This window comes from Gasterosteus aculeatus, chromosome 16 (assembly GCF_964276395.1).
Source record: "Gasterosteus aculeatus chromosome 16, fGasAcu3.hap1.1, whole genome shotgun sequence".
Taxonomy (NCBI): domain Eukaryota; kingdom Metazoa; phylum Chordata; class Actinopteri; order Perciformes; family Gasterosteidae; genus Gasterosteus; species Gasterosteus aculeatus.
In genome coordinates, this window is record NC_135704.1 from 14488575 (window position 1) to 14632298 (window position 143724).

General features: G+C 44.7%; 6 protein-coding genes and 1 long non-coding RNA gene across 11 annotated transcripts; 4 read left to right on the forward strand and 3 right to left on the reverse strand.

Moving 5' to 3' along the window:
* The first annotated feature begins 4295 nt into the window (after positions 1-4295).
* Positions 4296-5186, forward strand: LOC120834335 (olfactory receptor 4S2-like). The gene has a single exon (XM_040202277.2). It carries the CDS (start codon positions 4296-4298, stop codon positions 5184-5186), a length of 891 nt encoding a protein of 296 aa, XP_040058211.2.
* Positions 5187-12756: 7570 nt separating this feature from the next.
* LOC144388829 (olfactory receptor 4B13-like) lies at positions 12757-13858 on the forward strand. The gene has a single exon (XM_078091220.1). The coding sequence runs from the start codon at positions 12757-12759 to the stop codon at positions 13684-13686; it is 930 nt and encodes a 309-aa protein (XP_077947346.1). The 3' UTR covers positions 13687-13858.
* Positions 13859-19325: 5467 nt separating this feature from the next.
* Positions 19326-32211, reverse strand: agpat3 (1-acylglycerol-3-phosphate O-acyltransferase 3). Of its 3 annotated transcripts, none has more exons than XM_040201547.2 (10): positions 31918-32211; positions 25098-25155; positions 24745-24975; positions 24146-24315; positions 23896-24057; positions 22459-22612; positions 22272-22374; positions 21807-21882; positions 21426-21624; positions 19326-21276 (listed from the first exon to the last, which is right to left on the reverse strand). In XM_040201547.2, exons 3-10 carry the CDS (start codon positions 24920-24922, stop codon positions 21185-21187), a joined length of 1134 nt encoding a protein of 377 aa, XP_040057481.1. In that variant the 5' UTR covers positions 24923-24975; positions 25098-25155; positions 31918-32211; the 3' UTR covers positions 19326-21184. The 3 variants fall into 3 exon arrangements, with proteins under 3 accessions (XP_040057481.1, XP_040057482.1, XP_040057483.1); XM_040201548.2 differs by lacking the exon at positions 31918-32211 and adding an exon at positions 31086-31545; XM_040201549.2 differs by lacking the exon at positions 31918-32211 and adding an exon at positions 28678-29120.
* Positions 32212-33217: 1006 nt separating this feature from the next.
* On the reverse strand, positions 33218-39242 carry LOC120833775 (pyridoxal kinase). The gene is made up of 11 exons (XM_040201233.2): positions 38901-39242; positions 38034-38088; positions 36229-36333; positions 35897-35980; positions 35525-35559; positions 35299-35384; positions 35113-35158; positions 34903-35014; positions 34664-34800; positions 34491-34557; positions 33218-34212 (listed from the first exon to the last, which is right to left on the reverse strand). Exons 1-11 carry the CDS (start codon positions 38979-38981, stop codon positions 34100-34102), a joined length of 921 nt encoding a protein of 306 aa, XP_040057167.1. The 5' UTR covers positions 38982-39242; the 3' UTR covers positions 33218-34099.
* Positions 39243-40307: 1065 nt separating this feature from the next.
* On the forward strand, positions 40308-48495 carry chpfa (chondroitin polymerizing factor a). Its single transcript, XM_040201228.2, has 4 exons — positions 40308-42116; positions 43006-43570; positions 44926-45108; positions 45204-48495. The coding sequence occupies exons 1-4, from the start codon at positions 41827-41829 to the stop codon at positions 46464-46466; spliced, it is 2301 nt and encodes a 766-aa protein (XP_040057162.2). The 5' UTR covers positions 40308-41826; the 3' UTR covers positions 46467-48495.
* Positions 48496-51449: 2954 nt separating this feature from the next.
* Positions 51450-108350, reverse strand: asic4a (acid-sensing (proton-gated) ion channel family member 4a). 3 transcript variants are annotated; one of them, XM_040201230.2, is made up of 10 exons: positions 107149-108350; positions 60805-60949; positions 60307-60434; positions 60081-60234; positions 57495-57548; positions 55475-55628; positions 54271-54362; positions 54056-54135; positions 53656-53772; positions 51450-52946 (listed from the first exon to the last, which is right to left on the reverse strand). In XM_040201230.2, exons 1-10 carry the CDS (start codon positions 107722-107724, stop codon positions 52743-52745), a joined length of 1704 nt encoding a protein of 567 aa, XP_040057164.1. In that variant the 5' UTR covers positions 107725-108350; the 3' UTR covers positions 51450-52742. The 3 variants fall into 3 exon arrangements, with proteins under 3 accessions (XP_040057164.1, XP_040057166.1, XP_040057163.1); XM_040201232.2 differs by having other exon boundaries at positions 51567-52943; positions 107149-108098; XM_040201229.2 differs by having other exon boundaries at positions 51567-52946; positions 53656-53775; positions 107149-108098.
* Positions 108351-130998: 22648 nt separating this feature from the next.
* LOC144388830 (uncharacterized) lies at positions 130999-135212 on the forward strand. Its single transcript, XR_013453100.1, has 2 exons — positions 130999-132394; positions 132548-135212. It is a non-coding gene; the product is annotated as an uncharacterized LOC144388830 (long non-coding RNA).
* Positions 135213-143724: the final 8512 nt, after the last annotated feature.

Consider the following 143724-nt stretch of genomic DNA (forward strand, 5'->3'; position numbering starts at 1 on the left):
CTCGAGAGCGCCAGGGCAGTTAACGCGCTAGATGGTCGACTGATCAGCCGGGTCACGCATCGCACAGGCCCCCTCACGCTCCGTATATCGGGAAACCATTCAGAAACCATTCAGTTGCTAATTATTCTGTCTCCGGCGAGTCCGATCGTGCTGGGTCTCCCGTGGTTAAAACTTCATAACCCCATGGTGGATTGGACAACTATGGCCATCGCGGGCTGGAGCGTGGGGTGTCATGCCCGGTGTCTGCGGGCTGCGGGGGGAACACCGGCGACGTCAGTGGTACCATCACTTCCTCCAGACTTATCCACGGTTCCATCGGTCTACCATGACCTTGCGCAGGTGTTTAGTAAGGACAAGGCTTGTACTCTGCCACCGCACCGACCTTTCGATTGTGCGATAGACTTGCTCCCGGGGGCTCCGCTGCCCACTAGCCGTCTTTTCAACATCTCCCGCCCGGAACGATTAGCAATGGAAAAATACGTTCGGGAGTGCCTGGACGCGGGTTTCATCCGTCCTTCGTCCGCCCCGTTAGGCGCGGGGTTCTTTTTTGTTGAGAAAAAGGACCACTCACTGCGTCCGTGCATTGACTATCGGGGCTTGAATCAAATCCCGATAAAGAATAAGACTCCATTGCCGTTAATCGACCCGTCATTCGAACCTCTCTCTCAGGCGCAGTTTTTTACCAAGCTGGATCTCCGAAACGCCTATCATTTGGTTCGTATCCGCGAAGGTGATGAATGGAAGACGGCCTTTAACACGCCCATGGGGCAATTCGAGTATCGGGTCATGCCGTTTGGGTTGACAAATGCCCCGGCCGTCTTCCAGTCATTAATGAATAATCTGTTTCGGGATATCACCAGTAGCTTCGCTTTCATTTATCTGGACGATATCCTGATTTTCTCCCGGTCCCTCACCGAGCACCAGCAACAGGTGCGACTGGTGCTGCGGCGACTTTTGGAAAACAGGCTATACGTTAAACCCGAGAAGTGCGAATTTCACGTGGCGTCGGTTCTTTTTCTCGGGTTCGTGATTGCGCGGGGGCAGGTGGAACCGGATCCTGATAAGATTCGAGCGGTAGCAGACTGGCCGATCCCGGGCACGCGGAAGGACTTACAGCGGTTCCTGGGGTTCGCAAATTTTTATCGCCGGTTTGTGAGGGACTTCAGTAGAGTGGCCGCACCTCTCACCACGCTAACATCCACCAAGGCATCCTTCTGCTGGACGCCAGAAGCACAGGGGGCGTTTAGTAAATTGAGGTCTCTCTTCACCAGCGCCCCTATTCTTAGGCACCCTGATTCCGCTCGGCAGTTTGTGGTGGAAGTGGATGCGTCGGAAGCAGGGGTCGGGGCCGTTCTGTCTCAGCGAGATCCGTCAACGCAGAAGTTACATCCATGTGCTTTCTTCTCCAAACGGTTGAGTCCGGCGGAGAAGAATTATGACGTCGGGAATCGGGAGCTGCTGGCAGTGGTCCTCGCGCTACAGGAATGGCGGCATTGGTTGGAGGGTAGCCTGCAGCCCTTCTGGATTTGGACAGATCACAAGAATCTGGCGTACATCCAGGCAGCTCGGAGGCTGAATTCCCGACAAGCACGGTGGGCCTTGTTCCTCAGCCGTTTCCAGTTTACGTTGTCCTATCGCCCGGGAAGCAAGAACGGCAAGCCGGACGCCCTTTCCAGGATCTTCCCGCCGCCGGCATCACCGGATTCCACGCCCATACTTCCGTCCGAGTGTATTGTAGGTGCGGCAACTTGGGAGATAAGATCGAGTCGGTGGTGCAGGAGGCGCAGCGGGGGGGGTCGGTGCCAGAGGGGGGACCAGCGGACCGCCTGTTCGTGCCACGGACGGTCAGATCGCAGGTACTTCAGTGGGGCCATTCATCGAAGCTGACGTGTCATCCGGGGGCGAGACGGACGGCTCTCTTCATTCGTCAGCGGTTTTGGTGGCCGGGACTGGATCGAGACACGAGGGCGTTTGTGGCGGCGTGCCCCGAATGTGCCAGAGGTAAGGCCTCGCACCAGGCCTCGGCGGGCCTGCTGCAACCATTGCCTGTCCCGGGCAGGCCGTGGTCCCACATCGGGGTGGACTTTGTTACGGGCTTGCCTCCATCCGACGGGAACACAACCATTCTGACCATAGTGGACCGTTTTTCCAAAGCGGTTCATTATGTTCCCCTCACCAAACTGCCTTCTGCGTTGGAGACCGCCGAGCTGTTGGTCTTGCATGTGTTCCGGATTCACGGGATCCCTATGGACATTGTATCCGACAGAGGACCGCAGTTCGCGTCTAAGGTATGGGGTGCGTTTTGCAGGGCTGTGGGGGCAAGGGCCAGTTTATCTTCAGGGTATCATCCACAGTCCAACGGACAGACTGAGCGGGCAAATCAAGACCTGGGGTCGGCGTTGCGGTGCATCGCGGCGCGGCATCCGGTGTCATGGAGCAAGTTCCTGCCGTGGGTGGAGTATGCCCACAATTCCCTGTCACGTTCTGCTACGGGGATGTCGCCATTTATGGTCTGTTTCGGTTTTCAGCCCCCGTTGTTTCAGATCCAGGAGGCAGCAGTGGCAGTCCCGTCCGTCGATGACCATCTCCGGCGGATTCAGGAGGTGTGGGACTCGGCGCGGGCAGCTATCACCCGGTCGGGGGAGATCAACAAGAAGATGGCTGACCGACATCGCGTCCCCGCACCGGCGTACAGGGTAGGACAGCAGGTGTGGTTGTCCGCGAAGGACCTCCCCCTGGCAACGGAGGGCCGCAAGATGAACCCAAGGTACGTCGGACCATACCCTATCGAACAGATCGTCAACCCTTCGGCGGTTCGTCTGACCCTGCCGGCGGCCCTGAAGGTACATCCGACGTTTCACGTCTCGCTGTTGAAACCGGTGGGGGAGAGCGAATTCAGCCCTCCTGCCAATGCTCCCCCGGCTCCCCTGGTCATCGAGGGGCATCCAGCACACAGGGTTTCCCGGATACTGGACGTCCGGCGTCTACTACTAAATCTACTGACAGCCATAGAAAAACGATACGCGTATGATACTACGTTAGCAAGACAACTTGGTTGGTGTTTCCTTCTCAAGATGTGGCATATGAACTAGTTGATGCGTGTGTCTCACTATCAATGCCTGAGCCTTGAGAACCCTGCAATGAGTATTATTTTAGTAATCCGAGCAGGCAGGCACGCATCTTCATCTCCAAGCACGTCTTGAACCCGCAGCGCTCGACTCTGAAGCGGATTCAGCCTGCTAGCTGAACTGAGACGGCTAAGCTAAACCAAGGAAGTGCACACTCAAGCCTTCGCGGCCCGTAGTCGGTTTACAGGAACCTCGTCTGCCACCAACGTAACCGAGCGTTCTGGGTTCGTGGATGATGCGCTCGTGACACAGTAACAAACACCTTCTCCCCTCAACCACCCTTCTGCCCCTACGGCAACACTGAACGGACATACCATCTCAAACTCAAAGTAGTAAACATGAGAGAGTCCGTTATACTAAGATAAAAAATAGACAGAGATATATAGACATCCACCCGCCAAAGGGGCAAGTGAGAGACACTGCTTTACCCGCCGCAGCAGAATTCCACCCGCATTTGACGGGTGGGCGGGTGCTAATGTCGAGCCCTGGGTGTGAAGCATTAACACATTTGTTGGTGATGAGTAGGCTACAGGAACTTGGTTTTGGCTCACTTTCGGACAGAATTGGGTGACGCTCCAGCAGAAAACGTCCTCTTCTAGTTACCTTTACGCACAAGTTAATGCTCAATTTAAAAAAGGCATTGTATAAATATTTTCATCTACATCACAAATGTCAAACTCGCGGCCCGTGGGCCAAGAACGGCCGACTTTGCTATTGTGAGAATTAGTGAAAGAAGGCCTCTTTAAAATCAGACAAATGTGTTTTGTGTGCCTGTTTTCATCGGTTAGAGAAGGTTTTGAATGTGTAATCTTCTTTAGTCTACTAAACTAGTTTTGTAGATGAACAGTATTTTAAAGAGAAAGAGAAATATTTATATATTTATATATATTTTTATATATATATGTTCATGTATTTAGATCAATATATACAACATGTATGTAAGAAACAGACAAAGGGTGCTTGTTTTGATTACGTCAACTTTAACTTTCTAGGTTAGAGTCTAATTTCCCAGTTGGATTTGTTGTTGCCAAAGGCGTTATAAAAGAAAGTGTAGAGGGACAACAGGCTTTAAATGGGAGCTTCAGCACGTCTTTCTGTGGTCATTCATGCAGTGATATTGAGAAGGTAGAATTTGAGAAGAGAGGTATGACAAGTACTTATCTTATTATGGATAATGTTTCTTTGCTAAGATTTTTCATTCTATCAGGGCTAAACGAGACAAATGATTACAAAGTAACACTCTTTACATTCACTTTACTGTATTACTGTATGATTTTGTTTCTCAATATCTCTATCATCATAATTATTATCTTGGATCAAAACTTACATGAACCCATGTACATTTTATTGTGTAGTTTTTGCATAAATGGTCTTTATGGGTCCACAGGTTTCTACCCAAAATTCCTCTTAGACCTGTTTTCTTCCTCTCAACAGATTTCCTATGAATGGTGCCTTTTGCAGGCTTTTGTCATGAATTCATTTGTTTGTTGTGAAGTATCCATCCTAGCAGTCATGGCCTATGACAGATATCTGGCTATATGTCGACCTCTTCACTACCAGTCTGTCATGACAAAGAGGAAGGTCTCTCAGATGATATGTTTCTCCTGGTTCACACCTTTCTGCATCTTTTCCATCAATATTCTGCTGACGTCAAGACTGAGGTTATGTGGTGTAAACATTGACAGACTATATTGTGTAAACTGGGTAATTGTTCAACTTGCTTGTTATCAATCTGACACCTTTTCAATTAATGTAACTGCACATTTTACAATGACCATTTATTTTTCTCATGGATTATTCATAATTTGGATTTATATGCATCTTATAAGAACTTGTGCAAAGTCCAAAGATGCGCGATTTGGCTCCAAAGATTTACTTCAGAGCCTTCAGAACTTCATTGCTATAGAATCGTTCCTCATTACTCCTGTGATGAATCCTCTAGTTTATGGATTTAAATTGACAAAGATACGAAACAGAATTCTTGGTAGGGTTTTTTTTGGAAGAAACGTACTGTCATGGAGTTCAATCTCAAATAGATCTGTTGGGAGAAAGAAATGAATCAATGTTTTTGTTTGAGGATATATGACGATGTCTGCAGAATATCCCAATCTGCTCTCCACGACTGACGAATACAACCCTCAATGTATGTTGATTAATAAAGCGTTTCAAAATACAGTGTTTGATGAAGATCCATCTTTAACTTTTATCTGTATTATTCATATGTTACATGTAACATGTATGAACAAATGGACATTTTAATGTTATGTTCCTTACACGTAATGCAATTAATGTAAACCAGAAATTTAAGCAGACATTTCAAGGGTCACCATCAAAAAAAAAAGTTAAATATGAAGTGCACAAGAGTGTCATATGAAGATATATCCCTATTTGCTCTCCACGACTGACGAATACAACAAAGCGTTTCAAAATTCAGTGTTTGTATATGATCCATCTTTATCTTTTATGTGTATGAATCATATGGTACATGTAACATGTATGACCAAATGGAAATTTTAATGTTATGTTCCATTATTGTAAACTAGACATGTATCCAGACATTTCAACGGTAAAAAAATGTTAAATATAAAGTGCACAAGTGTCATGGACCTATACCCCACAATCATGTTTCCACATCAAATTGAATAGAGAATTAAACACACACGGTTTCTCTTTTTTATCAATGAAGCTATTTGCACTGCAGGCTTGAGTCTCAGGTGTGTCACCTCCACTCTGACTTTTTTTGACAAGGATATACAGAATTTCAGGTTTATATATATATTTTTTAAATAAATTTCCGCCATTTTCAATTTCAAATAAATCTAATTGGAGAACGAATTACTGTATATCTTATGTTTTTGTTTGAGGATATATTTTTAATTGTTATGTGTATGAATCATGTAACATGTATGACCAAATGGACATTTTAATGTTATATTCAATGCACAAAATGCAATTATTGTAAACTACAAATGTGTGTATTTAAGTGAAAAAAGCTAATTTATAAAAAGCAGAGGAGTTTCATAGACGCACAGCCCTCAATCAAGTTTCTACTTTTCACTAAATATAAAATGAGACCTTGGCACTTTGTAACATATTCAACCAATTGCTTAACCTGTTGACACACATACAACTAAGTTCTCTCAGTAGATCTGAGTCAGATCACTTGTATAACTTCCTGTCCTAGGCAGCAGCCGGTCGCATGATTCTCACTGAACCATTTCACTCAACTCTCTTTTTTCTATCCATTCAGCTTTCTGCACCAGGTCCCCGCAGGCTTGAGTCTCAGGTGTGTCAGCTGAGGCCTTAAGTGCTTTACTCTTCAAGTCTACCTTTACACAAAAGCTTATGCTCACTAAAAAGGCATAGAATAAATATGTTCATCTATTCAATAAATCCTCTCTCTTCAAGTTTCCTTGACTCTTTGTTGTTTCCAGTCCCTTATTTTCAAATGCAAACCCGTTTGCCACGTTTTATTTCTTTATTCAATTTGGTCTTCACTGTGCTTTTAGATCTAGAATTTTTGGTTTTATTGTATGCGTGTTTTCCCAGTAGCCGATGTAATCTAGGGGAGAGCTCCTCCTCTCGACACATCAACGCCTCCTAGAGAGCTGCGCTCCATAAATGCTTTGTTACTAGTTGTTCTTAGAGTCCAAGAAAGTAGGATGGGAGCCAGAGCCTTCAGTTATCAAGCTCCTCTTTTGTGAAACCAGCTTCCACTTTCAGTCTGGTTGGCAGACACGGTCAGTTCATTTAAGATAAAGCTTAAAACTTTCCTCTTTGATAACGCTCCAAGTGGTGGCTCAAGTTAGCATGAGCCTTGTAACTTCATTCCCATTATTATTACTGTCAATATCGATCCACATCACTAACATTGTTTCTTCCACGGAGTATTTGTGCTTTCTTGCCTCACAGGTTTCCATGGATCTATCTTCTATCTGGACTCTGTTCCTGCCTCCTGCCTGGCCCTGCTGACCGCTGCTGTCATAATTATTATTATTTTAAACGTTAATCACATTACTGTTACTGTCATCATAAACCACATTACCTGCTTTGCTTCTTTCCTGAAGACCTTGAGGAGAATTTGTCCTGTGCAGATGTGAAGGTTTTGGGACAGAGGATGTTGACTGAAGCCCTGAGGCTAATTTGTAATTAGCAATTTTGGGCTAAACAAAATAAAATTAATTGAACTGAATTGTAACAACTCTTTTCAAATGTATTTTTCTAAAAAAAAATTAAAAATCATGTTTTTTCTAGATAAAATGAGGATATATATACACATTGTATTATTATTGTAACTATTACATGTAAACTCTTGTTAATATCTGATATGACTGAACTGTGCAACTTTTTGCCCATGAAACCCCCGGCATCCCCTGCAGTAACTGCATGTTTTAGAAATATCATTTATTTTCTCATGGATTATTCATAATCTGGATTTAAATGCATTTTATTAGAACGTGAGTTCTAATTACAATTAAGTTTTAACCTTTTTGAAGAGGCTACCGTTAAAAAAGAAGGCACTTAGTCGCAGTAAATATCAATCATTCCGATGGAGCAAGATGCAGAACACATGGAATAGTGTTTCATCAAAAATGTTTTGAGAGCCATATATCTAATGTGTGGACACCTTCCATCTTTTGAGCATGATTTTTAATATGCTACAGTCCTTCGCCAGCTAATGTAGGAGGAAAAAGTATTTAGAACCACCTTGGTCATGACTGAACACACTGGTGTAACTTCACGCCCCTTTACTGTGAAGGTTTTATGTCACCAACAGGGAACCTCTGACGACAGGGCACCCAGTGGAGCTCCCCACGAATGTCTAACCGCAGGGGATGCCGGCGGTTTCATGGGCAAGCTAGTGTTTGGAGTGAGGGTTTTTTGGGGGCCCCGGTTGTAATGATATGTAAAATCTAACTCCCAACCACTAGGTGGCGGCACCTGTGGTTGGTGCATAAATAGAGCATCTGGGATCAGGTGACAGGAAGACATAAGTACTACATGTGTGAAGTGAGAGCACGGTGAAAGGGAAATAAAAGTACTTGTACAACAGTTCAGTTGTGGCTTGAGTCAGTAATATTACATGGTACCAGGAGTGGGGTCCACCAGAAGTTATGGAAAATTTGAAGCCGCCTGAACCTCTGAAATGGACTGGAAATGTTGATTGTGAATGGAGTACGTTTAAACAACGATTTAAGCTTTACCTGCAGGCCCTCAGATGGGATACCAAGCCAGAGGCGCAAAGTTCAGAATGATTCTTACTGTCGCTGGACCTCAAGCTGTGGAAGTATTCAACACATTTGTGTTTGCTAACGAGGATGAAAGTGAACAGTTTAACAAAGTCGTTTGATGAACACTGTTTGCCAAAGAAGAACAAGACGTTTGAACGGTATGTGTTTTGCTCATGCATGCAAGTGCAAGCAGAGTGTTGAGGCCTTTGTAACAGACTTGAAACTAAAAGCTAGAACGTGTAACTTTGGAGAACTTAGAGATTCAAAAATTACATGATCAAATTGTTTTTGGGAGTAATGACCAAAAAGTGAGAGATTGCTACGGGAAACTGATCTTACTTTAGCTGGAGCTATGAAGATTTGCCAAGCAAGTGAATTATCCCAGAAACATGCAAAGACGCTCTGTGAGCGCACGATGGAAGACGCTCAAGTGGATACAGTTTCAGAACGAACACCAAAGCAGAGGACGTTGAATCATACACAACAAAAAGACATGGAAAAGTTTCTGTGCCAACGGTGTGGCTCCCAGCACGGACCAAGGCAATGCCCAGCATTTGGAAAAGTCTGTAAACAGATGTAAAGGAAAAAAATCACTATGCAAAGCAATGCCTGTCCAAGAGTGAAAGAGAGAGGAGTGCATGCAGTGGAAGAAACCGCTCTGGAAGATGCATTCTTTGTTGGCATGGTTGAGGAGAAGAAAGCCGAATGGAGACTTGCCCGTGTGCATGGATCCTAAAGATCTGAATGACAACATAAAGAGAACACTATCAAATCCCAACGAGAGATGAGATCACATGCGAGATGGTTGGTGCAAAATACTTCAGCAAATTGGACGCCTCTCAAGGCTTTTGGCAGTTGAAACTGCATAAAGAAAGCACAAAGTATTGCACGTTCAACACACCACAGGGACATTACAGCTTTCAAAGGTTGTCTTTTGGAATATGCTCCGCCCCCGAAGTGTACAACCGGGCCATGGAGCACATAATTGAAGGCATTCCTGTATATGTGGATGATGTAATTTTGTGGTGTTCCTCACTGGAACAACACAACGGAAGGCTCATCAAAGGGCTTCAGAGGATCCAGCAGTATGGATTGAAGCTGAACAGAGCAAAGTGTCAGTTTGGCGTGAAGGAGTTCACCTTTCTTGGAGACAAGATGTCCGAAGCAGGTGTTGAACCAGATAGAAGCAAGGTGAAAGCAATACTGGAAATGCCCAAGCCTGTAGATAAGAAGGGCATATTAAGAGCATTGGGGATGATCAATTTCATTGGAAAATTCATTCCCAACCAATCTTCGAGAACTGTTAAAAGGAACTGTGTGAATTTAAGTGGACTGCTTCTCACGAACAGGAGTGGGCAAGTCTGAAAATCACGCTCACTACATGGCCGGTTTTGACGTTCTTTGATCCCTCCAAACAAATCAAAGTATCCACTGATTCATCTACAGATGGCATAGGAGCGGTGTTAAAACAAGCTGATGGAAAAGACTGGAAACCAGTTGTCTATGCGTCAAGAACCATGACCAGCACGGAATGCCGCTACGCACAGATTGAAAAAGAGTGCTTAGGACTGGTGTATGGATTTCAAAATTACCATGGATATGTTTACGGCCTACCCAAGTTTGTGGCTAAAACCGACCACAAGCCGCTTATATCCATTGTAAAGAAAACCTCAGTGAGATGTCACCACGCATCCAAAGTTTAATGATGAAGCTACAGAGCTATGATTTCGACTTCATCTACACACCAGGGAAGCACATAGTGTTAGCTGATTCTCTGTCCAGAGCAACCACACACAGCGAAGAAACAGGGTGAGTGCACGACAACCGCTGACGTCACTCTCCACGTGAACTTGATCAACGAGTCACTACCGGGGTCTGGCAGGAAATCAAAGCAGATTGCTGAAGAAACACAGAAAGATCCAAGTTTACAAGGAGTAATCAAGCTTCTGAAAGAAGAGTGGCCAAGAGGTGACCTGGGTGTTATCAAAGGACTGCTTTTGAGGAATAACAGAATCATCAATCCTCATGCATTGAGACCAGAAATGCTGAAAAGATTGCTTGAGGGAAACCTAGGTATGGAAAAATGCAAGAGAAGAGTCCGCACAGCCATCTACTGGCCAGGAATCAGTGCAGATTTAGATAGCTGTCACAACTTGAGACCATCCTGTCTAAAACATCAGGCAAAACGGCCAAGGGCCCATGAGAACCACACACCTACCGGATGAACAATTTTTGCAACAGACTTGTTTTGCAGAACAATATGGCTTTAGACATGTGACTTCATGCCCTCTGTATGCACAGTCAAACGGTAAATGGAGTGTAAATAGTCAAACAGTTGCTCAAGAAAGCTAAAGACAGTCATTCGGATCCATGTCTAGCGTTGTTAAGTTATCAAAATAAAAGTACTTGTGCAACACTTCAGTTGTGGCTTAAGTCAGTAACATTACACCGGTCTTTCAACTTGACAGTCCAGGATTCCCGCGGGTCCTTAAAAAGTTTTAATGTCTTTAATTAAAATTCGGGTAATTAAGGTCTTAAATTGTCTTAAATTTCACCTAAAGTTGCTGTAGGTATTAATTTTTTTGCCGGTGCGCTTTATGACGACGAGAAAGCACAGTGACGCATCGTAAAACATCTAACAGTTGATTAATTTAGTATTGTGCGAAATGAGTCTCCGCAATTTAATAGCTGTTTACGGTATGTCGGCTACAGACGCTGACGACAGGCTGCGTGTCGCCATTACGCAGTTGTCGATGTGCGGTCGAAAATGCAAAGAAGATGGGGAAGTGCAAATTTAACGACAAGTGGATGGAAGAGGATGCATTTAGCAGGTGGTTGGCGCCAGTTGAAAACAACAATGAGTCAATGTGTAAACTATGCAAAAAGACCTTTTCATTAGGGACCATGGGGCTCAAAGCCGTCGAGTCGCACATGAAAGGAGGAAAGCACCAGCGATACGTTGCAGCAGCTAGCCATAGCGGGGCCAGGTTAATCCCTGCATTGTTTGCAGCACGACCTAACAACGTTACAAGTTCAGACGCCACCTCTCAGTCGCTGTAACAAGTTTCATTTCAACACCAGACACCCAAAAGGCAGAGGTACTGTGGGTTCTCCATACTGTGACGAGGCACAATTCATTTAAATCTAATGATGCATACGTGGCGTCTTTGCTGCCATGTTCCCCGATTTGCAATGCATTGTGTTGTTTAGTGTAATCCAAACTTATGTATGTTATGTTGGCTCTGTTCTACATCACAAAGGAATCACTTTGATTGATCTATATTGGCCAAACAGTGTTGGAAGGGTTATTGTCAGTTATTATACTGTCTCCTAATTTGAAAAAAAGTTTTGATTTCCATTGTAGGAGGCAATAAATTGCGTATTCCAAAGAAATTGTGACATTTTTGGGTCTTAAATTATATTTGCTGAGGTCTTAAAAAGCATTACATTTTACTTTTGAAATGGTGCATGAACCCTGCAGTCCCTGAAAGGGGCTCCGTCCACAACACACAGCACCTCCGTTGAACAGACATGATGCTCAGGTGGGATTTGTGCACAATAAAGAGCACTAATCCACGGCGGGAGGTTAAGAATCAACGCGCAAAGGCCCATGGGGCACGCAAGTGTCGCCCCCCCCCCCCCCCCCCCCCCCCCCCCCGTGACAGCTCCCCTCTGTCCCCCCTCTGAGTATTGTGTGTGAGTTCATTAGACACCTTGGCTTCCCTGATGGGTGCTGAGGTCTTTGGTGGTTCCTGCATGGAGGCGGTGGTGACTAAGTTGACCACAGAGTTAATGTGGGAAAACTTTTTTTACAGGGCTCCTTGAATATTGGTGTCTTAATGCGGTATTTGGGGAATTTTAGATCCCTTTTAGAAATAATCCTCAAGTAGCAAAATGAGATACTGAATACCTCTGCCCTCTATCACTTCACCAGCAGCTATGCCCATGTGACACATTGATTATAAGTAATTCATGAAATACACGTTAATTATAAGAAAATAATAATGAATGGCTGAAGCTAAACCCACATGTCCAAAATGTAACTAAATGTAAATGTGCCTCTGCAAAAGCCAGATTTCATGGGATACATATTTCGCAACTATAATGTATCTGCAGATGTTTTGACGTAAGACCCAATGAAAACATTCTATATTTTTGCTGGAGAAATTAGTCCACCAGTTTTACTCCCTCATCGTTAAGTGATCCTGGACCCGTAAACAAGTCTGAATTCCCAAATGCGCTGATGTCATAGTCGAAGCTGTTACTAATAGGCGGTGTGGACGAAAAACACCAGCTCACTGCATAACGCTGTGCTCTGTAACCACTTGATGCATGTTGTGACACCAGACAGGTATTAATCAAATATTTAAAAACTGTGATAATCTGCTCTGCAAATCATGGCAAATGTTTCTGTTGTAAGAATGTTCCTTCTCTCAGGGTTGAATGAGACAATGAATTACAGAATTGCTATCTTTTCACTTACTTTACTGTATTACTGTATGATTTTGTTTTTCAATAGCTCTATCATCATGATTATTATTGTGGATCAAAACTTACATGAACCCATGTACATTTTATTGTGTAGTTTTTGCATGAATAGTCTCTATGGAACCACAGGTTTCTACCCCAAGTTCCTCTTAGATCTGTTTTCTTCCTCTCATCAGATTTCCTATGAATGGTGCCTTTTACAGGCTTTTGTGATGTATTCATTTGCTTGCTGTGAATTATCCATCCTAGCAGTTATGGCCTATGACAGATATCTGGCTATATGTCAACCTCTTCACTACCAGTCTGTCATGACAAAGAGGAAGGTCTGTCAGCTGATATGTTTCTCCTGGCTCACACCTTTCTGCATCTTTTCCATCAGTATTGTTCTAACATCTACACTGAAGTTATGTGGTTCAATAATTCCAAAAATCTTTTGTGTGAACTGGATAATTGTTAAACTCTCTTGCCCTGACAACAATACCCTTTCAAGCAATATTCTGTCATATGCAACCATTATCATTTACGTGTGTCATGGGTTATTCACAATTTGGTCTTATATGCATATGATTAGAACATGTGTGAAGTCCAAAGATGACAGGGTGAAGTTTATGCAGACGTGTGTGCCTCATTTAATCTCTTTAGTCACGTTCCTTGTTGTAGGTCTTTTTGAATTAATGCATATGCGATTTGGCTCAACAGATTTACCTCAGAGCCTTCAGAACTTCATCGCTATAGAATTCCTCCTCATTCCTCCTGTGATTAATCCTCTAGTTTATGGATTCAAACTGACAAAGATAAGAAACAGAATTTTAGGTTTAGTGAATGTTGAAAGAAAATGAATGCTTCCTTTTCAATTTCAACTTGAATGTGTGTTATTTTCTAATTTAAAAAATGATATACTATAATAATTTTTTGTTTGATCGGAAAAAGTAATGGAGAGTTGTAATGTATCTACATCTAGTTCAGACGTTTAAATATAGAAAATTCAATATATTAGTACGGCATGTTAGTTTTTCTTAAATGTCCCATTTTTATTTTTGTGTGTATGGAATGCCGGACTCACTAACAAAGCATTTAACTTTTGCAAATATGTATTCGTCTCCAAAATTGTATGTGATGCAAATTCCGCTTAATGCAAACTTGTAAATCATCATATAAAATTCTACATTCAGATACACTGCACATATGAGACAAAGTAGAATATTAGAAAAATAAACAGTTGTCTTAAACACACGACTTGTTGTGTTTTGGCCTCATTGTAAATGTTACAAAATGCTGAAAAGGTTAAAAAAAAATATTCCCAGTAAAGCCACACCTTAAATGTTCAGAACCCTTTCAACATGACAACGTTTAAAGAACAAACATCCACAGAGACGTTTTAAATGATTGTATCTGATCAGACAAACCTCGCTCAATGGTAATACACGACTCAAGTCATGTTGGAGTGTCTGACTTGACTCCCCCGTGCCTGAGCCTGGGTCTTTGGACCAGTAAGCTGCCCAGCAGGGACCCAGCTGCAGCCCCAGCAGCTGACCTGCCGCACATCCCCGAAGTCTGCCTGGAGGAGCTGCAGAGAGCCCCAAAGGCAGCTCCGAGCGCAGCACCTCCGGCCCTCAGGCACCAAGGAGCCGGCTCTGCCTCAAGTGGACGCGCCTTGTTCGCAGTCGCTTTCTATGGATCCATTAAGATTTGTTGCATTAGTATATGTTAAAGGCACCATGTGTGTTACACCAGATAAAATACATGTTCTCTGGTGTGTGCGTGTGTGTCCCAGAGGAAGCCGCCCAGTAGAAGCAGAGGACGGTGATCCTCCTCCATTTTTTAGTGCAAGAGGATCCTAATGTAAATAAGGGTAATTCGTCGAAATAAACCATCAACCACTAACCAAATTTCTGAAATTAGATAATTGATGAGAATAGGTTGGTAATCGCAACTTTAAAGTTTTTGTAGTCAGACTACTTTTAATAAGAAAAGGTGCGCTGTTCAGAATATGTTTTTGTGTCTATGCAATGCTTTGAGTTTGGTTAAAAAACAACATTAAAAGCCTTAGAAAGAAGCTAAATACAATTTGGAAATCCATCCTGAAAGCACATGTTGTGCAAACTGTAGACAATAAAGAGACGACCGCTTCAACCCACGTACACAGGAAGACCGTGAGGGAATAGAAGCATTAATTACTCTCTGGAGAGCTCGGGCTGGATGTACAGCTTAAGGTCGAAATTGCACGAAGCTTCTTGTGACAACTGAATCAAATTGAAGGAGCACCTAAAAAAAAAAGACTTTGAACGAAAAGGTAAATTGTTGGAAGCTAAAGGGCAAAGATTACGGTCTCAGTCTTTCATTAAGCCCGACGAAGTTTAAGCACGACTGAAACACTTTGGCAAAAGCCGCCACGATCACCATTTGTTTTATGGGCAAAAAGATTCTCCCCGAGTCGACAGTCAAGCCGAGATCATTCACCACTTGCATCACTTTTACTCACCTTCTCATGTAGCTCCACGTCCTCGTCTGACACGATCGCTTTTTCCTTTTCCGCCTCTGTAAATGAAAGAAGTCACATTTACTTCTGGGGACACAGCAGGGTGATTGCACACAGGGCCTGTGTTGTTGATGACTCTGTACTCACTGCGTTTTGCTGCTTCTTCTTCATGGCGGCTCAGTCGCACTGCGAAGGCCCATCTCTGTCGTCGGGCCAGCTCCTCTAACTTGAGGTCCGTCGTGGTTTCGCAGCCTCGGGGCCTTTCGCTGACGACCACAGTTTTCGTCGCATGTGTCGTATCGTTTTTTTTTTCTTCTGATAGTGCCGGTGCATCTCTACGATTATTGCCTTCAAAATTTTCTCGGTGTCTTCCTTTTCCCTCCTCAGCCGTTTAATTGCCTCTTTGAGCTCCTTCGCTTCCCTTTTATGTTTCATTATCATTTGATCAGGAGACAGTTTCTTTCTTTGCACACTTTCCCTTAAAGGCTGCTGTCTCATGCTCTTGTTCCTGCACTCTCTCCTCCCGCGCTTCCTTTTCCTCCTTGCTGCTTTGCTTTGCAGCTTCAAGGACATCATCTTGTTTCATGTTTCTCACGCAGGCTGCTTATCACTCTTTCTTTCCCCATGAGGACATGTTTGAGCCGTTTGTTCTCCCTCTTCGCCTCTGCTAGTCCTCGGCCAATTTCTTTATTCTTCCTCTCTTCAGACTCCCTCTCTGCTTTCAGGCCTTCAATCTGCTCATCCTTCTCTTTGGCTGTTTTAATGGCGTCCTCTCTTCAGCTGCTTGTGTACGCAGACCAATGTCCCTCCTTGCCTTCCTCAGCGGTCTCGCCTTCTTTTTGCAGCTTTGCTCCAGCTTTCTGTTGATCTCTTTGACTCCCATAAAACGGCACAATAGAAGTCCAGGATCGTTCTCCACCTCCGTCTCCTCGATCTTTGCCAGCAATTCTTTAACCTGATTATCTCCCGCCTTGTTTAAATGATCAAAAACATGATGTCTATTCCCACATTTGTCCACCAGCCACTTATGGGCAGGCCAACTCCCGGTGAGCTCCTCTACGGGAGCGACCCCCAGTTGATCTGCTGGCGGACCTCCCGCGGCGAGTCCTCCGAACAGTATCTCCCGTGCCAGCCGGGAGTTACGACCACGGCCGCCGGCTTAGCGCGGACGCGTCCCCGCCCCCCGGTGCAGCCGGCTGTCGGAGGCCCAGCGGGGAAAACCCGCCGCTCCATGAAGCTGAGCGCTTCCCAACGTGCTTTGGCCCCACGATGAGAAGCCGAAGCAGTGAGATCGGAGGAGACTCGCCTGGATGGAAACAAATAAATAATGCAGGATAACCGTCATGAAACTATCTCATGTTTGAATGCACTTTGAAAAGGGACCTGTAGGATATTAGAAACAAATATACGACCCGGTTTAATAAATTTTAATAAATAATAAAAATGCATATAGTGTACACCAGAATACAGCCATGATTCTGAAACTGTAATCAATAAAGTAATGACAATATTGTAAAACTACTGTAAATCTGCAACTGTACTAGAATAATACCAATGCAGTTATGATTGTATTTGATGTAATGTAATCAACTGGAATGCATGCATGTAATACTTGCACCACAACTGATATTGACTATGGATCATTCGAAATCCGAGTTACATTGAACTCACCAGAAGACCACTCCCAGAGGTGTAGACACTAACTTTCACACCTTTAAGCATTGTTATAAATACCTGTAGGAACCATTGTTCTCGAGTTCGCTGGCGGAGGCAGCAGACGGGCACTAGGGATGGTCAAAGGACTGACCTGGGGCCTGTTGGTCGCTGAGACCAGCGGCTCCTCAGCGGAGATGTTCCTTTTACCGCAACACCATCTCTTTTATTAAATACATTTGATTTTAACCTTTTGATCAGCGATGACCTCTGTCCGTCCGGCGTTTCTTCATTTTTGAACACAACAGACCATAAAAACAGGGTGGTGAAAGGTGTAGCGTACGCAAAGTCTTTCACTTAAGAAAACCTCATTGGATACAACTTGGAAGAAGCATACATTTATTGAACTTGTGAGTTATTAAAACGTTTGATCCATGAGTCTTTTTTTTTTTGCAAGGTTTTCAGCCTCCACACACTACTGATGGCAATATGGAGCGCTAAACCTGTAACTTTATTTTTGCATAACTTTCTTTGTTGAAAACACGGCAAAACAGCTGCTGGAAAGTGCACATAAAAGAGCTCAAAATGTATGCAAGACACCTCCGAAGCACTTCTCAATTAGACAGCGCGACAGTCGTGGGAACATGCCTCAAAGTCTGTTGATAACAACTGGCCGGTCATTGCCGAGAAGACACTGTCTCCTAACGCACATCTTCACGTCTCTGCTGGTGTCGAACATCCGTCGGCCGAGGAGGATGTTTCCTGTCAGACTCTTTTCCTGCAGTCGTTCCCCAGGAGGACGATCCCCCGCTCCTGAAGACGGGGTTTGTTCCCTAGAAGAGGACGAGACATTTCAGCAGTGCCATATGCAAATATCATAAATGGTAACTACATCCTAAAAACATCAGAATCTGAATAAACATGACACACTTGTGCGCGTATATATCTATATATAGAGATAAAGCTGGGCACCCTAAATGGTGAGGACCCTTCGATGCAATGGAAGGATGAATACACAGACCTTTATTCTAATTCAATTAATACTCAAATTAAAACAAATTGACAGCATACCTTTCTCTCCGCAGCCCGTTGAAACCATTCCTTCGATCTCTTATTCTGGAAAATAGTCAATGTCGGTCCTACATGTAGAGCTGCGCGTTCATGTTTAACTTACACTAAGTGTAAGTGGTCAAAGTCCTGCCAGTAATGTGAACTCTATTATGATCTAAGTACAGATCGCCGATGTAATCCACAGTTCAGTGAGTTATACCTGCATCAATCAGGGCTGAATATCATTTGACCAGTTGAAAGGTTTCAGTCTGATCTGTTCAAAGAGAAGCCACAGTCCTGATGAGCTGATCAGACACGTGTTGCTTATTTACTCCGGAGTGTTTCATTTTTAATCAGAAAACCATAGAGTGTCTCTGGGTCTTTTAAGAAGACAAATCAAGATGTTTGCAGAGCAAGTAGCATTCAGATAAGCAAGAATCACACATGCAGTTTCCTCAGAAAGCCTCTTTATTCAGGTTCAAATTCAGAGTTGATGCCACAGCCGTTGCATTGTCAGTCTTCCCCCCCCCCCAAAAAAAAAAAAAAAAAAAAAAAAAAAAAGTGTCCCCGAGTTAGAATTAACTCAATTCAGTGACCGTGCAATAGTGCACATCATGCAAAAACAAACAAACCACGGCTAATTACATAGTTGGAAATATGCTGTGCGAGACTACAGCGTTCTGCCTGTGGCTTTCCTCCCAAAGAGAAGCATCACTGAAGGGAATTACAGCTCCGACCCTAAAGACACGTTTAACAAATCTTGCTGTAGCTTTTTCCACCAGGGGAACACTTGGTATTCGATGGAACTCGAGGCTAGTCTTTCAAAAGAACTACTGCCAAAAAAAAAAAAAAAAAACAAGAGCATTGTTGCAATTTCTAAAAGTGATCATAATCATTTACATTATGTACACAATTATACAATCTCTTAACATCCGCTCACACCCTTGACATATTTTGGCTAATAAATGTTTCCTGATTCCTGTGACTATATATTAAAACAGTTGGCCATTGTGTCAGTCAAAAGGTTGACTGCTAAATAACCACTACTTAAATCTCTACAACTTCTGAAAGTGAATTTGACGTCAGCCTTTCGTACGTCTAGTTTATGCAGTCACGTCATCGGAGTGAAAAAATGCAGATGTGTTATTATAAATGACAGGATGCATGTAAATGTGGCTGTGACAACGGTTCTGTTGATGGACGAGATGCACTGAGGAACAGGTTGACCAACTGTTGATTAAACTTCCCTTGAACTTGCACTGTGCAAACAGAGAAACTCACAAAAAAAGTCAGGAGTTGCTGTGATTAAATCCTTTAATATTATCAAGGGTATTAATTTGAAGAAAACATAAAAATAGCTTTAGAAAACAAAAGATGACACCAGTGCCACAAACTAATTAAAAAAAATTAAATTTATGTTTTTGATTCCATTAGACCTCAAATTATATTAATATTTCTCTACAGAATAGAAAACATTCAGTGTAAAACGTGGTTTTAAATACTTTTAACTTCTCAGCATTCTTGTTGCTTCTGAATATGATTTCTTTTTGAATGACAGGATGAATTGGTATCTGATCAGAAAGATGCCAGGCCAAGATACTGAAGCTGTAAACAAACAAGTGAAGCAACTGAAAGTATCTTGGAAAAAAACGGAACTGATAACAAACGGAGCTTTTTGTGCACAAGAGCAGAAGTCATCTAGCCCATTTTCTTCTTAATTCCGAATTAACTTTGCAGCTGCTAGGCAACTAATTTCAGCAACTGGCTGGCTGTACAGGAGGAAACAACAAGGGCTCAGTCAGCGTCTACATTTCCACAAGTTGGAGCAGCACTGTCTATTAAGGCTTGTATGATATCGGTCTGATCGCACATAACGCCACAAAGAGGATGTACACAACGAACTGCTGCTGAGGAGTGAGGAACATTCAAACAAAAAAAATGCATGATTAACACATGCGGCTGATGGGGGGGGGGGGGGGGGGGGGAGCAGGACACAAATTGAATTCAAAATGGCTTTCAATTATTCACTTGCTTTGGTAATTAACAGAATGAATGCACACTGCTCCTGCATGCCCTGTGCAGGGGGAAGAGGGTGAACCTTTAAACGTGGTTTCAAAGTGGGGGGGGGATGAGCGATCCCTTGCCTGAGCAAGTCTGACTTAAGGCAAAGGTTTAAACATCACTACCAGCCTATGCCAGGAAAGCGAAATGATGTGCGGACAGATGCATGGAGACGCTCGTGACCCGATTCTGCAATCCGGCTCCACCGAACGTCAGATACAAAAGCAGAGCGGAGCAGTGTGCACGGCATTCCAACGCGCCAGCATCGGATCAGGAGGAGGGAGGCAAGTGGAACAGCCTCACTGTTGTATTTTTAAAAAGGACCTTTCCACCTTTGCCGTGCCTAAAGCCTGTGGATGATGCAGGAGTTGTATGGAGATTTCTACCGGGACTTCAGGCTGCTAACCAAATACAATGGAGGCGGACTGGATGTCAGTGCTGCCGCTCAAATTATTTTAAATGTTGCCTGAAAAACTGAAATGTCTATTCCATAAAACCATCCTACTTTGATAATCCAATGATCTCAATGTGGTCTTTTTTGTGTGTCAGAAATGATCGATTGCAGACAGTCATTTTTTTTCACATTTTCAAAATGTACATTTCCAGAATAGTCGACATTGCACCCACCTTCCTTCATTCCACTGCAATGGAGGAGCAGAAGAAGTGTCAGCGGTGTATCAGACAGAGCACATTAAACGGTCTGCCTGGCCGGATACCTTGAAGTTAAACGGTACATTTCTTTTCTTCTGGTGAAGAAGCTTAAACTTGTGTTACCGGGATTTTACAGAACTTGGATGAAGGTGGTGGGATTAACTAAGAAAGATGGAGGGGAATCCAGTGCTGCACCCCCTCTCCCCTCTTTATATGTTAGAGACTTTGAACCCCAGGCCCGCTTTGCTCACTCACAATCTAGTGCCATTAGTATTGTTAACTCTGCTCTCATCACGTAACACAGCTGCGTCTCCTCCCCTGACTACCAGCTGACTCAACGGTTCGGAGGAGAAGGAAGTTGGGAAAGGGAGAGATACCAAAGAGTGGCCGCATAGAAGCGGCTGTACGCGGGAGGGGCGGGGGGAAGGGGAGGTGGGTACACTTTAGTTTTGTTTCTTGGCCTCCGGGTTGCCGTAACTGGAGCCCGTTTTCTTCACCTCGGTGACCCCTATGAGACGGCGGATGGCTATTGAGGCTGGGGAGAAGCAAACGGAAAAGAAACTTTAAAACTTCATACAAAACTGTGCATTCGCCCATTTGAATTTCAGCATTTTACCCCCCCACCCACCCCCGCACGATCCAACAACCTCCTGTTCATTCCACAAGAGGATGCGCTTTACCTACCTATGATGAGGAAAACGATAAAGCCAATGATGAGGAGAGGCGAGCCGCTGACGACCACTCCACAAGCAAAGTTGATGAGGGGCGAGAGAAGCAGGGTGGCCCAAAACATGAAGTTCAACAGAGTCCATGGCCTGCGACGGGGGACGATTGTGGGTCCGGGGTACTTGCCTTCCTTTTTATAGCTTTCCTGCAGGGCATCCTGAGCAGGACAGGAAAGAAGAATGCAAGTTTTTGCATTTGTGGAGATTAAGAACATTTGTCCGGTCCAGTGGACATGCTTGTCAACAGCTTGAAGAGGTTCAGGAGTCAACAGGCGAGTCACGGTAACAAAGTGTTCCCTGAGGTTAATTAAGGACGCATCTAGATTTTGAAGTGTTCTACCTTCTCCTGGTAGAGCTTGTGCAGCCAGATCGCACACTCCTTCTCATCAGTTGGTATGTCCTCCACAGGAAAGCGCCTGGTTGTGAAAGAAAAAACGTGAGAGATTTAAATCATACCTCCATTGCAACTAATGAGACCCTTCAGCTAAAATGTCATGAGTGAGTGGGACTGAATACAAAAAAAGGACGAAATGTAACATTGCGACAGAATAGATTCATGAGAATGTCAAACCACTTGTTGACACTTTCCCCCAATAGAGGGCTCCCTCAGACAATACTTTACACAGTGGATCATCGAGAGAGGTCTTTGCAAAGCACTCTTACCCCCTCTAGTTGTTACGGGACAAAATGCAGCTGGTAAGAGGCAAAGGGGCTTAGAACACATTCATCTTGTTCCATTTGAAGAAACAGAGTTCAGCTGTGAAGCGTCATTATTTCCACAAGCGATGGTTCCAAGGACACTCACCTCACACACAGGTCGGCTTTGTACTTCTTGCCATTGACGATGCCCAGGAGGGTCGGAGTTTGGTTGTCTTTGAAGTTCAAAGTTACGTCGTACACGGCACTCACTGTAAGAAAGGAGAGCACGGCGTGAGAAAAAAAACGGGTGGTTTGCGAGCGTGGGGAACTTTGTGAGTGTTTGTACAAACTACCTGTGCCCCTGAGACACTGCATGGTGGTGGTGAAGCCTTTGGTCCGGGGTAGTAGGTGGTATTTGAGCTTGGGCAGGCCTTTGCTCTCTGCCACCTGCATACTGATTTGGTGCTTTGTCTCTGTGAAGCGGGTTCCCTCGCAGTACAGCAGGAACTGTGTGTGTGTGTGGGTGGGGGGGGAGGAGGAGATGAGCTGTGTTAATGCGCACCAGCACAATTCTTCAGGTGAGCTCTTGTTTCCTTTTGTTCTACCCGCTACCCCTCTTCACATATCCATTCGACTAAATGCCGAAACAAAGCTGCCATCTTGCCTCAGTAGGTCAGAGGAAGGCAGCTGCACAGAGTTCTTATCTTGTTTGTCCGAACATGTAAAAACGATGTCATCAGCAGCGGCCTAACGCTCGACTTAAGTTAATTAGATCAGCAGCTGATCTGCCTAATCTCAGCGGGCAGACTGGTTGAGTCAAGGAGAAAATGTGAAACACACACAGAGAGCTTCACACCTCCAGTAAAAGGCGCTCAACGAACAGCAGCACCTGCCGCAGCAAAGGCAAGCCGCTCGCTCGTTTCAACAGAAAAGAGCGATTCTGACAGGAGCTTTTTATACGAAAGACGACAGCGGAGTTCATGAAGCTTCAGAGAAAAGGAAGAAAAGAAGAAACACACAACCTCCTGCTGAGAGCTTCCAAACACAGCCGGTGTGTGAATATGGAGAAACACAAGTAGAGTTAGAGTAGAGGAAAAACTCTGTCAAAGGGCAGCGTCCGCATTTCCTCCCTATGAATCATTACGAAATGCCTTCAAATGACTCAATTCCAGTTTATCTTAACTTAGGTCTTATGTTCTTTATTTGTACTAATAAAATTGGACAAGTTTAGAGCAGAGTATATAAACTACAAAAAAAGGTTAACAAACTCCTTGGTTAGTCATTCATAGTTTGGAAGAAAACAAACCAAGACAAACTGTAAAGTCATACTCCAACGACTTCATGGTTGACCTTTGACCTGCTATTCTGTGTGCCTATGTGTTCTTGGTTTCCTCTGTGCAATCGGGAACTATTACTTTATCTCCCAATGGGGCTTATTTTGAGCGATCTCCGCAATAGACTCAGCGAGCGTAATAATCCCAACGAGTTAAAGTTATGAATATGACACAGAAATAAAATTTGAATTGTAAATTATTCACAAATAACATTTAAAAAAAAAAGGTAAAACAAGTTCTCCTTCATTTCAGTGACAGTATATAGTCCTGTAACCACATGTCCGACTGACTAAAGTCTATTCTGACTGGTTAAGAGGTTAAAAAGTACATGATAGATATATGTATATATATATATATGGTGGATATGATAGAGCAGGATCAGGACTCACACACAGCTTACTACTTACACGTCTACACTCACAGGAGAAAAAACAAGTGTGTCTGACGTGTACCTACCCACATATACTCAGGATAGTCTCTGAGCTGGCTCAGTCCCTTGAACACAGTCTTACGGTCCTCCTCCCACTTTCTTTTGCAGAAGACGATTTCCAGGAAGTACCAGGTCCAGCCAATCAAAGGAACCTTCAGGAGCTCGTGCTTGGCGAGCACTTTTGAACTCTAGAGAGGGAGGATGAATATATCAAGTATATTAAGTCAGACTACAACAAATAATGAATTGGGAGTCATTTATTCTTCGAGTACCAACCCCTAGGATGCCAAATCTTTCGCACATGGTCCAGCCACACAGGAAGTCGATCTCATAGTTGTGGTTGAGGATGGTGATGACGTGCTCTTTGCCAAACTTGTCCACCGTGGCCTGGTCAGTGTATAGCGTGCATTCTGTGCCTGACCACCACTCCAGCAGCATCACCAGCTCTGCTCAAACACAACAACAACACACATTGTGTGCACTGGGAATGTAAAAAAAAAAACAAACACTTTAGCATTTATCAACGGGAAGTACGTCGAGTACCAATTCACTTCCTCTAAAACCAAGTCAGGTTTGTTCCACGGTTTGCTGATTAATATAATACATTTATGCCCCAAATTAGTTGCAGAGTTATCAGCTGCAGCTGTATGGAGCTATATTTAATATAAATGCATGTCTGTTTGGGCCTCAGCTGCTCACCTAGACATGCAAGAACTGCCCACCGAATAGATTTATGCACTTAAATGTAATCAGAGCTAAAAGTGAAATATAACAATTAGCCAGGTTAAGTCTGAAGACAAACCACCTAGTGGCTTCTCTTTACAGTTCTCTTTCAAATGAAGTAGAGCAAAAACATAAAGTTATACTGTACTCACGACTCCAGAGGGAGTAGGACAGCCGGCAGTTGATCTTGCGATAGAGCTGCCTGTTTATCGGCCAGAGGACGCAGGTGCAGAGCTGAATGAAGTTTATGATGAGGCCGCTCACCACAAACACAAAGCCCATCAGCAGCTGCAGGATGAACAGGCTCTTCACGCAGGCCATCAGAGCCATAGCTGAGGAGCCTGGAGGGTGGAGTAAGCTCCTTTCTGTACACTATGACCAACCTGGAGGAGGAAGTAGGGGGGGCAAACACAACAGTGTCAACATACGAGGTGGTCCATTTAAGTCTTGTTCTGCAGGGTAACATGCTTTCAGCAATTACATTTAAAAAAAATCAGCTTCTTACCACGGTGGGATTCTCTTACAAGCCGCGCTTACACGGCCCTTCAGCCAATACTACGGACCTGATGGAGAGAAGAACACCGGTTGAGCAGACGGTTCATCGAACAGGCAGAAATCTGTTGGCATTCATTTTTCAACATCGCCGCGTAGAATAATTACACATTGAAGACAAAGAGTATGGTTAAAGGTTTAGATTTGAAGTGTTTGTCCACGTTATGACCCCAGTACGGCCATTTACACGAGAGGCCGTGATTCAGTGTGTGTGTGAGCCAAGAGGTGACAACGTGAAGTTAGACAACCCAACTGGTGCCTCCGTTATCAGAGCGTTTTGCTGATAAGATGGATTATCAGGACTGATAAGAGGTGCGACAGCAGCCCACGTTTCCCAGTCCCATGCAGAGTACGGGGCTTTACACTTTACTACACAGTAAGAAAGTTCATTCCATGAGCACAGCAACTACCAATGCTTGTGATGAGGTGATCTGAATGAACAGTGCCAATCAATGACGTGAGAACGTTATGCTAGAGACAAAAACTAATCAAATAAACATTGTCATTAGCTTCAGTCTAAGCGCATTTAATTCCATCAGAGGCTTTTGTGAGCCGACTCTTGTTTCTCTCAGACAGGTCGAACACATTTACTGACTGAAGTTGTTCAGTATTTCACTGTGATTCTGCAAAGCATGCTGGGAAAGGCTTGACCTTTTTGTGGTCGAGGATCTATATTATTAGGCATCTGCCACATGTTTAAGCCACTTGCATATGGACAAAATAAGACCGGGTGGCCTTTACATCAGCTATTCTTAACCACCATGTTTCATCTAGTGGAGTTACTGCAAGGTATACATAGCAGGTTATCTTCTAATAAACGTTTCTATATATATATACATATACACACACACACACACACAAACTAAATGTGCATGACAATGATTTCACTTACCATAAGTAAAATCATAGTAACCCAAACAAAGAACCATTTCAATGCCTGTAACGTTTAAACATCATCCCAGACACGTTGTCCGGTAGAACAGGTTCTTCCACTATTAGCAAAGAGCATTTCTTTCAAAAGGGATCGTTCTTGGAAAAGAAAAAGTGATGTGTGACAACTTTACACCAGTAAAAGCTCCAGAGCGGGTGGTAAGGAAACATTCCAGTGACTTCATTCTGATGGTCCAGAGGAAGCAGAATGCCTACTAGTGGATACTCTCCATCAGGCTGTGCACAGGCCACCCAGACATGATTTGACAGTTCCCACATCTGTACCAAAGCCCATTAAAGTGCAGGTTAAGCCAGCGTAAAGCTGTTCTCAGAAACTTTTCTAATCCGAGTCGTCCCGTTTCAGATCTCCGTAGCGATACGGTAACCAGAGTTGTATTCATGAGCAGGACAAATAGTGGCCAATTAATGGAGACAACTGGTCCGCCTCCAAACACCCCAACACCAACCCACAGGGCAACAAAGAAGCAGAGGGGTGAAGGAAGTTAAACCGTACATGCAAACATAAAATGTTTCTTAAGCAATGTGTCAACAGACTCTCACAAGTGCATCGTCTCGATCGCCTGATGGATCAGCTCATCGGTACAAACATCCACAGTTGTCTCTGTAAACCTGTAAACCTCTGTAAACTGTTAGATATATGACCTTTGTTTGTACTGGGGGAGAGTGGCTTGAAGGGGCAAAGTCACACTGGTGCATATTTATCCTGCGGCTCCTGTGACATATTTAGAAAGCGGTGGGGGGGGGGGGGGGGGGGCAGAACAAGCAAAGAGGGGAGCGTGACGTTAATGCAAAATGCGACAGCAGATAGGTGACATTTTGTTTCAGTCAGCATGATAGAAAGGAACTGAGGACGCTAAATGCGCAATACATTTTTTTAAGTGCATTAACTTATTCATCTGCGTTTAGAATCCGACTACATGACACTGTATGAAAATCAAGCTGAGCAAGAGATTCACTTTGTTGTTGGCCACGAGCAGCGAGTGCAGAAATGTCCATATCAAATTCTATTGTGGCAACAAGCAGTTGCTCTGTGAAAGCGTCGAGAGACAGATTCCACAAACAGAACATGAACCATGTCCCAATTTTCTCCCACACCCCCCTTCTTTCAGCCTTTTTACAACCGCCACACATTTTCACTCGGGATGAAACGGAGGCTTTAATTCACAGTGCTGAGAGCAAAGTGTCTCACCACAGAATTTGTGCGCATTCACGCCGCCACCAAATATAACTTTCCTTCCCTAAAATGGCTGTAACTTGCAGCACTAGACACATTTGCTTTGAGAATTACGGTTAAATGGTAAAACAGTGTCTTGGGGAATGCGGCATTCTTATCTTCTTTGGCTTCATTTCAATGCGGGATGATCCGATGATACGAGTAATTGAGAGTAAAATGCATTCGGGTTCCGCGACTGTTCTTTCTACAGACTGAAAATGACCAAACCACAACACTAACTGATGTGAGGTATGACCGGTCATGAAGAGGAAGCAGAGCCGCTCGTAGCTGCTGGCTCCTCTAAACCGTCAGTAAAGCAAAGGACATCCAGAGCGGTTTACCCAAGCTGGTCCGACCTCCTCTACCGTTAGGGTTCATGAGGACAGCTCCGTCTGCCGCCCACCCGGACAGACGCTCTGGCGATCTATAAAAAAAAAATAAAAGCGCACGAGAAGCCAGTAGACTGGGAGGTCATCCTCTGAGCAGACAGAGTCGATTTAGTGTTTACACTGACAAAAATACAAAATAAAATAAATACAATCACTTTGGACTGATACAATACAGGAATATAACATTTAATAAGGATCACGTGAATTTGGTTAAGAGTTATAACAAAGACAAACAGTAAAAAGAAACGTATCAAGGGTCCCTGGTTTGAAGAAGTATGGTTAAAACAACCATCTCAAAAGCTTTGTCATTTATGCACACAAATTTATTTTTACGTGTGCTGAAATAACACTAAACTGAATACACAATAACTAAATAATTCTGGTGCTCAGCGTGATTGATTGGATCTGCGATCCAGGCTAGCAGTTCATTAAGAGTGGACAGTAAAAACACATTTTGGTAAAAACAATATTCACATTAGGATCACCACCACTGAGCATGAGCCACATTATCACACAAAACCAAACATCTCACGTTGAACCAGACTTCAGGTGCTCCATATTTGTTTACGCTGACGTTCTAAGGAGCTCCTAACATAAGGAATAAATCACCTTTAAAAAAAACAACATTTGATTTGACCATTAAAAAACAAGCCAAAGGAGACCACTGTCCCTGTGGATTCAGGCCCACCTGGAACCACAAAGATTAGAGGCGCTGGCTGCGTTAAAGCTGCTTAAGGCTGGACAGCTGCTTCTGCTGTGAAGAACCGAGGAAATGCACGTAACAAAAGCAAAACTTCAGCTCATCCTGGCTGTCGAGTCATTTCAATTCTAAAAAACGTAATTTGGCTTGCAGAGGTCTCCCCTGTTCTTGCCAATGTGCACGGTTCAGCCCTGGAGCCCCATGCTGACTTCCACCTCATTTACAAGTTCTGATGAAGCTGGTTGGGCCGGTCGCAGCCCGGCGGAACAAACTAACTTACCAGTAGACATAGTAGGCCATTGCCATGATGACCAATGCCCCACAGATCCCAGTGAAGATCATCACAGCACTCTGGTTCAGCATTTTGGCTCCTGGTAGTTCACCAAATTAAGCCAGTATGATAAAAGAACATGAAGGAAAGTCCTCACAGAGCAGTGGACAGTCACAGGCTGTACTGCTTCATCTCCATGATAATCCCACGGAAGGAGACACAGGGATTAGAAGCAACACAGCCAGATCCGAGACTCCCTTGGGCGGCGACTATTCAGAGACAGGGTCCGCAACTAGCAGAGATTCCGTGTGACGAGGAAAAAGACCAATAAGCATGGATATTCATTGAGCGCGAGGGCAGTAACAGACCACGGAGGCTGAGAGGAGGCTCAGTCCGGGAAGCGGGGAGACGCATGTGCTGTAAGCACCGTCTTACATGCGGTCCCATCCTCTAATCCAATGGACGAGATTAGGGCTGATTAGCGAGCTACGGGCACCCTGGATATGTCACACTTCATTAAAATTAACAAAAGGAGAAAAGAAAGCTCTCCCCAACAAAAGGTTGAGTTAGCGGAGGGGCATCTGTTACGCTAAAGGAACAAATTCGAAAGTGGAATTTCTCACCTCACCATTGGCCACCTGTTAGTAACTGCACACCAGGCAGAAGGGAGGGACAACCGTTTCCTTAAGTGACCTCTTCATGCGTGTTGCCAAACTGTGCTTTGTTTCGTTCTGGTGTAATTGAGAATGTAACCAAAGGCCTGGAAATCAGCGATGTTCATTCAACATCTGCTCTCTGTCCGTCTGTCTGTCTGTCTGTCTGTCTTCTTGGCAAAACCGTGGGACCAGGGCGTTATGTACAACAGATCGGTAGTGGCAGATGGGGCAGACGGGGCCAGCGGGCACGCCTTCGGGCCCCGAGCCAGAGTTAATGTCACATGTGGTTCAGTCAAGCTGGCACGGAGATGCAGAAACGGGACTCCGGCGTTTACTGAAGCAAATGGGTCAAAAGGTTAGAGTACAGACCTGAGGCCTTATCACCAAATTTAAATAAGGATACAAATAAATGACAGCTCGACAATGAATGTCAGCCATGGTTCAAAGTATTTCATCCTGGGCAAGGAAACACTAATGACAAGCACTCAATAGCAATGGCAGTGGTTTGTTTGACCCAGAGTGATCGCTTTAAGACACCCCCTGACCATCACTACAGCCAAAAGTGAGGGGCGTCCAATAGCTGGATCGCACTCAGCCGGTGGATTGCCAAAGCAGTGCAGGTGAATCGCTGACATAAAATGGCCTTCCGTCACTTTAAGGAACAACCCCTCCGAAGTGCTCTGGACTGTAGAGAGCTACAGTAAGAGGTGATCACTGATACGGTCTCAAGGAGAGAAGATGGTGCTTCTTGCTGTAGTCAGCAAAATAAATGGGGCCGATTGCAAAAAGAGAAAGGGCAAGTTTAGTCAACGGCTTGAGTATTACCACTATTAAGTTTCTTTGGAATTGAACGGTCCCAAAAACGTTTACAAGGCTAATAAAACTGCTAGGGTAGGATTATCTTTTAAAATGGCAACGGTTTCTCTACGTATGTGTAACTCAAAGTCCTATTGGGCAATACTTGATAAGAGTTCAATAGGTTTCTAGGTGCCAACAGGTCTTTGGGCTTCCAACCAACAATTTCTTAATTGACCAAGTATCAAATAAAGTAGGAAGTGATTAGCAACCTCTGAGTAGCAAACTCAGATTTGAGAAAATTTAGAGAATCGAGATACATCGATAATCGTTTTAATCAGTTTAGAATCAATAATCGGTTTAGAATCGAATCGTTGACCTCTGAATCGGATCAGGAGGTGCCAAGAGATTCCCTCCCCTACTAAAATGCTGTGGACTATGAAGTAATAATAAAATAGAATAGAAACTGAGCGAGCAATAGATAATTTGCTATGCACATTAGTAAAATAAGAAGCTAATGACCTCGGGTTGGCCAGAAGGGTTATTACAATGTTGAAATCTGTGGGTGTAGATGTCTGCAGTCTTCTAATTTACAGTACATCATAATTAATATTTTCTACAGGTTTTACCTGATTAAAAAGGAACAGCTGGTTCGAGTGTCTGTGGTCAGGAGGATAAAAGTGTTATTGACTCAGATACTGAGAATTCAAGGGGTGATTCTCAGCAGAAAATAAAGTGATCATTTACCAGTCATATATCAGATTTACAAAAACGATACACGTGCTTTAAAAATGAACCATAATTTCTCAAAATGACTCATTCACCACTAGCACAACCAAGCAGTATTGCAGTTAACAAATTATAGTCCGCTGCATCGTGCACAGACAATGCATTAATAGTCAAAAGCATTTTTTAAACTAATTAAATACATTTAAAAACCCAAATAATCAAAGTAGCATTACTTGCCTCCCACACACACACACAGCTGACTCCGTTGCTTGAAGTTAAAGCGAACGCCTGAAGTTGCCACTTGCTAAAACAGTCGCGGGGCTGGAATGAACTGCAGTGACCTCGCATCTGATGTTGTGGTGCGACTTCGTAGCGCGGGTCAACCCCCTAAACCCAACCACCTCCCGTGACGTCACGTCACACAGCGGGGCACAAACGGCTCTCAAATACGACACGACCCCAACCTTTCAGTCACTCGCGGCAGGCCTCGCCGATTGACACCTCCGTTGACAACGTGGCCCGGCTCAGACGAGCTAATGGGACTAGCTAGCCGGCGTGCCCCCCCCTTCCCCTTCCGTCCAACCGGTGACACATGGTTGTGACCGCGCCGGGTCTGGCTACGGGGCAAATTAAGCTAGCTGCGCGCCGCGGTGAAGTCAAAGTTGCAAACACAGAACATTCCACGTCCATGCGTCACACGGTGAAAACTGTCCACGGGGCCACGCTACTGCTTTCGGGGAGAACGAATGCGTTGACGTCGGGTGGCGGAAGCCTCTTACCCGGGGTCAGTGCGCAACTCAGCCCGGCAGCACAAGGACAGAGCGGGCTGCTAACGGCACGGGGCTAGCATGCTACGTTAGCAAACCCGGTGTAGCCAAGTTAACAACTGTAGGTGGGGGGTGGAGGGAGTGGGGGTACGCTGACGGCTACTTGGATATTCGATAGCTACTTAAACGACATTCTTCCTTTACATTACGCGTCATTAGTCAACTCGCCCGTGTCACTGTCATGTTATGCTAGTTAGGCGGCTAACGTTAGCAGTCGGTAACGTTACTCAGTAACGTCTTACCTGGGAATTATTCACTCGGGGAGTCGGTAGATTCTCGGGCAACTTACTCGCTTCTCCCTCAGCTGCGGGTGCGTAAAATAACTCGGTTAAGTACTTATTTCCACTTCGCCGGTCTTCCTTAAACGCACTGAAACGTGGACTTGCGGCAGTGCGAGTTGCAAGAGCGCTATTGTTTGCCTGTCAAAGCTCCACGTTTCCTCCTCAAAGCCCGTGTGAAGGTGGAATGCCCGACATCCGGTCCGGCCCCCCGATTCCTGCTCATTAATAAAGTAAAATGCGCAATCTTTTTTTTTTCTTCTTTTAAACAACGGCCCTTGCGATCGCCAAAACGTGCCGATTCACGTAGTACATTTAAAGTGCTGGTAAAAAAAGGGGGTTGCATAGGACAAGTGTATTTGGTGAAATGACACATGTAGTTTGTGTATGTTACCGATTCATTGTGATTAGTTTGTAAGCTAGTGGACGAACTATTGAAAATGTACATGCTGTTTTAACGTGATGTTGTAAGTATTCCTTTGTCTGAGACAGTTAAAACTCCAGTATCCAAAAAATATACGAACAATGCTTGTTTTCCACAAGAGAATATTGCAATATCTGAAACATGATGAATTGGGTATACAGTATCTTAAGGTATAAGGCTACTTTAAGTTTTTACCGAATATTTTTGTTACAAATCCCACGACCGTTAACATGCAATTAAAGTGATATTATTTTCCAGGATAGGTATTGATCGACCTTTCACCTCTTTAGCCCTCTGCTGGTGTTTTTGCATAGCTGCTTCGTAAGTAGGAAAGTGGAGTCACAACGTCTCAAACACGAACCGGTCACTGCGTCAATACCATCCTGTCTCTCTCCCAACAGAGCCTAGAGTTTAGCTTTACGTTTACACTGTAGACCAGGGGAACACCAACAAGGCTTCCTTCTACGTTTGCTTACTGCATTCAGGTTGCAGTTGAGCCGACACATCAGCCTGCCTGCTTATTTGGGTCAATGCCTGCTATTCATACTGTGGATTAGCGTTGACAAAACCACTCTTCACCTGGCCCTAATCACACAGTATACTTGTACACAGCATATTCAACCTCAACCTAATTTGGGGGTTATAGGTCTGTAGAATAAAAAAAGTTATTTGTATGGAAGACGAGAGTAAAATTGCCTCCCTCTTGTGAACACCTTTTAGAAAAGTGCCTTCAGTGTGCTTTTAGCCAGTTAATAGAAAATGAAAATGTGCCACATGCCCGGGGGCTCATGTCAAAATCTAGCAATAAATAAAAAATGAATAAAATCAAAACACAACTTCAGTAAAAATATTAATAATTTATTTCTGTTATGTTGTTGTTTTTTCTGTCAGAGCAGCAGCTCGAGGTTTGGCACTTAAATTTATAACATCCGTGAGGATCAATTATTACATTGGTACATGAAAACATTCAAAACCAATGTTCTTCTTCTAACATCTTCTAACCCCCATTAAGGCTATAAACAGGATGGTGTCTCATACAGACTCTTTAGTTAGGATATGACAACAGGAAAAGAAGAAGACAATGATCATTAGGAAATATATTAAGATTATCTGTGCAAATACCTCAATTTGAGATGATTAAGACATGGATCTAACATGTTATTCATCTGCTAGTTCAAGACATCAATGCATAATTAAAAAACATTTTCAGAAAGTTGATTAAAAGAACAATTTTAGTCAACAACTATTCTGATGATTATCATTAAATTGCAATTGCAGTGAAACAACTCGGGCTAAGGAAACTAGAGAATACATATTATTTGCATCAGATGTGTCTTTTTATGAGTTGTTTTTACAACATTTTAATGATGTCCAGGATTGAAGTACACTTAAACTATCTTCAGACCTAAAGCCAGTTGTCTAATAGTGTGTTTTTTCTATTGATTGGCAGATGCTGTCTACACAGACCATAGTAGCATATGGCACTGATTCCAGTGTGTCTGTGAGCAGAATGTACATATCAACAGACCCTGCTGAAGGCGCTCATGAAAACATTGTTTTACTTCCTCAGAGTTTCTGTCAGGCAGAGACACGGGAGTCTTCGATGTGGCAATCCTAAACGCGTGTGGCGGCCCGCCCAGATTTGATTTCAGAGTTGATTTTTTTTTTACCAGCAAGATGTCAACGTCCGGGGAGACGCTACCGCCTTCAGCGGGAAGACATTTATAAAACCCTAGCTTCCAGCACAACGGCAGGGTTCTCGATGTCGGCTTTGCTCTGAACCATCCTCAGCTCCAGTTGTGCAGGGCTGGGCCTTTTCCCCGGGCCGGCCATCTCTGAAACACACAACAGGGGCAGTTGGAACCAAAATATCAACGCGTGGAACTCGGAGGATCGGCCAGCCGAGCAGCGAAAAGGAGTCATTCTTATCTCGGTGAACGTCCTCATGCACGGCAGCGCTTGTGACGTTTCTCGTCAGCCTCCTTGTAAACGTAATCAACGTCTTCTCAACGCGCCACGGTATTAAACAATCTGTGAGATAGTCAACGCCTTCAGGATAAAGCAGCGCCCCCACGTGACACATCTAAGCCGCACACACACGCACAATCCCTACCGTTGGCATACGTCATGGTCCTCCTAATGACATGGTGCATGACAGAAGCAGTCTTTTCACAGGCAGCCTGTGGAAGCAAACGGGAGAGATAAGTTAACAAAGCTCACTGGTGCATTGCGGTGTAAGTGAAGCAGGACCAGATTCCACCGCTCTTTGGTCTGTGTGCCGCTGACCTTCAGGTCTTTAGGGTGATGGTGAGTCCAGGCCAGCAACATGGCAGCAAACAGGTCTCCTGTCCCCACGAACACAGCATCTACTTTGGGCATGTCCATGCAGATCTTCTGGCTGGTTTTGGTCCCATCTGCTTTCACTACAGTGAGGACACATCCGAACGACCAGTCAGATCCGGTTCTGTCTCATAAACAGCACAAAGTGGACGTTGGGTCTGGAGAAAGGGGTCCTAGTAGTTCACCTATGTTTTGGCTCCCGAGGGCCACCAGGAACTGGTCCCCACGTTTTGATGGCAGGTCTGTACTGGTGAGGACTACGGTCTCTGGGCCCAGTTTGTGAAGCAAGTCCATCACCTGGAGAGCAGGGGCGTCCCGTTATAGCGCCGGTGCTTTCTTTGGGTCAAGTAAGAGAAACCAAACACAGCAGCGCGAGGAAGATGCGTGATGCTCACCTCAAGCGCATCTTCCTCTGTGGTGATTTTCCTCCCAGTTAGCAGCCTGTGTAAAAAAAGGCCAGTATTCAATAGCATACAAATCAGGTGTTTACCTGCATTGAATCATGAACAAATGAGTCCTCTTATGTTCCTCCATATTAGCTAATAATTAACTGTGTTGAGGATGACTGCATGCGAACTCACTCTGCTTCAAACTGGTTGGGGGTTAAGATATCGGCCAAAGGCACTACTTTGTCCCTGTAGACTGGCAGCAGGTACTCTGGAACGTACTGAAACAGAAACAACGATGGGTTTCCGAAAGTGAAATGAAAATGAAAAAGTTATGAGAAACCTGAATGAAATTGCCACGATTGGTTCTGCATACAGATTAGTTTTTTTTAAAAAGAAGGAGGAGCTTTGAGACGCTCACCATGGCACCGTGGTCTCCCATGACAGGATCGCAAACTGGGGAAAAGAAGACGTCAAGTCAGGCTTGAGGACAAAGGGTTACATTTGTTTATGGCTGTCGCTAACAATTAATACTCAGCACAACAGTTACATTCGGCTGGTGATGTCATTAATGATTATTATATTTGGATTTGATTGATTAACAGTCAATTGATTGGTTTGTTACATGTGCATCATAAAGGGTAACTGCAAATTGTCCCAAGGGAGGAGCTGGAAAAAGGGAATCTTTAGCACGAAACGATTAAGTATTATCAAAACAGATGGATCAATTATTGGTTATCCAACCTTGAAATGTGAGCAATGTTAAAAAAAAAAAAAAAACGAGGACACTGACCGTACACCAGGCTGGGATTGGCCTTCTTCAGCTCCTGAATAATGTCCACCACCGTCTCCAGGAAGGACGAGTCTCTGCTGTACCCTTGAAGATTGAAAGTGTGATGAAGAGAAAAGCCTGTTTCACCTCGCTGTTCCCCGTCCAAGTACCATTCAAATAGAATCAATCGGTCCGTGGTGCCTCTTAAAGTCAAATCTAACACTCCGACAATCAATAAACGTAGTGGGGGCTGTGCCCCTCCACGCAGGACTACATCAAGGCTTCCTGCCGCTGCTGTTGAAGGACAGCTGAAGACTCACATTTGTACCTCCGGTGACGCGCCGTGGACTCACCTGTGAGGATGTAGTCATAGCGGTTGACCTGGTTGAGCTTAATGCCCTCGTACAGCACATTCAGCTCTTCTGCTGTCAGCACTTGCCCTTTCCAGTGGGCGTAGCCTACGATTCAAGAGGGAGATTAAAAAGTGTGGATTTTTTTAGGACTTTTGGGGGATCCAGTTGACACACAGTTTTATTGTTACATGAACCGCGCTGCAAATCAATCTTGTGTGTTTTTTTTTTTTTTTTTAAGTTTCTCTCCCGTCTCCGCTGAGGCTCCTCTTCCCTCTCCGGGGGCCTCCACATCCACTGAATGGGACGCCTGTATCCCGGCTGCCAGCTCTCTTTGTTCCCTCTTTTTCTCCGCTGACCCAGAATAAACCCCCCAAAAAGCTGCTCTGACTGCAGATGATTGGACGGAGAAACGGACACGAAACCACACTTGTGTTGTTCTCCGCACTGTTCTCATGGAGGCCCAAGTTGACCCCCGAGCCAGCGAGCGGGCGCCTCCCCGCAGTGAGGACTCAGCAGAAAGCTCGAGGTCGGAGGGGAGCTTGTGTATCAAAGGCTCCAATGGAAGTGAACTTTTCTGAAAGTGTATTAGAATTAGAATTACAGTCTACACCGTTATGTCATTTACTCCACGCGGACTATTTTCCCCTCACACAAGAGCAGGTGCTTGGATTTAAGCGGGGAGAATTCTGCTTCCCCTGTGGCGAAAGTACATTCTTCACATACTCGGGGGGGTGAAGTCCAGATTATTGTTGTGGAAATAACGTGATTTCCTTGTGAGGGGTGAAGTAAAGAGATGGATTCAAGCAAACAGAGTAACAATTCTCCAGAGGGGATTACACACACACACACACACACACACACACACACACACACACGCGCGGTTTCAGGGAGAAGATGCGTGTTTGAATGGTTCGTTCCCTGCATGTTGTCTGTTGCTGAGCTGAAAGTTGTAGGACAAACAGTGGACCTTAAACTAGATTAGCAGGAGAAGAAAAAGTAAGTACAAAGGTTTGTTTATAACAGACTGCTAAGAAAAACATCAGGCTGCACGGCGTTCAAGAAGAAAACAATCAGGGAGTTTTTTTAGGACTTTCCATTGTGAACGTAAATTGACCCAACAATACGAATTCCATCCTATTATATTCTATTTTTTTAATGGAGTTTTTACCGCCCTCTTTCACAGAATAACCACAGTAAAGGTCGTATCGTATGTGGGATAACAATATCATATTTACCATTCTGTTTACTGGCATCTTCTTCTGTTCAGTTATCTGAATAAAATACCTTAAAATAACACTGTGTGAAAGTTTTAAAATAAATGCTGAATTTATAAACAATAAATTGTGCCCTTCCTCGTTGCATTATACTTCAGGGGTTTGGCCTCTACGGCTCCACATGGTCCGGTTGAACTTGCAAAACTTCATGTGGGAAATCCAATGAGCAATCTTCTTTTGACTACTTGTAATAAATGTGGTGTAAACATTCTTCTGTCCGCCCCTTGATGGAGTTTTAGGAATCAATCAATCTGATTGTGTGTGTTCGAGTAGCAGTGATTAACTTGATTGTGTCGGTTGTTTCTCACAAAATGTCCTCGACAAATACATTGAACGCATCACAAACCCAGTGAATAATTCACAAAGCCAAGGATTTATTATCAAATCCATCTTCTTTTAGCGTGCGTTCTAAAAAGCAACGAAAACTCATTTACTCGCTTCGTATTCAAATAAAAAGACGAGAGGGTCTATGGTTTTTTTCTTAATAAAGTGGATAATAACTCAATATATACTTTGTGAAACTGAGCCAACCTGTGTGATTGGAGAACTGAACGGAGTTGATGGAGTCCACTTCAAAGCCCAGCACCTGAGAAAAGAAGAGTTAATGTTAAAATACTGAACAATTATGTTACAATATACAACACCGGCTCTACAGGAATTTCTGAGTTTCAGCCGAGTGAGAAAACCACAGACACGTATTTTGTGATGATTGATGGAATGACGTAAGTGTTTATGTATTTAGTTCACTTCTAATAAATCACATCACGTTCTAATAGAGTTGTACAATGAATTAGTTTCTGAAGGTTTTCCTCTGCACTTAAATACGGAAAGACTGAAAATGATCCCAAAGAGCCTCTGCAGGAAACTTGATTGAAATAAACACCGTAAAATGCAAATGTTTTGGAAAGACTGACGTACTTTGAATGATGCAAATACGAAGTTCACTATAATCGATTTGCGTGTTGTATTGACATGAGAACAAAAAGAAACCAATGGCTGTCCAACCGATGGAGACCAAATACAATCACGTGATAACTCAATCGGTTTAAAAAAAATGTCCAGATATAACGGCAGAATAGTATCTCTGAAGCTTAAATGTTTCAAAGGAAAACCCAAACATGAATGCTTTTGTACACATTAATGCACATATCGTTTGCCCTGCTTGATCCCTGTAGACACTTTAGTGATATATCTTATCTTATAAATTATAAAACGGCCAGAAAGAGGAAAAGTCCCCGTTGCGTCTAAATAAAGATAAGAAGCCTAGAGATCAGGAAGTCCCGCTTTGCACCACCAGCATGTTCTACATCTATTTCTCTCCTTTTTTTTCTCACGTGTCGTTGCACAAGCGGATCAGGTCTCGTGGAGCCACTTGCATGTGTGTGATCCGGTTCTCACCTGCAGAGGGAACGTAGCAGACTTGTTCCCGACGTATCCCCTGACAACATGACTCTGGATTGACAACACACGACACTCCATTCCCGCGATGGACTAGACCCGGAAACACCGAACGGAGGAATAAGACGAGAATAATCCTCAAGCTGCTTTTAAAGTCGTGGGCGAACTGTTGACGCGATGGTGTTTAGCGTGTGAGGAGGAACAACTCCAGCGTTGAAGGGCAGAAGCGGCGCCGTTGCCGGTGACGTCTGGGTTTCCTTCAGGCAGCGACAGAGACACCTAAGGTGGTGCGTTCAGTGGCTCGTGAGGAGTATGGGAGCAACTAGCTCTCTGCGAAATACAATACCTACCGTTTGGCGTCCAGCTAGTTGCATTTCTCCTCTAAAATCCGACCTAAAATGTCCCATCCCAGTGCATTTTCAATCTAAGTGATTCATTCCGCAGCTTATCTGAAGTTTAAATGAGGCTTTGGCATAATACATAATAAATGTAAATATAACATCCGTCAAAGCTGTACTGTGCTTTAACCACGGAGTGTGCAGCACTAAGGGTGATCTATGCAAATATTATATTTTTTAGTAATTGAATAATTGTGTTTTGATCCTTGCAATGAGCCGTTTTATTATCTCTTCACAGAGCCGGCCACTATGTTTCTACAGTAGACCACTCAAACGGAATCTAGATCTAGAAGTTACATTTTAGAGTTTTCAAAGTTTTCCCGTTGTTCTCCTACACTCTTGGAAGACTTGGGAAGAAGAGTTGGTTGGACTCAGCAACATCACTTCTAGATGCATCCTAATCCTATTGCTCCTTTAAATTATTCAGTTTCAAGAGATACAACATTTCAATTTTGTTTAATCAAATGAGGATCTGCATTAAAATACACTGAGCAAAAGGAAGTTACAGTGATTAAAAGTCGGGGCTATGACTTTGACCGTCAAAGACTTTCTGTGAGGTTGGAGTTGGAAACATTTGTCAGTTTCTGTTTAACAGTTTTTGCAGTCTGCGTGAAATAGTCCACACCTTAAATAATTTGGAAATCCAATATGGGAAAGTGACAAAATGTCTTTTCTGGTTTCTAAAAGATAAAACATTAACCTTCTTCCTTGGTCGACCATTATGAAAAAAAGGTTATTGACCGATAGTAAAGACAATATAACTATAGAAAATTAGGTACAAAATGATATTTATTCACTCGTTGATTTCAATGAATTCCAAATGTTGACTTCTAATAGTAATGTTTTGTTCTATTCTCCTTGAATAACCGTGATAGAAATTCAGATCAATAAGGCAAGTATCTTAACTGCCACCAGGAGGCACAAGAGAGCTAAAATACTATTTGTGCCTGACTAAGTGCAAAAGCCGATAGAGGATATAAACTAAAGCACAATGACAATATTCCAAGGGAGCACACCTTTCATACTTTAATGACATGTTACATACATGGAGGACAGAGGTCTCAGTGAGATCAGTGGCAGCAAACTTCAGATAAGGACTCACAAAGATGCAGTTGAAGGATCGGCTGCCAAGAAAGCATGATCGCCCTGACATCTGGGTGAGGAGAACAGAGGCCAGATAGAGAAGAGAGAGGGCCAGGTGGGTGAGCTCTAAGCTGAGCTAATCACTAAAATACACAAGGACCGGCTGCAGAGAGAGACCGAGACATCTGGTTCACACTGATTACTTATCTGGTGGATTTTTGGTCATTATTGTTTGGAGAAACTTGAGGTGGGTCAGTGCACTGTTGTACTAATTTCAAGCCCTGGAAAAATCATTCAATAAAGTAATGTGGTGTCAACTGGGTGAAGGCAGACACATGAGACAAAAACATCAACTCACTTCATTGCGTTGTAAAATATGTTCTAAGACGATGTCTTAGAAGTTCATAGTTTCTTTAATCAATCACGCAAAACATACACAAATCGACCATCTTCTGCTGCCAAGCTCAAAGCATAGCATTGCAATCCATAGAGGCTAAACCAGAATACACTCTCACAAAGTATTCAAAATATATATTGTTAAGATTCATTGAATCTTTCCTTTATAACCAAACAAACAAAATATGCAGTTATTTTCCATTAAGTTATAAAATGTATCGTATATATACAACCCTATTTTATTATCATCATTGCTGTTTTTCCTACCAGACAGAACTTCAAATGAAATGAATGAGCTAAAAGCAGCGGGTTTGTTATTAAGAGCACACTGAGAGACAGCTGATGGCAGTGGGAGGTGTTGTTGTGCATTCGGCCCTTTGCTGCTATGAATCTGCCGATGAAGGTATTAATTCAGACAGGCATGAAGGAGCATGTCAGTCCCATGATGGCTGAACTCCTCAAAAGCTTCATCCAAACCACACTTAAAAAATAGGTGCTGCATTACTGTGCAAGTAAAAGTCCTACGTTTTAAAATGTTACATATCATAAATTACGCAGATGTCAGTGACAATTGCCATGATTTGATCATATGTGTTGTTTATGCAAAATGTAAAAATTCACAAAGGTAATTAGCTTCTAAATTAGAAAGTTAAGAAACGTGATGAATACATTAATTTGTACAGTTCCGTTAACATGACTGCTATGAATGGACGCGTTAACAGACGTAGGTCGCGTTCCAGTTCGCGTTTCTCCGCCTCCCTCCTGCGCAGCCTGAACTCATCCACGCAGCCTGGAACAAGCCCCGCCCCCCCGCTGCTAACGTCTGCCCGGAGGGGGAGGAGCCAGGTAGCAGCTACACTGACACGTAAAGAACCCCTGCGCGAGCTTCAAGGGAGGAAGTTACACGTTTCCCTCAAGTTGAAAAGCCGCACGCTCGCTCCGCACTCGGGCTGGATGTAGTTGGCCTGCTTCCCGGTACCAGAGGCCCGTTTGGACCCGTTTCGAAGCGACGCGGGCGCCGTCGCGCGTTCGGACCCGAAAAGCACAAGATGCGCTTCTCCGCGTTCAATTCCGTCCTGCGCTCGGTCGGCCCGGTGGTGATCGGCATCTCGCTGGGCTTCACGCTGAGCCTGCTGAGCGTCAACTGGACGGAAGACGCGTGTTACCTGGACGGCGGGGAGGGCGATGACGTGACTGTGGGTCACGATGGGCAGCTGCGAGGAGCCCGAAAGCCCAACTCCATTTCCACCCTCAACGACGCGGAGTCCGAGGAGGATTTCGAGCCCAGAATAGTCCCGTACAAACAAGTCCAGCAGAGTCCCCCAAAGAAGGTGTTCAGGTAAGCGCTGGATGGGCATTTGCTTCAACTGGTTGGACTAATGGACATGGCTTACAGGACGCGTCATCAGAGGATAACGTTTGCAGCCCTTGCAGGTCATAGTTCACCCTCAGGAGATGAAGGACGACCCAGTGGTCCAGCTCAGGCACCAGTACGGGACGGATCAGTCGCAACAGGAGATGTCACAGTGATACAAAACATCGTAAATAAGTATATCTGCAGCAAATTGGCACAGAATGTCTGCCCCCTCCCATCTAGCTGCACAGAGCTGAGAGTATCTACATTTTGGGGCCCTGGCTCCGTGCTGAGGGACTTCTGCATTTTCACATTTACTTTTGTAAACAAAAGTTGCCCAGGTTTTCTGGATGGGGACCTTGTTTGAGTGTTCGCCCTCCCGGCCAAGAGTGGTTGCATCGCATCGCAGTTCTGAGAAAGGGGCTTTTCCCTGCGGAGAAGTCGGGCTGAGGGCCAGTCAGTCAGCCAGCGCCAACGTGGGGGATGGATATTTAAAAGTCGGATGAGACTATGTGCAATGGTTATTTTCATTATTGGTTAATGCCGATATGTTTGTTCAGTTATGAATCAAAACTCAAGTGCCTGCTTGTTGGCTTTTCCAGAGAACCGGTCGTTGTCTGGATATTTCGAAACACTTGCGGTTACCTTGAAACTCAGAGGGGAAAACGACAGATTTGGTTTGGATCCAAAATCCCTTTTAAAACTGGTATTATTCCCATGAATTTGAAGTGCAATGAACAAACGTAACAAGTTATGATCATGAAAACTTATTTTGGTTTTCTGCCTATGTGAAGGGTTGCTTCTGTTTAAAAAAAAAAAAAAATGTAAATCCATATTCAGCGTTTATTCAGAAGCTGTTTGGTGTGTCTTTCAGGGCTAAATACATAAGCACAGAGTTGGGGATGCGGGAGCGTCTCTTCGTCGGGATCCTGACGTCCAAAAACACCATCAACACCCTGGGCGTAGCGGTCAATCGCACCATCGGCCATCACCTGGACACGGTGGTCTTCTTCACTGGCACGCGCAACCGCAAAGTCCCCCACGGCATGTTTGTCGTCTCCCACGGAGACGAGCGGCCCATCTGGAACATGTTCCAGAACGTCAAATACGTTTTGGACCGCCACGTCCACGAGTACGACTGGTTCTACTTCGCCCAAGATGACGCCTACACGGAGGCCGACCGGATCAAGGCCCTCGTGGATCACCTGAGCATGGATCGGGAGATTTACATGGGCCGGCCCGAGGAGTTCATAGGCGGAGGGATGCGAGGGAAGTACTGCTACGGGGGCTTCGGCTACGTCCTGTCCCGCACGCTGCTCCTCCGGCTCCAACCGCACCTGGAGAACTGCCGGAACGACATCCTGAGCGCCCGGCCCGACGAGTGGCTGGGAAGGTGCATCATCGACTACACCAGCACCAACTGCGTCAGTGAATATCAGGTGGGTGGAGTCTCTTCTCATCATCAGGTGATCGCGCTGAGCTCACTCGACGCTCTTTATAAGTTCTTTATAATATGATTCATACATTTTGCTTTAGTCTTTTAAAAAAAATTTTTTTCAGGTTCTCCTTCTCCACGTGGGGGGGGGGACTGTCCCAGCAGAGAGCTTAAAAGTGACCGACCGCTATGTAAAAGTCTAATTACCACTCCAGCACGGAGGTGGTATTTATATTAGAGAATGGACCGCTAATAGCCTTTAGCCTTTGGCCTTTGCCCCCCCCCCCCCCCTCCCCCACGGCCCCACAGCAACGTGGAATAGGTAAACAGACGAGCGGAGCGCCGCTCTCCGTTCACTGTCGCTTAGGTTCGATGGTGTGAAAATCCCCTGTGGGTCAACATGCTCCGCTCCAGTAATGTCATTAGCATTTAGGGTCAAACGAGCTCTGTGGACGGCGGATCCGTCCCAATGCCCTTTCAGCTTTGCGCCGCTTCGTCCATGCTCAAGTGTGCGCGGTATTTGTCAACACGTTCGAAGGTTGTCGATGTAAATGTGCCCTTTACGACGCCGTGTTCACCGTCCATTTGCTCCCCCGCGGCCACGACTCTGTGCTGGAAACCATCTTGTCACACGGTTTCTAGTGAGTCCAGCTCAAGTGCCTCGGGGGGGGCCAGAAGAGCTCCAGCAGAGACCCCTAAGTGAGGGGGGGGAGGGGTTAAAGGGGCCTAGTGTGGACGGAGACGCACAGCGAGACGTCCGTCAACGTTGATGATGATTAGGCGTGTTTAATGCTCCACTAAGTGTACCACCACGGGCTGTTTGCAAACATTTACAACCGAGTGGCCTCACCGCTCGGTTAAGCTGCGTCGCCGTTCTTTGTTCTTTTAATAGCTTGATCAGATTGGATTCACTTTTTTTTTTTTTTTTAATCACTCAAGCTCCTTAGGTAACTACTCTGTTTTCGGCTTAAGTTACTGTGTCTTTGAGTGGGATTCTGGTGCCAGTGGCAGTTTTTTGCTATTTGGTTTAAACCCTAACTGGTCAACTGTTGCTCTTCACCCTGCAGAGACTATATACTTTATTGATAATTAAAAAGAGGGAAAAAACAAGATAAGATAATTTATCTGGTAAACCTCATGTTACCAAAATGTCCTGAAATTATCTCTGAATTATAGAAAGTTGTACAACAGTATTGAATTATTTGTGTTCTCCCTTCACTATGGAATGATGGTGTAAACCAGTCTGTTTGCATACCTAAGATAAAAAAAAACCCACTAAACTAAAAACAACATAAGCATGTTTCTGTGATTCATGATTTAAGAATTTCCTCATGAAAAGACGTCTCTGTTTCCTCTCAGGGACTTCAGTACCACCATTATGAGTTGGGAAAAAACTCCGACCCGAGTAGAGAACAAAGCGAGCCGTTCAAGAAGGCTCTGACTGTCCATCCAGTGTCTGACCCCGAACAGATGTACAGGCTGCACCGGTACTTCACTGAGGTTGAACTCCAGAAGACGTACGATGAGATTGCTAAGCTGCAGGTAAGCTGCTCCCGAGTGTCACCAATCACAGGTGGTTCGGATCACATTGCTTACGTCGAATGTCCACATCTGAGCGGCTCTTGTGTCTTCCGTAGGCGGAGATAAAAAACGTGAGCGCGGTGGCTTTCGAGGGCAACCGAAGCGCCCAATGGCCCGTTGGGATCAATCCGCCCTTCGAACCGAAATCTCGGTTTGAGGTCCTGAAGTGGGAATACTTCACAGAGGAGGAGATCTATTCGTGCGTCGACGGCTCCCCAAAGTGTGACCTGCGGGGCGTCGACCGCGTGGACGTGGCCGACGTCATCGAGGTCGCCGTGACGGAGCTGAACAAGAAGTACAGGCCCGTCCTTCACCTGAAGAAGCAGCAGCTGATCAACGGCTACAGGCGCTTCGACCCCGTCCGGGGCATGGAGTACACGTTGGATCTACAGCTGGAGGTCGTGAACCAAAACGGTCTCAGCCGCTCCGTCGCCAAGCGGGTTCATCTGCTGCGACCGCTGAGTCGGATCGAGATCATCCCGATGCCCTACGTCACCGAAGCGACGAGGATCCACGTCATCATACCGCTCACTCTGCAGGACCGCGGCCACGTCGACCGTTTCCTCGAGGTCTTCGCCTCGAACGCCTTTGAGACCGGCGAAAATGCCATCTTAACCTTCTTGTTCATCTACGACCCAGTGGAGGCGCAGCAGGTGAGCCAGAACGACATATTTGCCGGAGTGAAGGCCCAGATAAGCACGTATGAACACAAGTACCCGACGGTGAAAGTCCCGTGGATAAGTGTCAAGACGGAAACGCCGTCCCAGATCAAGTTCATGGACATCATCTCCAAGAAGCACCCGGTGGACTCGCTGTTCTTCTTGGCCCACGTCAACACAAACGTCAACTCGGAGTTCCTCAACCGCTGCCGCATGAATTCCATAAACAACTGGCAGGTGTTCTTTCCCGTCCACTTCCAGGACTTCAACCCCGACGTGGCCTACCACAACCAGCAGCACCCGGCCGCGGTCGATCTGGTCAAGGAGGCGGGCCACTTTGACCGCGGCTCGTTCGAAGAGGCGTGCTTCTACAACACGGACTACATGGCCGCGCGCTCGCGGATGGCGGCCGACGTCCAGGAGAACGAGGACCTCCTGGAGACCCTGGACATCTTCGACATGTTCTTGAAGTACTCGGGCCTGCACGTGTTCAGGGCGGTGGAGCCGGCGCTGCACCAGCAGTACAGCTACCGGGCCTGCAACCCGCGGCTGAGTGAAGACATCTACCACCGGTGTGTCCAGAGCAACATGGAGGGTCTGGGTTCTCGCTCGCAGCTCGCCATGCTGCTGTTTGAGCAGGAGCAGGGGAACAGCACCTGACAAAACGGCCGCGATCGAAAAAAAGAAGTTTAAAAGCTGTTGTTTTTTTTTTGTTTCTTTGGGGGGGGGGGGGGGGGTACTAGGATTTGGGAGCACCCATGTCTGGGGGTTGAAGTCTCACTCGTGACACCTGTGCACCTGTCGGTGGGAATCGAGGCTCGTTTGAATTGTTGAGTGTTTTCTCAGCCGGCTTGGAAAAATAATGCAGTAACTTTCCCAATGAAAGTGTTCCCTTAATGTTTACAATACTTGTTTGTACGGATGAGTTGCGTGAACGTAATGTTTACGCTACTCTTGGTTACTACTTTAGGTCGATTCTGACGGCTTAGTCCCGGTTACCCAGTTAGGTTTACTGTGTCTGCCACACAGATTCAGATTTGATATATTTGCAAGTAACAAAAGCGCATCTTTGTGCCTTGATACTGACCTTTCATACCTGACCTTTTACATCCGATCTTTATGTGACACAGTTCGGCAGCTCACCCCCTTCAGCTGAAGTTTTTCATCAGAACTTGAATCATTTTTCTGAAGAGGTGTGGAGCTTTTCACTGCGGGTGAGGTTACATAGCTGTCGGTCGCTGGTCTGCAGAGGTCGTAGATGAAGACCAGAGCGTTACAGGAGTCTGTACGTGACTTCAGGTTTTCTCTACCAACTCTCTTGATGTTCCAGAAATATTTCCAGGCAGGAAGCAAAGGAGGACTCTGAATAATAATGGGGGGGGAATAAATGTCTGAAGTGATTGCCCAGGTGAGTCCTCGTGAAATAAGATGTATTTAGTTTTAGAAACAATTTGAAATTAAGAATGTATGAACCATCAAGTATAGCAGGGAGTTTAATCACCTTCTGTCGGTGTGAAAACACTCCAAAGTACCTTGGAGCGCCTTGCTGTAGGTTCTGTAAGTTAGTGACTGATGAGCTTAGTTTCGGGAGCAGTTGCCCGCTCGCAGTGCAGTCCAACGGGAGGCCTTTTCTACGTTACCGAGTGGTGCTGGTAGCTTTACTGGACACAATAATGTTTTTTTATAATGTGCAATATTACAGATAAAACAACTGGCTGGATGACGGATTGAGCGCAGGACTTTTCACTTCAAATAACCTTTGCTGTGGTGCGGTTAGTTCGCCGCACTGCTGTTCATTGACTGACCGTCCTTAAAGTAAAGCGAATACACTGTAGTTTCTTCTTGACGAGACCTTTATTGTATTCTACTGACACTAGACACTTTTCATCATTAAATTGACTTTGAAAGACATCAAACGAAGGCGTGGCATTTTGTTAACTAACCGGAGTCAGTTACTGATTGGAAACACTACGTCCACAGTGGGAAGGGGGAGGGGGGAGGGGGGGGGGGGGTCCTTGACCACCGAGGTTATTAGACGACGCATCTCTTTTTTTTTTTTCCAAGAGAGCAGACGACTACGACGCTGATGTCGTCCGCGGGTTGAAAACCGACTGAACCACTGTGAAGGCGGTGGCCTCGGGGGGGGCGATATGACGTCACCGCGTTGACCCGCGTGGTCTCGGCCTTGCGTAGACGTGAGCGTGGCGGATTAATCGGCCCGTCAGAGAAGCCACCTTTTCTCTCTTAAGTATTTTGTTCATAACTTATTTATCTGCCATTTCTCGATGAATTGCGCACTAACAGAGGCTTTCATGACATTCTCTGCACATGTATAAATATTCAATAGATTCTATTTTTAAGCCTGTTGTAGCTTTATGTACACGGCAATTCATACTTTATTTTTAGTGACAAAAACATATACTGTATCCTACTTTTTGTATTTTGTGCTTTGGAAATCATGTGATTTTGACCCTATTGTTACTCTCACTTTCAGTCAAGTAAATCATTTACAAAATAAGGCAGGCAAATCATTCGGCTCATTTTTAAATTTGGATCATTTTGTTTGTATGGGTACTACTATAACCAAAGCAATACGTTTGAATTAATAGTCATCACATTTGTGTGCTGTAACGTCCAATGAACTGTGAATTATTATAATTTTTAAATAAACAGTATTTGAATACAAACATTTCCACGTTTTGTTGTCTTTATTACCTTTTTTATAGTGTTCATACTGTCCTTTAGGTGTCAGCAAAAGAGCGTGTTTCCCATCTGCAGCACAGGTGCTGGACCGCTTGCTGCCTCACTGAACGGCATTTAAAGATGATATTTCGAACCCAAACGGCGATGAGTTTCACTCGTTCCCGTCGGCGCCGCGTCCTCCGCAGGACCGCAGGTAACGTTCCTCCCCGTGTCGGACTGGAGGTATTCCTGATGTCTGGGTTGGGTAAAAACAGGGAAAATGCTGCAGCCTTAATAATAGCTTTAGTTATTTCAAGGGTCCGTATGCACCAACCACCCTGAGGCATGCTGTTAAACCACATAACTACAGAGCAGATGGAAGTTAATTGTAAGTCATTATTTTGTACTGCGTTTTACGTTTGATCTCAGAACTTTCTCCTCCCACGCAGGGACACGGCCGTTTGAGTCTGCTGGAAAGAAGAAGTTGTCAGTTTTCACCTCATTCTGGCTTCACCTGGGGGATATTTTAAGAAGCGGAATCACAAAAAAGTACCCGGAGGCTCTTTGAGCGTCAAAACCAACTGAGATTTACCTCGTGTGTTGAATTGCGATCTGGATTTATGAGGCACTGGTTTTACCAATCTAAACTTGAATGGTTATTGTATTTACCATTTGTAAAATGTGTTGTGTGTGAAACAATCTCAGGATCACACATCTGTACAAACATGTAAGCCTTCCTTGTTGCTGCAGCGATGGTACATTTCCTCGTCTGTCACATGCGTGATGGAATTCCTTCTAAGGAAATGTTTCCCAAGAAGGAATTCCTGACAGCTGCTCGTGTCACTCTGCACTCTCAGCTCAGATGACCTCTCTGACCTCCCACCCCCTCCCCTCCCCAAAAAGGAGGGCAGATGAACGGATTAAACATCCCTGTTTAACCTGCGCATACAGCTGTGCATGTGACCGAACGTCACGGGGCTACAAACAGAGAGACCAATAGAGATGTGCAAGAAGGCCGCTCCGAGTAGAGGCTTGAGGAATCCCAGGAATGCGAGATACGTGCGACCAAGCAGGGACGTCGTCCCGTCCGCTGGGCGCTCGGGCCCTTGGGGGCCCATCACGTGGAGGGGCGATGAAATGCACCGCCTGTCATCGACCCGTCCCAGTTTTCAGACGCTTTTGCAATCGGAATTAGTCTGGTGGCGTTTTTTCAAGGCGCAGCGGGCACCCGGAGGATAGAAGACCTGCTGGTTTCATGGCTTCAACCATTGAAACGCAGCCTCGCGGTGATGAGCGGCCTTGCATTCATCCCGACACACCCGCCCCCCCCGTGTGACTCGTCTGCAGATAGCTACAATTATTGATGACAGAGGGGAAGATTGGTATGCATGGCCCGTACAGGACGCCATCAGAGAATGTGATGGGGAACCTTTTGAAAATGTCAAAGTGACACATGATTATGAATATTAAACAGCCATGTATGGCCCATGATTACTTGACAGGAGGAAGGAATTTGACAGATGGAGGACCGGGGAAACTCATCGTGAGTAGAAGTGATGAATGGCGATCCTGCTGCAGCAGATTACCGGAAACCTTGCGTTGTATTTCATACGATCCCCTTACGAATGTTGTGGGTTACGTGCAGAGTGGACTGTCAAAGGCCTTTGGACATTTAGGAGGCGTGACGCTAGTTTGATTTGTGCAGTTACTGAAATGAAGTCCAACGTAATTTGTTTACAATTAGCAAACAAAAAAAATGTGGTTTTATTTAAGGCCCAAACTGCTGCATGATGGCAAATAAGTTGCTCTTATGCTTTGAGGGAAACATGGTCAACATCTCCACTAAGATAAATGTCATTGTCTTGTGATTTTGTTCCTCTTTTTTGTAGGTCAACTGAATGTGAACAACTGTATTGCACTCTAGCATTCCTAATAAATCAAGGCTGTGCTGATACTGCATACTGCACTATTGTGGTTGAGGGTTATTTAAGAAAGACCACATCTCTGGCATTGCATCATTTTGGAATGCACTTTCCTGAATGCTTCTTCGATGACGACGAATAAGAAAGAACAATACAGTCCTTGTAAGTGATATTAAACTGGAGCCCATTGATAGGGGTGTGAGATAAGAAGTCAGCGCATTGTGAGGCCCAGTTAACGCTTTCTGTAGACACAAAGGAAGGTGTCAAGTTATGCCAAATTGTTTGGATAATCGAGTTTGTCCATCTAGTCCTGGAAACTCGGCACCAGCCTGTAGCGATTTAGATCGTCTGAAGCCGTCTTTCCCTGCAGGAACTGAACAAAAGTTGCCGTTAAGCCTCCATGTTTCCACCGCTCATTTTGTGGAGAAGTGCCCGGAGCAACAGATTAAACTAAATGCAGCTTCCAGGTCCTTTCAGTGCTTAATGGGGATCGATCAAGCAGATGCGTCTTAACATTATAACAGTAAAGTAAAGAAGTATGGGAAGCTGTAGAGGATTTTATAGACAGCTGACTTCATTTTCGACAACCGACAGCCGTGAGCGAAAATGAACTGCTGAATTACTTCCTGTGTCGGTGTCTGTCCCACTTCTCATCTGACAGTGAAGTGGTGACGGTCATCCAGAACCTTCCCCTCTGCAAAGAGTTACACACGAAGAAGCACCAGAAGCCTCAGACATTCTTAAAAGACCAGGTTTTGGGAAATCGGGGTTAGAAGTTGTTAAAGTTCCTGCAAATGAGCAGGTAACAACCGACATGATCAATGTGTGAATCAGCTCTCCAGTTTTTTATTTTCCAATCCCCCTTTGCTAACTTGTGCTTTAAAAAAAATTTCATTGTCCCATCCATTGAGGATTAAGTTGCCCAGTAAGAATATTTCGGCCTCCAGGGCCATTTCTTTTTACCCTGCGCTGTCCTAACTCTACATTTAATAGATAAAAACCTTACTACCACAATAAAGCTCCATGCTTTTTTGCTAACTACGTCCATTTTCAAACGTTTATTTTTTTTCCGCCGAGTCGCATCAGCCCAATATGTTCAATCATGTGTGCAAAATGTTGAAGTGCACAAACAAACACACACACACGAGTATTGATGCCGGGTCTACATAGTAAATTGCTGCTACACTTTTACAGAGGGCCCACAAGCTGAAGCAGATGACTCGGCAAAAAATAAAATTCAGTTTCTTATTGCTTATGTCAGCTCAAAGTTATGATGCTAACCAAAGTGAAGAGTGGATGCTGGGCAGAAATGAATTGAATAAGAAGAAGAAGAACGTAAGAAGGACTATTTCCTTACTGAAGACATCCGCTTGTCATCCAGGATTTGCGTGTCTTCTTGGGAAAGCAAGAATGCACGGGAGGAAAAAGATGGAGAAGTCACGATCCATACAGTCCGTTTGTTATCTTTACAAATGTATTGATGTTTGGCAGTCTAACATATCTGCAGATTGTACGTTTAAGTATTTGCTACAATCATGAGCGCTATATTGTCATATAAAAGTCATCTCTGAATGTATAAATAACTCATATTTATATTACATAAGTTACATATTGACTCAATATAAACAACAACCATTGAAACAGAACTTTAGAACTTTCTCATTTTAAAGTTGGACTTTATGTACAGGTACAATGCTACTTTCTAACACCTTTACCACAAACCAGACAAAGTGTATCATGTGGAAAGATGCTGCTAGATCTAAAGCAAAGGTCTACAGTTCAACCTAAATATATCCCCTCATCCTTTAGATGGATGGAACGCGAGTGAGATTTTCTAAGTATTCTCCTCCTGGTATACAATATAGAACATATATATATAATAGCATGTCTTTAAATAATTACATAATGGCTTTTCATGGTACAGTTTTCCGTGATGGAACAGTCGGAGGAGGAGGGACAAATGGAGAGATACAGGCGGGGAAAAGAAAAGAAAATCAGAGACGCGAGCTGAATAAATAAATCATTGGAGTAGGAACTCGACCAAAGTGAAACGCAGTCCTCTTGTCGACAACTGGTCCCGACGCACAAAGTCGAGAGAGCGTCCCATCCGGAGGAAAGAAACAGAAAGAAAGAAGCGGTGTCTGATTTGTGCCTACGTACGTACAAGTGCTCCGTTAGCAGCACCCGGTTGGCGTTTGACTTTGGCTGTAGCTTTTTCACTGGTGGCAGCAAAAGGAGCGACGGAGATTGCCAAGGGGTCCGTTATTGGTCTGAACATCGGCGTTTTTATTCAATCTTTTGGTGTCACCAGGCCTGGAAACGACGGTGGGCTCTAGCAAGCGAAGTCCTCAAATACCCCGTGGCGCCCGGCGTGGCGGTGTTGTTGTTGTTGTTGTTGTTGTTGCTGCTGCTGCTGTTGTTGGTGGTGGTGGTGGTGGGGGAGGTGGGGGTGCGGGACAGGGTGGTGGTGGTTGGGGAGGATGGTGTTGGCGTACGCCCCCTCCGGGGGACTCCGTGACGTGTCGTTCGGCTCCTGCTGAAGGCGCGAAAAAACAAACAAACAAACAAAAAAAAAACAAGTCCGCTTCAACGTAATGCTCTAAAGGTCACGCGTAAGGTCACGCGTGACAAAGCTGAGATGTGACTTACAGCAAAGCTACTCTCTGGACAAGGTCATTTAAAAAAACAGATGCGGCTGAAGCACCGGGACCACGCTGCAGATTCAGCACTGAATACAGTGGTAATTAAAGGAAAATGTAACATTCTGGCAAAGGCTTATTCACCTTGAGGGTGAGATCAATCTATTGATATCAATGTCACATCTGGGTGCGCAGCTGGAGGAAATAATTAGCTTAGCTTTGCAAAAAGAAAGGAAGCAGGGAGGGAAAAGGAAGCCCGACTGTCCGGAGTTTAAATGAATGCCCAACGGCCTCTGGACAGTTTTTACATGATTCATTTGTGTGTTTTAAGTGACTTCTGTCGGACTTAAATCAAATGTCTTTTTGGGTCACTCCAGACGCATTGTTTAAGAGTGAAAACCCTGTTGTGGTTAAATGTGAGATAAGGAAGGAGGAAGTAAAATATGCAATAACAAATGCAAGCTGCAGGGGGGGGGGGGGGGGGGGGGGCTGACTAATTAGAAAGAACACATTCCTCATTATTTTGGAAGTTAAAAAATCAGATCCCCCCCAATGCAGTCACAGTACCGCGGGGCCGAGTTACAACAGCTATTTGTTGTGCTGTACCTTTGCTTTTAATTCCTCTAGACCCACTGTTGCAACGGTGCTGGTCGGCTGCTTGTTCTTGTTCTTCTTGTCGTCTTTCTTCGGCCTCAGCAGACGTTGTAGCCGGTGCTTGATCATCTGCTTTCCCCCCAGCAGCAGCCGAGAGGGTCGGAAGGGCAGACGTGAGCGACGGAGACAAGACGAAGACGACACACGAGGCACAGAGTCAAGAGTTTGATGTCTACATTACCGTCCCTCCCTCGGATTTGCCAAAAAACTCTTAATACATTCTCAAAAGTCACGATAATCTGTGACGTAATCCAGGCGTACATTTTTGCTAATTACATCACAGCTATTTCTGGTCCCGCATTGTGATTGGCCGGATGTGTGTGTGTGTGTGTGTGTGTGTGCTGGCACATACCTCATAGATATAATCCACTATTTCTAAGACCGTCAGGATGCTGGCTCCAATGAATAAACCCATCTGTCCGCCAATGTCACCTGAAAAGAAGAAGCGTTGGACGTGGTGCCAAGTTCATTTCGGTTTGATAGTAATGTTGATGAAAAAGCGCAGCCACCCGTCATTCTGCCACTAAATATTCAGGAGAGGGAGGAGAGAAGTGGCGGAAAGCTTACCTAATAAACCTGCCACGTCGTAGGCTTTCTTTTGCTCAATGGTTTCATAGTTGAGCGCTTCAAAGAAGATATCCAAGACCAGGAAGTTGTCTCTGGAACAACACAATGGGAAGTGTGCATCTCAAACACAGTGACGTACACCAGCACTGTTTTCATAATTCACAACAAATTCTAACGTCCTTAGAGTAAAATATCGTCTCTCTGATCACTGTAAGTTGCCATGATGGGAACGTAAAGCCTGCGGCGCTTCGCACACACGGAAAACCCGTGATTCTGAGATAACGAGGTGCCGCAAAGTTTAATTGAGAGGAGGACGGACACCGACGGCCCGCTCGGCCGCTGACTCGTCTCTGATCTCTCCGGATTCACAAAGTCTGGTAATGCGTGGTGTGTGGCATCATGAGCGCTTTGGTTTATGCACGTTAAGAGGGAGGACCGTGTAAACACATTGGAAATGCATTAAATCTATTATAATCTGCGTTAGTCGATGTTTAATAGAACGTTTGGCACAGGATTAACGGGATTTGTTCAGTACGCCTCACCGTGCGGCGCGAGAGGGACGTCACCTCATGGGATTTTCCCTCAATTTTTCTGCTTCACACCCACCCTGTTTAAATATTGTTCTCTTCCACTTGTATACTTCTGCTACCCGCTCCTCCCTGCACCTTGGAAGTACACAAAGAGTTCACAGGTGCCCCCTTGTGTTAAATACATTAAACTCCCATCTGCTTATACCCAAATTGGAAGAAATATAAATAAACTGTTCATAGCATATATTGGCTGCATTTCTTTGTGTAAAAAAAAGTATATATATATATATAATTTTCCCCGCTCGGAAGTGGCGGCCTAGTAACAGACAGGAAGTCACCTAACAGACTATTATTACTGTTTAAGAACCGCGCAAGAAAGAAATGTTGTCCTAACATTTACACTGATGTACATATTCAACTTTCCAGTATAATTCTTGTTAGAAGCTCAAAGCACCTGACAACCAACTTGCTTCCATGAAATTGTGTAATTCCGAGAAGATTCACCTGAAGACAAAATAAAATAGAATTGTCCTTGCTTTATATTCAGGGTTGTGTGTTTGTTATCAGCGACTGTAGGTCAGAGTTTATGGCCCTTTTTTATTGAGCGCCACATCACTGCTCGCGTGTGGGTTTAGACACGGTGAACCCCCACCCGTCTCCCCCCCCACCCGTACCTGATGTAGTCCTCTGACTTGTCGTACTTCCTGGAGAGATAGCGAGCGGAGCCCTTGCTGGGGATCTTGACCATGGAGAGCTCTTTCCCGTAGCGGGTGAGATTACAGGGCGTCTCGCACGGACACGTGTCCCCACTGTTCTTCTGGAGCTGTGCTGCACAACACACAGTTTGCAACGGCGGTTAAAACAGGCGCAGGCTCGGTCAGCTGCAGTCGTGACCCCACGCCTCTCACTCACTCACACACGACACCAAACGGAAGGAAGAGGCAAACTCAATCTGCAGCAGAGCAGAAGGTGTGAAAGTAAGGGAGTGTGTCCTGCGTGGGGGATAGCGGTCGTTTTTTAGCCACTTGGTTGCAGCAGAACACGCCGTAAACGCGGCCCTTACGTGCACCTGATTTGGAGCTTTGTTTCTCACCACTTGGTGGTCGAGGCTGGTTTCGTGGCGGCGGCGGTGAACCAAACCAGTAGGAACAAAACAATTAGTGAAAAGATGCTAAAATGCTGCATAATTCTAATACTACTTCAGTCAGATGACTGTCATCTTGTCACTGTGTTAGCAACCCTTTTCACGTCCTCATTTGATCCATTGTTAGAATGAAATAAAAGGAAAATTGGTGCAGCTCCAAAGTTGCATGTTAATTTACTTAATTCCATAAGCATATAAATGACAGTTAAACAGGCGTTAAAGCTTTACAACTGCATTGCATGACATTGTATATCAGATAGGTTTGGCAACTTGATTTATGGAACATGTTTCCTTCTGCAAGTGGCCAAGGGAAATAGTATTTGTTCTGATGGCATAATAAAAGTTTTTACCACCTGATTGGGATGATTAGGTCTTTTCTCTGTGTGGCTTTTTAAGAAACGAGGCTAGAATGTACTTCTATTGAGAAGGAGCACTCAGCTCCAGGCTTCGTTAAGTCATTTTACTTCACGACTACTTAGTGTTTCTTTGCGTGTGTAATTCTGAGGGTGAACTAATTCATTGCAGCCTTTGAATGAACAGTTAACAGTTTGCAAAATAATTAAGCGGATAAAATGTGCAGCGACAAAGTCAGGACGAGTCAGGTTTTAAAGACTTCTCCAGCAGTGGTTTCAATCAAAAAAACAATATTGTTCTCAATATATGAACACAATGTTGTGTTTGTTTAAGGGTTTCATTTGACAAACAACAAAGGAAAAAATGTTTACAGCAATTTTTCCACTGCAGTTGTTCAAAGAATAAATAATAATGTGTAATAAAAGCGTCTGAGGGCTTTGCCTGGACGTAACACCCAGTTAACTCGTAGGCGTGAATTGCTCACACGTTAACAAATCAATTTCTCGACCCTAACTGATACATTGCTTTATACACAAGAGAGCAAATAGCTTTTCACTTACTCTCTTTTCAAATTCTAAATGCATTCAGTCAGGACATGAAAGGACAGAAGGAGCTCTGAAAACAGTTATTAAAAATGTATGACGTGTTCTATAACTAACAATAAGCTTATGTGCAGCAGCACAGGGCCACATAGCGTTTCATCTGATACGGCAACCGAAAAAAAGCTTTACAATACAAATAAATAAACGATATTCTACATCTCCTGGGGGGGGCGAGTGTATTCTTCAATACAGGAATATGGCCCACATTTGAAATGAATGTGAATACAGCAATGAGACATAATTACACGTGCTGGCTTATTTGGCTGAGGAATGATAATTATACGTCTGCCGTGACCGTGAAATACATATTTCTCCTCTGAAACCAGGGCGCTTTTGTTCCTTCGAGGTGCCCGCAGGGCGAGAGGCGGAGTGACACCTGAGGCTCGGGGATCGGTTTAATATCAGCAGCTCGACAAGGGATGACTGACTAAATCACAATGAGGAAAAGTATTTTGAAAACACCACGTCCACCTCCAGGTATTCGTGTTACAGCGGGGAAAAATATCCTCATCATGTTTACTGAGTGTGTTTCCATTTCCCTTGGGGGGGAATCTACTGTAATGAGAAAAGAAATGAAGGGAGATTGTTTCTTACCGAGTGCTCTGTCAACACAGTTGATTTTACTGGGAGGGCAGATCGCCGCGGTTCCTGCAGAGGGAGAACAGCAAAATGAGTCTGATCAATCTGAAAGCAAATGATCAGTGACCCGCGTCCGCCGCCACGGGGAGCCGTGGTTGTAAACAACACTCCACGTGCTTATCAGTCATCCTGAAATGAGGGCGAAAAAAAAAAAAAAAAAAAGGCAATCAATGAGTCATTTCCTGGCAGACGAACGTATTGCCCGGTATGTTGATGACAGGTATTCATTAAAAGCACGATTCATTTGCAACGCTTACAGTGTTCGTCTGTCTGTGAAATGTTTATGAGGTTAATGTTTTGCGGGAGTCTCGTTCAGTGTTTTTAATACACACACCGTCAGCTGCTCTGATTTGTTCTGTTGTGGAAACAACTTGTGATTCCACTAAACCCAGTACTTTTAATCTTTTTGAGTATTCTTTTTTGGGTTAGGGTTTTGAATTGATTTGTGTAATCAAAAGTGGGGCAGTGTCCCTGCTGTCCACACACCAAGCAAAGAGAAACGTAAAAGCCTTTTTTAGTGGTCAACCAAACATAGAAATAGGACGACATACTGAAATATTAATCCTAAAACAAAAAACCTAGGAAAACACAGTTTTGCTTCTACACCTCCCAGTCCAGGGGTCCTGAGTCAAATATAAAATGTTTTATAAAAAAACATCTCAAAAAGTAATCACTTGTTTGACCAAATTGTGTGTATCTGTATTCTACACAACATGAAAACGAATGATTTAGTGTCTTAAGGGGACAGGAAACCCAAATAAAATAGCAGTAGCCACAACAGACTGCAAACAGATGTGGGAGATCAAATTAGGAATGCAAACATTTGCTAGAGAACAAATAATCCTACTGTAAATTGTGTGCAAAGCACAGAGCTCCTGGATTACACACAGGACCGTGTTGTCTCGCCGAGGCCATAAAAGGATTTTCAATTCACAAACTGGTCTCTTACTCCCCTGGCGAGCTTTTGAATCAATCACTCCGTAGAACCTCTTGAAGGGGTTTCAGCAAGCTTAATATGCAACAGTAAATCTGATTCACTATTGATAAGTGCAGGGAACTAACTCAAGCTTCCCGAGTAATCCGACGGAAGCTCTCCTCTAAATCTGCACGGGGCACGAGGCCTGCAAAAGCTCCCCCGCCTTTATTGCATCTGAGATAATTAATGTAATAAATACAATGCTGGATGTGATAGATCGTCACAACACAAAGCAAAAGCGGTGCGGCGCGCAGCGCGGGTGAGAGTAAACAAACAGGGACGAGTAGAGTGAAAGCAGCGAGATGTTTCCCCTCAACAGCCGGCTCGTTTTGCCCAAATCCTGGCGCTCGCCAGCTTATCGCAAGACAGCGACGGGAGCCCGTCCAGATGAAATGGTCAGCTGGGATTCCTCCCCCGCGGATCAGGCTGGCGAGCTTCCCTTTGGAGGAAACTACACGGAGATGAACAGTTGAGTTACAGCAGTGTTTCAGGGTTGACTCGCCATTAAAACGGGTCTCTGCCCGGAATCTCTCACACTGTGTGGTTTCTTTTAAAATCAATAGACTCCCTCGGTTTTCAGTCGTGCAAAACGAGGCCGCAAATGTCAGCTGCACCGCGTGAATGTGGAAGCCTGTGTTTTTAAACATTTTCCATTGATTATTTCAATGATATGACAAACAGTTTTTTCCATGATATTAGCGTGATGAAAAGCTGATATTGTAACAGCCTTACTTTATTTTCTCTTGTTTTTATAGACCAAACTATGATAATTGCTTACAGGATAATTTTTTTCTTCATCCTCAAATCATCCTAAAAGTGAAAACTGTCCGTAGGAATGAAATGCTCTCCGTGCTACATCTTTGGAATCTGTTGACATTTGAAATTGATTGTGTATTCAAAGCAGTCTCTCATTTTAGAAGTCAAATATTTAATGAATCCTTTAAAAGCAGAAGCGGCTTTAATAAATGACAAAATATTGAATGTGCACCACAGAAGCTGAGATGTACAAACAAATGGACCCAAATGCTCATTGAGACTTTCAGTGTGAAGGGCGCCTGTCCGGAGAGCCACCAGCACTGCTGAAGGGCGTTCCACTCCAAACATCGAGCACCAAGGTCGAGCATGTGGCGGCCCAAATTACGTCTCTGCTGGAATTACTCAAGTGAGCAGCAAAATAATGACTTGTTTTGCACAGTGTGTCATCTCCAAACACCCGCATGGCTGCTGTGTTTCAATCGCGCTACACCAAACCATCTTCAAAACAGATGGAAACGCAAAGCCTTTTAGAGCATTGTTAACTTTCGATTTTCCCCACGTGAGTCGCGTTAGCTTAATTGTGCGCGCGATGTCATGACCTTGAAGTTGCCGCGTAGCAATTTGTGCAGATTTATTTGTGCTGGTGGTGTTTTTCTACAACCACACATCAGATTATTCATCCCCAGGTCCCGTTTGGATCTCGACTCATTCCGCTAATCCCGTCTTTACGTTTGACTCGGCGTGCGACCTGCTGGGCTCCGTGTGAGGGGGCGAAGGTCGGGCGGGCGGGCGAGCGGGCTTCATCTTACCGGGCATGTGCACCATCCTGCAGCTGCACACGCGCAGGACCTCGTTGGTCTCGCAGAGCAAGCGGCAGGCGCTGATGCTGTATGTGTCGTATCCCGGGAACTTCTCTTTGCTGGTGGAGCGGCAGTTCCCCCAGGGCTGGGGCAGGTAGGTCAGCTGAGTACACAGAGAGATTTGTTAGACCTCGGTCCGAAACCAGTCCGTTTGGCTGTGATGAAGAAGACCTACCCTCTGTTCCTGGCACGAAACAAAGGTCTGGAATCCCGGGGAGACGCCGAAGCCCAGCTGGTGGATGTAGGGAGGCTCGTCCTGACTGTGGATCTGAACTCGGATGCCGGCCTCCAGGGACGTCTCGTCTTCCGGATGAGACGGAGCAGAAGCGCGGAGCATTGCAAAGGGGAGAGGACAGCGGAATTACAGGCGGCTGCCTCGCGCGACAGCTAACTGCGAACCATATTTCAGTCACGTTTAGAAAAAAAAAAGACAGCAGTGGGGATTAATATTGTGTGACAGCTACAATGCAAACACAAATCTGAGGTATTGTGTTCAGATATCTCCTGTTACAAATCACATTTTTCCAGGTTGCAGGGATGCAATCAAAAAATGCATTATTTACAGTTTGTGAGCCGGAGAAATAGATGCAAGTTATTTTAAAGCCCCAGCAGAGTTATCGCGTGCTGTAGCATATGATTGGATTACATTGGACAAATAGTTTTTGAGGCTTACTTGTCTCTCTCCAGATGGGCAGATACTCATCTTGCTGGATATCCAACATGATCTCCAGCCCGTTTCCCATTCCACCCTGCTTGCTTTTCCTGGATGTTGTCTTGTTACCATTAAAGGTGTAGCATTTCCCGTATCTGGTATAAACCTGGAAGAGAATAGATTCCCATCACGATCACCACCATGGACATGACGACGTCCACACGCCGCCTGTGACAATCATGCTTGTGGGGCTTTGCACTGAAGGCAGAGATACGGAGGAAAGAAATATGGATAAACCAGCCGAGTCCACTTTGGCGAGTTACTGAATACTACTAATAATACTTTGGATGCAGTCCGCTGGCTGGCTCCGTCCCTCCTAAGCTGCATTTGAATTAACTCCCAACACCCAGCATAATAATGCAACAGTGCTACCATTGCACTGGAATATCAAATGGCATAATAGTTTATTTAATCTTCCTTCAAGAGAAAACTAAAAACAATAAGAGAGACATGATGTCGCTGTCTATCAGAGGAGGCGTCCCCGTGGGGACTTGTCTTCTCTTTGTTTAGCCGTCTCATTCTAAACCGCTGCGCTGCAGAAAATGTTTGTTTTATAGATGATTTATCTGGTGTCTCCCGCTAGTTTTAGAGGCACAATACGCAATCTAAATGGGCCGTGAATCCACTACAAATATAAAAAATAATAATTAAAAAAAAAACCTTTTAAATAGATTAAAACTAGAAAAAGAAAATCTTGATTAAGATTTAATGAGTAAATACGAATATGTAAATGCTTATTTCTAATCATTCAGTGTAGGGGGTCTTGTATTTCTTAAGCTTGGCAAATGGTCAGTGACAATATTCGGCAGCTTAACATTATCATCAATAATTATATTCTGGTGTTCTGTGAAGCTGCTAAAACTTTGGAGACAGATTTTAAGAAAAATGTCTCTCTTTAGGGAGAGTTTGCTTTTAAAAATGCCTCACAAGCCCACTGGCATCGTGGGGAACGTCTTTCTCCTCTCACGTCTTTTCAGTAGGTCACCTATTGGATTTGTTTTGATTGGACGCGGAACCAAAAAGGACGGAGAAGAAAGCGTTAAAGCCGAAGCGATCACATGTCAGAGGTCAACCGACGCATCGCCGACGGCGAGATAACAATCGAGACGAGTGGAAGCCAGACGTACCATTAAAAAGACACCGCCACGAGCCCGGCGCTCTCCGAAAACATCGACATCTGCGTTCTGACTTTGATATGAGCCTGATCCACCTAATGAGTGCTGTGATGTCTAAATAAGGGACGCCGGCGGTACAACAGACACTCTCATTTACAGACCACAGGGTGCATTCACATCAGAGACGGCGGCACAACAAATCAAAGTCACCGTTGTGAGGTTCGGTCCAGTAATTCCCTGGAACAGTTGGCAATTTAGCAATATCCACAACAGTGATTAGAGCGAGGAACGAGTACCGGGTACAAAAGCCCGCGCTTGTTTAGAAGGAGACCCACGTTTTACACAATAATAGACCCTGAGCCTTTTGATCTGAGTGTGTGTGCACTCGTGTTTGTGTTGGGGGGGGGGGTTTCAAAGTAAGTCGTAGTCAAGCATTTGGGAGAAATGGCCGACACAATTATGGATCTCGCTTGGGGGGGTCAGATGTGCTACAAAGGGGATTTGGGGGTGAAGAATTTTTCGGTTAGTTCTGCATTTCTTTGCAAATAGTAGAATATTTTAATGGCTGGCGTGATTGGACAATAGGAAGTGGCAAAGTGGGGGACTTTTGACTGACATGTGCTATTAGGTCGAAATGGTTTAATTGCTTATTTGGTTGGCGCCGAGCCGTTGAGGAGGTAAGCTGCACTTATCATTGACCCCCCGCCCCCCCCGCCTGCCTCGATCATTGACACACATAAGCCTCCGCTGGCAGACTTTATCTGATGCAGGCAACAGGAGGGTTTCACACGAGAACGCTCCGAGCACCCCGACCAGGTGCTCCCAGCCTTTGGGCTACGAAGGACGGACGCTTTTTATTACAAACGACGTCCCCGGAGAGTCCGGCTCACATCAGTTCTCCCATCATCTCACCCAGGAAGTGGTTTTAGGCAGAGCTCGCACTGGTTTGTTACTCTGCACCCCCCCCACCACCACCACCACCACCTCAAACACTTCTCTGTCTGCAACTGGGTCGACGGATGCATTTTTCTCTTGTTACGTCTCGCACCAAATTTAGCAAAAGTAACAAGGACGGACTTGGCAGTGTTGTTAACAAGCTGAAACCGAGCAGCAGCGCGGCAGTTATAAACCAAATAAAGAATAGCTTTTGTAGTCCTCTGAGTGACTAATTATTGTCCACATAAACTCGTTTGTCCCAAAGGCTCCATGTTCACCGTGCAACTATTTACTTAGCCGAGTAATTGTGTTAATAATGTTTGGTGATTAAGAGCGAAAGAATATCAATATTCTGGTGTTAATGATGGACCACATGAGACAATGGTGCTTCCTTAAGTCAAAGGTCCCTGAAACTGTAAGTAATTCACTTGAATTCAACCATCGCTATAGTTTCATTTGCACGTCTGCAGGGACACGGCAACACTTTGTCCTTGAGGAGGCGTTTGGTTTTGGTTAAACTTGCACTGTTTAGCTTCAGGCTCAAAAAGAAAAAAAACTGTACCCACTGTACCTGCAAAAGTTATTTTTGTTAACCACAAAGTCAGTCACGCAACCCCTTCCCGGGGAAGCCTGTCAGTCATCAGGGAGAACTGCAGAGTCTCCTGTCTTACCTTTGCCGTGTCAATCCGGCAGAACTCTCGTCTACTCTCTTTATATGGCTGTTAAAAGGCTGAGAGAACCTTTTTTTCCTGTGGAATTTTGTCCTTATTAAACCGTAGGGTCGATGGCTCCTAATGTTCACTCTGTAAAACTGTCTGAGGTCAATCTGTGAATCTGGGCCAAAAAAATCAATCAAGGTGGCTGAACTTAACTAGACATCGGACTTCTGCGTTAAGATGGAGCCCTCATCTCCTGCTGCAACATTTTATGGAACAATTTCCAACGTCACGTCGTTCTTTCATGTACCGCAGCTCATCAATTATGCCGTAATTGTCTTGAAATGTCAATTCGTGGTCTTTCGGCCGTGTTTTTTCTTCCAAAGTGTCTTGTTTTATACTCAGCCTCTCTATGCTGAATGTGATAAGAGTACCATGTAATTCAGAAGCCCTGGTGGGAAAAACCCTTTAAAACCCTCTTTATGGCCGTAATCTGACAGTCCCCTGGCACTTCTCCTTTTAAATAACCTGCAGGAATCACTTCAGCGCCTCTCCGGAGGACGTCCATTTCCAGGCAGGCGGCGTGTCGCGGCGAAGCGCATGAGGAGGGGGGATTTGAATTCATTTGCTGGCCGGTGGTGGAATACGCCGCGGCACTGATTGGCAGTTGTAAACCATTAACGAAGGCTCACGCAAGTTTCAGGTTGAGAAAGTGGGTTCCTTGATTTAACGGCTTCATTACGAACCTCCCGGAAACAAAATACCTGGAATACGTTTTGTTATTTCTGAATGTTGTCACAGGACAAACGCTTTAGGTTGCTGGTTCATGCACTGCAGGCCGACGCTGTCGGACACTTAATTAAATAATCTATTATCAACTACCAGGAACGACAAATCTTTAAAAATATCAAGTTCACGTTCGTATGCACAAGATGCATCGGTCATTCCTGCAGTTTGTGTTTTAATACCCAAACTTCACTGTCAGAACAAATAAATCAGCACCACCATGACAATACATACATCTTATATATATATATATCTGACACAGTGTCCATATTTCACCCAACCAGGAGGAAAAGGACACAATGAGAAATCTAACTGTAAAAGAAATTACAATATAAAAAAACATCTCAAAAGCACCAAACAAAACTAAAAATTGGGCAGATCTGTAAGCTCTTAGCGACGGTGGCACGCGGCTAACGGTGAAAACGATGCTAACGCGCTGACGGAGATCACAGGGTTCACCTGAGAGGAAGCACGAGGGCTCCACAGGAGCCATATGAGCGCACGCACGGTCAAACGCCTTCAAGACAAGTTCCCTCATCAGACTCCCAAGACGTGCGCCGTTTCTCGGGCGACGCTTATAACACTTTGGAACCTCTCGTGGGGTCGACGAAAGAAATAGCAACACATTTTAATGAAATACAATCGCTCATAACACTGCGGCCTCACGAGTGACTGCAGAGTTGATTAAAAAGTGATTAACAGCTTTATGGGGATGGTGTATTACAACTCCATTAGATGTGGAACAGCGTGCTAATTCAGGGTGTTATCTTCTTTTATCCTTAAGTCAGAGTAAATAATCCTTCCACAGCCTGTCTCTTCGGTGGGAGAACCTCCTAGTGGTCTTCAGGAATCCCACACAAGCCCTACAGCAAGGCTGTGGAGATGCTAAATAGTTACGCGTCTTAAGATTACGTCAAAAAGTACTCATTGCTAAATCTGTCTTCTCCTCACGCATCCAAGGTTGAGCTGCAGAATTCATGAATAACCCTCAAATCGAATGTCAGCTTTATTGCTTTAATCCCGGCGTCGCCACTCTGTGATCACTACAGCAGGCGGATGTAAATGCAAACGCGGTAAACATCACCACCCGCCCTAAAACCTCCCCTTCTCACACTTTGAACTAAAGAAAGCAGCGGCTGAGGCGCGTCGCATTAACAGCGCAGCGCGGAATGTGAATGGTGAACGTTCTGCACCATTAACCTCCGTCTGAACGCGGGGGGGCAGCCGGCAGCGCGGCTTCGGATCGCTACTCAAAACATTCATTCAAGTGAGATACACGTGGTGTAATCAGAGGTCTCGCCGATCATAAAGAAATATGTGTAAATGAAGGCTGATTAGCAGTCGGCGGGGAAGTGTAACTTTCTCTGATCGAATCCGCCACCGACCCTGCGTGCTATTGATTAAATCCTGATTCAAGCTTAAACCACGAGGTGTGGAACCTGATTCTAACCGTCCATACGTGCGGTTGCGGCGTTTCGCTGGAGAGCGCACATTAACACGATGAACTGCGGTTGAAACCCGCGGGGCTCGTTTCAGTCATTAGTGTGGGAGTTCTGACTCATCTCTTCTCCGCCTTTCCGGTTTCCTCCAGCAGAGCATCAAAATAAGTCAGAACATTGCACTCAGCAAACCTCTCTCCCTTCAAATGTTAGTATTTCTGCCCCCCCCACCCCCACCCTCACCCCCACCATTCTGCTACCCCTGCATATCCAAGCATACTCGGCTAATGGAGCAGGCAGAGATGCTCTTGAAAACCGGGGTTGAAAATGGAAAGGCTCTTCAGCACAATGCAGCGACTCAGAAATAGAATAGTCGCTGCATCCTTTGAGGACAGTCTGTTCTAACAGCGTGGCTAAGGGCCCGTAAAGGTGCGGCTCTATAAATGCGAGTAGAAACCACTGCCATGATGGGGATAATTCGTTGGGATCACCACAGTGAAACAGGTCCCCAATCAGTCTTTAGGTGTAATTGAAATGAATTATTTGCCTGCGTGCCTGCGTCCAACCAAACAGGTAATAACTCTTCACCTGAAGGGTCCAACTTAACACCTATTAAATAGGCTCCATATGGAACAATAGTTCTCATCATCCATTTATCGATGTAATTGGGGATGTTTATGTTAAAGTGTCTTCAAGCTTGTTCAAGACGTGTTCAATGAGTCGGGATCCTCTCTGTCAACGTCCCACAGCGCCTCCTGCTGAGCCGTGGTTGTGTTTTTGCTCGTGGTGGCTATTTATTTCACTCCGGCACTCAGGGTCACGGGCTCAGAGGGAGAGGTCACGCTACAGTCATGCCGAATGCGTGAGCTAATGGTACGGCGAATGCAGCAGAGGAGTACATTTCCCGCTGAAAATGAGCCAAGCCACGAGTCGCTTTTCCACTTCACCTCATTTCGCCCGCAGCTCTGATCAGTCATTCTGCGCGTCGACGCCGGCGCCGAGGAGGACTCTGCCCCCGGGGCGCTGCACCGGCAAACACTCTCGCCTCGGGCATTTGTCTAACTGTCGACTTTTTCCTGCAGTCATTCAGATTCAGATTCAGATTATTCGGGGTTTGATTAAGGAACCCGTGTCGTTAACACGGGATTTCATTTCCTGAGCTTTTGATCTCACAGACGCTCAGACTCCAGAACACGGACACTCCCGGCCAACTGCCAGCGAAGAAAACGCCGCCGCTGTTCCCCAGACAAACTTTTCTTCAGCATTCATCAAAACCAAGACACCTGCTTGGTTGTTTTCCTTTGCAGGGAACTCTGGGGAAATGATGTGTGTGCGATTGGAGCCACATGTTAGGGGTTGAGGAAACTGCTGAAGAGGAAAAGCAGGATCTGGTATCTCTTGACATGAATCATCAATACAAAGTAGTGGTTTCCCTTTAGAGGTATGAGACAGATGCAAATAAATATCTTGTCGTTTAGAAACTTTGGAGGTTTTTCATAACACGCACACGCATACATTTCTTTGCAAATGCTTGTGATTGGATGTGTCCGACGAAATGAAGCTGCTGTAAAGGTTTATCGATTTCTAACGTCCACGGACTCCTAAAGCAACGCTTGCTTTCTTCACAAGGCGGCGCAATGAGCGCACACACTTCCCCCGTCAGCCGACTCACTAATTATTTCGGGGAGAGCAACAGCGAAACAGTATTTGCCTCTCAAGCGCGTAACATCTGTAAGCACGGGGATTCCTGCATCTCATGCTACATAAATCATCCAAGTAAACAAGTCTGACTGGTGTTTCTGCTCAGGCGAAAGAGCTTGGCTTTGGTCTTAAAGCAGATCTCACAGTCTGTTAGACTGAGCTGGATCCATCAGCCGCAGCCCAGGGAAGTTTGGGAAACTGCAAAAAAGGTGTGTGAGGTGTGTGAGTATTGGAGTAGATGATTTGTGTCATTAGTTAGTGACTTTTCTGTCATTATAAACTGACTGTCATGTTTTTATTCTATTCTGGAATAAATACGCCACAAGATGATTCAAACTACGCGCTCGCACAAACCCTTTCAGCCTCACTGGGCATCTAGTCCACACTTCTCCTGCCCGTCTCCTCTCTCTCGTCTAGAGACTGTTGTTGCAACTACAACTGCTCGCCATTGGAGGTCGGTAAAGATTAAAGATCATTTGACGCTCCTTTAATGGCGGGTTATTACAAGTGAGAGCAGAGGACTACTGTAATCCCAGTCTGCAGATCAAAGACAGCCCGGATATCTGGCCTGCCATTAACCGAGTGGCTGGATGCCACCTGCCCAGATGTTTGGCATGTGGGCTGCAGGTCTGCCAAATGGGAATCATGAGTCCACAGGACACCTTCCAGGCAGCATCTGAGGCTTCCAAACTTCAAGGTCAAGCTGTAAATAATATTAAACATTTATTTAACATAGTTTTTCATAGTCGTCAATCTTTTTCCTCTTTGCCAGAAGTGTATCTAGATTTTATTTAATATTCTCGGAAACAAATTCCACAGATTTCACATCTTGCTAACAAGGTTATTTAATTTAAACTCAACCACCTTTTGGGAGTTCGGGACACCGCCGCCTCACTTTTAAATTAAAATGTTCTATCAACATTACAGACACTTTTCGTATCCGAGGGCACAAAGGTCAGCGTGGTTTCAGAAAGAGTTTATCCCAGGCCTGTTGCCCTGGCTCTTCATCATCATTTACAGGACGTGTGACGTTGGACGGCTTCCTATGGCTGCAGCCCCGACCGTCAGTGCACATTTGATCTCCTCGGAGTTTACTCACAACTAAGGCTGCTTGTTGTTCTTTACGGCAAAAGACTCGGAGTTAGGCAGTGGAGCTCAAGGACCTTGATTGTTGCCTCTACGTTGACTATTTTCTTTAAAACGGTCACAAGACACAGAGGCAAAGAACTAAGTAAATGCCTGCAATCAATATCGCTCGCAGTGGCCACGAGGCCATGTTCCGCGACGCTATTTTGCAATAATGAGACGCGGCAGTCCAACACAATCGCAGAGGAAGAACTGCTGAAACTTTGTTGAGTCAGATCAAAATATCTCAACCACCATTGTGTAGTTCGGTGTGACATTTTGTGCAGACATTTGTGTTGCTCAGATGGTCAAATCTGTGCTGAACTTAATCATTTATTTAATTTAAGTCTCTCAAGTGACTCAACATGATGACGCTTCCGTTTACACCATCCTCCCCCAACTAAACCCTTTGTGTTACATTTTTATTTTCCAGTGAATAAAATGACACAATTATGGACAACAGCAGAATGGAAGCCAACATAGAAGCGAGAAGACACATATCAGCAACTGTAAGGTTGTGCGCTTTCTATTTTGTTGGATACACTATTTTGCAAGTGTTTATGTGAATGTTTGTAAAGTGTTTTAGAAAATGAGGCATTTAGCAATTGTTAGAACTGTAAAGTTCTAGTCATTAGATTCAGTTAGTAATAAAACCAGTATCTGTAATATGTTGATAACACTATGAAGTGTTAAAAAAAGCATTTTATTGAGTGAAAAATATATCCTTTGTTGCTTCAGTAGGGTTAATAGTTACATACTTTATTTAACAATTATGAACACTTATTGCACTAATTAAAATGAATAAATTGGTTATCATCCGATTACTCACAGTGAACTCCTTTTTTAATTTGCAAAGATTAAAAAATATAAGCCAACACAAGTCAATAAATAAGTATTTTTCTCTCAATTTAAACATAAATAATTGTCTTTGTCCTCTAACGTAGATGTCAGTATTCATTCTGGATTCATGACTACGGGACAAAACCTGAATATATTTATCTTTCCTTCTCTGTGTCACAGGTGAATTTGGCTTCAACATTTATAATAGGAAAATATCAAGCGCATGCATTTTTTAACACACATTTGCTCCAATCGGATGAATTTGTGTCAAATCAATTTCACAGGTGGTTCCAACGACGTTGACCTTGTGACGGGCCGCTCAGATTTTCCCCGAGTTCCATTAACGCGACGCAAAGCAATTTCATTGCATGCAACGCACACAAAGCCAACCCTGATGGCTCCAGTGATGAGAACCTCTGCAGGCAAAGGTGAGATGATATAATGCAAACACTCCACGTGTCTATCATATCTAAAAACCCTCCCATTTCAAATATGAATGAGGCCATTTCAATTTAAATTATTATAGTTACAAGTGAAGACATTTCGTTCATTTATCTTCTACATTTTGGTCTAACATGGTGGTAATTTCTCTTGCTGCGAGGTCAGCTGCACCCTCCCAATACACACACACACACACACACACACACACACACACACACACACACACACACACACACAGACACATGCATACACACACACACACACACACACACACACACACACACACACACACACACACCACCTAAAGGTGGGAAGCAGCTGCACGGTTCTCCTTGTGTTCTAGCCTGCAGAGCTTGTGTTGTATAAGTCAGATGTTACAAACGCATGACTTATTATAACAAACAACAAAGCTGTAAACCAAGAACAGAAAATGGCGACTTCTGCAACTCTTCCCGAGATCTATAATTCACTTTGACAGGTGTCAGAAACGGAGCGTGTTTATTTCCGCCGTGTTGTGACAACAGGCAGCAAAACACACCTCTGAGAACATCAGAGGCCCTAACATCCACGGTCGGTGAATTCTGCGGCGTGCACGATATATCATTAGCGAGCGTTGACACCATGGAGATGACTAAATGATGATAACAAAGGCCCATGCATCAGAGGGTTTTCAATGTGACGAAAGGGAGGAGCCCCCCCCCCACCCTCCTACTCCACCGACGCCACACAAAGCTCTCTCTGTCTCTTCCCTTCACAGGGTCGATGGACATTTTACTAAACAAGAGAAGCAGCACAGATTATACATCGTAGCTTGAAGAGCGAGTCAGTAATTATTTTCCCGAACCGATTCCGGCGACTTTTCACCTACGGAAAAAAGTAAAAGGAGAACCTTTTCCCCCGAAAAAAAAGGGAAAGCAGTGTTCCGGTAAAAGGAAAAAGAGTGTGTCCCTTGACTCTGTGACTTATTGCGATAAAATTCTGCTCACTGTCTTTCAGCTCCACCAAACCGCGGCGACCAGAATGTCTCTAACTGATCGGTACGGCAGTCGATACATCAGCATGCGCGTTGGGATGAAGAAATCAATGTCAGCGCATTCCCGTCCGTCCTCCATCTCTGCCAGCGGGCCGCCGTGCGGGGACGCAGAGCCATCAACTGAACCAACCCGAAGGGGGATGGCGCTCACCCGGTATTGATGTTTGAAGGGTTGCCTTGGCGCCGGGGAAAAAAGGCCCTTGTAAAAAGCCGCGGTGGAAGATCACTCAAGCAGGCGCGTCCTCCCTCGGCGCGGCCGAGGAAACACTGGTTTCCACCCGTGGAACCGTTCTGAAGGGTCATTTTGAAACACGCCGAGGGGAGGGAACAAACAACGAGAAGGGGAAACATCCATCACGCCGTGCTGTTTGTTTGAGCTGGAGATGAAACCGGCCTTAGTTTTAATTAAGCCTGATCAAACATTGTTGAGGCCCAATCTGTAATGCTAAGCTAAACAAACAAAGAGGCTCGCGCGGCACACGTTTTTTTTCATTGTCAACATGACTGATAGAAAAATGCGAGTTTATTATGCCTAGATGTCGGCGAAAGGGTTAGCAAAAGCGATCAATATCACATCAATATGTGCCGCGCACGGGAGATCATGTTCAGCCAAAGCTAAGCACTGACAAGAGGAAGTGGAAGTCAAATCCAGCTGAAATTCAACGACGTAGAAGTGAATCTCGATGTGCAGACGAGGTGACCGAACGCGAGGAATGACTTTTCAGACTGCACTTCGACTTGGACACTTGCACTTGTTCCGTGAGAACATTCAACGCGTCGGAGCTTAATGGGAGGCAGGTTGAGTCAAGCACCCGCAAACGTGGCCGCCCTCCTCGGGCGACGTGATCGTCAGGGTCGCCGTCATCATGCAGCGGCGAACGAATGAGAGCTACGCACACCGAACTCTCTGTGGGCTTGAAAAAGTCCATCAGTTTGTTTTTGGTGCATTCATGTTGAAAGTGACCACAAGCCATTAAAGAGATGCGAGCTGAATACTGCGGTGGCAAAAACTGGTCCAGCTCAGGAGACCCTAAAGTGCAGCAGCCGAAAAGACACAAAACCCAACGGATGGAGAATTAATGAAGAGCGGCGGTAAGATCTCTTTCACTGCAAAGGATCTAATACGTGCGTACTGCGTTTCTCAGAGATCATAAGATGAGGGACACCACCAGTTGAAGTGTCTTTATTCCTTTTCATTTATTCTTTCGGAATAGTCGGCATTCCTGGGCTTCATCTTGGATGATGTTCCTCGAGCCTCGGGTCATAAATGGTGTTTATGAGTTTATAGTGTGAAATATTTGAGAGGATGTCATGTTTTGCAAAGCATGTCGTACGACATGTCTAGAGTTGTCAGAAGGTGAAAACATTCATGTTTCGGAAGGTGGGAGTGGAGATATTTTCCGAATGAATCGTAACATCTGACTCTATTTATACGGAAACAGGAAATTACTGATCGAGATCCCTGGTTGTGAAAACAAAGCCCTGATTAAATCCTTGCGCAGAAAACACTGCCAGAAAATGTTGTTCATTCAGAAGCAACGATAAACGATATGAGACACATACAAAGATATTAGCAGACACACAGATGCTCCGGACTCTCTGGAATAATCCACGAGTGGCGAAAAGGGGAAACAGGAAAATAGCCGTAAAATGGAAATAATAAATAAAAGCATGAAACACTTGGTAAACTAAGGCTAGAAGACAATCAGTTGGCCATTTAGTCAAGGCTGAGGCCTAAATTACAGGTGCATGTACTAGTGATCATTTGTAGATTGGTGCAGAAGTGATGGCAGACGCCATGAAGGTTATTTCGTAGGGCGGAAAGAGAAAGCCTTGTTATTACAAACTTATTCTGCAAATCTTCTCAAAAGGTTAATCTGGCAAATTAGATGGTGACACGGCAATGTGATGATCAAGGACGTAACAGCACATTTTAGCGGCCCCTTGATGACGATTTCACGAAGGCAAAAAGCAGAAAAGAGAACTCTGTCATATCTTGGCCCTCTGCCCCACAACAAGTTTTCATCACCTTATAATTTCCGTTTATTGTAACACATAAATCCTCTCTGTATCATACCTGAGAACATCCACATCTTTGTTTTACCCACGAGCTCTGGCCTCCAGTCACCAGACCGTCTTTACGGACGACCAAAGCGTGAGTGTAAACAGATAAATATGAGAAGTTGACCCTGCTCAAATCCCCAGTTTAATTAATGCCAGGTCCCCTCTCTGTAATTTCAAGTCTTCTTTATTAGAAATTTTAAAAGTGCTCTCCCCGGGGACGCTCCGAGTCGCAGGGAAATTGTGGCACAATATGTTTTTAATTTCCCAGGAGGTCCTTGCACAGCAACTATTTAACGATGGAGAAGCTTCGCTGAATGGAACTAAAAGGTATGCTTATTTTTCTCTTCTTCTGTCGTCGTGCATGACCCTAACATGAAATATTCTGCCTATAAGCTTAGTAGTGCTTACTCTCGCTTTCTACTGGGACATCCGCTGTAATGCACATATAACCTCAGCAAATGGAAATGCCATTAAACAGAAAAGAGTTTTATCAGAGATAGAAACACTAACATGCTGATATTTCTGTTGCCTTTAAATTTGACCTTTCAGGTTCAAAACTGAAATTAAATTAAGTACATTGAGTTTTCTTTTTTACAGCCTTACAGCAGAACAAAATACTTGTTGTCCTTGATGTAAAAACCATAAACAAAAAGAGTATTTTGTGCCAACAAGAAACTGCAACGCAATCCCCCAAAAACCCTCTGGGTCGACATCATGCGACCAAGAGACTGACACATTAAATACACTCAGTAAACCATCATCGAGTCAAACACAAAAAGAGATCAAATAACACCAGCTTGTAACAATCAACCAGAGAAAGCAGCAAAAAAAAACTCAAAATAAGATAATTGGAATTCAAATATTCAACGTTTGAAAGGTTTAATACTTGTGGTAAATCTATTAAAGCCTGATAAAGAAGTAGCTCAAAGAGATTCAAGGTCGAGGCTTTCCAATCTCTGTGGTACTCATAGAGATTTCATTTCCAATGGCAGCACAATTATCTTGGGGCTCCTCGTGCAGTATTTCCTCACCGTTTTTTTGTCACATTGACCGGCGCAATCAGCGAGGCTCGACTATCCCTTCATCTTTATCTGCATCTGCAATGGAAATAAAGTCCAAACTTTGTGCTTAAGGCTGTCTGACGGGTTTGGGTTAAAGTCACTCCAGAGAATAAGTTAGATTCAAAAGATACGGTTTCATTTAACGCCCTATTTCCCAAAGCCGGGACGCTGCGTTGGGTCCGTCTCCTTGGTCCTCAGCCCACATTTTGAGGACACGTCCGTCTACTGTTTCTGCTGCTGCTGCCTTCAGAACAGAGCCCGGTGATGGAGGCGAGTGATGCGGCGCTGCAGTCTTTTCCAAAATGCTGTGCATCTTTCTCATTAACGCTGTCTGCATTTATTCAACCAGATGATTTCAAGCTCAAGGACTTTCTTATTAAACATGTCCAACATCTTTTTTTTTCTTTTTTGCAATCCATACTTTTGTAGCGGCAGCGGTGTGTTAATCATCACTGAGCATTTGGGGCTTTTCGACGTGTTTACAGATCTCCTGGTGTTACTATTCACACAAGCCTCAGCTCAAGTGTTTGAGTTATGCATCCGTGTTGGGGAAGACATTTCGTAAAGAACGAGCTGAAAATTCACCCTCCCGTGACTTAATTTACCTTCTGTTCCCAACTAAGCAAACATACAATATCCACCTTTATATCAACGTACGTGTTTAGATCTCTTTTGACTTTTAATGCAGAATTCCCCAGAGTGTCCTGAGTGATTACAAAAAAAAATAATAATGCTGGGACGAGGATATAAATGATTTAGCTTTGCTGGACACTGCTATTTTTGCTCCGAGTTCAGCATCTGCGGCGGGGTGACGCGGTGTCAGCGCGTTGCAGAGTCGACACACTGTCGGGCCTCGTGGAGACTTTGAGCAGGCAAAGCCGCTTCTGCCGGACTTCTGGTCAACGCAAACCCCTCACGCTCTTTTTCCTTTTGAAGTACCGTCACATTTTGGACTCTCGGAGTGAAGTCCTCAGCCCTGGCTAGTGGACGGGGGATTTTTTCTTCTTCTTCTGTTTGCTCGGCTTTGATGTTGAAGCTCTAATGAGAACACGTGACTACACACCTGTTGGGAAGAACCGCACTCAGCAAATCAGTAAGCTTCTAAGCAGCCGTTTGAAGTTCCCCTGCCACTTCCCTCCGCTTCCTCCCATTGTAATGTGGTGGGATACTGTCTTCCGATGTGCTGGTAATATACTGCTTGTTCCTCAAGATGACACAAATCAATAGGTTTACTAATCCGGGTGTTTCCAGCGGGGCCCGTTCGCTTATCCTGCTGGATTTTCACACACTAACTTCAAAATCTGTTGAGTGGTCTTTAGGGCGAGTTTCTCATTCCTGTCAGAAGCAAAAGGGATTATGCGCAATACTTAAAGTTTCACACACTTAGCTGAAGATACTGGTTTACATTAGCTGACAGAGTAAGTTTCGATAAACTCTTTTCCTTGTCTGGACATTTTCTAAACTCCGAAGCCCAGATTTCTTTTTGGACTTTTTTTTTATAGTAAAACTTTACCTCAAACAAAGATGGTCACCCGCTCCCGTCGCACTGAAGCGGAACACAGGACACGGAAGACAGACACGTAGCTATAGCAACGAACAGCTCCCGCACTTTACACCCCTCTGAAGGTGCAATGAGGACAGGTGTGTTGACATCGGCCTGTCAGCTGTGAGAGTCCCATCCAGGAGTGAAAGGGGGCGTCTGTGTGTGTGTGTATGTGTGTGTGTGTCTGTGTGTGTGTGTGTGTCAGGCGCCGAGGCATCGAGGGGGTGCCGACATTTTCATGGTTCAAAATCTAACTTCCCCTCTGAGTTTGACGTGTTGTTATTCGTGTCGTCGGGAGCGATATGGGTTAATTTTCCAATTAAAAAAAGATATATTTCTCCCCGCACTCGCACTAATGGCAGGCTCGATCGAGCCCCCCCCCCGCTTTTTAAACGGACCGGTGATTACACTCATAACAGAGTACGTTTGACTTTAATCCACTCCTCTGTTTGCTTCAGTGATCCTCTTACTAGAACCTATTCCACATTAAGGGTGTTTAGAGGCGACATATTCCTGCCTGCTCCCTCCTTTCCGTCTGTTTACTGCTCCAACGCTGCAGTTTGTTGCTATTTTGAGAGGATAAAACCTGACACCTGACTGATGGTAAATTATTCCTCCCAATCCTTGAACTGTGCGTCAAAGCTCAGATTTATGACTCAACTCACATCTAAGAGGGCTTGATATCCGACATTGTCACAGAGTAAAGAGCTGGCGTGTAATTGAATTGAAAAGCACAAAGCCAGCGGTAGATCGCGCTGGAAATTCCCAAAGCCTGCAGATTTGAAACCAAGTCACGACCCCCCCGGTAGCCACGAGTGCCATCCAAGTCAAATCCCAGTTGCTTGCATGTGTCTCTCTCTCTCTCTCTCTCTCTCTCCGTCACACGAAATCCAAATTCCCCCATCAATCGTGGCGGTGGGCGACACGATGCCTGACAACTTCTCACATCAGTCCGGGGATTAGAGCCATAAGGTTCACGCCGGCCTCGCCAGAATCCAGGATAACATTTTTTGGGGGGGATTCGGCAATTTAAACTAATTTCAAGGCTGGCTCTGTAGCAATTTTCTGGATCAATGGAATGTCATAGCTGACTTGGTCACTAGTCCTCTTATCGCAGGTACCTAACACAGGGGGATGCTTTGCTAATTGCCCGGTTTGGAGAGCAGCGAGTTGGCATTTCCTCCATCTTAGCCTGATGTCTGAGCCTGAGCCGGGTTTTTTTTTTCTCTCTCCTCGTTTCTGCAGATGTGCGGTTTGAAGACCTTAATGGCGGTCGTATAAGCTCAAGTGGAAGTCATCACCGGGAGACGTTGTGTTGTTCTTCTCCCTCCGTCCTTGAGCCCGTGCGCTAGTAAACATTTTGGGGAAATGGGCCCGTTCTGTTTTCCTATGTTTCAGCTGGCAGGGAGTGAGCGAAGCAATTTCCTACAGCACGACAACTGTACGAATGGTGGCAAAATGTCGGGAGGGGAAAAGGGGAAGGTGGGGGCAGATAAGGGAGGTGAGTGTGGGGGTGGGGGAGGAAGACACCGTGGCGGTAGTGGTGGAGGAGAGAGGTTAATCCCGCCTTTTAATCTGTGGAGGTATGGGGGGGGCCTTATCTCTGCCGCCTGCTGCCGCTCTCCTTCAGCATCCAGCATCCCCGACTGTCTGACATCACTCAGCACTGGGCTGTGTGGGGGGGCGGGGGGGAGGTGGGGGGAGACAAGCTAGCAGCCGCTAAGCACCGACCGCCCAACCCCGCCTGCCCCACCCACCTCCCACACGTCCCGTTTCTGTGTTTCGATATTTGTTTTGGTGGAACCGCGACGAGGACTCGTCGGCCTGCAAACTGACAAGACCGTCGGCAACCCGAACACAGCTGACAACCGCCCCTCCGGCAGCGGGTAAACAAGAGAAAGTCCCACTGGCGGGGAGAGGCGCTGGAAAAAAGAAGAAGAAGTAAAGCGCGGATATCCACATTCAAAGCCGGATCTCATTGCGACTTAGCTCATGGCTCTGATTAGCAGACGACAGGGTGACGCGCACAAGGGCGGCTCGCGCTGGAGGCCGGCAGCGAGCGTCAACAACAGAAAAAAGCAGCTGGGCGGCCTCCAGGACGAGGGGGAAAAGAACACAGCGTCTTCTGGTGATGACTTCCACTTGACCTTACGACCACCATTTAGGTTTCCGCCTCGGATCCGACGAGCTTTTCTGGAGGGTGTAACGAGCGGTGGCTTTGATGAGGAAAAATGCGGAGAGGTGTTACGGTAGTCGCTGATTTAGAGGAGCAGTAATTATAAAAATCTACATAATGAAGACAACTTCCTCGTTCATTTGATTTTCCCTCACTGGCTCTTTTATATCCATCCACTCAAAATTTCTATTGCATGAACTCGTGGGATTAAAATGATGTACAAGGTGTTTGTTTCCTTGATTTGTTCTCTTCGTTGAGGATGCTCATTCAACATATTATACACAGACGTGTTCATTTTGCGTTACGGTGGAAAGAAAACTTTGAGAAACGTTAAATAACAACGCGGTCGGAAGCCATTGGGGGGATTTAGCTGAGAGGTTACTCCAGTACATCGACAGGCCCTTTCTAGAATAGTTTAAATGTGCACAACAATTCCTGCTGGCAGGACAGATGCCCTGTTTTGGACTTTTGGACCAAATTGAAATGAGCTGCCATCAACGGTAATCAGTATATTCATGCAGCAAAATGTAGTGATGATGCTGAAGAAATGAACAGACCAACAAAATAAATCTGCATCCCAAGCCGCAGGCCACAAAAACAATTACCAGGAAATCCATTTACACACATGCAGCTACCTATTCTTTTAATGACTATTAATGATAACTTTCTATTGACCCAACTCTGTTATCTGTTTCGGCTTTAAGAAAAACTTCCTGTTGCCGTTAAAGAGCAAACCTGCAATAAAAACAGTGGTTGTGCATCAGAATGTGTGATGTGCTGGACAGCTCGGTCGATACTGTATTTGTTTACACAGACAACCTCATTCAGTCATTCCTAACGGCGCCTTTATCTACAATTTCTCGAGGTGATTCTCTGGGATTGTTGCTGAGGGAGCTCAAACAGTCTGAACCTTTTCATAAAAATGAGATTTGCAGATGTGAAACTACAACCGCGGGCCCGTTGGTGTCCACAGATGGGCGATTCTGACACAACTATAAGCCCCAGGAACACATTTGGGGTGCACATGTTCCTTTAGTGCCCCGTTTTTTGTGTTTCCAATGCGTTCGGCAAAGAAAGTGTAACGATTCAGAATGAGCTTGCTGTCAGATTAAAAAGCAACTGGCTGCTTTCAAATGTCCAATTAGCGCGTGACGAGACATTAACACAGTCATAAAAATGTTCCCTAGACCGTAAATGTGCACATGTGGAAAGCGAGAGCAAAGACAGCTGTCTCCAAAAGGGGGCCGTGCTTATCAGCGAAATGACCTTGGGTCATTTATCCAACCGCTTTAAAGCTGCGCGGACCGAAGCAGTGGGAGGTCTTTATACAGCCAGCGACATTCAGGTTTTTTTTAGGAAGGAGGTCGAGGTGGATGGATAGTCGGGCCTTTGAAGCAGGGGGGGGGAGGGGACATCACCGACACAGATCGCGGCGTCTGGTCTGCCAACGTGTGTATCGTTAAGCCACAAACATAAAACTTTTTCCGGGGGGATGTTTGCCGGGCATCAGATGCAATACCAAGTGGGAAGAGTAAACAACACAAATAGCTTGAATACAAAAGCATCGCGCTGCAGTTACGAAAGGTCCGCCGGCGCACGTGTTGGAAGATGCTGCAACTGACTATACAAACATTGTTATTCAATAACAGCTAACTACCTTTTACCCAACGTGGATTCAAGTCAATGCCAAACTATGATTAAATGTGTCAACCGCTGCAACCACTCAAACCTCAAACAATGTTGTTTCGTAAAAAAAACGTCATCGTGTTTTTTTTGAAGGGTCCATTTTAGCACTAATGAGTGAAGGGGGGGACAATTAACTTCTCTTTTTCTTAAATCACTCACGAGCGCCAGAGGGACAGGAAGTGGGACCATGTTTACAGTTTTTCAATTGTGAGCAAGACTGTATTATTTTGCTCCTCCGTGGCGAGCTGCATGTAGCTGTGTTAATGCACAGTTGATGGCTAATGACCTGTGTATTAAGTGATCATGGGATTTTAATGGCCACTTATCCCCGGCTGTCAGAGGCAGAGTCGACGGCACCGAGAGCTTCGGGGAGCTGCTGCAGCTGCTGTCCGTCTGCCAAATGGGGATCTTTCTGTTCCCCTCGACCAACGCACGCATTTAACTCCTCGGACCACCTGGGTCATTGTTCCTGAGGGCCTCCGTCATGTTGGTATCAAAGCCGCTCAAAAGAGAGACCTGTGGATCCTTGTTTTTGAACCCAGTGGATATGAGCATCGTTGTGACACGGAGCACAACACCTATTAGCTAATGTAATCTATTAGTGCCTATTTTTGCTCTTATCAAATCGGGCAGCTTGCTGATAATGGAAGTTTATAATAACTAACAGCGACTGCTGTTATAATATAATAATATTATAATCAGCCGTCAGTGTATTAACATTTAAACAACAAAGGCTCTATCAGAGCAAAGCAAAGCATCGTAATTATAACTTAGTCCCCCTACTTTCATTTACAATTTTTACAGTTGGGAATACAAATGACTGATGAAAGTGTGCCCTTTGGAAATATAAAATGAAAATTGATTGGGTGCAAATCCTTGTTGCGGCTGGTATCTGTAGAATAAGCCTCTCCATCATGTATGGGGACCATTGGCTTTGCTATGGAGAGAAAAAAGAATGCAGGTAATGAAATGGCCAAGAATATTATTTGTTGTAAAAAAAGGAGACGGCGTGATTAGAGATTGGCGGTCCACGTTTGAGCTGCGTATCGAGAGGTAAGAATATATTTCATCTCTCCCTTTCCTCTGGCAAAGAACATTTCTCGCTGCGATTCTCGTGGGGGAGCTTCCAAAACACATCCAACACCCACATAACTTCGATTTAAGATCCGCGCCGCAGCCTGTAATATCACACACCAACATTTCACAGTATCCTGCCCCGATACTTTGTCTTATGTAACTGTTGGTGTGATTACCCCCGGGGCATCAGTCCTCCGTGAGCTCTCCGCTGGAATCCCCTGCGGCAATATTACACGCCGGCTCTTTTTATTTATTTATTTTTTACATAATGGCGGTTGGGTGGTCTCTCGGCTCGTGTTCGGGCTCGCATCCATCTGAGAAACATTTTACGAGATCAGCCATCGACATGCATCTCTTTCGTTTAGCTCAGCGTGTCCCCCTTCTTTCTGGTGGCGGCGCCACACCTCTCACCGTGCCACGTTTGAAATGCCAGTGGTTCCATTGATTTCCATTAGCGCGGTTCGCGTCTCGTGGGTCAGGCCCTGCTGGTCAGGATGTTTGAACACACAGATTGTTTCACGCACTTCACTGCCTCTAGATATTACTGCGACTACACAGCACTGGCGTGCACTCACTCCTTCCCTCAGCCGAGCAGTTGTACCCTATGTAGATCCGACCGACGGTCTGCGACGTGCTCCCCTTCCCCTCGGTGACCTTCTTTGGCGTCAGTCAGCCGCCGACCTGACGACCCGAAAGAGCAGCTCCGGGGTCGGGCCTCGGGTCCATTTGGAAAAACAAGAGATGATGGTTTGATTCCCCGTAGGATGGTGGACGGACCCTCTTCCGAAGGCACGCGGCACTAAGAGCCACCCGCCGGTCCAGGGGACGTGCTCGAATGTCATGTTGGATCACATCACGCGTACCGAGGATAAGGTCAGCACCGAAAAACGCGGAAGAACTCCGTGGCTTCAAGGACGAAGCCGAGCCAACATGGGAGTATTATTTAAAAAAAACCACTGCTGTCTCGAGGATAGTTGCACTTAGAAATACATTTCCAAGTTTCTTAGCGAAAGGAGCGAAAAGGGCCCAGAATATGTTGTGATTACCCAGAGCAATGTGAGGTGTTCTGGACTGAAGTCAAATGCCTCATGCGACATTGTTTAGTACTTTATACCAACACTCTTCATGGCAACAGGTGCACGGGACTGTGCTATAAGTCGTGCATGGGGATTAAAATGGAATCAAAATAAATCTAAACTGATTTAGCTGGATACCCTGATAAAATAACAATAACAGGATTTATGAGTAAAGGGAGATGTTTTATGAAATGTTAGGCTGTTGCCTGAGTAAGGATTTGTAGAATAGTGACTAATAATGTAAAAATGAAGCATTTCATTAGTTGAGGTGTTGGATTTTGGTTTCGATTCTTATTATTAGTAAAGAGCACAAATTCATTAACATGCCACTTGTATGCAAAAATGTGGTATTGATTAATATGGAAAATTTAATTTAGAACCAGTCGAAAAAGACAGCATATCACATTTGTATCAAATAATAATTAATAATGATAAAAAATTATAAAATATAATTATTTGATTACAGTAGAAATGAAATCTGAAACGATGGCATGAGTTTACGGAGTAAAATCAGTTCCATAAGTTACCAAATGGTACTTGACCAACAACAGCCGTTGCTCTATTATGTACATAAAATGCAAAGCAATCCCAACTCCTTTCGCAGCTTTATCCACGCGGCCGTGAGCGGCATCATTAAAGTCATTCACGAGATTGCTCAATCAAATAAATCCCAGCAGGGTGCTTCTCTGTCACCTGGTTCGTTCCTCTGACCGCTTTTATGACCAGGATGCATCTGAAATACCAAATCCGAGCCCATAGCGTTACGTGCCTGACCTAGCCAGAGCATCGCTGGGAAACGCCTCTGTGCCCGTCTTCTCGTTAAATGTCAGAGAACAGGGCCGAAAGAAAAATGGGCGCACGCACACTTAAGCTCATTTAGATATACTATGATCTCCCCGGCCTCCGGCGGTATTACCAGGTAGTTGCGGGGAGAATTTAGCCGAGGAGAAAGTCAATGAAGCGATGATGAAAATGAGTCCCCCGACGCAGCTGATTGATTTTTTCAGTGAAAAATGGCGGGTGCGCGGGGAGCACTTGTCGGCACTACACACGTGGCAGAAGGTACGGGGAATCGTTCTCACAAGGTGTTCTCACGCTACCTGAATTTATCTTAGAGTGTTTAGTGCAGTGTGCCTTGAATTGAAAAGGGAATTGACCTTGACGGAAAATCTGAACCAATTTTTCTTCAGCAAACTCACTTTGGATAAATTGTTCGCTTTTTTTTCTTTTTTTGAGATACCTTTTAGTGGAATTATTGATATTTTTCAGTAAAAAAGAGTAAAACCTTACAGCATCAGAGCCCAATTATTCCAAATTGATACTAGGACCAAGTGATTGAGGGTTACAACTACAGCAGACAACATTTTTATGAAGTCCGTAGTCATCCATAATTAAGGACCTAAACCGTATTATAATCCATCAATATGCAACGTAACAAAGGTTCTCAACTCAAGTAAGTAGATGAAAAAAAAAGGACTGGAGCATATTAATCGTTTTGCAGACTGGGACTTTAAAATGCACAAAGGCACGAGGGGAATTTCAGTTTTAAATAATAGCTGTAATAGTGTCTGCTGTGCGGGCAGCACAACAACCACCGCATGGTTAATGATGCTCTTTATCAGAACTGCACAATAGGAACTTGATACACAAAGAGGCGAACTTTGGGGCGCCCGCACACATGAGTCGTACCTGACGCCCTTAAGCCCAAATGTGCCGAGGCTGAGTCCTTCCCTCAGAGGCCCGGCTTCAAATCCAACTCCCGTTCCTGCTTATCGCTGCCATAATAATAAAAAAAATGAATCATTTGCATTATCTATGCAGCTATTTATTATTGACCTTAAGTTGGGGGGTTTGGACCAGAATCAAATTCCCGTTGGTGGGTTTACGTAGAAAACAACATCGTTCCATTTCGAACGTCCTGGGTTTCCTTAAGTGGTCGCCTTCAGTCAGCCGCAGTAAAGGCTGCACATAGGAGAGAGAAAGTGTCTCTAATGGCTGCGTCTCTGAGCGTCTCTCCAGCTGTATTCTGTTTTTCACCGCCGTGGAGGAGGAGGTGGAGGAGGAGGGGGAGGTGAGTGGTGGTGGGGCGGCCGTGAACAGATGAACTGATGGCCTTTTGCTGCGTTTGACAGGACTACAGCCCGGCCAAGATGGTTCTCGGCTTCCCAAAAGACACCAGTCAGCTGCTGGGGGCCGATGTTAATTAGGGCTTGTCAGCAGAGCAGCCTTTGAAAAAAAAAGGTCAGAGAAAAGGTCAGTGTGTTATATTGTAATTATTTTACATGTTGGAACAAGAATCTTTTTTTTTCTCTCTCTCTCTCTCTCTCAGAAATCCGACACCAGCATGATCGAATTATCTTTTTTTCACGAATGGAATTTGTCTACAAATAGGAAATGGAGCTTCACCGACACTGATGATAAAATGATTGATGATTATTTCTTAATACGTCTGAAAATAAAATATATAACTGTTGTGGCTGACTGATCACTCGTACAGTCTTTGTGATGGACGGTGAAATTGTAGAACATGGGCTGGATACTGATAGTTATGGAATATCAGGGCCACGTTTGAACTCTCTCTCCTTCTCTTCTTTTGTCTCTGCGTCTCTTCCATCTGTCTCTACGTGCACAGTGTGAGTACAACTTGTCTGGGAGGAACAACTTCTTCTCATCACTGTGTGATAACTGTGCCTCCAGTAGAAGCTATTACCCTTAGGTAACACCGTGGTTTTTAGTCGAAAAACTACCTGCTACGGGTTGAAGATGACACATGCTTTACTGCTGCTGTGCCCGGAAACAAATAGATCACCACCAAGTGTGGTTTCTATTTGTAGCATCACATTTCAAGCATTTCAAACTCTGATTTCTTTGCAATAAAAAACAATGTAGTGTAACTTTGCAACTGTGTAGTTCTTACACCGTGGGAGGAAATTGACAGATGTGAATGCACAGGACACATAGAGAGATACGCCACATCTGGATGGTTTTTTGAATTACACGTTTGCATGATTCTCGGTTGTCTTATTTCACAGGTTGATGGTACGGTGGGCACTCAGGATACCCAGACACCAGCAACAAAAGAGTAGCTCGTTCACGAGCCGCTGTAACATATATAAATCTCTACTTCCATTGTAGGCTGACCCGGTGGCCGTTAACCCACAATGCATCAGGTGTGACACCGGCCTGTCCTGTGCTGCCCGTCCTCCACCCACTCCTGTCTATCCTCCTGTGCAGCCGTCGGACGGAGGTCTCCCTGGGCCTCGCCGCGTCCATCCACCTCTTCCACACCGTCGACCAGCCAACATCTTCGGATTGGATTGCCCGACCCGACCTCCACCCCCCCCCGACGGCTAAACAGATTGCCCCCTTCCCGCAGACGGGTGGAGACAGGTAGAAACGACTGTCTCTCTTTGCTGGACATTCGTCACACCTGCTTCCTCCCTCTCGAATCCTCCGACACCGTAGCGGAGATAATACGACATTAGAGTCCTCACCTTCATCACGCTGACATTTGTGCTGCTGTTTGATCCGGCACGCGTTTCGACAACACGTCTTTAATCTGTGTAAACAAGTCAAAGGCCAGCGCGGTTCAGGAGGACGGGGGGGGGGGGGGGCGGAGACACATTATTCAAACTGAAGCACGTAGCATGCCGGGTGAACCAGAAAGGAGATTAGAGTGCATCGTCGTGTCAAGGGGTGGCCACGGACGGGGCTGCAGCAGGTGTTTGCTCCGTGCCGATCGGGCAAAGAGGCTTTATTCCGATTTCTCTCTGTTTTTCACAATCTATAGGCTTTATTTCATAAAGACACGTTGGTCTAATTATTGTAATATGTAGATAAGAGACATTATACCGCCTCTAAATGATGATACAGTGTTTGAAAAGGTTTAGTTAGCAAAGCACATGCAGAATTGTAGTTATGTGCAGTGATCCACAATGAGGATTGATTGGGAGAAGAATATGGATGGTGCACACTGCGGTTCTCCATCTCTCTCATGTCGGTTGCCACAGTGAGCGTTTGTCTGTAATGACTAATGGCCAGGATGCTGATAACAGACATCGTAACAACCTGTGACGCATGTGGACCATTATGGTGTCTTAATACATTTGTTATGTCAAGCTTTCAGAAATCCTGACGTTATGCTGACTGCTGTTTTATAAAGTCTCAGTTTAACGCTGAGAAGAGCTAATTCATTCGCATGTTAATTTCAAACCACACTTAGTTTGTCCTGTTGTTAATATCGTTTCAGTGTGACATCTTTCCCGTTGAAACAGATGCAAAAGGTCGTGGGAGCACAGCGTTCTCTCTGGCAAACGAGACACGCGGTGCAGATGTGGTGAAAGATGAAAGACGTCAAATCACGCGCATTCCCTGGAAATGAAAGCCCACAGCTCGCATCCGTCCAAAGCCCTGCCGGGACTTGACAGTGTGTACAAGTCGGCATATCTACCCAAAAGCACTCTACAATATTTCACCGGCCGGAAACAGAGCGTGCATCTTTCATTGAGCGGCGCGCGGTGAAATGAGAACATCAGTCAGCGCAGATCTTCCATTGGAGATTGTCGATTTGTACAAAGTAAATAACAAGCTTCAACACTTAATGTGATGTGGTTCCAATTCAAGGCGGATCCTTCCCCATATTGACTATGGGAGCATTTACAAGAGTAAGACCAATATTCATACATACTCAATGGAAATACATTTAATATTTCAAAAACACCTCAACATAGAAATACATTTTGTCAACAACTTAGCTCGGTAGAAATCGCTGGATAACCACGGGAGGCCTCTGCAATTCAGGGATTTTATTTTTGTCTGATACAAAATAATAACACATTAAAACAAATAACGAATATGCGAAAGCATTGAGATTAAAGGTCTGTTCTATTATAGGAATGCATCAATCCATATATATTTGAATAATTTCCTAATAATTTAAAACGAGCAGCGAGAGAGTAAAGTTTGACTATGAAGACGAGTGCACCGAAACATGAACATCGCTCCACTGTTTCATGCTTTATTAGTAAAGGTCAGCCCGGCACATTGATGATGTGCTTATTATCTGTCTGAGCGACAATCTGTTTAAAATTACCTCATTATGTTGATGAGCAAATCAAGTGCACCCGTGGGCCCCCCCGCGCACCCGTCCTTAGATACTGCTTATGCCAAATCACGGGCTACCGGTGCCGTCGTGTCAGATCTGAACAGAGCCGAGGGCCGTCTGATGCTACATGTATGCCGGCTTAACCATGACGTGATATTAATTATGCTAAAGCCCCCCCCGTCTCCCGCCCCCGTCTCCTCATAAAGATCACAAACAGGTGAGGCTTCAGGCTCCTTCACCCTTTCTGAGCGTGTTGAGCGTCTCTCGAGCTGATAAATGGAACCTTTTCAAAAAATGTGTTCATGTGGGAAATCAGGTTTTTATAAGCCTTTATCTGCCTATTTGAGACATGTGACCATTGTTTTTGCTGTAGTTACAAACAGGCCGAACAACAATGGGACAATCGGAATTACACAACGGCTGTTATCTCTGTGAGGCAGGATACATGGCGAAAAACAAACATGGAGGACAAAAAGGACAAAGCCAATCTCGAAGAGAAAAAAAGGCCTTTGCCTCAAAAGTGTAGAGGGAAGATGGCTTTATAGGAATATAAGCTAGATAAAAATACACACGTATAACTTGCTAAATTAGGAAACATCATACTTAATTTTTTTGTAGTATTATACGGAGATGTGTAGTCTGAAATAAAAAACTGGTTTATTTATCATTATGTCTTGCAGGACATTGTCCAAGACGTAGGGAGGGAGATGCTCGTCTCGACACAGTTAAAGGCCGACGAAGAAGAGGAAGAAGAGCCAGTCGGCGACTTCCCCTCACGACAGACTTTAAAAACACGCACGTAAGGTTATTTTTCAGAATAATATTATACAAAGTGCTTTCACGTCCTCACTTACCTTCCAGTAACACTTTGAGTTGTTGATGTGCAGCCTGAAGAAAAAACCTCCCATCAAAATCACATCAGGAGCTTTCAAGAAGTATTGAATTAGTATTCTCAAAATGTTTTTTTCACCTACAGTAGCGTGATTGATTATTCACTATGTATTTCACCCAGTTCCCTTCGCGCTTTGTTTGGGCTGAACTGTTGTGTTGAGTGAATGCTTTCATGCAGAACATGTAAGTGGCCCCCCAAGTTCTTATTGATTAGTCTATAGCAAAGTAAAAGATCAGGCGCTCACAAGCTTTTGACAGGAATCCAAAGCAGTGAAGCCTCTGCACTTATCCCACTGGGATCTGCGCTATTGTACAGCTGAAGATATTTTACAAATAGCGGCAGGAAAAAAAGTTGCAATACACAACTCCTTGGCGGTGGGCGTAAACACACAATTGCTTCCACTTTCACAATCATGAACAAGCCAGGGCATCCGGAGGGTGGACGGAACGGAGCGGCCGACCAGCCAAAGTCACGCAGCAGCCGCATTAAATGCAGATTTCTTTTTAGAAGACTTTGTTAAGGGCCACCCAGATGATTCTGACCATTATTAACCTCCGGCTGACCCTAATTCCGCTTCGCAATCCCCCGGATTCCGAGGATTAATGCTGCATTTTGAATAATTAGGGTCAGCAATGGACAAACACCACGTATATAAACCTCGGCTGACATGACCGCTGTTGGATTTAATACGACTATGCAGCCACCATGAGCTGTCATCCTATATGGAGCCGGTGGATGAAAAGGTGGAGGGAAAATAACACGTTGATTAGTCTGTTTTATGCAGCAAGCTGTTCTGTTTTATCACAGCCTGCATGTGCTGAAGGACATTCATATAAATGCACGGAAGTTAAAAGAAGTAGAGTTTAAAAGTCAGTCGTCGGTACGCGTCGTGACAATAATTCAGCAGCGGTTCAATCTTTGAGAAGCAACGCCTTCATAAACATGATGTGTGAGGGTCAGATGGGAACAGTGTTGATCTATTGACCATGAAAACAGCTCTGAAAAAGGTATCAGCAACCTGGTACTAGATTCAGATTCCCCAAGGCGGAAGCAGGAAGGGGGGAAAAGGGAGAGAGATATTGCACATTGACACATCCATATCTGCCGTCTAAAATGTGGCAATGCAGCGATTTAAGCATGGAAGAAGAAGACTAAGAAGTAGTAAAAGAAAAAGAGCTTTGTAATTGCTTAATTAACCCATTTGTCATGGATTGTATTCAAAAATACCCAACAAGGTGCCTTTTGTAGATGACTCGAATAAAGACAAGCCGAACAAAAGTCCTTCTTTAGAATTGAAACATGTGGCTATGGCCGCCTTCGTTCACCGGGGCAGATACTGTAAGGACAGAAGCATACAGTACTAGCTGAATACAAAATAACACCCCCTACATAACACGAGGCGTTACTTCCACCTTCATCCATTGCACTGAATCTCATTTAACACCCGCTGTTGGTATTTTGGATCAGCGTGATGTTTGGTTTTAAATGCCATTCAAATCTGATCTGCATCCAGATCGAAGCTCAGTTCCTGCCTGTGCCACCCTGTAATGTATTTGTGACTCCGAGGGTGCCGGCTCGCCCCTTTAGTGACGCGCACGTGTCCCTTAAAAGCTTCGGCGGCACAACGTCTGCGTTATTCGGTGTGTGGATCAAAGTGAAAGTCGCGTCGCTGCAAATCATTTCCCTTTTCTTTCCCTTTTTCCCCCTTCGGTCACATCTTCCGTCGTCGCGGTTACCTACTTGAGGTTGAAACCGGCGCGGCCCTGGGCTCGAGCCGCTGACTGAGGGACGGGTCGGGGACGGGAAACAAATGCGAGCCTTCATCGCACCGGGCAACCACATAAACACGGGGCGACCCCGAGGGCCGCGCTCTGAATTGCTAATTCGTTTGTGATGAGGGAGACGGGGAATGGATCTTGAAAGGGGGGGGGGGGGCGTGTGTGTCACAAGTATACCCCGGCTTCCATTTACAAAGTCATCAATTCAGTGTGTTTTTTTACCCCCCCACTGCTTTCAGACAGAATGAACAGGTTTTCTTTGTTTCCAACAACATTGATCAGCTTCTGTGCTCGGAGGTGCCGGCACTCGGGATATTAGAGGCAAAAATGATCAGCTCAGCCTGGAGAAACGGCTTTGATTGACTTTCCTTGGTGGAGGGAAGGGTGGAGGAGGGGGGTGGCAGGTGTGTGTGTGTGTAATGTTGAAGAACAGAGTAACAAAAGGCCAAAACAGGAGAAGGTGGGATGTCTGGCCCACTCTGTGTGGGTTCTAAACTACTCGTTTGTTTTTCTATTTTGGGTGAAGTGCTGCTTTGTGTTTCATATCGCAGGCCGGAGCTCCAAAAAAGGTAAAAAAAAGGAAAAAAGAAAACCCGCTGCAGTAGAGCAGCAAAAGTGCAGCGTAAAGTGACGACTGATCCCATGTGATCCACGTCTTACAAATCAGGTCTAACATATTCATTTACCAAACTATGGGCGCTTTATTAATAACTTTAATAATGCAGGGGTGGATACAGAGGGAGAGACGTGAGGTTAAAGGGACGCGTGCACGCTGTTGCTCTGAAAACAACAAGAAGTCGGTCTTTGTTCTGCCCACTCGACGCCATGGTCAGCGGTTGCGACGAATGACAATGGCAATTACGTTGGGATCAAACATTCATGAACCCAAGATGAAATCATTTCCACACTATAAAAAAAACAAAAACATTTTGATTCTGCCTGAGAATAATAACTTCAGCATCAAAGTAATTGTCGTTTTGGTCGTCTGTATATCCACGCATTGCACACGGGGACGGACGAAGACGGATTGAATTGTCTTGATTTTAAAGTGTCTTGAGAAGGCCCTGCCATGCTGATCAGTGTGGGTCTGATGTGTTGCACGTGGGATCCGTGGCTCGTAAAGTGAGCACGGGGCCCTTACTTGTGTAACTAAAAGGCCGGGGATGTATCATGCAGAACAGTGTGAGTAGCCCGAAATGTTGACCTTTCTTTTATGATCACAGGCCTTTTTTTTTAGAACACATTCCCTGAAGCATGCTTACAATATATTTTATTTTGCGTATCAAATCTTGCACATGCGTTACTTGGGTGATCAGTTTGAAGCATTCATGGGATTCCTTAAGGATAAATAAAATGTAAAATATTCTATATCGTGTAATATCTCACGATATTACACTCAGTTATTTTCTAGCCCCAAAGTGACAGACCTCTTGCTCTACATGCTTTTCCTTTAGGTTTTACACAAGGGAGACGTTTCCGCTTGATGATGTCGGATCCTTTCGTTATGATTTGACAATGACCGTAGAGTCAGAATGCAGTGCAACGATCCTCTCCAACGGATCTGCCGGTAGCCATTCAAATGTCACCAAGAGGCAACAGTTAAATCTGTGTTGGTGAAGCCATCACCTTTTCAATTTACCCTTTATGTGAAGCTGTTTGAGCTGTTTCTTTCTAGGAACTATAGAAAATGCTAAAAAGTAGCCTAAATGTGAACATGACAACTAGTAAGCACAACACAATGACCTCTCAGCACTAGAAATACGTACATTAAAACTGCGATATTTATTGTAATTGACGCAATTTGTTTTGTTTTTTCATTTACAAAGAATTGTAAGATATGCAAAGAAATGAAAAGTTTGCTCAAGTAGTCCATTTGTTACCATCATTCCATCAAAGCCACCATGCAGGCGTCTGTGTTAGTTCACGTTTCTGTCTGGCTGCACGCGGCTTTGAAAAATGCCGTTGGATGCGGATGGATTTAAGATCTCTGGGCTGCCGGAGCCTCCAGGGTTCTTGTGCTCTTTTGTGGGATGGTAAAACCCAATGGACCTAATTGCCATGCCGGGCTACTAGAACTCGATGGATGGGACGGATGCAGAGCGAGAAACACGTCGATGCCACTATATTGCTCGCGGTTAATGTGAGTCATAGATATTCAATGGAAGATTTAAATTGAATGTACTCAAACCCCGATGTTAGGGTGAGTCGCACTGAGCAGTAATTAAAACTTCATCAGATCATTTCATATAATGTAAATATAAAAGTTGTGTTATAGTACATTAATAATGTGAATAATTTAACGTTATAAATGCCTGTCGGACAATATGTACTCATCAGCTCCTCTCCCTCATATTTGATCAAAGGTAAATGTTGTGAGTGATTTGACTCATTTTGATCCGAAGAACCACCGTCCTGTCTGTAAATCAGTCTATTTCCATTCTACACCAGCTCCCTCGTTCTAGACTAATGGCAAACGATCCCTTGTGGTGCAGCATCTTTTTCCATCTCACTGCCAATTGTACAGGACATCTTTCACATTCTGTCTCTTCTTTGACATTGTCCCCTTTGGGTTGCCAAAGCAGGCTAGGAATACACAATCCGTAGGTGAATCTTCACACCTGTGTGCGAGTGGAATACTGATCGAAAACATTGTGAACACGTCGGATATGTTTCTCTAATTTCAATAGCTTTGTAATTTGTCACTTTGAGCGTATGTGCCCACCTTCAGAGCGTCATGAATGACTGAAAATGAATATGAAACGGTGAGAAAACACAGTCTTAAATCCCCGTGACCTCATTACAAGTGATGATTACACGGTAGCGGCCAGCCTGTGTGTCCGTGGGAGACATTCAGGTACCTCCATGCAAAGCATGAGGCCACGTTCAGGGGATTCTAAAGGGCATTTTAGGCATCTGCATGCAGCCGCCGGCATGCTGCGGGAAACCAAACAGAATGCAAAAATAATCAAACATCCACTCCGTCCCACTCTAATCTCCATGACTTTCTGCACTGTGGCTGATAAAGTCCATTAGAGCGAAGTTAATATATCGAGACTTGACACATTTGGCCTCTGAAGTAAAGGCACCACATCTCCCCCTCCCTCCCTCCCTCCCCTCCACCTCCCCACACACACACACACACATCATCATCATCAGTGAGATGACGGCAAGAATAATGAGCAGCACATCTGGGAGCAGTCCAGTACACAACGCAGTAAACAGGCTCAGTGCGGGATTCTCTGAGGGGGGATGGGGGGGGGGTGCAGTGCCGCCACAGTCTCACGTGGAAATCTGGACTATGCGCACAAACATTTTGCCCTTTAATGCTTTCCTTTCCTATGAAGACTATGGTTTTCTATGAAGGAGCCTATAGAGTTCAAAAGAAGCTTCCTCCCAGTAGACGGCACTTTGCATCAAGCGGAGCCCTGGTTAACATTCAAATCATGAGCCTCTTGGATAGTTTAAAAAAAAAAAGAAATGTCAGGTCATTATAGATCGCAATTTTTTTTGCCGGGGTAAAAAACGCATACATGAAACCTTTATTACCCACAAGGCCGAGCAGCAACAGAGAAACGACACCGTCGGAATTAATACTTTGTTCTCCTGGTTTACTGGTCAGATCACACCCTCGCCCAGCTTCCTGGGCCCGTGATGTCAGGGTCACTGCCTAATCACATTAGGGGTTGATCAAAGTTGCAAGAGCGAGAGGGCGAGAACAGGAGGAACCCTAATTTCTCACAGTGTGGGGATTAAACCTGCAGCAACATCTCAGGATGGTCGGCAGCGTCCCACAGGCCCCCACCGAAGGCTTCGGCTGAGTGCCGGGCGGTCGACAGGCTGCCCAGCCTGCTGTAATCGGGAAGATAGAATGCGGAGGGCAAATCCAGGCTGCATGTGCCGGGCCAAGATAGATGATCGGCCGGATAAAATATGAAATAAAATATAAAATAAAACACAGCGAGTAAATCACCGACGCCGATGTCTCGGAGGTTGGTGATCAAATGATCTTAACTTTACAGACTGTTGAAGAAGTGGTTCCCAGACACACGTATTAATATTTCAAAGGAGCTCGCAGCTTTCAGATTGTCTGAATGGCCAAAATCCACACGTTTATGGTGGCACGTTCCTAGATATGCATTTTCCCCCGATCCTCTTGATTGATCCGCGTCATTATTTGGCTGAGAAAAAAAATCCTGTTTATCCAAAGCCCATTCAAAAGAAAAAACAGACAATTACGACGAGTGGTAATTGGTCTATATAGTGCTGTCCGCCTGCACTCTCGCCTGTAAAATCAAAGCCGGACAATTGCACAATCGTGGGTAGCTCGCCGTTATTCCGTCTTCACAAAGCCGTAGCGTTTATTCTTCTGTTTTTGCGCTGCCTGGAGGTTCTGAGCAACTGCAGCTCTTTGGTTTGATCACTTTTCTCTGTCCCTGTGAATCTGAAATAGAAATGACACGACTTGCCTTCGGGAGGGAATAACAACGCCTCCCACAACTTTTCCATTATATGATTATGTCCTTCTTCTTTCCTTACACATTATGACAACAATACATTGTTCCCGTGCCCATCTTGACAAAAAATCACAGCGTGAACGAGTAAAGATGTAACAGCTAATACGGTTGCGTTGTCCAAAATCTCTATTTGCAGACGGAAACTACATCCGCTTCTGCACATTGACGGACCTGCTTCTTGTTTCTCACAGTTCCCTGTGTGAGCGTGTTTCGTCGCTATGGTAACCAGGTTACCTACCAGGGTCTTTTCCTAAACGTAACTTAAACCTTAAGTTTATTTATCGACCTATGACACTAGGGATGTAACAAGGTACCTGGAGTGTCACAGTTTGGAGCTTTGTAATTTGGTGGATTGACACGAGATTGTGTTGTTTGTGTCCTCAAAACACCCACCTACACCTCCTCGTCTCAAACACCGTTCTGTCGCTTCCTCGTCGAGTCCCGAGAGAGCCGTCGCCCGTCGCTCACAGGTCACAGGTCACCGGCCCCTCAAGCACAAGAAACAACCAGCAGCTTGTTTCAGCCACTTAAATCAAAGGACGTGTTGTTTTAACGCCGACCCTTTGGAATGGACTGACGCATAGCGTCTGAATGTTCAGGTATGAGGACTAGTTGGTCCAATCAGTTTATTGAATACATTGTATACTATTACAGTAAAATACTCTCAATTTGGTCCTCGGTTTCTCTGAAAGCTCTATTGTGACACCAGAAGATTAACAAAGCCAAAGAGCACAGTGACGCCGCACAAACTTCCATCAGGCGTCAAAATAAACCTCGTCTAGATTCCCTCTCCGCCGCTCAGGGTGATGCTGATGATGCAGGACGACAGGCCACAGGACCCGTGCAATGGATGAGTTATATGTGAGTCCATGTTACTTCACTTGGTTTATGATCAGTCACAGTGACCCCAAAATGGACAAGAACAATGTGTCATTTTTATATTTGTTATAAAAGGCACCAAACCTTTGTGATAAGGAGTCACAGCCTGCTGTGTTAACACCCGCTTATGGCCTGCAAATAGTTCATTCTATTTTCTTGTAGAGAAAATCCAGGTTGGGCATGTTGAATAAATATATTTTAAACGCTATGCAGATTATATGGAACAAAACGTAGTAGTGATTTACTTACTACTAAATTCGTGCTTCTTACCAAAAAGGGCTGATGGCTCCTGGTAGATCGATAGACAAAGGGGAAAACCTTAGAACTTTGTTTTTAAAAGCAGGAAGCAAAATTACAGAAATATGCTCAATATATGCAATACAATAAAATTAAAATTAAATAAAAGAAAATAATGCACAAAATGCAAATGTAATAGGTATTAAATTAACTAACAAAAAACAATCTTTGTTGCAGTTAAATGCAGACTCCCTTCAGAAAAGCCTCTGAACATATAGTGACATTTTTCCATCAAAATACCTCAAATATTTTGGCCGATAAAGGGCGGTATTCTTGGGAGGTCATTTTTTATTTTACAGTACACTGCTGCTACTTATCACAAGGTAGAGCAACAGGTTTATTGCTCATGCCCATAGTCACATGTTAGTGCACGCGATAGTGTTGCACACTAACGAGGAACAGTCCTCAAAGTGGGAAAAAGATTGTGGCATTATCAACAGCCATGAGCAAACACACCACTGACATTTCAATCAAAATTCAGACCTCAGCCTCTCTGTTGAGCATGTTTGCCAGGGATCATTTTACCTGAGATATGAAAATGTTCCACAATCCGCCAGGGAACAAAAACAGTCCAGTTCAACTTCTCAGACAGCGGACCTGGGAATTCCATTAAAAAACATTAAGCTTCTTTTTAACGCCGTGTTCCATGTGAGTCCGTAACACAAACCTGGCTGCAGAGTGCCGTCTCTACAGGCTAAATGGAGGTGGTTGTGTGGGATGGTCCAGGTTTCATATTTCATTCATATCAGTCAGATATGGTGCAACTCCCAGACGTCTGGGATATCGCTGGCTGTAAAAGGCTTTGCTTCACATTGTGGAGCCATGCAAAAAGAACAAACTGACTCCCACGTTTTATCTTAATGAATAGAGGCTCCATAAGAGACCACATGTTTACTGCCGGCCGACTATCTAAAATCTTTGAATTTGTCTCCTCAAACAGATTATCGCCACTGTTTCTCGGGCTCTCGTCTTTTGTAGTTTACTGCTCTGCTGAATGTGTTTACTTATCCGCGGGGAGCACAATCAAGGGGAAATTGCATGTTCGTGGCGCAGATAACACAGGCTGGCCACCAGCAGGAGACACTTTGGCTGAGGCCAATTTATCTCAGAAGCAAACTGTCACACAAAGTCCTTTCCGTGCAAACATTCTCCAGATTAGCCTACAACGTCTCGCCGGGTGTACGGATTTCACCAATAATCATGCGCTTTTAAGGATACCACACGGTGAAAATTTTCGCCTCTGTAAACTTGTCTGCACCTCCGACCAATATCTCCAACCCCCGAATAATGATGCAGCGGATGGAAGCGAGCAGATGATGCCTCATAACAAGCACGCGGTGCCCACAAAAAGGCACATCCTTTCCTTTGGAGACGAGGCCGCGCACTCTACATTTAGAAAAACGCACTCTCCAGGGGGAGCAGAAAGCAAAATTGCCACTTCATACGGGGAGAGAACCTCAAACAGTCCCTCCTTTGCTCTGCTCCGCACTCCTTTTGTCCACCGACAAAACCGGAGCAAGAAGCGTCTAATGAGATGCTAATCCTGGCTTCTTACGGTGGTGTTTGGAGGGGTGAGGGTTTTATTTATTCAGTGGCATCTACTCTGTATACAGCCGATGTCCGGTGAGATCAGGCCACAGTCTCCTGCACAACCTGCTTGGGAAAGAGGCCCGGTTAAAGGTGACCTCTTCTGAGCGTGATCGGGAGCTCAGATTCATTTTCACCTCATGACTGAATAATCATCAGTTGTAAATTGGATTATTTAGAGGCTCAGGAAACAGCACCAGCTTTGTTGTCTTATTGAAAAGGATATTTGATGAGTTTATTTGATTGATTTCATTTGCACTTGTTATTCTGGTAAAAGCTTAGTTCCATGTAGACGATTTGGAATCTAATTGATTGCATAAATGCAGACGTAGTTTTTGATGGATATTTGTGGATTTTCATGAGAGCTACTGACTTCCTTGCAAGACGAGTCAAGCGGGAAGGAAATGAACCAAATAATGACACGATCTGGAGCACTCGAGCCTCCTACAGCAGGTGGAAACAAGTGGGGAGGCTCTGAATTCTTTCTTCCAGCCAGCCGGTCCTAAAGCGGGACTGCAGCCAATCTCGCTGACCGCTCTGCTTCCCGCTGAGCTGTTTCAGCTGAAGGAGCCGGGCCGAGCGTTGTGGCGGGTCTCTCTCTTCAAATCAGCTTCACCACGCTCTCCCCCGGTTAGAATCGTAACATAATCACGGCCACTACATTTATCGATATGTTTGCGGCGCACTTCCAGCCGAATGGGATCCAAAGGCAGAGTGCCAGGAGAGATGTGATGACGCCAATTAGATTACACCTCAGACTTGACAGTGGAGCCTGATAATATATCCAGTTGTCCCGGAAGTCTCCCAATGTCATGCTAATTAATTAATAATTATTACCTAAACGCACTAATTAGTTGTCAGTTAAAAAGAATATGTTCGATCTGTCGGTTAAAATAAGTTTAATTACGGTATACAGACCAATTGTTTATGAATATCCTGCTAATTCTTCTTAGAGCAAAACCCGTGAAGGTAAGAGAGGAAGAACAAAGACACGGCGATTTGTGAGGGAAGCCCAGTGACATTTATCCCTTCCGTGGACTTTCAAGATCTGTTTAGAAAGATGCTGTTGCCCTCTTTCCTTGTTCTCAAAGTGAATGTCAAGGACAGGCGTAAACATCCGTGTCGCACCTCATTACTGGTCAAATTTATTCTAAGGAGATGCCCTTATCACAATCATTTGTAATTAAATGGATGTGACTTTTTGAAAATCATTCCTCATTCTTTTGAGGGGGGAGGGGTGAGCTTTTTTCCCTTTTCCAGCCATGATGCATGACAAATGATTTTCATCTCGTTGCACGATCAGGCAATCATAGTTCGAGTGGGTCTAATTATAGAAGCTTCCCATGAGTTGGCATTAAACTACAGGAGCAAGCAAACCAAACATCTGGTAGTAACCGGCACGTTGAGAAACGCTCCGTGGCATTTTACAGATGTTCCTTTTTGCACCGTTTAAAAAATATGTCAGGACACCCGTTAACTCTTTTTGAGATGACACCTAAAGGGCAGGAAAGTGTAACTAGGAAGTCAAACCCCTAACTTCAAATTCCCCGTCTGACGTTAAGGGCACCTCAAAGGCCACGCGGGCCGAATCTTAAAACGCAGTACGAGAGAAAATCCCCGAAAAGACATGAACGTCTACTCATTATTACCGTGTTAGATGACAGTCTTGTTAATGTCACAAAGTGCAAACTTACTTAAGTTGTCTTTAACATTTATCTTGGGGAACGATTTGGTGCAGCACTATTTAAACATGCACAGCGTTGACTATTGGCTTCATTTTAATACGCGTCGGCTCAGGCTTCTACTGTGTAACGAGTGACCGCTGTGCATGAACCCATTTAGAGAAAATCATGAAAAAAGCAGTGAAAGAGGTCAGCAAAGAACTCCCAGAGACGGTTCTTACTGTTCTATAACGTCCATGTTGTTTTGCCCCATGTCACATAAATGCAAGCATTTTATGGGGTCTAAGTACAATCCAGGACGTTAGGCAATTAATGGTTAAGGAACTCCTCTCCCGGGGCAACAGTTCTTAATCGGAGCAATAGGTCTCCTTCCTGCTGGATCAATGTCAGCACAAATTTCAGATTGCTTTCCTGATGTGCGCCAAGTTATCTGTGATTCAGCTTTAATAGGTTATTGAACAGAGCCACCATTTAGGGAGCACGGCCGTATTTCACGTTATTGACAATCAAACGCACACAACTTTCTCATTAGCATGCATTAGGAAAAAAACAGAATTAATCTTGACTACACCATCGGGGAACATGACTGGAGTTACACGCTTGTTTAAACAAACATGCCTAACAGTGGCTCGCTGTCACGTGAGTAATGTAGGTAAATACAGCCTGACAGACATTATAACTGGACAAAAAGCTTAACTGAAGGAGAAGCGCAGCAATAAAAAATGGGATGAGCAGAAACAACGGTGGGTTTTCTTTCCAAAAATAAACATTGCGTCATACATTTATAATGATAAAGCAAGCTACAATATCGTCTTTAATGTTGCAAGACCTCAGGGCACTGTGGCTGTGCTCACTGTAATCATTGTTTTTTACCAAATCATGAAGATTTATAGTGCATAAATCCAGTAGCTGTGTTCTGCAGGCCAAAAGAGGTTTAGATCTTGATTTGACAAATAAATCGGCAGCACTTTGAAGAATATTGTGTATCGTTTTCATATCCTTTGCATTTACACTGAAGCACGCACACACGTACATTCAGATTTACACAATCCGTTTTTGCAAATGACTACGTCCCAATGACACCTGGGCTTAAAGCGAGCTCATTGCACTTTAATGTGTTCGCTCTGACAATTTCTATCACGAAAGGCAGCGCTTGGACGACGGAATGAGTGGCGGCGATTCGAACTGGCCGTTCGAAATCGGATGACATTTCAGCGCGACTAAAGGTCAAGTGTCTTTGTCAACATGGACAGAGACGACGAAACTGCAAACATCAGGCGGAGGATTTACAGCACATGTATTGCTCAACATGCACATAACATGTCTGGGAGGAAGGCGGTTAGTGTACGCTGGGAAAAAGGTAATTTATTCTGTTATAGGGAAGGTTTGCTCGTGAGTGATAATATCCAAGGTTCCTCCACTACAAATGGCCGCGTGGTTGACGATTGGGAGTTACTGACATTAGGAGGGCAATAAGTTGAATTATTCATTATTTTCTAAATCCTGGCATACATTATTATGTCATTCATGTCAGGTGGTTGCAATTGGCGAGCGTTTGCCGTCTTCGCCGGTGACCCGACCTCGAACCCATTCGGGGCGAATCGTTGTTTGAATCTCCAGAGAGAAAGCTTCGAGGTGTGCCGAAAGTCATAATACACGAAGGTCTGTGAAAGGTGGTTTACAACCCAAAGCCATATAGATTCAGACAGAATATCACACCTGTCATCACACCTCAGTGTTTATGCACTACGGCTCAAAGCTCGTTCGCATGGCTGCATCCGGAGAGGGAAAAGGGGAAAAGGGATGTTAAAAAGCAAGCACCTTTTTTCCAACGTATCTCGTAGAAATGCATATAAATAACACAACATATCCCGATCTTTCATTGCGTGTCATTAGAAAAGCTTTTTTTTTTTTTTTCGTGGAACACTTATTAACATGTCCAAGCGACTTCTCACATTTTACTTAAAACCTGCTTAGTTATCATAAAAGGGTCGCGAATATGTTCAGGCAACAAAACTTAGTCAGGCTCAGGAAACAATACCATGTTTGGGTTTAAACTAACTAAAATATGTGCGTTTACAACTTAAGTGAGGAATATGTTAACTTACGTTAACTTACGTTAACTTCCAAAACACAAAAAACAACCGTTTGGGAGGTTGCAGGTTATGTGTTTGTTGCAACTATGTCTTCACCCATTGCCATACTCTCTCAAAATAAATGTGTCACTTGTTGAGGGCTCGTCATAGTCACGTGAAAATAGGAAAATATGAACATTGCAATCAAAACGGCTTTGTGTCGTAGGCACGGCCTTTGAGTGATAGCGGGCTGGTTGTGTGCAGTGTGTGTGTGTGTGTGTGTGTGTGTGTGTGTGTGTGTGCAGGCAAACTGCAAATAGCAGCGAGGGGCCCAGGAATATGTCTGACATTGGACATAATACGGAATAAGGACCTAGGGTGCAGCGAAGCGCGCGGACCGGGCCTCCGCGTTTGGACCGTGCCAGCGGTAAATATTCACTATGACATTTGTGTTGTTTGCGCTTTTCAGCGGCTGATTTCCAGCCCGCTGACATTTCCGTCCAAGTCACGCTGGCCCATGATTTCTGCATTTCAAATCTATTTGAAACCAGAGACTGTACAGCGGGAAGGAGGAACTGCGGAACGCGTTGCAAGGCGGTGTTGGCGGTGTTCTTGCAGTGAAGACAGGTTATAACAGGAGTGACGAACGGACAAAGCTCCCTGCTGTACGTTGACTTTGGTTCAAGCTCGGCTCGGCGTATCTTTTGAAGGTTTCACATAATCTTGAGGACATCCCAGATTCAACAGTCACCACGGCTCTTGTATTGTAGAGCCGTGGTGACTCTTGTATTCCGCAGACTTCCCACCACAGCGGCTCTCAAGCCCCTTTTCTCTTTCAGTCTTCTTGTCCTGTTTTCTATCCTATTGGCATCGATCCCATTGAAACGTTGTAACAGTTCGAAGTGTGAATTGAGAGCTTTCTTGTTTTTTTCTCCTTTAAGTTCATATTCTTAAACTGCCAACAAAAGCCAGGAGAAAATGAAGCCATGCGCCGCCCTCTCATTTTAAACCCGCTGAACGCCGGCTTTCTTTTGTGAGTGACGTGCCACATTCAAATTCCCTCTCACGGGCATGTAAGATACATAATCTGTTTCAATAAACAATTCAAGTTAAGTTTTCACCAACGCAAATGAAACTATTGAATTGAACTACACTGTAAGGTGTCTGAATTATTTTGTCCACATCTTGCATGTGCTATCTCTCCCAAAGCAATTAGAGCACACGAGTGAGGGGAATGAGGAAGCACGAACCCATTATGTGGCGGTGGCCTAAAAGCAAGCTTGGTTAATTTTTCAGAAGAATATCCAGTAATGTATTCAGCGACTGGGAAACATGACAAAATAGAAAAGCTCACATTGGCAGCTGAGAAGAATAGTGTGCTCGCCGAAAGGCTCTAATCTACGTCATATCAACAGTGACGGCTGTTCACCGTTAATGTAAATTAAAAAAAATAATAATAATAAAAAGGACCTCAGTACGCAGGAGGTGAAATGGTGCTTTAAGTTTAAATCCACACTATTTCAAAGACAAAATGCATACGCCCCAATTTGAGAATGATGTAACTTTGTCCAAACAGACATGAAAGTGTGTTTCCTTATTTTTACAGTGACCCGGTTGAATGGTATTGTCGGGCAGCTCTTTGAGTCAGGTTGACATGCATTTGTTTGATGGGGTCGCTGAGGCAAATGGAACCTTTCAAACCCATAATAAAGCCCCAAATTGTAAATGCCACAACAATTTATTAGCGCGGTTGACGTGGAGAACATGTGCAATGCTCCAGGAGAAGATTACATACGTGTCGTCGCCCCAAAGACTCTCTAACCTGTTTCCGTTCGTTTGCAAGAACTAATTCAAATTCGGCCAATATTTGAGTTTGTTGGATTTCGGAGTAATCTAACCAGGCCCAAGGGTGCAATCTCCATCAAAGGTCCCGGTTGGTCTGTATTATGTGGATTCTAATTCAGACGATGCCGCGTTGGGAAACTTAAACATCAATCGACTATGAAAAAAAAATCCCTATATTTTGAATCTGATTTTAAATTTGATTCCACTTCATCAAAAAGCTCATTCCCTCCCTTCCCTACAAAGTCTAAGCTGTGAGTCATCTCGTGTGGCTCGATAATTTCAGTGCCCTTTAGGAAAAAAGGTAGACAGTGTATATTGATTGATTTGGCCTGGATATACGCTAAAACAAACAGACATCTTGCTCCAAAGATCAAATTCCTCACCAACTCTGGCGGCATTAACAAATGCAGCTGAGGCCGGGTCCAAAACACGGACACCAAGATAATTAGTCACACCAAGCTTGGAGGAGGAAGGGCAGCGAAGCAATCTGACTGAAGGATGTATTGATCTTGCAGAAAGGGAGGGGCACCCAGTCAGGAGTCATGATCAATCTCGCCAGCCAACTCTCTCAATCTGTGTGTGTGTGTGTGTGTGTGTACGTATGGGGAAACATCCTGCACTGTACACACTCAAAATACACACGTCTGCGTGTGTGCGCATGCAGCCACATTAACACTACGGACAGCTGGGTGTATGACTTGTCAGAAAAAGACAAATGTCCGTGTGAGTAAAAGACTCCCAAGGGTTACAGGAGGAGGGTCGGGGGGTGTTTGGCGGTACCACAACACCCGAAGCCTTTATCGTTGAGTTAAAAGCCATCTCTGAGCCGGGGATTCTCCCCGTCTAACCGAGCGCTGCCAACCGTGGCGCAGTGAGAGCTTTAAAAACCAGTTGAGGGAGTGATAAAAGGAGGTAAACCCTCCCAAATATAAACTGTTTGCATCTTGCTGTTACCCAGCGGCCGGTCACAGGTGGGTTTCATCTGATTAGACAGGGGTGACGCACATCGGAAGGTTCAGCCGACCAATTGCCCTGTAATTCATCTTCCTCTGATAGGAGCAAGAGGAGGACAAGGTGGGAAGGAGTGCAGCGGGGCCAGCATGTAAAAGCTGCAGGAAAGATAGGGGGTCGATGGTAAGTTATTTATTTTTTTTAAAAACAACAACAACAAGAAAAGGACAATAAAAGACAGCACAAATGTTTGTTTTGCTCAGCGCTGCCGGCGTGCCGATCAGATATCCGGCGGCGCGCTGAGCTGCAGGGACACACTCACGGCGGTGGAGCTGCAGACGGCTAATTGACAGGCCGCTGGAGACGAAGCGGGTCCAGATAGCCAGTGACTTTCACGCTCCCCCACTCTCTCCACCATGTGTGAGTGTGTGCTGGTGGGATCGTACACTGTCGAGGGCGTGTGTGCAAGACCCCCTATAGGGAGGAGGATGTCAGTCATATGCACATGTCATTTCACACAAAAACACCCTCACAAATAAATATATATATATATATAAATACAGATATATGTATTTTTGTGATATATAACTGAGAAGGAGAGCCTGAGCATGTGAGTTCTTGCAGAACTCGCTGACTACCAGTTGGGAGGCACTTCTCGTGGCCACGGTGACGATCACACTTATTTCTACAGGCGCTCCAAAAACCACACACCGAGTAAAAGAGACTGACAAGTGGTGCCACGGTGCTCCGGGAAGCCAAATAAAAATCCCCCCCCCCCAAAAAAGATAGATGTGAGCACGGCAGGAAAAAATAGAACTTTACAATTGAAGTAAAAGCCGGGGTCCCTGGAGCGGACATGCTGCAGGTTGGGTGACTCATCTTGGTACGACAGAATGTCGTTACATTGCTGGTTTCAACCAAATATGTAAAATTCTGTCTTCTGGGTTCACGGCCCTTCCCACTATATGATCCGTCTGCTTTTTGTATTGATGCTGTTTGTATGTGCTTTATCAACTCAAAATAATGTAGCCTGAGTGCTATTTATTCACAGTATTGATTTACATTCATGTGCTACTAATAATCCCAGTATGAAAGGCAGGAGGGGTGAACACACACTATTAAGCTTCCAATTATCTATAGAACACACGGTAGTGGCTTTAACCAGTGTAATGAAGCACAGGTGCAGAGTCCCTCGCTTTCGGCCCGGCCTTTATAGCTCCTCTGACATGCCACCCTATAGCAGTTTAGTTTCCCCCATGAATATATGCAGAAGGGATCCGTCCTTGCTGAGAGCAAAATCAGATAATGCAGCAGCAAACACAGCTGAGAGTCAGAGCAAACCAATTCAGAGCTCTGTTTGAAAAAAAAAAGAAGAAAAAGAAGCCAAAGGGCTCGCTGCTCATCTCTGCGACAGCACACCACAATAGATGAATAATTATTCAGTGTTGGACGGGAAGAAAAATAATCTATTTATTCATGGCTGGTTGAATTAGCTTTATCTTCTGTGATTAATCCAAGTCAATAATGTAATCTGTAATTATAAAGAATGGCCTTATTACCTACGTCAAATAATCACGCAGGCCCATAATGCAGGACAAGCAAAAACAAATTTCTCTGCTCCGTGATTATGTATTTTCCCACCATTAATTAGAGCACCCAGACGATCCTGTTCGGGTCCTGAGTGTTTATTTAAAATCTTTCCAACAGTGATTGCACAGAAGCCAATTAATGGTTGTCTGTAATAAACTTATAACAAAGGGAATTTTATGCAATTCAAGTATTTTACAATTTTACAAGTAACTTGACTAACGTTATGTTCATTTTGAGCAATCGCTTGAAATTACTCGCGCAACGAGTCAAATTGCTAACCGTAGGTCTGTGGCACGGAACACTGTATTTTTTTTTTTTTTTTACAGAAGAAGCTTCAATGCCAGAAACGATTTCAATTATATTTCATCATGCATTTTCCCAAAGAGCCCCAAATCCATGTGGCTATTATCAAAATGAAACACCTGGAGCTCCCGGGATAATCAATCGAAAGCAAAAGCACATTACAAGGAGGCCGATCGGGAGGGAGAGCCTCGCGAGAGCTGGAATAATGCGCCAACCTGCGCGGGAGACTTTAGCACGTGTGCACGTGTGGCTCCGTGCACATGCTTTGCGTGTGATTAATAGCAGGCCGGCTGCACCAATGGCGTCCTCGGCATGAGGCTATTTGTCGGGTTTGTCGCTCCCGTCGCTGGCTCGGCCCGGTCCCACGGCTCCCAGTCCGTCCTCCCTAACCAACTCGCAGCTTTGTTCCCCCCCACCAGGAGTCGGGAGGTAAGTGATTTGTCATGCGTGGAGGCAGCAAGTAGCCTGTAACAAATCTAACTGACAGCACCCCCCTCCCCATCTCCCTCCCACACACACACACACACACACACACACACCCAAAGTGCAGATCACATAGCCGACAGAGGGGAAACAGCAGCTTTGGGGATTTTCAACTGGATCTTAATCTGTGATGAAGTCACCCGGTGTCCAAGGAGAGACGCAGGAGGCTTCGCAGACTGACAGGGGACAGACTTCTCGCGAAATGTCAGCGCCGCGCGCTAATTAAGGTGCTCGGGGAGGGCTGTGTGTCAAAGTGTCGTGTACTACAAGGACTGCAAGCACGATATTCACTTTTTGTCACATTGTTGCTTCCGACTGAATCCTGTCAAACTTTCCCTCTCTACATTTTCCTTTTTGCTTCGAGGGGGATCCGTGCTCACCAGCACAACTTTTAAGTCTGCTTATAGACACATGGATACACGCATGCACTGCCAGAGAGTCCTAATGGGACACCGTGAAATGCCGCCATTTCTTTGGTGCAAGCGGCACACCGTTGGTAACGTCGTGGCGTCCATGTGATCGTTGGGTCTCAGGAAGGTGGGCATATGAATGTTCAACATACCCTATTAAGACTTGACAGCAACACTTTATCACCTCTAAAGCAATTGCATATTCCTATTCCTGCAGGGAGAGATGGGGGAATCCATCTCCTGCAAGGACAGTGCCTTTAATAAATAGTGCACAGAACACAGGCACAAACTCTCCCTCTTTCACCTGATCCCCCTTTCAAGCTCTCGCTCAGTCACACACACACACACACACACACACACACACACACACACACACACACACACACACACACACACACACACACACACACACACACTTTCCCTCTCTCATGAAAATTGTTTCATTGCTTTTAGTCAATCTGGCTAATGCAAAAATCATGTATGTCTGTCTCTAAATATTTTATCCTAACAGCAGCAGGATTGAAATACAACGTTGAAGACGCATTACTTCTCTCCCCCTGGTAGAGAGAGACAGACAGACAGACAGACAGACCGACAGACCGACAGACAGACAGACAGACAGACAGACAGACAGACAGACCGACAGAGAGAGAGAGAGAGAGAGAGAGGAGTGGAGGGTGAAAGGAGAGGAAGAAGAGACCAGGCTATTTGCGATGACAGTTTTGTTGCCACGCAGTCTGAGCCGCTGGAGTTGGAAGCAACATTAAAAGCCCAACATTTGTCTCGCAAAAGTACACACAAGCAACACGCACGCACGCGCGACGTCAGTTCTTCCGACGCGAGAGGAGCACGCGGCCGCGGAGAAGCTCCCTGTTGCTGCTTAGAACTTAGCGAGGAGAAACACCGCGCGGGTGACCGAGCCCCCCCCGCACGCACGCGCAAAGACAATTTCAATTAAATTCAAGTGTTCACTTTTCTTTTTGTTCTTGTTGTTTTTTTGTTTTTTTTGGTCACCACTCGTTTTGTGTAAAAAAAAAAAAAAAAAAAAAAAAAGACGACCCCTCGTTTGTTTGATTCCTAAAAAACGAAACGCATGACTTGTTCCCTCCGCGATAAAAAAAAAAAGTTTCCACCAAGACGACGCAAACTTCCTCACTCACCACGGAGAAGTCCTCCACCGAGCAGTTGTGCCCACTGAAATTGCAGCTCTTCAGCATCTCCTCCAGCTGGTGGCCGGTCCTGTTGAAGATGTCCTGCATGTCCGGCGCCGGGTACATCAGGTCGGTCGGCTTGTGGCCGTCCTTGTTTTTCGGGGGCAGACCCGTCAGGTTGGCCAGGTGGTAGATGTCGGCGTCGGTGAGCGCGGAGAAGCGAAAGCGGTTGATGTTGCAGATGGTCACGGCGGGGAAAACCATCTCCGGGCTCGCCTCCTCGTTCAGAGCCGTGACGTGCGGGTGCTCCAGGTAGGAGATGGCGCACTTGGCCGCCTGGTAGAGGAACAGCGCCAGGGAAGTGAGGAAGGCGAGAGCCCACAGGGTCTGCCGGATGCCGAGGCGGCCGGAGACGAAGATGTGGTTAATCCCATGGAGAGAGCAGGACTTGGCGAACACGGCCAAGTCCTTAGCCGGGGGCGCGCAGCTCTCCTCGATCAGGCTCTCCCGGTCCCCATCCTGCTGGCTTTTCTGCTTCTCATCCTCTTCTGCAAATTTGATTTTGCAAACAAATTCGATAGGCATGGGGGCAGCCAGGTCTGCGTTTTGGGTGCGTTTTTGTGTGTGTGTGTGTGGATGGCAGCTCCCGGATCACTTCTCCCCTTACTTCGTTAGGCTTTTTTGTTTGTTTGTTTGGTCCTCTGAGCGGGGAGTAACTCCAGAAAGAAGGGAGGATGGAGAGGAGAGAGTTTTGTTGCTGCCTCCGCTGATGGTGCTGCTGCTGCTTGTGTCGCCTCGGCTCCTGGTGACTGGAGCGCTGCTGCTGCTGATGCTGATGCTGCTGCGGCGCTGCTGCTCTGGACGCTTGTCTCACTACTTGATCAGCTCACACAGTCCTCGCTTATCAGCAGTAATACAGCTGTCAAATAAAAAAAAAGAAGAAGAAGAAAAAAGGAAAAAAGAAAAACACACACCCTTGCACACACACTCTGCCTCCGACCCACGGATGGAAATGCAGCATTTGGAGTCGGACTAAAATAGGCACAGCGCACTTAATAATTCATGAGAAGGTAACATTGTGATTATTTCCTCCTCACTGGCGTGAGTCGCGACCCCCCTCTTCTCCACCCGCCCTCGCCCTCTCAGGGTCACCCTGCAGACGACATCCACCCTCCTGCTTTTAATCCACTTGTTTGGAAGGCTCTTTCTACATTTTGAGCTGAATGAAGTTGGTGTCAAAGGTTGCTCTGCCAAACATGCCCCCCCCCCCCTCCCCCCACCCCCCAATGGTTGCATTACACGATTCCGGCACGAAATGAAATGAGTGAAAGCCTTCGGATCTGCACCCGGGTGCTGCTGAAATGTCGAAGTACAGTATTGATCCGCCTGCGTCGCCTCACGCTTTACATTGTGTCTTAGTGCTGTTAATGGCCCCTTTCCAAGTTGCCAAACAAAATTATGCAAATTCCAGACTGAAAGGGGAGAATCCCAGTGCACGTTATTCCCCTTTAAATGCAATTTGTTATGCGGGTCACATTCACATCACAAGGGGGAGAATTTAAAAATGAATTGAACCGCAAACAACCGATGCAGAGTCAAACCCAAGAGATCGTCAGAAATGCACAATAAAAGAGTTTAAAAGAAATCTCTTGACGATGTTGACCTGTAAAATACGTTATTTCTTTCTCATTATTGTCGTAAATAAAGAATAATTTCTGCATAATAGAAAAATAATGAGTAACAACCATGCAGGCTTTTTTCCAGTCGTTTCATTGTTGTTATTTCAGTGACTCAGACTTTTTTTTCTCCATACTTTCTTTATTGCAGGATTGTTTTTTGATGGTGTGTTCTTCAGATAGATAAACAGAGATATGGAGGATATTGCCTTTGCTTGATGGAAGCGAAGCGTCCGTGCTTTGGCTAAGCCTCTGGCAGAAACCGAGGTCCGCTAGTGTTTTATGTAGTCACTCCCACAGGATGCTGAGCTTACATTTACAGCCTCACAGAGGAAATGAAAGCTCACAGTCCACGCCATGACTAAATACCAAATGTGAATAAAAGACACGCGGGCACATCTGGCACACGAAAACCATTCAAGGAGTGCATGGCATTATGTTTGTTTGTCACAGCCAATGTCCTTCCAAAACCCACGGCCTGTTTCCTGTTTGATGCCCTAAAAAACAAAATACAATGGTGGAAATGACATTCAAGTTATCAGTCACGTGCAAAATCATGTCTCTATTTGCAGAAAATCGTATCACTATTATATGCTACAAACGCATCTGCAAGTTTTTTGTGTTTGCTGGGCTTCACGGTCCAACACAAGTAATAAGAGTTAAAACCAAAATCACAAAGTTTTTGAATCTAATGTTTCTTGATATTGCAAATTCAAGGCTCGTCTGTTAATCAAACGTATTTCCAGAGTGTGGAACAAAGGTTTGAACAAGTGAAAACGGTTGGAGGAACTGGGGGATGTGGGCCGATGATGAGAACAGGGAAGGTTTATCATCTCATCCAAAAGCTATCGGATGTCCCGAAGGTCGGTTGTTGCTTTGAAGTAAACTGCAGTTTGGCAATTTAAGAAGCAGCTCGCTGTCCAAACGGAAAGGAGGGCGGGTCAGGGCAGACATGCTGAGATTCAGTTTGTGATTTTAAAATGCAACACATTAAAACTGAATCAAATACATTTATTTAGGGAAAAGCTGAACAAAGACTGAGACTAAAAAGATTAAACTCTGGTTTTCCAGCAGGGCATTTGTGTCCAGGAGCTGAGACTTGATATACATCCTGGTTCCTCCAATCGGGACAGTAAAGGTTTCAGAGTTCCTTGGAAAGTTGCAGTGTAAACAGTTTTGCTAATGTCTTGCCAATACATTTTTTTTTTAACTTTAAACTTTTGGCCATTTATAGACTAAACAGTATATATTGATCCGTTAATAAAATTAATCAATACAGTGTTTTGTTTTCCAGTAGTCGGGGCAAAACCTTCTGTGGAAAGTGTGTTTGCTTTTGTTGAAAGACCATTTCATTAATGAACCGGAAATCCCTGATTAAGCAGCTCAAATGTTGAGGCCATGTCACTGTGGGGCAGTGGTTATATACGATTTGTTAACCGTGCATTATGGCACGGTTGTGGTTTGGACCTCAGCGCTTTTACCTGCAGGAGCATGAGCATTCAAAATGCAGCGAGCTGCTGAACCTTGTGCGAGAAAAAAACCATGGAAAATAAAAATAAAAAATTGTAGTGATCCATCAATTCCCTGTGAGGTAAATTGACTTGTGGCAACAAGTTCATGCACGTTCGGGACCGTGAGTTACTGCAAACATTTTCCACATTTGTCCCGTGCTAAAAAAAGAAGTCTGGCTGCAAGCGAGCAGACTAATAGTCAAACAGTCTTAAGAAGGGTTAATCAATGGAATTTGTGAAGTTGCGGAAGCGTTACTGTTTCACATTCTGAAACAAACTGAAGCTTCCTTCTTTCTCACATCTCTCCTATAATGTTGTTCTCACCAACATACTATATATGCATGATGAGCTTTCAATGTGATTGGCTCAATTGAGTGGAGCTATTGCTTTGATAACTGGATCCACTGTTCACCATCTCCATAAAAATAACTGTTTATTTTCCCTATTTAATCACAGGTTAGGATGAAATGGACACTCAGCCTACATCCAGTTGGATATAAAACAAAATATCCCAAAATGTGCTGAGTGTATTCTTAAATGCATCTCTTAAATGCGCTCTCCAGATGTTCTTTTCACAACAAAATGCACCTGCTAAAACATTTGTTAAAACAAGCTTTGTCTACAAATACAGATTAACAGATGTTGACAGAGATTCATGTTCTAATGTTTGAGATACATTTCATCTTCACATGATAAAGAATGAGGAGTTTTTGTGTTGGGCCAGTAAACAAACACGAGGGATGAAAAAGTCTAGAGTGAATAATATTGCTGCGTTCCTCAGAATGTATTTGATCATTTTTTAATTGTTTGCGCATTAGGTGGATTGCCAGTTAAATATTAATTGAGTCACAGATAAAACACATAATCAAAGACATATTATTAACTGGACAAATGTCTTCTTTGAGAGAATTGTTTTTATATTGGTGCAGGGAAATATCTTAAAAGGACAGAACATACGTGAGGACAATATTTTAAAAATATCCCTTCCAGTCTCTTTTCAAAGGAAATTTGCAGAAATTGAACAATTGGCTTAACGCTGCAGTTTCTGCTATGCGTATAGCAAATTGAATTTAAACCGTCCGCTGTCAGTTATTACCAAACTAATGATCTCTCTTAGTAAGCTTCACTAATTGATTTGCTAAGGCTCTTACTTCAAATATGCATACCACACATTTACAATGTTGTAAAGTTGCAGATTGCAACCAACTGAACATTCCTCCGCTCCCTTTCAAACGCTCCCCACCGCGAGCCACTGAGTGCAAAAACCATGGCAACACCTGGCTCAGTGGTCATCCTTACCATAACAACAGTACTTTAGGGGGAACGGGAGTCAGGCGACGGCTGCGGTTTTGCACTCTGAGGCTCGTATTTCTACACTTTCGCAGACGTGCTGGAGAACTACGATGGCCTTCGGGTAACGTGAACGTGACAATCAATCAATCAAACTTTTATTTCAGACTCACGGTGCAGATGGCACAAAGCGAGATGAGATGTTTGATTTGTCCTCTTTTCTTAGAGTTGTCTAAACATGGCGCAACACGGTGGATTCCCTGTCACAGATAGGAAGGGTTCAGTCTAAGTTTATAAAAACACAACAACGTTTTACTTTCTGGTGATTCTACACTGATGAAAACACAGCTATGAACATTACAAGCCGATTCTGCAAACCCAAAGTTTTTACGCATTGTGCCTTTAAGATGAAATTTTATTTTGCACGTCTCTCTAACTATCTGAAATAAACGCACTGCATTTTAGTCCTGAATGAGCAGCCGTGAGATTTAATTTAATTTAAGCGACACCTCGCATGAGTGTATTTCCTATTTGAGACAGGTATTAATGTGTTGATAAGTGATGAAGACTCGTGCAACAGAGGCAGCTGCTACCTCAGCACAGTCACACAGCCAGGTATCCAGAGAACATGGCTCTGTGGAAACAGCAGGGGAAATGTCATATTTGCATAAAAGCCACAAAATATTGTATTTCTGTTTCTTTTTTTCTCTCCGTTTCATATCTGAAGGTGTGGAATTGGCTGCAGACGGCAGGCTGCTGTTTGTTTCCACCCCCCCCCCCCCCTCATCCCCCCTCCAGCCTCCTTGAGCTAAAAGAGACCTCCGCTGAGTGAGGGGATCTTTAGATTACAATTTTACAATCTAATGAGAAAATGCCCTTAAGTGAATTAAATCTGTGTTCACAAAGCTTTTCATTAGTGTTTTATCTGCACCTCTATCTCATATCCAGAACCCACGTGTTGTAAACATCTACTTTTGAGCATGAAAGCCCATGTGTGAATTGTGTATCATGTTTTTCCAAATGCACCTTCTAACAACACAATGAATGTAATGTTTTGATTTGGAGGACCAGCTCCGGCTCAGCTTTGTTCACCGCAGGCTGTACAGTGTAATTATGCTGTGAAGTTTCCAAGACTCAGTTGTTTGAGCTAAATGTGAAACGTACGTCTACATACTGTACATGTGCATATGCCATCGTAAAGAGCAGTGCAAATGCAGAAATCATCATACCAGCATCTTCATCACTGCGTATGCTGTCAGTATAAATCACAGGGGATGGCATCCACACCCCCTAGAGCCCATTTATAACATCCCGCCTCTCTGAGCTGCACTTATGACACGGCAGTGACCCACCAACTCCCTCACCGGCCGCTTTGATGGTCATATTGCAACCAAACCACAACCGCAACAGCACTTGGTGGCAGTCATTCTGAATGCAAAACTGCAATAACATCTCGGACAATCAATTCCGAGTCAGTTGAAGCGCGTCGCAGTAAAGCGTAACCACCGCCGTGGCAACACGTGTCAATGCTTGTGTTGGTTTGTCATCATGAAGTGAAAGCCGCCCCGCATGATTTCACACAAAGCTTTCCCTCATTTCTTTAAACTCCCCTGTATGGCAGAGAGCGTGCGACCTCCTTCTCTGGCGTCCTTCTGTCCCTCCCTGCAGCTGAAAGCACGGGACAATAAGAAGGGCTGGCTTCGCTGTGTGTGACCGAAATCACCCGACTTCCCCGAGGCCCTTTATGTTGTGCCTGGTTTGAGTGCTCTGGACTGCAACTCGTCTAACTATCTATATTTACACTGCAATAATTGGTTTGCGAGGCAAACAATCTCCCTCTATCATGAATCTATATTAAATGTTTCAAATCAAATTTACATCTAATTTCTATGGCGTCGCCACCGTGACGAACGCAGTGTGGTTTGGTTTTGCAACCAGCACCACTTGGCTGCTGCTGTTTGGCTGCAGATGGTTGGTGAACGCCGTGGCTCTCCATTCAGACACAGTGCACACACACTGGGTAAAATGTGAAAGAAATAAGAGCTCACATTGTATGAATGTGTGGTTTTTCCAGAGAAAGGAGAATCAAAAACACTCCTAGGAAGTACGGGGGATGCAGTTAAAGCGTTGCAGGTGTCTTACTGCCTGCTCATATCCCATCGGTCGAGTGTTTCTCATTAGTCATTTACTGCTTAACACAAAGTAATTACTACACAAATTACGACTATTACTTGTTGTATTTGCCCGAGACAGTAAAGTTACTGTGAACCGTCCAGTTTCTTCCTGCTGAAACTGCTGCCACTAAAGCACTGCAGTTAATAGTTACGGCAAACGACTGCACGCTTTCATCGCAGTAAATGCTAAGTGGACTGTACTTCTATAACACTTCACCAACCTTTCCGACCACTCACAGCACTTTAGCAATTCATGTCGTCATTCACCCATTCACACTCACTCATTCACACTGATGACGGGGGCTACCGTACACATCAGGAATCTAACCTTAACACCATCCAGTCACAGCTACGGGGGCTATTAGGGCTTAAGTGGCACTAAGGACACACCAGCATGGATCCTCTTATTGAAGGAAAAAAATCCAGCTCTTCATTTGACACAGTGAGTCCTGTAAACTTGTGATTTTGGATTAAAACGGTTTAAATATAATATCCCGTCCATATGTTAATAGATTACTCTGTTGCTATTAGACGATAGGACGGATGAACAGCATGACACACGGTGCGACAGAGGGATCAGTGCTCATGCAAACCCACGCAGTCCAAACGTCTTTTCATTTGTGATTAAGCGGATTCTACTGTGTGACTGCAGAAGGGGGAATTTGTCGCCTTTCACTCACCACTTCGTTGCATATTTCAGAACACTTGAGTTTTACAGTAGCTTTTAATCACTGTGAGAATACCGAAATGACTAGTGTGGCTCGCCAGGTATCATATCGGCTTGCATTAATGCTGAGATTGGACATGCCGTGGTTCAGTGGCTTAGTTCAGCCTTGGCGAGCACAAATTCTGCTGGCATGTTATAATAGTGGATGAAAGTCAGAGGTTCCAGTCCCCAATGAGCGCTCCCATTATTGGGGTTGTACTATCTGCTGAAGGACCATATGGACAGTCATTTTTTTTGTACATGTAGGAACACACTGCCCGGAGGGATGACAAAAATATGGGAACTTGTCCAGTGGACTGAGGAATTGCCATGCCTTGCACATGAGCGCAAAGAGCAGGGTTCAGTGTTTTTTTATTCTTTCTCATAGCCCTGAGGATCACTTCTCTTCAAGCTCTCACTGCTGCTTTATATGCTATTGCAACATATTACTCATACGCACCCTTGAGTTTATATTTAACTGTGAAAAAACGTTAAACAACGGATGTGACCTCCGGAATACAGTATGTTTCAGAACATGAGGAGGGCTGAATTTGGTGTTAAAATTTCACTTTGGCATCACATATTGACTCAGAAGGGCTTGAATCTATACTTGCATCTGTAAAACATAAACAGAGGTGCATTTAAAGTTATTGATGTTTTTAAAAGGCGATTTTTTTTAGAAAGGCTCGTAATAATCGTCTTGCAAAATGGCAAGAAAGTGTCTTTAAAGCTGAAGGTCAGAGACACAAAGCAGGTAACTGAGGCCAGCCTTTGCTTCCTCATTCTAAAGTGATTTGTGCACGAAAAGTGAAAGAGAAAAAAAATCCCTTTGTTATGAAAGAGGAACAAAAAGCTAAATGTCACCAGTTGAATCTTTTCTGATCAGAAAAGCATTCATGCGAACCATTAACAATATATTGTGTATTATAAATAATAAATGAACTTTCTTAAAGCCCATTAAAAAAAGCTCACTTTCCCTTCTCTTCACAGAGTTCATGGTGCCGTTTTTTTTCTTTGTATCTAGTGGAGCTGCAAAAGGATGAAACGTGAAAACTACTCGCTAATAAGACCGACCAAAGATTGTTAAAATGCCTACAGAATTATACCACATAGGGAATAACTGTTGCTTTTCTCCGTCTGTATTGCCATCAGGAAGGAGGCTGTGATAAACACGGGCCGGCTGCCCAGCAATTAAGGTAAATGGCAAATGTACATATCTAACATTTCAAGATATATTTGACAAGATTGATGTTATTGTGTCGTTAAGCAGAAACCTGTTCCTCTAATTGGAAAAATTGGACAAATGTTTTTGTTTTTGAGAAGCTACTTGCTATTTTAATCAGATATGCAGAGACTTTTAGTTTTGTTATCATAGTGAGTTTGCCATGTTCGGTACAATGTGCCTGCTGAAAGACTTAAACTTTGCTCTGTTTGTCATAAAAAAATAGTGTATTGACTTGATTTTTGGAAGGAATATTTTCAGCTTTGTGGTACTCTCTCTCTCTCTGTACAAAACGCCTCACTATTATTTACTTAATTCTTGACCTAAATGAAAAATACAGAGCTATAGTGAAATCGGATGGATTTCATTGTACAACACACACCTTCGCTCACATCGTTTTTATTTTATAAAACCCAGTTTCTCCCCTTGAGAGCACACGATTTAATGGATCGCAGTTGGAAGCTTCTGCTGCCTTTCCGATACGGAATTATCTGGTAATTATCATGTAGGGTGCTCTGCAGAGGAGGCAAAGCTATTACCGTCACCTACCTGTTACCATTTGAAAACTTAGTGCCGAGCGAGGCTCCTCGGCGACTGGACAGATGCTGACTTTTTATTCTGCTCACAGCCTGTCAGTGCGGGACAGATGGGATGGGGGACGGGACGGGAAGCCTGGGAGGTACCGCTGACCCTCTTCCTCTCCCCCATCAGCTGTACCAACAACATGCCACACGCTTCATGGGCCCGACCCAACCTCTGTGACAGAGGTTCACCTGCCCGCCGGCCCTCTGCCAGATGTGGCTAACAGCCCGCTGAAGCCTGAACAAATCCTCCAGCCGCCGGGAGACTTCTCCATACAAACAATGGCATTAATAAGCATTGTAAAAATACTATGAGGGGATAAATAAAAGAGTCTTGGATAGCCAGAGGAGAATAGATGCCATGGCACTGAGCTGCTCAGTATAAACATGACATTACGGTGCCTTTTAACATCTGGCCGGGGACAGCAGAATCAGAGGGGCCCGGGGTCGATATCAGCTGTGGGACAGGGCGAGGCGGCAGCGCTAACCACCGAACCACCGGGACGCCTGTTTCCGCTTAATTATTTTCCTAATTTCTATTTTAAAAGGTCAAAATGGATGCAGAGATATGCTGACTTTTTGTCTCTAGCACGGGAAAAACTCCCAGAACACTGGAGCCTGCGTCTCTCTTAATAAGAAGCAATAGAACCTTTCATTAGACTCACCTTTTTTAACTTCACCAAGCTCATCCTCTTGGTAAATGGTAATTTAGTGAAATAGTTGAGGCAGACAGCAACAGTTTTACAGCCACACAATGCTGTTTAAGTAACTTGCCCTTTATGTGTCAGAGGCAACCATGTTATATTCTCTATATCTATATTCCAACCTTCAGTATAACTGCAGTGCCAAAGTTAATCTGCGTTTGTGTATCGTATACAGAGTTCCAACGGAGGTGATTTAAAGGAGGTAATAAAGTGAGTCTTGTGGTGCGCCGATGAAGGTCACGCGCTGAAACGTTTATTCCTCTATCAGCTGCTCATTAAATTGACTAAAGAGCCTCTCGCATCACGTGGTCGTCCTTCTTCCTTGTGGTTTTTTCTGGAGTACCAACCTGAAGTTATTTACAGTGAGCTCTGCGGTGCAGCGGGAGCCTGAATAATTTCCCTTTACCACCGTGGGACTGTGGTCTTTGTGGACATTTGTGTGTTTGAGATTCTGGAAAGAAATGGCAGAAATACTTAAAAGTATTGCAGCAACATGCATATATAGAGAGTACGTTTGATGAATCCCGAACAGGCAGCCGCTTATCCGCACGCTTTAAAATGGTAAATCAACAGTATGCAAATTGCAGGGCTGATTACGGAAGCGACAGGCCGAAAGGAAAAAAAGAAAAAAAGACATTCCTCTATCAGCAATTAATGCATAAAAAGCACCAGATTTTGATTTTGCTCAAACAGTCAGTCTCACTGCTCAGAGGAGAGACTGTTACTGCCTCTTGAGTTCGGGTGAATTGAAGCTGCAGTGTGTAAAGAAGGTCTCACACCCGAGTAGATGATGAAAGTATTCAGGGCTTCGACGGCTCCTGACGCAAGATATTAGAAGTTGAATAAATCAGGTGATGTTGCTGTATCCTCTCTGCCCTGATCAATCTCGCCCGCCCAACGCATCAGTCTTCAGGCATGATATCGGAGGGACAGTAGAGCCGGCGAGCGGCCATTAGCATTCGGTGAATGATTGGCTGACAAAGAGGCGATGGTGAGGCAGAGTTGGCAGGTATCAGGGCCGACGAAGGGGGGGGGGTGAAAAGTACAGATATTGCAAAAACGGTCAGCCAAAAAAAAGGACAGATACATCTTCCGTGATTTCACATCTGCCGCCTGCCGTGGAGACGGGCACTGATTATTATCTCCTTCGAATAATACCTTCCACTGGGTCAGTTGCTCATATCAAAATGTGGCTGCTCGCAGCGAGACGTTGAGTTATCGGAGAAACGCCTCACATTGTTCAGTCGGTTCGTGAATGCGCGTCGATTCTTATTTTGTTGTGGAGCAGAGATAAAGAAAGCAATAATCCTTTGTACCAGAAGTATCGCCACGGCTCCCTCGCTTCCTCAAAGAACTCGGGGAAATAACAACACTCCCTGCTACTAGTGGCTGATTAATTCATGTGAGAACTTCTCACAACGCGAACAAAGAGTCTCAATCTGCAATCTCGCTGGGATTTATTTACTCGCTTTTCTCGTTTAGCTTTGCTGTGCATCATTTTGTTTTCTTGTTGTGAAACTGTATAGTTCACTCACTTTGTTGGCACGAAAAATTATTAAATGACGGATCGCGATTAACACAAATAGAAAACACTGGTACAACCAGCTTCAAAGCAGAAATTCACTAACAAGATAAAGTTGGTGCCAGAACAGCAAAACTTTTAATTTAGATACAAATGATGAGACGCTGGAGGAAACTTGGTATTTACAGATACTGTTTATCAAGGAAAACATCAATTAGCATTGATAAATTCTCTGCTGTAAACTCCGCTGCGGTGTGCAAACCAAATTTCTGATCCTTCATTTTAGATTCTTAAAGGTTTTTGCGCTTACTTCAGCAAAGCATTACCACGCAACGAGACTCATTTATTATATATTATTTCATACAACCAGTTAAAACCGATTGAGATAATTGGTTATCCGAAAAGTATATTTCTGTTCATTAAGGTCACCTTTTCTAAACACTAAAGTTAAAACTACTTAATATAAGTGTGTGGCACCAAATGTTCCAATACAGCTACTGAACAAAACAGCTGATTTTAGAGTTCTAGTTAGAATGTAGATCTATGTCCATGCGGCAGTGTTGGCTGTAAATCATATCTGCACATGGTTCCAGAATGAGGAAATTAATCAAATATCACGCTATTGTAAAGATATACACTTTATACGTTCAAAGTTTGGTACATTATAACTTTGTACTTTCTCTGAACTTTTTTTTCAATTCACCATTAGCACTACAAAAGAGACACAATCACTACTGAGCGAGTTGGTACAAAAAAGCCAAAAATGGAGAGGACTGTCTCCTCGAGACACAGCTCAAAAATCACAAAGAAAAAAGAAATCAAATTTTCTCACCTAAACTGCTTTTTAAATCAAGGGAAGGCGAATATTTTTAATCAAAAAGTATTGCGCCTGCGAATTGACGGAGGTTTCCTTTGACAGACTGCCGCACTAATAAGATCAGCACACTGCATAATGGCAAGTGACCTTTTACAGTGCTTTTGGCTTCATCTCCAGATTGGAACATTTAGCTGTCGCAGTGGCCAATTATTTCTCAGGTACCTCCTGTTGTGCAGGATAATAACACTTAATTAGCCAGAGAATGCAGGGCGGGCACTCTCCCCCCCCCCCTCTTGTTCCCTGCTCGCTCTGTCTTTCGCTGTCGGAATGCGGCTCTCCAACAGGGTTTGCAGTGAGAGTCAATCATGTCCACTCGACCGCCTCGGCACTCACCTGCACAGCGGGGGGGGGGGGGCGCGGGGCCTGTGCAGTCTGGCCCGGCCATAATCAGGGTATTCACAGGTATCGTGCTTTCAAGGGACGCGGAGGTCAGATCAGATGGCGGGTTTACGGGGAGGACGAGGGCCCCATCTGCCTTTCTGGCCCCAAAGCTACTTGCATCATCATCATCATCACCATCACCATCATCATCCTAGAGGACAGACACATGGAGAGAAGATTGGCCAGCAGACACTGAAACGCTGCATAATCTGTCGCTAGAAACGGTGTAGACTTCTGTCAAATGAAAAAAGTCCATATACTGTGCCTGAAAATGAAAGATTTGCTGGATATAAATAGTCTCTCAACAGCTCTCAACCCGGCGGTGGCTGCAACCCCGATTGCAGTGCAAACAGCGGCATGACAGAGAGGCTGTTTAACCAGGGAGCCACCGGTGGTGACATGCATGTAGAGCAAACACACGACCACCCAAACCCTGTCAGCAGCGCAAGGAGAAGCTCGGATTGGGACGCGCACACAGAGGGAGAGCGACGTTACTCCACTCGCACTATCCTCACATAGCTTCACATTCATTTATGAATGAAATCTACTATTAGTGAGAAGCGCTGATGTTTTAGTGTGAGGTTGTAAATGATGATGTGTGTGTTGACACGTTTCATGAACGTGACTAGATAACAATATCGGGCGGTTTTATCATGATGTAAAACATCTTGCGGTCAGATGGCTCGACCTTCATCGGTTGGCGAATCACCTCCTTGCACAGCGACATCCAAACCCAGTGCAACGCACGTTCCGCCCTGGACACTGACGAAGCAAAGCGCCTTCTGAAATGAGCTAATCAACTGTCCACCACATCTTTGATGGAGGCGACCACATGAGCCGACCGCCTGACCAGACGGTCAGCTTGTTTTTCTCGCAGATAATGGCGGGGGCGCTTTACTCTTCCTGTTGAGCTGCTGTGAGCTTCCCATTCAATCTGTGATATCTTCTTCATGCTGGGATGTGTGTGTGTGTGTGTGTGTGTGTGTGTGTGTGCAATCATGCGGCCACCATTGATTGTGGAGAGGATCCCAGTTGTTTGGCTGGTTGTGGAAGGGTGAGCCGAGACTCCTAATTGCCATCGCCGTCTGGTTGCCTATATTTGACTGATTTTGGTCTCTGCTTACTTCTACTTTTGTATCAGAGGTTGACGACGGCTACCCGCTCTGTTGCCGACGCGAGGTGCTCCGCTCTGCTCTCATCAGAAATGTGCATCAGAGATGTTTCCTTGAAATATTTTGCAGCTAAAAAGAAACAGGATGAGGTAAAAGACCAGAGACGCTCTTGAACATGAAGCAATTACACCTTGGAAGCTGTGACCAGGGCTCCACGCAGGCAACAAAAGGCTCTTAAGATCCGTTGACCAAAGGCTATTTTTCTAGCGTGAGATTCATTCACGGTTCGGAAGCTTTGAAGTGCGTTTGGCCATGTGAAGTTCCTTCAAAATGCAGCGGTGCTTTCTCGAGGCAGCAAGCAATCTTATTCAAAGCGCTTTAAGTTATATTTCTGATAAAAAAAGTCTAATAATGTCTGGGTCGCATAACAGTTACTACATTATGTACAGAACAATCGTTTGGTAAAAATGTTTTGATCCTTAATTTTTTTAGGGGTGATTTAATTGTGAATACGTGTGGGTTTTTTATCCTCCTCAAAAGTTACTAAAAATTCCACTGATCGAAGTGCGATGATGCGTCTGTCTAAACAGTGAGAATAATTGATTAATATTCAGACATCTTGCTCCCTTTGTGCACTAGCTGCTCATCCATACAGGCTTATCTGTCTCTCCTCTCTCCGCCGTGCTGCATGACTGCATGCTGAGTGTTGGGGCACAAAGCCCTCAAAGGAGCTTCACCCACCATTTCAAATAAATGCTGAATGTCATCTCAAACATCATCATATTCTTCTGCCAGAAATGCATGCGTTCCATGGACCAGTGCATTTATAATATTAACAGTATCTCCCCCAATCTCTCCCTCTGTCATTGTCCCTCACGTCAGAATCATTGTTTTGTAATTGTTTGTGGAAGCCCTAGAATCAACCTTCAGTTGCCCTTTCATTGCTGCTCTCAAGCCGGCATCCAAATACGTTTTCATAAGTAGCACACAAAACCCGTTGGACCTTTGCGACACATTTGCCAATTTGTTATTTTTTGTGAAAATAGTTTCTGTTAAAAATGCAAGAACAATATGACCTACGTCCATATTTAAAAAGGTCAAACATACCCATATTGTACCGTAATAACTTTTCTATTTGATGATTGTGAGTTGAGTTTTGCATTTAACATTAATCACATCTTTTCAGCCAACCCTGGGCTAAAAAATAGGGCACAGATACCATAAATTGCTTAACTGGCCACATTATTTCCATTTTGATGTGGCGACAGTAAAAATCAAAGCCTTAACAAACTAGCCGGAGACTGTGGTCTTGGTCAATCATTATAAAAATGGCAGACGGCAGGGCTGAGATCAGAACAATGGAGCAGCCAGCCAGTAAATGACTTCAGTCAGTCATCAATTACCCATGTGGGAAGTACAAAAGCTACCTAATTACATTTAATCTCGACTTTAGATGTAAAACAGGAGGTTAACATAATATCACTTAAGCATCTTCACGGTTCAGTGATGCCAAATGACTGAGCTAATGAAAGCCAGTCTGCTTCGCTAACACCCTCTGACTGGTCATTTTATTTTTTTTGCAAGACAAGGCACTCCTGAAAATCCAATTTTCTGTGTGCTTGGTTTCTTTTTTGTATGTCTATTCACTTGTCATGTCTCGCGTCAAAGAGATGATTATTTTTTCACCGTCTTCCTGCCTCTCTCTAAATCTATCATTTACAGCAGGTACAATACGTGGATGGGGGCAAATCCTTTCTGCATGAGCTGCCCGTCTGTGGCAAGGACAAGAAAGGGGAGCAGAAGGAACGAGTTCCGGGGTTTTAAATATGTCGCCGTTATAGTCTCAGGGAAGTAAGACTTCAGTACAGGTGAAGACAGGGACATTAGGAACTGAAATCATTTGGGGGTCACGCAGGAAAATCCTCCTTGAGCTGCACTTTAAAAGAGAAAAATAAACAATGCTTTTAAACCAACATCGGGAATGTGCTGTATACAAAAAGTAAACTGGTGCACCGGATCGCAATAGTCGCCGCATCACACAGTTGTGTGTCACGAGGAGTTATTATGGTTGCAGCTTGTAATGGGTCCGGACAGGTAATGAGAGAATGGGCCGAATGTGACAGACAAATGGCCAATTTTCTCTCCAACCTCAGAAGGCCTATAATACCCTCTCCCCCCCCCCCCTACGCTCTGTGCTTTCATAAGACACATTGCGTGACTTTTAGGCAGCAAACGTCTATAGGAGGAGGGACATGAAGGAAGATTCATCAAAAAACTGCACATGATAAAAAACAAGCACACCAGCACAGGCCTTGTTACAAAGAATAAAACCGCTGTTCCAGATGTTGTAGTGAGCCTCGCCGTTGTCAGACAATTACCCCAACCGTGTTTACAGAGACCAAGCGCCGAGGCAACCCAAGGGCATTCCACATGGAGCCGCACAACAAGGGACACACCACCTACTGTGCACGTGTTTATAAGTGAAACGGCTCGGCCTGAGGCTGATATCGACCCAAGTCGCCGAAGCCACTCTAATGATTCTTGATTGGGTTTCATGGGAAACATTAGGACGGTTTTGACCGACTTCGGATCGACAAATGAAGATGCACCTTTATAAAAGTGCAGTGCAATTTCTATTTACAGCAAAAACAAAACTCTACAGCATTACGCTGAATGATCAGTATCAACAGAGTTGGTCTGTTATCTTGAACAGGCTTTTGTCTGAGTTAAAAGCTGTGTTTTTATTGTAAATGCATATTGAGAGCTATTTTTTGCAAGTAAAAGCAATACATTCACATTTTAGGAAATATTCTCAGATTTCTGTGTGGTGTGTAAATGAAGATAGTTAGCTTAGCATAAAGAAAGGGGCAAACGGGACTCAAGCGTAACGTGGGTTATATGGGAGAATCATTTTCAGTCTTCAGTGCAATGACTGTCAAGGAATAGTCTTGTTTATGCATTAACTTAATATTGCGTTTGAGCTTTGAAGGTTAAGGAAAGCTCAATGTGTTACCTTTAGATAGAGCCATGCAAGCCGTTACGAATGGTAAGCATAACTGGCTGCTGGCTTCATACTTACCGTGTAATGACAGTGATCAAAATCGTATCATCTCTCCAAAAGAAAGCAGAAAAGAGCAATTTCAAAAGTGTGGGACTATAACTTTAAGAACGTGGAAGCGTTTGCTGTCTCAGAACACGACAAAGCTATTAATCATCGGCATGAACTTATCAAAATCAATCTGGGCTCCTAAAATGATCTGTTTTACCTCAAAGCTCATCTACCTTTGTCTGTTGTTCCTCAGATAACGTATCGCTGACCTTTCTCAGTAAGATCCCTCTTCCTGGCAACTCAGATTGGACTGAAGAGAGAACAAGATAAAGAAAGAAAAAAGGGCCCCTGCTGACACCTCGGTCCAATTCTCTGCACCAGCTGCAGGCTGGTTTAAGCCTCTCGGGTCAATCTGCTATTTAGTAGCAAACAGGAACAAGCAGATTTCCATTTCAACACACACCCGCGCAAGACATATTCCACCAGACTGTGATCTGGTGCGTCGTCGGGGCACCTTCTCATTCGAAGAAGTGTGCCATCGCTGGCATTGGGACAGGTGCTCCTGCCCTTTGAGCTGTGTGTGCCAAAGTGCCCTATTTTTAAAACCTTTCTCCACCCAGCGTATGGCCGTGCACTAATGGGACACTTCCAGTGCTTAATTTTTAACCGGTCACGTCATAGCAGAAGGGAAGCTTTTTATACCACAGATATGGGTGACCAAACATAAGTGAAACATGTTTGTTGCATAAGTTAATAGTGTTTATTGCTTATGTTAGCAGGGTGCATAGCTTAAGTTTATTTTAATGGAAACATCCACTGAAGCAGGGTGCAAAGAATACTCTGTCCCTTAAATACAGATGTTGCACTGGACTACTATTAATAATAGTACCATAGAATAATTCCACCAACACAGCTTCGTGGCCTCGCAGTCTTTCACTGTTATGAAGTGCACAACATGTAGTGTTTGACGTTGCTTAATCTTTTCCTCATTATTAGTTGTGGCACATTATTGACAGAAAGAAATAAAAGATGAATGTGTTCTGTGTCCATTCCCTCGGCATAACCCCCTCCCCCGGTTCAATGTCCATTGCTTACAGGCTATTGTGCATGTGAACAGAATACTAATGGGACGTGTGCTGAGGAGCCGAGGGAAGTGGAAAAAAACAGCTGCCATTGAGAATTAAACAGAAATCAAATTTAAGTGAACACTAAACGTAATACTATAAAACGATTAAATTTTCACTGTACATGTAAATGTAAATGAATTTAACTGCAAAATGTCTTCTTTTGTGGATTCGACCTATCCATTTTTTAAATTGACTTCAATGATGCAACTCCATATTCTAACCCTCCCCCTGCCCAATATTCTAACACAAAAGTCAACGCTGTAACCACATACTATTTACAGTGTAAGTTCAGTTTTTGTGTCTGATTTAAACTAAAGTTCTGGCGGTCGAATCCCCGGCTGTGCCGGTCCGTCCGTCCGTGTATCCTCGGGCAAAACAATTAACCCTAAGTTTCTCCCGCAAGCTGTGCCTGCGGTGTGTGAATGGGTAATTAGTTTTAAAGGGCAGGTGGCTCCTTCTATCAGTGTATCAACGGGTACCAAGGGGTCAGCAGAATACACGACGAGCGCTACACAAAGTACGGCCCATTCACCTTTAACTGTGTAGTGTAACATTCTCCATTGCATTACAATATTATTTAGGAGATTGTCGGAAAATAATGACACTAGAGTAGTTTTACTTTGTTTGTATTAGTGTATCTGAACTATTTTCAAAAACCCACTATGAACTGCTCATTTAAACCTTGGACAGGTTTCGCTTTCAACATGTTTGCTCTCCAATTAGGATCCACTTCACGCTACAAAAAGCACGTGTTCAGTCTGGTCCTTCTTTCTTGTCTACATTAAAGCTTGAAGTGGGAAGAAGAACAGAGGAGTGACATAAACCCCTTTATATTCTCATTAGCACACAAAAGGCCTCTAATAAAAGGTTGACCTTCACAGCAGGTTTTTTTTAGGCAACCTGCAGTTTTAAAGTCAAAGTCTTTATGCCAGATAAGCAGTAGTGCATTTTAATCCTCCCTCTGCTGAGTGGGGCTTCTGGTTAAATAACTGCCTTTTCACCTCTTCTCTTTGTAGTGGGGATTTCTGTTATGGCTCTGCTTCTTTCCAAAGATCCCCAAGACCTCAGATCCACACATTGTATATGCACATTGTGTCAAGCTTAAGCTCCCGCTCCGAATAGCCTTCCCGGGCTAAGGCAGCCGGAATGTGCCGTGTCCGTGGCGTGAACCAATCCTCATTTCCGTTGGGTTCAGATTATACAAACATCCGTTAATATTTCTGAACCCCTTCTGTTTATACAAAAGCCGATGTTGGTCGGTTGTGGTTAAATCTCAAAACTAATCATCTTCTTATTTTTTCACTCCCCTCACTGAGCTGGTGCTGCTTCCAACGTGATCTTTTGCATCGCTTGGTGTTTCCAATCCAATGTCTCCAAGGCAACAAGGCATTAAAGCGAGATGCCGCGGCGTCGCCGTTTCCGCTGTAGCTTTTCCGGTAACCCCCATTATTCTCACCTTGCTTATTATGTACCGTAATGGGAAGAAGGACACCCGCCATATTAAAATGCAGTTGCTGAATAGTTGACTGCGCTGCCTGATAGGCAGTTTGTCCGATCAAAGTTGTCTCCGTGCCATATCAGAAAGATCCCAGGAGATTTCATCGCATGACCGAGTGCGTGTCGTTGACCTAATAAGTAGCAATGCTGCTTTGGTGATTTCCCCCCCGAGGCGAGCGATCTCCATTCACAGCTCATATGTGACGCTTGTGGATGAATCAAACTAGTTTAAGACGTCTACCAAGCAGCAGACACCCCCCTCCGAGGCCTCAATGTGGTAAAATTTCCCTTCCCCTCTTTCCTTAAAAACCTCAGAGTAATCTTTTTTTTAACGTCCTTGTCAAATGGAGATTTCCTGGAACTAGATACACAAAGTGTGACGCTGTCAGTACCCATCAAGCGAAACAAAAGAGAGGACGCCACAGCGCCAGCGTGAACAGCATCTCAAATTTAAGATCAGGTGGGTTTGACCTTTCTGCCAGTTGGTGTTACAGTACGTGGAGTCACAGGCGGGCAGGGTGACGAGGGTGCCGGGTCCGCGGTCCCCGGTGACTGGCACACTAATCTTCATCCCTGCCAAGAGTCTGACACGAGGCAACACCCGACGGTACTCGCCCACGGATATCTCTCCTGCTCGGACTGATCTGGATGAGTCGCTTCATGTGGGGAAAAGAAGCGGCCATTTGAAACGTTTGGATGATTAAAAAATACACCATTAAGTACTTACATTTGCACGTGTTTCAATTAGTCTTTGGCAATACGATGCAAATGAAGCCATCGTTGCATCCACATAATGTGATGATATGTCCTCTAACAATATATTTATATGTTTTTGTATTGTACCCAGCAGGTGGAGGGCATTGTGAGTGCACATATAAATAATAAAAGCACTGACAGAGAAATGGTAAATGGACTAGTACTTGTGCACCTTTTGTAGTCTTCCAATCATTCAAAGTGCATTTACACGACGTGCAATTCACCCGATGAAACCCATTCATACGCTGATGACCCGGGCGACCATGCAAGGAGCCACCTGCCCATTACGCCTGTGTAATCATTCACACCCATTCATACTCCGATGGCACTGCCTTTCAGGAGCAGTTTAGGGGTTAAGTGTCTTTCCCAAGGACACGTCGACATGTACTAAAAGAGCAAGGGTGTTCCGCAATATTTTTTGGGTGAAAACCACAACTGGTTTCCCTCAAAAGAAAACTGTGTTTGTTTTTCCAGGGAGTTTGTCCCAAAACAAAATATGTGGTGAACACAAATTTTGGCCGTCCCTTATTTAGTTTCATTATTCTTCTTTATTATCATCTTTTTCATTCGTTTTTAGAAATACATTTTCAACATTAAAAAAAAAAAAATGTGACAAATCATTCTCAGAATTTTCATTTTTGTATATTTTTCTTTCTTCTATGTTTTCTAAGCCACAGTTTTATGGATAGTGGCCGTTCTGTAACACCGGCCACACAGCAAAGGACAGGACGGTACGGATGGAGTGCGATCACAAACCAAATACTTTCTTTCACATAGAAAGCACGTCAATTTAACATTACAACACCATTTGGGGTTTTCCCAAGTACCTTATTCTCTCAATGAAGCACTTCTAAAAGGCAAAAGGCAACACCGGTCATTGTAAAGATGTACAAATTATTTGTGATATACTGTGCACGTAATAAAAAAACCAACACTTTTACTACCGTTCGGGAAATAAATAAGTACATTTTCAGCTGCGCTCACAACACATGATTTAGAACGAGTGTAATGAGAAGGTGTGAGGAAAGGCAATTAACATTTAGAAACGGAGCCCTCCTAATTTGAAATTGCTGTGGTGCAGAGCTTTTTGTATAACTTGGCACAGTGCAAACATTTAACAAGGTCCTCACTGAAATGGATGAACGTGCAGGATGTGAGAGAGTAAATGAGAGACGGAACGCTGTCTCTGTATTTCATTTATTTATATCTCAAGAAGTATTTTCAATTGTAGAGAAAATTCGTAAATTTAGACAAAGCTACCGCAAGGTACACGGTAAATTATTTGCAGAGAATTAAAAAATGTTAAGAAATGTTGTATGAGTGATCATAAAGTAATAACATTTCCCGGGAATGGGTGACTCCATGCATCAAGTGATGGATTAGATAATAAAAGCCCTGTGGTAAGATTAATTAATAAATTGTTGTTGTTCATATTTAATATCAAATTAAATAAGACAAAGAGCTGAAACATTAGCAAAGAAAACAGCCAAAACATCTGAAGACAATGAATAACTATATGTACATTATTTTTTTTTAAACGGTGAGGGAATTTTCTGCTAAACAACAGAAAGTTCAATGTTTCACTGTAATGGTGTGCAGTCTAAAAAGAGTTTGCTCAATCAGGGGGGTGACAAATTAGCCTTGCATTTTGCCCGTCTCGGATGAGTATGAAAGTGCGGCCAAAGCAAGAGGCCCTACTTTATGAATCTGTACCACTTGCGTCCATCTCGTTTTGACAGAAGCCTTTCCGGTGGAGCCCATTCCCACGTCAGATGCTGTTCTTCGGTGTCAACGGCGAGGATTAGTTTTGCGGGACGCAAACTTCTCGGAGGAGAGAGTGAGAGCGTCCGGGGGCCGCGCCGTCCTCCCCTGCCCATCGTGAAGGACGTTTCCCCTCTTCCTGACTGCCCAATCAATCAGCCTCCTGCAGGTTGAGGGAGCTTCCATGTCCCTGTCACAACAAGCGATTGCCTCGGCTGCAGCACCAGCAGAACGTCAAGCTCTCCGCAGCTCATAATCGCCCTCACCCGACAGCTACTGTCTCGGCAGATGCAGGTGTGGAATTGAATGAGGGAGATTATGAGATATTTTCAATTACGCCGTATGAATTTATTTGCGTCGAGGAGTGACGTTTAGGCCTCTCGTCAGATTAAAAAGCTAAATGAAATTTGCCAATCGAGCAAAAACTTGAAACTTGGTTGAGATAAATAATCCGTCACAGGAGCATTTGGCTGTCCCTTCAACTTTTATGAACACTGCACGCAGGCTTTGCTAATTGCATAATCACCACCGTCAGTCTGCATTCAGCCACATCCTTCCAAACTTTACCTACAGACACTATATTTATCCATCTGACGGCAGCTAATCTGGGCAACTGCCTGCAATTTGAGAGCTTGAAAGTCTGAAAGGGAATCGCTAAACACAGACTGCCGATTGCCTGAAAATCCTTTTCTCACTTCATCTCGCTGGAGGCGGATTTGATGATATGTTATTAGAATCAAAGAGAAAATTGGTCAGCAAGTAGGGGCTGAAGTACTGAAGCACAGTTTATGTACTTTCACATACAGCTGAATGGCAAAGCTTCAAGTTGTGGCAACAGAAGAATGTTGGGTTTTATTGTTAATGTAGAATTGATATGACTGTGGATTGATTCCTGACACACACGAGGCCATGTGAGGCCATTTATTATCACACCTCAAAATAAGGTCTGCATTAAATAGTTTTTAAATGGTGTTTTAATTCTGTGGCTGATATGGGGACGACGCCTCGCGTCCAAGTACCGCCAAGAAAGTACATGAAAGAAACTTGATCCCGAGTGGAGCTGATTCTCTGTGCCTCAGTTTGAATTTTATTCGCTTTTTGCTAAATACTGTTTGTCATCGTCTGGCCTTAGTTGGCGGACGGCGGTCCCAATCCGAATATTTGATTTACCTGTAAAACAATGAAATGAAAATGACTTGATTTTAATTGGGTCTGGGGGGAAGCCCATAATCTTTAATCCCGATAGAGGTCATGTGATGTCTTTATAATAATGGCCATCACAATACAGCATGCTTAGAGGCGACTGAATTCTCTGTTAATGTTTTCATGAATGTAAAATATACATTGCAATCCACATGAAGTGAACGCCTTTACTGTGTCATCATCTACCTGTAAATAATTTTAAATACTGCACCTTTTGCACCAGATACTATCCATCTAAAGCAATACAATGGACAGGACAAGGTTTTTATTACCTTCCTTTCATTTGCTTGGTTTTGAATTAGAAGTCTTTTATCTGGAGGCACTGACTTTGGCAGTAGCCAATCTTAATGGAAAATGTCATGAATTTCCATTCACATCCGTCAGAACTTTTGAGTCCATTCTATTTCAGATTTACAAATCCATTTCCTTTCCAAAGATACATTATAAAATATGAATACCAATGTCACAAAAGTGTGGAGGGCGTCCATTCAGTGTGCATCTCTTCTACAAGGCCACCAGACATCCAGGCGACCTGAAATCGGACTAAGTATCTCTTTCTTTAAACCAAGCTAGTCTGCTAAATTTGCTGTTGATTCTAGTGTCTTAAGTTAATTTGATTGCTGATTTGCTTTAGTTTTTTGTCGTCTCACGACCAGTTCTCTTTGTTTGAAGTTATCTTGGTTGCTAGTTTGCTCAAGCTCGTTCAGTCTTTTAGTGCCAGTTTGTGTTCTAGATTCTACTATTAAGTTAACTGCCAGTGTGCCCTCCTAACTCTGCTAGGTTTTGACCTGATCTAAGTCTGTTTTGCCTTGTTTTCTGAAGCAAATAAGACTTGTATCCTTAAACTCTCATTTTGTCAAAAGACCACATGGTGTTTGTTCACTGATTAGGGTGTCAAGCTATTGGTGCTTTGCATTTTGAGGAGTTTCTGTCGAGGCCAATCGACCTTTTGTCTCCTAAACGACGGGGGAGCGGCCAGCGCAGCCGCAGCCGACTTCCACTAACGAGGGAGTATTTAACTAGAAATCGTAGGAAGCGTTAGCTTCAGCGTTATCTTATCCTCGCAGGACGAAGACGAGCAGAACAAAGACAAGGGAGTCTTTCGTGGGAGTCAAGACGAGCAGAACAAAGACAAGGGAGTCTTTCGTGGGAGTCAAGACGAGCAGAACAAAGACAAGGGAGTCTTTCGTGGGAGTCAAGACGAGCAGAACAAAGACAAGGGAGTCTTTCGTGGCAGTCAAGACGAGCAGAACAAAGACAAGGGAGTCTTTCGTGGGAGTCAAGACGAGCAGAACAAAGACAAGGGAGTCTTTCGTGGGAGTCAAGACGAGCAGAACAAAGACAAGGGAGTCTTTCGTGGGAGTCAAGACGAGCAGAACAAAGACAAGGGAGTCTTTCGTGGGAGTCAAGACGAGCAGAACAAAGACAAGGGAGTCTTTCGTGGCAGTCAAGACGAGCAGAACAAAGACAAGGGAGTCTTTCGTGGGAGTCAAGACGAGCAGAACAAAGACAAGGGAGTCTTTCGTGGGAGTCAAGACGAGCAGAACAAAGACAAGGGAGTCTTTCGTGGGAGTCAAGACGAGCAGAACAAAGACAAGGGAGTCTTTCGTGGGAGTCAAGACGAGCAGAACAAAGACAAGGGAGTCTTTCGTGGCAGTCAAGACGAGCAGAACAAAGACAAGGGAGTCTTTCGTGGGAGTCAAGACGAGCAGAACAAAGACAAGGGAGTCTTTCGTGGCAGTCTTCGGGGCGGCTGAATGCGGCGCCTTCTTCTGCTATTTTTAATAATGTGTTTGACCCCTTCACCCGTGCCTGTTCGAATCTCTTCCCGCAGATACTACAGGCCTCGGGCTAGATCTGCTCTCTATCGTAACCTCTCCTCTCTCTCCTATCCCACCCGCTCCTCACACGTCCAGCACCTCGTCACAGGAGGTCTCTGGAACTGCCAGTCAGCGACTCGCAAGGCTGACTTCATCTCCGGCTTTGCTATCCAGCAGTCACTCGACTTCCTCGCTCTGACCGAGACCTGGATCACACCCGAGAACACATCCACCCCAGCCGCTCTCTCCTCCGCCTTCTCCTTCAGCCACACTCCCAGGCCCACTGGTAGGGGTGGTGGCACAGGTCTACTCATTTCACCCAAATGGAGCTTTTCTCTCTACCCTCTACCACCAGCCACCCCATTGTCCTTTGAATTCCATGCTGTAACAATCACTCACCCGGTACAATTAACCATCATTGTCCTCTACCGTCCGCCAGGCTCCTTAGGTCATTTTTTGGAAGAATTGGACATTCTCCTGTCTAATTTCCCCGAAAATGGTCCTCCGGTCATCCTCCTGGGTGACTTCAACATCCAGACAGAGAAGTCATCTGACCTCGTACACCTACTTTCTTCCTTCGCTCTGTCACGCACTCCCTCTCCTCCTACTCACAAAGCCGGCAATCACCTTGACTACATCTTTACTAGAAACTGCTCTACCACTAACCTCTCTGTAACTCCACTTCATGTGTCTGATCACTTCTTCATCTCTTACTCCCTTCCACTCTCTATAACTAACAAACCTCCTTCATTGACTAACTCTATACCGGCTCGTCGCAATATTCGCTCCCTCTCTCCCTCCTCGCTGGCATCCTCTGTTCTATCAGCTCTCCCTTCAACTGACTCCTTCTCACTCTTGCATCCGAACGCTGCTGCAGAGACTCTCCTCTCATCTCTTTCCTCCTCTCTAGACTCTCTCTGCCCTCTTACGACACGACGGACTGGCAAATCCCCTCCGGCTCCGTGGCTGTCTCAACCGGTCCGTGCCATGAGAGCCACCATGCGAGCGTCGGAAAGGAGATGGCGTAAATATAAACGACCTGACGACCTGCTTGAATTTCAATCTCTCCTCTCCTCGTTCTCTGCCTCTATCTCTGCTGCCAAAAGCTCTTTCTACCAGTCCAAAATCGAATCCTCATTCTCTAACCCCAAAAAACTCTTCTCGATCTTCTCCAATCTCCTCGAACCCCCTACCCCTCCTCCCCCCTCCACCCTTCTTCCGGGAGACTTTGTCAACTACTTCACCAAGAAAATAGCTGACATACGCTCCTCCTTCTCAAACCCACCACCTACTTCTCGCGTCCCACCGACCTCACCTCTTTCGCCCTCACTTCCCTCTTTCACCGCCCTCTCTCCTAACCAAATTCTTACCCTAGTAACCTCTGCCCGTCCGACCACCTGCCCTCTTGACCCCATTCCATCACATCTTCTACAATCTATCGCACCTGACCTTCTTCCGTTCCTTACCTTTCTCATCAACAACGCTCTGTTATCTGGCTGTTTTCCCAATTCTCTGAAGGAGGCAAGAGTCAACCCTCTCCTGAAGAAACCCACCCTCAACCCTTCTGAAGAAAACAACTACAGACCGGTCTCTCTTCTTCCCTTCTTGTCCAAAACCCTTGAACGTGCTATCTTTAATCAACTCTCCTCTTATCTCCACTGTAACAACCTCCTTGACCCCCACCAGTCAGGTTTCAAGGCAGGCCACTCTACAGAGACTGCTCTCCTTGCTGTCTCTGAGCAACTCCACACTGCTAGAGCCGCCTCTCTCTCCTCTGTCCTCATCCTTCTGGACCTCTCTGCTGCATTTGACACGGTCAACCACCAGATCCTTATTTCCTCCCTTCAAGAACTTGGTGTCACAGGCTCTGCTCTCTCCCTTCTCTCGTCCTACCTCGATGGCCGCACCTACCGGGTAACCTGGCGAGGATCTGTGTCGGAACCGTGTCCTCTTACTACTGGAGTTCCTCAGGGTTCCGTGCTGGGTCCCCTCCTGTTTTCGCTTTACACCAACTCTCTTGGCGCTGTCATTCGCTCGCATGGCTTCTCTTACCACAGCTATGCCGATGACACCCAACTAATTCTCTCCTTCCCTCGCTCGGACACCCAGGTGGCGGCTCGGATCTCTGCCTGTCTAACTGACATCTCTCAGTGGATGTCCGCCCACCATCTGAAAATCAACCCCGACAAGACTGAACTACTTCTCTTTCCCGGAAAAGATTCGCTTACCCAGGACCTGACAGTCAACTTTGGAAACTCTGTGCTAACGCCCACTTCGACTGCTAAGAACCTCGGCGTCACACTCGACAACCAACTCTCCCTGACTCCCAACATCACTGCGACAACGCGATCCTGTAGATACACGCTCTACAACATCAGGAGAATACGTCCCCTTCTCACTCAGAAGGCAGCGCAGGTACTGATTCAGGCTCTTGTCATCTCCCGCCTGGACTACTGCAACTCCCTCCTGGCAGGTCTCCCTGCCACCGCCATTCGACCTCTGCAGCTCATTCAGAATGCAGCAGCTCGACTGGTCTTCAACCTTCCGAAATTCTCCCACACTACTCCACTCCTCCGCTCTCTTCACTGGCTACCGGTGGCCGCCCGCATCCAGTTCAAAACACTGGTGCTCACGTACCATGCTGTGAATGGATCGGGTCCAGCTTACATCCAGGACATGGTCAAACCCTACATCCCAACCCGCACTCTCCGCTCTGCATCTGCAAAACTACTCGTCCCTCCCTCACTGAGAGCAAAACACTCGACTAGGTCTCGACTCTTCGCTGTCCTTGCGCCGAAATGGTGGAACGCGCTCTCTGAAGACATCAGGACCGCAGAGAGCCTTCACATCTTCCGCCGCAAACTAAAGACACACCTCTTCAGACTCTACCTCGACTAAAGACTAACAAATTGCAGCACTTAAATTGTACTTGTGACGTCACTCATCTATAGCAAATTGTAAATTCGCTTATTTGAGGAAATTGCACTTTCTTGTTTCTTGTTCTCCTGAGTTTGTACCCTATGGTTGAATGCACTTATTGTACGTCGCTTTGGATAAAAGCGTCAGCTAAATGACATGTAATGTAATGTAATGTAATGTAATGTCTCTGCAAGTGTGGGAATGCTGCTTTGATGTGTGAAACCCTGTTTGCTGTCTAACCTGCTGCATGTCAGAGATCCCCAAGACAATGTGAGTTAGACGAGGCTCACACACATCATCTAATCCACCTTGTATCTACTTTACATACAGATCCAAAACAGACGTGTGTCTGACTGAGCTTTTGCTTCATCAAACTGAATTCATAATCTGAGCTAAACTACTGCTACTACTTTTAAAACACCGATGCATCGGACGGTGAATCTGTGGTTTGAAAGGACTTGTGCTCCGGCTGTGGTGAGAGGAGCTTTGTGAAACGAGACACAAGGTGCACGACACGAGAGACGGGGAAACAAAGGAACATTAACAAAGGGAGAGTGGGTGCTTTTAGTGCTATTTCTATCCTTTTTGAATCAAGGTGAGTGATGTGAAGCTGTTGCTTGTCTGCTCTACTCAGCCCCAGGCACCATTTTCTATTCCACCTTTTTTTTTTTTTTCTTTACACCGAATTGTGAAATGAGGCCTACTGTCGGATGCAGAAGCTTGGAAAATGGCATCAAAGAATTTTCCCCAAATAATCGCCTAAGTGCAAAAAAAGAAAATAGAGTATAAGGCGTCGCAGATTATAGAGGGAAACGTTATCCTGTTTGTTCCCCCTGTTCCACTCGGGCCGTGGTACAGCTGTGAAAGTGCTCTGTTGAGAGAAGGCAATAATCCAGAGGTTTGTGCAGGCATCCGATTGTTAAATATTTCATTTTCAGCTAATGTTACTACGTGTTACACGAGCGGGGCGGGCGGGGGAATAAAATACTACCCTAAAGGTTTCTTGGAATCACCGAGAGATTTTGCTTTCATTTCAGACCTAAAGGAACCCGCGTTGTGTCGTGCTCCCTGAAAAAGAGAATTATGGTCACACGAGTGCAGTTCATTTGTCGTGGTTATAATGAAAAGAAAAGCCGAAATGAGTTTCAATGTTTTTTTGCTTGCCATTGCATGTTATACAGAAACGTGACTGCCAACCAGAGAGCCTTTACCGCACATCAGACGGGAAATCCGCTTTCATCGGGAGAAAGGCAATAGACGGCGTACGTCGCTCCACATCCCTGTGATGATGGGTGGACAGAAAGATCGGGGATAAAACAAGCCAGCCGGAGGAGTAATATTCCCTCCGAGGCTCTAATATAATGGTCTGGATCTTAGCTGTGATAGATTTTGCCTTGACACTGTGCAAAGAAAATTTCCACCCAAACCAGTTTCCATCTGTAAGCGCAAACAACGCGGCGAGACGACCCGGTTTTATTTGTTTCACGTCCGTCCTCCGCTCCCTGTGGGTAATAGTTTGCACAGTCAAGTGTCATTGAATAAAACAGACAAACATTTAGGCTGAGCGCTGCCTTGACTGTAAAACAGTCTCTGAAACCCGCCGTATCGATTTCTTGTCCCGGCCACACAAACACGGCGGCGAGGGGTGGAGGTACCGTCTTTATCTGGACTTTCCATCGCTGTTGTGACTGATAGGAGAGGCACCTTTTGCTAACAGGTCTGTCCTCTACGTACAGTACATGGACAGCTCAGACCAGCTTTACATTGTCTCCTGCATGCACCCTGCCAGACCCCTGAGCCCTGCAGTTAAGAGTATTTGACAAATGGACCGATGCTATCTCGCTCAACAATGCATTGACTTCAACAAAAAGCAATTCACGGGGACATTTCGGTATTTATAAATGTCAACTTAAGTAAAAGCTAAGGTCCGCCACTGCAAAGGTTTTGTAATTAAAGGTCAGCATTGTGATAGAAGCTATTGGTTTTTTTTGGGGGGGGGGGGGGTTCCAATTCATTCCATTTTTCCATTTACTTTTTACTCGCACTGAGCAAAAGCCCCAAAAACAATCTGAGATTAGAAGCAAAGGTCTGCATTCCAGGAAGAGTCGAGAAAGTGAAACGAGCGGCGCAACAGACGCTAATTTAAAGATTTCAGACATAAAGCATGTCCCGCCAACGGGAGGTGTTACCGGGAACGCCAACGCCAACGTGCCGATCTTTTACCTTCTTAAAACATTCCGAACACGCACAACGTCATTATTCCTCCACAGTTTTCCAAGTTACACATCGAACGGCGGGTGAAAAAAACCCACATGTGAACTCTTTGATCTATTTGCGATGGTGACCTTCTGAGCGGATCACTGCGGGCCGCTGTGCGTGCGCGTGTCCGTCTGCTGCCCGTCGGCTTTTCCCCCTTGACGTCCCAGGAGCTGTCAACAACCCAGCAGAGTGCACCAGTGGGAGGAACAGCTCCAATTGAGTCCTCCATGTGCGGAAAGCAAAGAGAAAAGAAAAGAAAAGGCTTCGAAAACAAATGAGACACCTGTTTCCAGTCGACAGATAAATTTGGGGGTCGGCTTCTCTCTGCAGAGCGGGACCCTCTCAGCAGGCCGCATCATGTCAGACGGAGTGAATTGTTAACTTCCAGAAGACACGAAGTCGTACGTGCTGCGTTTTTTTTTTAGCGTTCAGGGCTCCGGTGATTTCTATTCACTGCTGATTCATCGTCGAACACGTGGAACACATCTGGTCTGATGTGCGCAGTGTTAAATGAAACATGAGTAAACGTGATAGGGCATATTCATGCGTTATCAACACTGCTATCTGTGCCAACACCACTGTTTAGAAATGTCAGAATTTGACAACTCGACTCATTCTTTCTTTATTCCAGTTACAGCCCAGACAGATAACGACCTCCATGCCTGTGTGCAACAGTTTATACGTGAGAGGTTGCTGAATTTAGAAAAACTTGAAAAAATTTTTGATGAAGCCTATGAGGAATTAATGCGTCTTACCAGAGGCGCACCGGCCATGGGGGATGTCGAGGAGACACCCATGCAGCTCATACTAATTCTACCTTCTCATTACAGTTTCTTTGTCGTGTAGTTTTGATTGTCTGTAGTTATACGTACAACCATCTGATACTCCCCCACAGAGGAGCATGTTCATCTATCATTTTATCCATCCGGGCATATTGGTGCAACCAAATGTTATGAAAAAAAACCACATGATGTAATTTCTTTGTAATCATCCAAAACAGCGTTCAGTGTGTGGGTTATTTTTCCAAGTGGGCCACTGGCTGGTGGATACGTGCGATGCATTGAGTGGGCCGGTCTGACAGTAACCCTCCCAGTCCGTCCCTGCCTCCCATCCACATGTTGTGCCACATTTAACATATCTAACCAAAGGGCAATCCCAGAGTTTCAGTTTGTGTTGTTTTGTTGGGCAAAGTGTCATTAGGGCGTGTTTGCTGGGTAAAAAAGGGTTGGGGGAGGGGAACACAAACAGTTCCTTTTGCGGGCGCAACGCTGCTCGTATTGTTGTTAATTCTGACCAAAAGACTCCTGATTAATCGTGATATTCGTGAGACTCCTGCGGGAGTGACGCTGACTTCTCCCTCAACGTGCTTATGCGAGCCCTGAAGTCAAGGAATATCAAATGGGACACAGTCCTGGAGATCAGGGGCACAGACATCCGTCACACATCTTTGGGCTGTACCAACTCCCGGAGTTGAACCACACTCGAGAGGAAAATATCTGACTTCTAGCGGTCTTCGTTTTGTAAGGTGTGTGTGTGTGTGTAAGTGGATTTTTCGGCAGAAAAAATAAAGTCAGATGAATTGAAGGACAGCTGAGAAATGCAATGACCTGAAAACGTTGTCACAATTGCATTAAAAAAAGTACGTTTTAGAATAAACTGACCTATAGGGGAATACAACCAAAGGATACAAAGGGCTTAACACAACTTTACTTTTCATAACATCTCTTATATAGTCACCATTGGGCTGGATTTACGTCCATGCTGTGTGCTCACCGCGTGCACAATATTAGCCTCTGATTATGTTAAATTAAGAAAGGCAGACGTTATTTATGTAATCAGTGACTCGCTCTGACTGATTTGTGCATCTCGGTTCGTCGTGAAAACCTCAGAAAATAAAATTATAACAGTCAACAACAAGTCAAATACTCAGTTTGAGAGGAATTGTTACAGCTCTTAAGTTGACACAAAGCCGTATTAGTAAAGATATCGCACTTTTCTCAATACAGAAAAACTACTACGTCCCATTTTACATCTTTTTCTTCATGGAAATGGGACTACAATTGTCAATATCATGACCTACAAAAAATGTTCTACTAATTATTGTTTTTTTCACCCTGGAGCACCGCTGGCCAGACTGTAGTATCAGCCTCAATCACTGAAGGTATCGCTGAATATTTAATACCACAGTACCAATTCAATAACTAATATCTGGCAAAAACGACAAAAAAAAATCTAATCTAATCCTCAATTATTTTTGAGGATTAGATTAACTGTTAGATCCCTAACAGTTTACGTCTCAGTTTGGAGTCCCAAAGGGTCACGTTGAGCGTCGTGTCAATGGGGAGTGTTACTCATTGCAGCTATCACATCTGTTCTGCACTGCTTCCCATTTCAGTCAATTTATAGCACTCCGAGGGAGGCACCTGATGACCAGATAGCCCAGCTCAGCCTTTCTGCAGGTCCACGTTCTGCAGCTTCAGCATTGGCTGTCAGGGACATTTAACACTGAATTTGCATTATTTATGAGGCTACCTTTTGAAATGCTTTCCTTAATTATGTTTTCAAATTTCCATATGGAACATGTGCCGTCTACAGAAAAAGCATCCAGAAAACACAGCAAATCGAAGGAACAGAGCTTGGTGTCTAAACAAATTGAATTGTGACACAGTTCCTGATTGATCATGTTTACCTCGCCCATCTCGCAACTCACATTACGGATAAACGAGTTTTAACCAATTTACAACACTTAAAGGGGGTCGGTTTCCTTGGTTACTTTTTTGCCCAATCACAAAGCTTGATGCCTGTCCTCGCCCCCCTCTCTAACCACTCGGCCGATAGATGGCAGATTAAGTTAGGGGACTTTGATAGATCCATTCTAAATAGCCCTGGGTTACACTAAAACAAACAAAATAAGGCAGGAACTAAATTACCTTTGTTTGTGGCTCTGAGTAGCATCACTCAAAGTCACTTTCATATAGTGAATCGAGGGGATTGTTCGTGAGATTGCTTAGTAATGCAAAATACAGTTTATTTTCATACATTTGACAAAGTACCAAGGGTTTCTTTGAGTATATATTTGAGATTTAGTGCACTAAGACGCCAATCTGCACCAGTAATTAAGCTTTTGAAGCCACAGCAGTTAAGATGCACAATGTGTAACATGGTATCCACACTCCTGTCTTCTGACTGTCAGCTGTCTGTTATGGACAAAGTTGTTCAATCTTAACACACATATTTGCTGTATTAACAACTCATTTTAAGACACAATAATCTATTGTTGTCTTTATGTTTCCGTCGGGCAGCATAGTCATTTAGCATTTAAGTGACTGTGAAAATTCTGTGTCACTGCCCAGTGGTTGATACCAGCTGAGGCTGTTGCACACTAATCTAGTGGTAAATGATGATATTTAATATATGGATACATGAATAAGGCAACATTTAGGAAAACTAGACAGCCAAATCTGATTTGGTAAAGCAGATTTTGAACATAATCATCGGGATCGAAGGGAACCCTATTTTTTCAGCCAGTATACTCGGCTTTCATTTCTTGTATGCGTGACTAAATAATATTTCCTTTCCAAATAACCAGTCATCAGGTGATCCCTTAGCATCTGGCAGAATGATGCACTTTCTGAGGTGTTAATCTATTTAACAAATTGCTTTCAGAATCTGATATATTTTGCAGAAGGGCTGGCTGAAATTTTTATTTCACTTTGCACTTGTGATGCAACCATGTGAAAAAAAAAACGATGTCATGTGAATTACTGTGCAGACAGTTTTTCGCACGTGTGCCATATTGATGACGCTACATCATTTGCAGTGTGTACCCACCTTTTTATGTCTCTATTACCAGAACTACAAGCACATGAAGATACATTGGGTTGAGCAATTAAACTACGTTGTTGAGTGGATCAAAAGTCCTGATCGATGATGTTGCTATTTGCTACAGGATTGAAATGTGCAGGAGGACGACTGACAACGTATGCAATGTTCGTGAGCTGTGACTGAATACTTATTCATATGTGACATATCGGTAGCGACGCCTAACCAATGCATCCAACATGCAAGCTGGCCATTAAGCCACGTGAAAGAAAAAGCAAAGCCTCCTCGGAGATGCCTTTGCTCGCATTCCCAAACGACAGGATCATAAGAGCGCAGCGAACAAATAGGGAGGAGAGACGAGTGAGTCGACTATGAGAGTGGGTGGCGTGAGCCTGCTTTCAGCGGCCGCAGCCAGAGATGCGGGGAGAACGTCGGGTGGAGACGCGAGGCGGAGGAGGAACCTCCAGGAAAATGAAACCGGGGAGAGAGACATCGGGAACGATAGTGACACGGTCTCCAGACAGCGGGCCGTTGTTTCTCTGCTCGGTGCTCTAATGCAACTTCCGAATACATTTGATAGCAAGAGTAGAGATGAGGCGGTGGATTTACAGCGCCATACAGTATCAGCATAATATTCAGGCCCTGTCATCACAAATCACAGCAGGCTGCACGCAGAATACCTCCCGCAACTTGTTTTTGAAGTGGGGAGATATTTTCTGTTTGTTTAAAAGGAAAGGCGAGAGGGGTGAAGGCCATTTGATTTAAAAACCCACATCAAATCTTGTGCGACAACGGAACCGCAAGTGTGGTTTCGTGTGTCGAATGATTTGTGAGTCATCAGAGGGAGGAAAAAGCCGCTGTGAGTTTGGAGTTTGTTTCAGCTGCCATTTGGTCAAAGAAACACAGCTTTTTGAAACCTAAATGTCATCCAGCGAAAAGACCTTCATTGTGCTCACAAACGTCTGCTATTTTTTATTTGCTCAGCGTCGTTTGTAGAGTGAGGGGTAACTTCCCTGAAAGCCCCTTCGCAGTGTCTGTCTGGTATGACGATTAATTTGCCAATGCTCCGGGAAAAAATAAATAAATGAATGTCACAGTCTGGACAGTAAACACGGGCAGTTTACACAGTGACGTCAGCCGCTTTCGTTGAATAATCCCTGATGAAAAGTTGCTGAGGAGAAAGGATCTGAGGACATGAATAAGTAAGTAAAACAAATCTGTCTGCTGGAAATGAGTGGCCCATATTAATCAGCTAAATGACTCTGTACGAGTTGCCCTTTAAAATCCCAGCTGTCCCTGGGGAAGTGCTGGCTGTTAATATTTAATATGAACACGTGTAGGGTCGCAAATCAATCTGTCCTGCAAATTAGCTCAAATTAATTCAATTGTTGGTCAAAAAGCCATCTGATTAACATGAGGTGCCGACGTCGGGGTAGTGGGGATATTTAAACTGCTGTTGTCACGGTGACTCCTCCTGTGTGACGTGATGGAGCTTTTCCTTTCTGCTGTCCAAACAGTCGGTTCCATCTTGAATGTAAATGCACGTGGAAAGCCGCCGCGTGGTTTTTGGGTTAAGAATGGAAGCATCCGACCGGGCCGGCTGTTAAACAGATATTTCGAGCCGGCGTCAAGGTGGCAGCGCATCATAAATATGTATGTACCTGAGGCGCTCACGGAAAGCAATAAGACATCATCATCACGGAGATCACCCGCCTGTCACTCCCCTCTGCAGGGCCCATTAATAAACACTGACAATCAGAGCCCTTGACCTGCCCCTGCCTCTCTGGAGGGGAGCGGAGAATCCCGATTTCCCCAACGGCCTCGTGCACTCCGCTCGGGGGTGCAGCTGGAGGCTTCTGCTTCACCGAGGATTGGTGCCAATCGGTCCAAGCGACATGTTTGGGTGGCTGTCTTTACATTTATTTCTGATCTAGCAATTAAGAAGATTTGAGCTGCACGTTACAGACGCTGATGCACTTTATTTTTAATTTTTAAATATTTTGAACTCTAACTTTTATTGCTTTGTTTTTAAACTAACCCATAGCATTATGTTTTATTTTATTCCTCTTGCACTGTTGTCTTGTGTTGTCGTCCATTGTCGTACTGTCTGCTGTTACGCACAAACCGCCATGTCAAATACCTTGTATGTCTGACATATTATGGTAATAAATAGAAGTTTTTAGTAGGAGAATGATCAAAGTAGGTGTTAAGCTATTGGCGAGTCATCAACATTCTACAAAGGCTGCAGTTTTGTGTGTGTAGTGCAAGAAATAAGTAAGCTTTGATCCACTAAAAACTATGTATATGTCCCCCCCGCCCCCTCTAAAAGAAACGATGCCAGACCCTTTGAGTTGATTAACATGGGAAAATGCTCATCCGAGCACTCACAGCATTTAGACTTTTAATGAGTGTCTGATTTGGCCTCGGAGAGGCTCGTGGCTCGCAGGCATACATGAGCTGTCCGACCTCCAGGGACGCCTTGTTGGGGCCGCGTGTGGCAGAGGACGGAGTAAAGGCCGTCGTTCCCCTGCATTTTAGGTTCAAATGTTTATTTACAGATAATTCTCTTTTGAGAAAGATGCAATAACTAAGAATAGCGATGTAAAAGAGCACTAT

Excerpts from the sequence above, each read along its gene's own strand:
- chpfa (XM_040201228.2), top strand. The coding sequence starts at position 41,827 with ATGCGCTTCTCCGCGTTCAATTCCGTCCTGCGCTCGGTCGGCCCGGTG. Across the intron at positions 42,117-43,005 it reads CCCCCAAAGAAGGTGTTCAG|GGCTAAATACATAAGCACAG; the intron begins GTAAGCGCTGGA and ends TGTGTCTTTCAG. Across the intron at positions 45,109-45,203 it reads ATGAGATTGCTAAGCTGCAG|GCGGAGATAAAAAACGTGAG; the intron begins GTAAGCTGCTCC and ends TGTCTTCCGTAG.
- asic4a (XM_040201229.2), bottom strand. The coding sequence starts at position 107,724 with ATGCCTATCGAATTTGTTTGCAAAATCAAATTTGCAGAAGAGGATGAG. Across the intron at positions 60,950-107,148 it reads CGGTGGAGGACTTCTCCGTG|GTTTATACCAGATACGGGAA; the intron begins GTGAGTGAGGAA and ends ATTCTCTTCCAG. Across the intron at positions 55,629-57,494 it reads CTGTGTTGACAGAGCACTCG|CACAGCTCCAGAAGAACAGT; the intron begins GTAAGAAACAAT and ends TGTGTTGTGCAG.
- LOC120833775 (XM_040201233.2), bottom strand. The coding sequence starts at position 38,981 with ATGGAGTGTCGTGTGTTGTCAATCCAGAGTCATGTTGTCAGGGGATAC. Across the intron at positions 34,801-34,902 it reads CCTCGGGAGCCAAAACATAG|TGAAAGCAGATGGGACCAAA; the intron begins GTGAACTACTAG and ends TCCTCACTGTAG. Across the intron at positions 34,558-34,663 it reads ATCACCCTAAAGACCTGAAG|GCTGCCTGTGAAAAGACTGC; the intron begins GTCAGCGGCACA and ends TTGCTTCCACAG.
- agpat3 (XM_040201547.2), bottom strand. The coding sequence starts at position 24,922 with ATGGCTCTGATGGCCTGCGTGAAGAGCCTGTTCATCCTGCAGCTGCTG. Across the intron at positions 21,625-21,806 it reads ACAAGCTCTACCAGGAGAAG|GATGCCCTGCAGGAAAGCTA; the intron begins GTAGAACACTTC and ends TGTCCTGCTCAG. Across the intron at positions 21,277-21,425 it reads TATCGTTTTCCTCATCATAG|CCTCAATAGCCATCCGCCGT; the intron begins GTAGGTAAAGCG and ends GCTTCTCCCCAG.
- LOC120834335 (XM_040202277.2), top strand. The coding sequence starts at position 4,296 with ATGGATAATGTTTCTTTGCTAAGATTTTTCATTCTATCAGGGCTAAAC.
- LOC144388829 (XM_078091220.1), top strand. The coding sequence starts at position 12,757 with ATGGCAAATGTTTCTGTTGTAAGAATGTTCCTTCTCTCAGGGTTGAAT.